The sequence below is a fragment of the Bactrocera tryoni genome, chromosome 1 (assembly GCF_016617805.1).
Source record: "Bactrocera tryoni isolate S06 chromosome 1, CSIRO_BtryS06_freeze2, whole genome shotgun sequence".
NCBI lineage: Eukaryota > Metazoa > Arthropoda > Insecta > Diptera > Tephritidae > Bactrocera > Bactrocera tryoni.
In genome coordinates, this window is record NC_052499.1 from 42,115,318 (window position 1) to 42,256,653 (window position 141,336).

General features: G+C 35.8%; 16 protein-coding genes and 1 non-coding gene across 26 annotated transcripts in view; 6 read left to right on the forward strand and 11 right to left on the reverse strand.

Annotated features, from left to right (window-relative positions):
- The first annotated feature begins 1,735 nt into the window (after positions 1-1,735).
- LOC120772549 lies at positions 1,736-4,742 on the forward strand. The gene is made up of 4 exons (XM_040101236.1): positions 1,736-1,861; positions 1,949-2,382; positions 2,446-2,647; positions 2,710-4,742. The coding sequence occupies exons 1-4, from the start codon at positions 1,736-1,738 to the stop codon at positions 3,847-3,849; spliced, it is 1,902 nt and encodes a 633-aa protein (XP_039957170.1). The 3' UTR covers positions 3,850-4,742.
- Positions 4,743-5,513: 771 nt separating this feature from the next.
- Positions 5,514-22,065, reverse strand: LOC120772558 (carboxypeptidase N subunit 2). 6 transcript variants are annotated; one of them, XM_040101272.1, is made up of 6 exons: positions 21,912-22,065; positions 14,485-15,088; positions 9,013-9,220; positions 8,528-8,931; positions 8,031-8,399; positions 5,514-6,533 (listed from the first exon to the last, which is right to left on the reverse strand). In XM_040101272.1, the coding sequence occupies exons 2-6, from the start codon at positions 14,506-14,508 to the stop codon at positions 5,973-5,975; spliced, it is 1,566 nt and encodes a 521-aa protein (XP_039957206.1). In that variant the 5' UTR covers positions 14,509-15,088; positions 21,912-22,065; the 3' UTR covers positions 5,514-5,972. The 6 variants fall into 6 exon arrangements, with proteins under 6 accessions (XP_039957206.1, XP_039957216.1, XP_039957198.1 ...); XM_040101282.1 differs by having other exon boundaries at positions 21,891-22,065; XM_040101264.1 differs by having other exon boundaries at positions 14,485-15,085; positions 21,861-22,065.
- Positions 22,066-26,277: 4,212 nt separating this feature from the next.
- Positions 26,278-27,338, reverse strand: LOC120782794 (mitochondrial import inner membrane translocase subunit Tim22). The gene is made up of 4 exons (XM_040115268.1): positions 27,134-27,338; positions 26,949-27,073; positions 26,688-26,881; positions 26,278-26,632 (listed from the first exon to the last, which is right to left on the reverse strand). Exons 1-4 carry the CDS (start codon positions 27,232-27,234, stop codon positions 26,474-26,476), a joined length of 579 nt encoding a protein of 192 aa, XP_039971202.1. The 5' UTR covers positions 27,235-27,338; the 3' UTR covers positions 26,278-26,473.
- Positions 27,339-27,522: 184 nt separating this feature from the next.
- LOC120782793 (Golgi SNAP receptor complex member 1) lies at positions 27,523-28,748 on the reverse strand. The gene is made up of 5 exons (XM_040115267.1): positions 28,647-28,748; positions 28,402-28,583; positions 28,097-28,344; positions 27,900-28,034; positions 27,523-27,833 (listed from the first exon to the last, which is right to left on the reverse strand). Exons 1-5 carry the CDS (start codon positions 28,666-28,668, stop codon positions 27,731-27,733), a joined length of 690 nt encoding a protein of 229 aa, XP_039971201.1. The 5' UTR covers positions 28,669-28,748; the 3' UTR covers positions 27,523-27,730.
- An 866-nt stretch (positions 28,749-29,614) lies between these two features.
- Positions 29,615-32,889, reverse strand: LOC120766407. 3 transcript variants are annotated; one of them, XM_040091855.1, is made up of 6 exons: positions 32,588-32,889; positions 30,944-31,037; positions 30,664-30,875; positions 30,505-30,603; positions 30,315-30,440; positions 29,615-30,239 (listed from the first exon to the last, which is right to left on the reverse strand). In XM_040091855.1, the coding sequence occupies exons 2-6, from the start codon at positions 30,947-30,949 to the stop codon at positions 29,816-29,818; spliced, it is 867 nt and encodes a 288-aa protein (XP_039947789.1). In that variant the 5' UTR covers positions 30,950-31,037; positions 32,588-32,889; the 3' UTR covers positions 29,615-29,815. The 3 variants fall into 3 exon arrangements, with proteins under 3 accessions (XP_039947789.1, XP_039947792.1, XP_039947791.1); XM_040091858.1 differs by lacking the exon at positions 32,588-32,889 and adding an exon at positions 32,472-32,554; XM_040091857.1 differs by lacking the exon at positions 32,588-32,889 and adding an exon at positions 31,470-31,826.
- Positions 32,890-38,811: 5,922 nt separating this feature from the next.
- LOC120768072 (filamin-A) lies at positions 38,812-45,655 on the reverse strand. The gene is made up of 4 exons (XM_040094602.1): positions 44,344-45,655; positions 41,473-41,633; positions 40,067-40,265; positions 38,812-39,314 (listed from the first exon to the last, which is right to left on the reverse strand). The coding sequence occupies exons 1-4, from the start codon at positions 44,474-44,476 to the stop codon at positions 39,019-39,021; spliced, it is 789 nt and encodes a 262-aa protein (XP_039950536.1). The 5' UTR covers positions 44,477-45,655; the 3' UTR covers positions 38,812-39,018.
- Positions 45,656-46,044: 389 nt separating this feature from the next.
- LOC120768050 (coatomer subunit gamma) lies at positions 46,045-49,944 on the reverse strand. 2 transcript variants are annotated; one of them, XM_040094577.1, is made up of 8 exons: positions 49,799-49,943; positions 48,810-49,465; positions 47,638-48,748; positions 47,396-47,577; positions 47,158-47,332; positions 46,911-47,096; positions 46,696-46,848; positions 46,045-46,605 (listed from the first exon to the last, which is right to left on the reverse strand). In XM_040094577.1, exons 1-8 carry the CDS (start codon positions 49,836-49,838, stop codon positions 46,475-46,477), a joined length of 2,634 nt encoding a protein of 877 aa, XP_039950511.1. In that variant the 5' UTR covers positions 49,839-49,943; the 3' UTR covers positions 46,045-46,474. The 2 variants fall into 2 exon arrangements, with proteins under 2 accessions (XP_039950511.1, XP_039950503.1); XM_040094569.1 differs by having other exon boundaries at positions 47,396-48,748; positions 49,799-49,944.
- A 367-nt stretch (positions 49,945-50,311) lies between these two features.
- On the forward strand, positions 50,312-51,872 carry LOC120768064 (NKAP family protein CG6066). The gene is made up of 2 exons (XM_040094589.1): positions 50,312-51,541; positions 51,610-51,872. Exons 1-2 carry the CDS (start codon positions 50,403-50,405, stop codon positions 51,782-51,784), a joined length of 1,314 nt encoding a protein of 437 aa, XP_039950523.1. The 5' UTR covers positions 50,312-50,402; the 3' UTR covers positions 51,785-51,872.
- Positions 51,873-52,175: 303 nt separating this feature from the next.
- Positions 52,176-61,896, forward strand: LOC120766266 (Y+L amino acid transporter 2). Its single transcript, XM_040091654.1, has 7 exons — positions 52,176-53,371; positions 58,944-59,188; positions 59,251-59,519; positions 59,581-59,781; positions 59,868-60,017; positions 60,122-60,299; positions 60,363-61,896. The coding sequence occupies exons 1-7, from the start codon at positions 52,911-52,913 to the stop codon at positions 60,422-60,424; spliced, it is 1,566 nt and encodes a 521-aa protein (XP_039947588.1). The 5' UTR covers positions 52,176-52,910; the 3' UTR covers positions 60,425-61,896.
- A 5,389-nt stretch (positions 61,897-67,285) lies between these two features.
- On the forward strand, positions 67,286-88,954 carry LOC120766678 (carbonic anhydrase 15). 2 transcript variants are annotated; one of them, XM_040092319.1, is made up of 7 exons: positions 67,286-67,594; positions 80,067-80,179; positions 82,222-82,312; positions 84,593-84,864; positions 85,004-85,154; positions 88,323-88,402; positions 88,473-88,954. In XM_040092319.1, the coding sequence occupies exons 1-7, from the start codon at positions 67,549-67,551 to the stop codon at positions 88,647-88,649; spliced, it is 930 nt and encodes a 309-aa protein (XP_039948253.1). In that variant the 5' UTR covers positions 67,286-67,548; the 3' UTR covers positions 88,650-88,954. The 2 variants fall into 2 exon arrangements, with proteins under 2 accessions (XP_039948253.1, XP_039948252.1); XM_040092318.1 differs by lacking the exon at positions 67,286-67,594 and adding an exon at positions 79,868-79,988.
- On the reverse strand, positions 74,465-74,536 carry Trnac-gca. The gene has a single exon. It is a non-coding gene; the product is annotated as a tRNA-Cys (tRNA).
- Positions 88,955-90,996: 2,042 nt separating the features above from the next.
- Positions 90,997-94,961, reverse strand: LOC120782566. Its single transcript, XM_040114903.1, has 5 exons — positions 94,759-94,961; positions 92,532-92,624; positions 92,290-92,446; positions 91,514-91,647; positions 90,997-91,445 (listed from the first exon to the last, which is right to left on the reverse strand). The coding sequence occupies exons 1-5, from the start codon at positions 94,865-94,867 to the stop codon at positions 91,099-91,101; spliced, it is 840 nt and encodes a 279-aa protein (XP_039970837.1). The 5' UTR covers positions 94,868-94,961; the 3' UTR covers positions 90,997-91,098.
- A 7,290-nt stretch (positions 94,962-102,251) lies between these two features.
- Positions 102,252-107,903, reverse strand: LOC120781443 (protein takeout-like). The gene is made up of 5 exons (XM_040113661.1): positions 107,714-107,903; positions 107,502-107,594; positions 107,286-107,442; positions 104,589-104,722; positions 102,252-102,643 (listed from the first exon to the last, which is right to left on the reverse strand). Exons 1-5 carry the CDS (start codon positions 107,826-107,828, stop codon positions 102,288-102,290), a joined length of 855 nt encoding a protein of 284 aa, XP_039969595.1. The 5' UTR covers positions 107,829-107,903; the 3' UTR covers positions 102,252-102,287.
- A 4,958-nt stretch (positions 107,904-112,861) lies between these two features.
- LOC120767020 (circadian clock-controlled protein daywake-like) lies at positions 112,862-114,022 on the reverse strand. The gene is made up of 5 exons (XM_040092852.1): positions 113,935-114,022; positions 113,722-113,814; positions 113,514-113,661; positions 113,311-113,444; positions 112,862-113,172 (listed from the first exon to the last, which is right to left on the reverse strand). The coding sequence occupies exons 1-5, from the start codon at positions 114,020-114,022 to the stop codon at positions 112,862-112,864; spliced, it is 774 nt and encodes a 257-aa protein (XP_039948786.1).
- Positions 114,023-124,981: 10,959 nt separating this feature from the next.
- On the reverse strand, positions 124,982-126,205 carry LOC120767852 (circadian clock-controlled protein daywake-like). The gene is made up of 5 exons (XM_040094197.1): positions 126,127-126,205; positions 125,918-126,010; positions 125,707-125,845; positions 125,477-125,610; positions 124,982-125,334 (listed from the first exon to the last, which is right to left on the reverse strand). The coding sequence occupies exons 1-5, from the start codon at positions 126,203-126,205 to the stop codon at positions 124,982-124,984; spliced, it is 798 nt and encodes a 265-aa protein (XP_039950131.1).
- Positions 126,206-130,990: 4,785 nt separating this feature from the next.
- On the forward strand, positions 130,991-132,386 carry LOC120782822 (protein takeout-like). Its single transcript, XM_040115336.1, has 5 exons — positions 130,991-131,322; positions 131,420-131,512; positions 131,581-131,734; positions 131,796-131,929; positions 132,008-132,386. The coding sequence occupies exons 1-5, from the start codon at positions 131,205-131,207 to the stop codon at positions 132,316-132,318; spliced, it is 810 nt and encodes a 269-aa protein (XP_039971270.1). The 5' UTR covers positions 130,991-131,204; the 3' UTR covers positions 132,319-132,386.
- Positions 132,387-137,036: 4,650 nt separating this feature from the next.
- LOC120767921 (polycystic kidney disease 2-like 2 protein) overlaps positions 137,037-141,336 on the forward strand; it is a 5,344-nt gene continuing 1,044 nt past the window's right edge. Inside the window, exons 1-8 of the mRNA XM_040094324.1 lie at positions 137,037-137,187; positions 137,246-137,705; positions 137,770-137,994; positions 138,063-138,294; positions 138,351-138,581; positions 138,642-138,884; positions 138,952-139,193; positions 139,268-139,321. Coding sequence (XP_039950258.1) covers positions 137,037-137,187; positions 137,246-137,705; positions 137,770-137,994; positions 138,063-138,294; positions 138,351-138,581; positions 138,642-138,884; positions 138,952-139,193; positions 139,268-139,321 — 1,838 coding nt within the window. The remainder of the gene's footprint in view (positions 137,188-137,245; positions 137,706-137,769; positions 137,995-138,062; positions 138,295-138,350; positions 138,582-138,641; positions 138,885-138,951; positions 139,194-139,267; positions 139,322-141,336) is intronic.

Consider the following 141,336-nt stretch of genomic DNA (forward strand, 5'->3'; position numbering starts at 1 on the left):
ACCGAAAATACATGACTCCAAGCTAATGATCAGTATTTGGTTTGATTAGAGCGTGCTGTATTATGAGCTTCTAAAATCAGGGAAACCCATTACTAAGGAACGCTACAGATAACAACTCCTCAAACAGAAGCCAGCGACTGCCGAAAAACGCCCGGAGTGTGCGACAAGACTCGAGGTAGTAATTTTTCATTAGGACAACACTGAACCGGTTAAAATCTATTTGGAATTTGGAATACAACGGCTGGGAAGTCCTGCATCACTCGTATTTCTATTGGAATGCCATCCTCTTTACAAATACTATATGTTAGGTTAGATTACGAGGTCGATCCTTACAGGGATCCCACTTGGACAGCTTAGGACCCCAGTTCGTTAAACCTTATGGTACCTAAAGAGTCCTATGCACTGGATCATAAGACCCTTACAAATGGGCAAAGCATTTAGAGCCTATAACAAATTTGTTGAGACGGCTAACGGGTTTCGAAACCTAAGAATTTCTTAAAATTACACTCGGATCAAATGATCAACTCGATGACAAGGGTGATCTCATTTCGCTTTTCAAAGTTTGCATTGTTTCCAAAATATATCAAAGTCTCTTTGTTCGTTCTTATTTATCCCGAAACACATTCATCTCACTTCTTACTATATGTAACCTAGAGAAAGTGTACAGCTTCATAAAATAAATCATTAGTCCCACCACAAAAATCAACAACAAATAACTTAGGATTTCAGTTAGAATCTCCCAAACTCATATTAGTCTTTGTACCCTGAAATGAGTATATTAAGTTAAGTGTAATACCTAGAAGGAAACGTCCAGAACTCTATAAAGTCTATATATAAATGGTCAGCGACGAGCGACAGCGACAGATCGACGACCGGAGTAGATTTTGCCATATCCGTTTGTCTGTATATACATACGTAAGCTAGTTCCACAGTTAATAAGATATAGATCTGAAATATTACACATGTTCATTTCTCCCCAAGCTGCTCATTTGTCGGAATCGCCGATATTAGACAACTATAACATACTTGTATAGTTGCAATATAACTGAATGATCAAAATCAAGTTCCTGTATGGAATTTTTTTTATTCGCAAAATATCCAAATAAAATTTTCAGACCGGATACCTATGCATATAGTAGCTACCATACAAACGGTCGAAATTCAGATATTGTGAGAAAATTTTTGAATTTGTGTAGGATATTCTGGCTTCCTTACAACCGAAGTTAACAGCAAGAAACAACTTGTTTTTGCTATGTCCTAAATGGATTTCAAGTCAAAAATGGATTTACAGTGGTTTTAAGAAATGTTCTGTTTGACTAGCCAATTTAAATATCGTTGGCAACTCGCAACTCTTACGCTACGTGTGGTTACGCATGGCAGCTATGTAAAATTGTGTGAGATGAGCGACCAAATCAATGTAAGATTTATCGATATATTTTGAATACAAATTAAAGTGGGTTAAAAAACCAATTGGAAAATATTTGCTTCGCTACTTTGAATAAAGTTTAAATATTGTTGTTTAATTGTTAAAAAAAAAGTTTATAGCTTTATACTAAAAAAAATAATGTTATCTGTAAGAAAATCGCATAATATATCGTTCATTGTTGACCACCACTAATAAATGTAAAGTGTTGAAAATTCAGAAATACCGAAGAACTAATCAGTGGTATTTTCATATAAATACAACTAATTGTTTTATTTATGCATATTTAGTAAAATATTTGTTAGTGACACAATGAGAATTTGCGGTTTACATAATAGAACAACGGCAGCTGGTGCTGGAGGCAGTACCACTGCAATAGAATCATTTTTGCAGCCACAATTAAGAAAGCAGTTCGCCGATGAGGTGAAACAGAAACAGGTAAGTGTGTATTATTTACGTTTATTTGTGAACTACTTTTTAATTTTTATATATTTACTGTACATATATTTCCACTTGTGATAATAGGCGATCTCAGATCATTTGATAAACAAAATACTCTACTCCAAACGATTGCTGGTTGACCATGTAGAAGCATTGGAACAATGTTTGCGGAATATAAATCAGCCGGTGGATGAAACAGATACAAGAAGTGCTGGTACTGCTATTTCCAGTGCGGAAATCTTTACTGCAAGAAACACTTGTATATTGTTGGGTACCACCATTTTGGAGCACTTTGTAACACCGAAATGGTTGCGATTAACATTGGTGCCGTCACTCATGTTGACAACCGGCTTCAGCGCTATTTATATGATTAAGAATATTTTTATTTTTCGTAATAAAATTGTCGAAAGTGAGTTGGACAGTTTGATAAGAACGATTGATGAATTTGGAAATTGCATTCGGCGAAATATGACATATTTCAATGAAATACTCATAATGAAGCAACAAGAGCTAATTGAGTGAGTGCAATATCTCAAGTGTTTATGAATATGATGTATTATAAAAGAATTGTATTTTTTAAGATCTCGTCAAATAGAACGTGCTTGGGACTGTATCACATCAGCGAAGGAGGTCACAGAAATATTGTATGATGCAACGCGCAAATTGGAAACGCAATATCCACTGCCTGTACGTTTTTCACAATACTACTCGCAAATGGAAGAGTTGCGCGAATGTGAATATTTCAAAAACAACGTCACCGATTACAGTCCTAAACACATTAAAGTGAGTGCTAAAGACATAATTACTTTAATTGAAAAGTTGTATTTAAAAATTATTACTTCTAGGATTTTCACAATATATTTGCGTATGTGCAGTCACAGTTCTTGCTACGGCTTGCGCTCACGATCTCGACTAAACCATCCATCAGTGAATTGAATGGTGAATTAGTTAAAATTGATTGCCTTATTCGGCAACTAGTGCAGGAGGAAGAAAATCACTTTAAAAATTTAGCTATCGAGATAAATAAAAAGAAACAGTTAGAATTAGAGGTGTTGAACGCCACAAAAGCTATGCAAACACGGAACAGTCCCGTCGCTGTACTTCAAAATTCTTCGCTCAAATTAAGTGCATGTATGGTAGCTGTTGCTGGTGAGTGCCAAGCGCTTGATATTACACTGCAACGACTTACCGAAACTGAAGCGGAACAAAAAGACAATGCCAAACAACTCATTCAAGTAGCAAACAATATGCGGGGTATTGAAAACGCTTTATCTGTGTGCTTCGATGACTTTCAACGTCTAATGTTGGTCTATAATAAATTTTTGAATAGCAAATTGGATACGCAGCACCATTCAACTGTTGCAGATAGTGAAAATAATATAACAAACAATGACGAATTTCCTGAGAGTATTTTACGTGTAGAAATTTCACAAAATCATAATGATGAAAGTAAACGTGATGATTTCTATGCTTACATGTACGATGAACAACAAGCACAGGCCGAGAAAGATCAACAAGAAGCTGAGGCAAAAGCGCAAACCAATAGAGATCATGATATGGAAATTTTAAACTTTGAAAAGCGAATAACGCAAGGGAAATTTCGTCCGGTATTGAAACAATTAAAAGATCGTATCGATCCAATTAGAAGTGAAATGCTGGAAAAAGAACGTCAGGTGTTGGCAGCTAAGGGGATTAATGTTGACGAACTTTTTGGTAAGGAAGAAAATACAAAGAATGGAAAAACCGATAAACCAGAGAACAAAAAAAGTATTAGCTGGGAGCAGAGTGCCGATGGAGATAGCGATAGCGAGGGTTCAGCAGACTTAGAATTTCAAAGGAGCAATAAAAAGTTAAAGGAACGTGACAACTTTGCGGAAATGCGAAATTTTTTGGCACAAAAGCAAGCTATCAACATCTTTAGACTGGATGATGCAGCACCAATAACAACAACGGGAAATGAAGAAATATTGGAAAGTGAATGCTAAAGTGCTTAAACACTGTGCAATTAAAAGGTGACGTTAATAGCAAGGCAAATAGATAATTAGTATTTTATTCGGCAAATCATTTTGATAAGACGAAAATACAAGTGCATTTTACTTAGCAGATATCTATTTAATTTGAAAGTTATTGTTATGTTAGCACATATTTTTCATTGTGAGTGTAAATATTAATTTATACAACTTTAGACTGTTTGAATTGTTATAATCATATGTTCACAAACGTAAAGTAATTACTGGTTGAGAAAATTTGACTGTTTAAAAAATTTCAACGGATTGCATATTGTGCTGTTTTAGGGGCCGCAGTTACACATAATTAGCACTCTAAAGACTATAAATTTTGTAAGTTTGTAAATATGATAAAGAAAATTAGATACGCAATTGGATGATAAGTGTATATACGATAATCAGCTCTTTAGCAAAATTTTACACGCGGTGTTTGGTACTTCATACTATATATAAAAAAAAAAAAACAAAAACAAATATATATATATACTATATGCATGTATTGAATGCATCATACGTAACTTATCGAATTGTATGATATAAAGCTATTGTAAACCTTTAATCTACTATTTATTCTGCCACTTAGCCATCCTTTTCTGCCCAGTGCGCTTTTATCTGTGAATTGATAAGATTAACCTTAAACCTTATACTTTTATTGCTTCTTGTTTAGTTTTATTTTTAGCTTAAGCTTTCATTTACCATTAACATTTACTGTTGCAACCATATATGTATCGATGTATTCTCGTATACTGAGTTGAAAAATTTGAAGCCAGCACTCCTTCATACTTTTCATAAAGCACAAAAGTTGCAAAGATCTTTAATTTTATTGTTCCTACTTAAATGAAATAAATAAGTTTCAATAAAAATGCCATTTATATTTGCCTTTTTAAAATTATACATAAAATAAATAAATTAGAGGTGGGTTTAAATCTTCAGTATAAATTCTCCAAATAATGTTTTTACCCGTATTTAATCCATCATTCAACATTCTCGTAGTAAACGAAGTTTTTCCACAGAATCCGGATGGTTATTAGCTTATGGGCACTTGAACTTTGGTCCAGTTGGTTGATAAATTTGAGCTAAATAATATAAACTTTTCCATCTTCATCAATTCGAAAATCTCAGAGGATTTTTTTGTGTCAAGTTCAACAAAAAAATTTATATTTGTTCTTTGGATGCTCTATGGAACAATTGCACACTTTTCCTTTTATTGAAATGGTGCAATGAATTTGTTTAAATATTCAATAGATAACGCTGCATGTTTTATCATTTATATTTCTGTTATTTTTGCGTCACACGTTGTATACAGCTTACTGTAGAGCTATGTTGTATTATATTATTGTTGAAGTAGCAGCATACAACATTCCCGAATAGTTTAAGGGAATGCTGGTGGGTGACAGTGATCGGGCAAATATAAATCTGAGTCCCTTTCGGTTTAGTAAACCTCAACCGGAAATGAAATGGCTCTAGTCACAAAAAACCATGTAATTTTTGACTTTTTTGTCTGCATTTTTAGGTTAGACTAAAAATGTTGTTCCGTTGAATAAATCACTTACTCAAAACCAAAGCTTATCTTCTTATGTGGTAAATAATTTTTTATTTTATTTATTTTTAATGATCACTGAATTATTTTAAAAATGAAGATATGTGTTTCTTAATACTTGTTTATATTTAAGTAGACAGTCAACAGAATATTTTACAAATGGCAACTTTTCTTGTGTGTGTGGGTGCGTCAGATATAATACACATAATAAATACATATTAATTTTCAAAAACGATCAAATGATAGTTTTGAATTGTTATGCTCTATGGGTTAACTGTACATACGAACTACATACAAACATCTTTGGTAAAAAATCCTACTATTTTGGTCAGCTGAAAGTAGGTAACATACAAAAGGTATCAATATGTGAATATATCACTAAATAATTAAAAAAGTGCAATAATTTACATTATTAAGCAAATCGAACTATCGTAAATGTCTATGTACATACATATATAAATATTATAATACGCCATAATAATAATAATCAGTAATAGGAAGGTAGTTGCAAAAATTATATAAATTTATGTACAAATGTATGCCATTGCAAACATAATAGTAATTAAACATTGGCATTGGGCGCACCATTTTCTTTGACAACAATGGAATTGGTATTGCCGTTGGAGAAGGCCGATAAGTTACTGCTTCTCACACTAGTATAACGTATTGGTTCAATACCGAAATCATTGCGCTTCAATCTCCGACGTATACCTGCAATTACAAAGCCGAGCATCACGCCAATCGATACCACCACAGCCGCAGTGATGAGCGTCAATATAATGTAACGTTTTCGCAGGAACTTCGGCGGCTCATCTTCTTCGATTACAATCTTTTTGGGTATTTTTAAATTACATATCTCCTTCGAGGACAAATTAGGTATTATATTGCCTGCGAGAAAGTAAGGTGTATCACAACGTGCTGGCGTGTCCGCATTGCTTTGTTGTGCGCCTATGTATTCCAATGTCTGCATGAGGCTGCAGTTGCAATACCAAGGATTGCCGGAAATTTCAAATGTATGTAAATGGGCCCAAGGTTTGGCAAGAGTGCTGATGTCTGTTTTTGACATATCTGATACATTCACGAGGAGTGAAATTGTTGTCAGGGCGCAATGAGATATGTCAAGCTGTAAATAGAAAACGGAGAAAATTAAAATTGTATACAAATCCGTTGTTGTTGTTGTTTTAACGGAAATTCAATCCTCGTTGGGATGATAAGTGCCATTTGTGTTGTCGTCGATGTTATCTAACGGGAGGCCCAGTCTATGCTCCTTCTCTCCTCATACGACCGCGATTATCGCCAAGGTACAGAGCCGCAACAAAATCCTCAAGTCGCTGGCCGGCAGCACATGGGAAAAGACAAAGAAACGTTGTTGGCAACATACAAGGCAATCGGCCGGCCGGTCCTTAACTACGCAGCTCCCATATGGTCGCCTGGATGCAGTGGCACGCAGATGAGGAAACTTCAGACCTGTCAAAATACTGCACTCCGGACCACGACGGGATGTCTTTTGATGTCTCCCATTGAACACCTCCACAGTGAGACGCTTATGCTCCCAGTTAAGGAGCATAATGAACCAGGCAGTTCCTGTTGGGATGCTTTCGCAGAAATCACCCCTGCAGCCATCTGCTTTGAGCGGAACCGCCTCCTCGGAGCAGCAAGAGGTCATTCTTCGACTACGTCGACGAAGTCGTACAGTACGCCGACCGGACTTTGGACGCAACTAACTTTCGACAGGTACTGACCGCCATTCACAGCGGGGCCATCAACACCTTCACCGACTCCCTTCCCGTGAATGGCGTTCTTGGAGTCAAACCACCACCCAAAGCAGACGAAGAGCTCCAGCTGCCGAGAGAAACGCGAGTGACCCTAGCGCAACTTCGTTCTGGATACTGTGGCAGGTTAAACTCCTACTTATCCGGAATAGACCCTGACATACCGCATGTATGTCCTGCATGCAACGAGTCTCCGCATGACACTGACCACCTTTTTGCATGCCCCACGAACCCTACTCATCTAACACCCTCCTCCCTTTGGTCCGACCCCGTCGAAACAGCATGTTTCTATACAAATCCGTTATTTCTCATGTTGATTTGTTTTTTGCAAAATGCAACATCCAAAATGAAGCCTATAAAGTATATGATCAAATCGAAAGGTGAATTTTGTCCATTTCACCTCCTTAAAAGTAATCCCCTCCCGCTGCAATACACTTATGCCAACGAATTTTCCACGATACAATATCCGAACCAATCGTTCAGATCGGGCAACTATAGCATATAGCTATCATATAAACTTGCAGATCAAACGTAAGCCTTATGGCAAAACTTTTAATTATGGAAAACTTTTGAATTGTGAAGAGTATTCTAGCTCCGCTGCAACCACCCTTAACGTTTTTTGGTTTTCAAATGGTGCCTTAATCATTTTGCTTTTCCCATATAATTTAACTTGAGATTTTTTGATCTTCTGCAATAAAATTTTATCTCCAAAGCAAATAAACCTACAACTTTGCAAAAATGGTATTCTAATACAAAGTTTTTGGAACAACTTGGGAAATAACGGATACCTTAATATACATACATATGCATACTATATGTACATAAAGTTATTTAGTGTAGGTACTCACTTCAGTTAGATTACCGCTATGCAATAAGCTTTCCATATCCAATTCTGTCAATTTTGGATTATATGCACAGTCCAAACGTCTCAAATTTTCTAAGCGTGTGAATATGCCTTTTCCGATTGTCTTCAAAACCGGCATATAACTTATATTCAGATTCTGTAAGGACGTCAAACCAGCAAAACTCTCCTCAGTAAAACGCTCAATTGGGTTTTGTGCCAAATTCAGTGAAATTAAACTTCTGCCGATCAATTGCAGCTTATCAGGCACGCTGGTCAGCTCGTTACCAGCTAAATTCAAAATACGCAAGCTCACTAACGATTTGAAAATAGACATCGACACTGACTTAATAGCAGTATGTGATAAATCAAGTTCCTGAAAAACAAAAATATTTATTTTATTTTTTATACCTTAATTTAGACAACAAACAATTTCGGTCAACAAAAGACAATTGGTTGAGTGTGTAAATTAAGAGAGCTTTAAAAACCGAATGCGATACCAACCTGCAATCCGGTCACCGATGTCAATGCCAAAACGGTTGGCTCGTTCAGCACCTTCAAATCGTTGTAACTCAAATTTAATTTGGTTAAATTTGGTGTGTGTTCGAATACTTTTTTGTCTAGCTGATGTAATTTATTATGGCTCAAATCTAGGTCCACCAATTCTATGGGTTCGTAATGCGTTACTTGAAATGGACCACGAAATACACCAGGTGTCAGCACTTCGCTGGTGATTTCATTCCAACTCAAGTCTAATCGGCGTATGTTTGGTACATCAATGAATGTGGGCTCTTGCAGGTCCTTGATTCCACAATGACGACACGAAAAGGTGAGTTGAGCATCTGTGGCTGGCAATTGCTGCAGTAGTTCGATTTCGTTGTACGAGAAAGTCGCCACAATGTCCACATCTAGAAAAATAATTAACGGAGTACTTGTCATATATGTATGTATGTATGTTTCGAAAGCAATTTACAAAACATTTCGCTTACTGTCGTGGTTCTTTCCGAACTCGGTCGGCCAACGTGCTAATATGTGCTTGAATCTATTGGAAGTACAACTTAATAAATGATGGTAGCGTTTATCACTGTCATGTGCCGTTAAGCACACACACTTTTCACAAATATCTTTCACGTCCTCGTAGGGTATGTTCTCGTGTTGTGCCGAAGAAAGCAGCACTGCAGCCCCGAAATAGAGTAACTGAAATTAAAAAAAATAACACGAGCATATGTAATAAATACAAATAGTTTATGTGTAATTATGTACGAGGGCGGTCCATTACATATTTAGCCTACGAAAGTGGAAAGCTGTTCATTGCTCAACATTGCCTGCTTTTAGCTCAATTCGTCTGTAAAATACGTTTTCTGAAGGTCCGCAAAGTAGGCGAAACCTCCTCATTTTGCTCAACTTCCTACCCGGCGAGTGACTTTTTCAAGTTTGGAAACAAAAGGGTATATAACACGAACAAGTTCGGAGAATACGGTGGATAAGACTACAGTCGTAACGTAATTCGACCAATTTGGTCATAGCTACGGTAGTAGTGTACACTGGTTATGGAAGGGCTATATTTTCTGCATAAAATGTAGTAATTACATATGCCCTGAACGGAGGATATAAAATTTGTGACGAAGTCTGTAACCCATTTCGGAGATCCTATAAAGTATGTGAATTACCAACGCTCAAATTTTGCATACGTCTTTTTCTCCCCAAAATGTTGGTAATTCGTCGGAACCGCCGATTTCTGATATACCGAGTTTTTAGCAGGGATGATATGATTTCTAGGTGTCGTTTCATTCAGTAATGTTACAATTTAATCATGGAAAGATATACGCAAGAGCAACATTTGCAAATTATTTGATTTTATTATCAAAATAATTGTTCTCCAATTGAAACTTTTCGTGCCTTTTTACCATTGTATGGTGTACCTGTGCGTGCTCGCTATTCGTCGAATTGTTGAAAATTTCGATTGCCAATAAGACAAAGAACCGCTTGAAGTAATGAAAATATTGCTGCCGTTTAGCCAAGTGTTGATAAAGGTCCTTGATTCCACAATTTGTCTATTCCGAGACGTTCTCAAGAATTGGAACTGTCTCAAACAACAACCTGGCGGATTTGGTCTTTTATCCGTATAAAATTGTTCTCACTCAAGAACTGAAGCCGTTGGTCCACCGTAGACGTCGTGAATTCTCTGATTTTGCCTTGGAACAACTTGAAAACGATAATGATTTTTTTAAGAAAATCATCTCCGATGATCTGACATTGACAATTTGGTGTGATTTTTGGTCTGGTGGAAAAAGTTGATCTTGACAACATTTGATTTCATCAACGTGCCACACAGCACGTGCAACTACGAAAACATGTTGCGAGAAATGCATGGAGATTCGTTTATTTCAAAAAATTGTGGCATTGAATGGTCTCCAAGAAGTTGTAATTTAACACCATGAGACTACTTCTTGTTGGATTATTTGAATTCATTGGTCTTTAGCAATAAACCGCATTCTCTTCAAACATTAGAAGTCTATATTGGACATGCTCTTCAGAACATACGACTTGATTTAGTAGAAAAAAGTACTGGAAAAAGGGTTCATCGAATCCGTTCCTGCTAGTCGAAAGAAATCATATCACTGTTAATGGAAAACCTACAATCTGCCAACATATCGCTAAGAAATTCTAGTGCAGCCATTGAAGTGGTCATTAGCGCTCACATTATGCAGAGAACAGCTGGTTTCAGTATGACTACCGCACTAAAAACACCGTTAAATGAAGATCATCATTCATAAAATATATATATTTTTTCTTATTAACTAACCTTAATTCGACAAGAAGGATTTTTATATCAAAGAACGTGGCATGAAAAAAATAGGAAATGTTATCCGTTGGATTTAAACTGTTTGCCGGTTTTCAGATTTAGTTGGTTCTTGGTTTTTGGCGTGTACGAGTGGATCTACATTTAGTTTATAGTCACGAAAAGTTGCAGAAACTCCTTCAAGTTGAGGTTAAGCGTCAACCAAGGTACTTTCAATTGCCCGGCTGTCAACGAACTTTTGATACATCAGCCTTTTTATTAACTGTTTTCAGGGCACCTGGGTTTGGCTTATTAAAAGCCGACATGTAACAATTTCGAAACTTGTAATATCAGGGTTTTAACGGTGTTCAACGAAAGATAAGAGTCACCGCACAGCGTTTTTTTTTTTAAAGAATCGCATCATTGATCGATATTGATATTTTTCCATTTTTCTATAATCAAACACAATTATCAGTCCATTTCGGTTGACATTTTAAACTAATCGTTTAAGAAATTAGGGGTATTCTCTTGCTCTTGCAAAACCCTAGCACGGTGCAAGAATTGCATATATTTCCTCTTGGTGCACCGGCACAACAACAAACACACGCAGAAAATTATTTACAATGGCTGTAAAATAAGTCAGACCAAAACCCATGCATATTTGCGTGCAATGTCACGCAAAAATATGATTGCAACCCTGTTTTTGCTGTCATTTTACATAAAGACATATTACGTCTTAAAATTTTTGAGGAAGGTAAGTTTTAAATAGATTTTATAATTTCTATTTAAATTATAAAGATTTGTTACAGTTTTTTTTGTTAAAAATTTATGCAGAAGCTGCGGCAATTCACAATAGCCATGCATAATAGTCATTCACAATATATTGACCGAATCAGCCGTTCATATATCACTCGATTCTGCAATGGGTGCTCTCGTGCTCTTGTATATTTCGGTATAGTATTTTTGCAATCTGCAATCTTGCAAGAGCAAGATAATACCCCTATTGTACTACGCGATAGTAAAATTCTCTTGCAATAGCAGCGCCAAATTTTAATAGGACTGCCATCACTTTTAGCCCTAAGCCATATAAATATTCATATTAGTTTAAATGTTATCCGACTTCACAGTCATTCCATTAACAATTCACTCATTTTCAACGTAAGTCAAATGACTATTTGCATTGCGACTAAAATATGTATGTATGTATTCCTTATCAATGCATAATTATCAGTTTCAAAATAGTCGTTCTTGTATCTTTGCCGGAGTGGCTCCAACAAATGCTTATTATACTACCTGCAAAAGGTGTCGAAATCAAAGTTATACATATTATATTGTTATATATAAAAATAATTAACTATAAATTATAATTAAAAAATATTTAATCGTCATAAATATTTTATAAAATCTCTTTTTTTTATTTATATTTATGACGAAAATATTTCTGTAGTCCATCAAAAAATCTGATTTTTCGTTAGACATACATATTTACCTAGACTTCATTAGATAAATAAATGAGGATTGCACGAGTACCGCGACCTAAGGTCTATTGTGCCCTCTCCTAAGTCATAAGGACTCACTTAGCCTCTGCATATTGGTAAATTCCAATATCCTGCTAGGTGCTATTTGGGCGATATGATCACTATTTGGAAACATGGATCCAAGAGCCTTTATCCTGATAGTCCCATGTTATATAAGTGCTTCCTAAGGTAACTTCATTACTTGATTACATATTTAAACCTTTTAAGGTTGTAACGACCCTTTAGCACTTGGCATGGCGCGTTCCTTTATTGTATGGGGAGCACCCAAAACTAAAGGTTCGGGTCCTACCATGTTGGTGGATGCTGCGGAGCGGGCGAGCTCAGCAGCCACTTCATTTCCGGCTATACCTTTGTGACCGGGAACAAGGTGCATTTGGTTACAATCTGATAGACTGTTTAGTAAAGATCGCTTTAAGTGCGACTCGACTGACGTCCGTTGCGATAGTTGCGTTATAAGTTTAGCTCTACGCACCGACCTATAGCAAAGCCCATAGATATGAAGAGTTTGGTGCGTGGTCCTGCACCAATTCCTTCCGACGTTTTTGTACTGTCAGTGTACCACTTGATTGTATTATCCCTAAGTAGTAGTTCGAGAGCGGAATCATTCAATTCAGCCTTACTGCTAAGTGTAAGGCCTGGACTTCTTAATAAATTTTACACTTTTGGTAATGCTGTCCCTTGGGAGAAAAGCCAGTGGTATTTCGACACTTAAGTCCTTCTGAGCTCTCTATCTTACCTCTGTCAAACCCGCCTGCTGTCATTTGAAGGAGTGTGTGTTTGGCTACCTGTCCGATTACTAGATGAAGCGGTGTGAGTTTCAGCATGACTTCAAGTGCCACCGTCGGACATGTGCGATTGGCACCCGACATGCAGATGCATATTCGTTGTGCTTTAGGTATATTATATAAGGCCCCGACTTATTGATTTTAAATGAAAGTATGCGACCAACTCTTGGTGATTCTCAAGAATCTAAATTTATAGAATTATATAGAATATTCAACATTCCCATTCATTGTAAATTTATAAATTTGTCGGTAAAACTAAAACAAAGGAAGGCGAAATTCGTCAAATAATTTATTTCTATATGTTAGATTTTCCAAGAAAAATTCGGCGTGTTTATTTCAATCTAATTGTGCATATTCTTGGTATACATTGTGATGAAAAAGCATCCGGAAAATATAATTAAATTAAATGATATTTCAAAAAGTTGTATTTTGCTAAGATGGTAGGACTGTTCTTAATTACTATGCCAAATATGAGAGCGATCTGTCAACCAGTTTATCTCCAGCAGCGGCTTAAATCGGTACAACTCAGTTGTGCGTAGCAATTTTTACAATGGATAAAAATATCGAAGACGGTCGAGAGGTCGTTGAAGACATGCCTCATTCTGGACGACCTTCGACCTCTTCAACTGATAAAAATATTAGAAAATGAAGGATATGGTACTTGAAAATTGTCAGGCAAATATTTGAGAGATGGTTAGAAAGCTGAACATCTTCGGCGAATTCAATCGAATGATTTTGGTGGATATTTTGGATATGAAACCCGTTCTTGCTCGACTCGTCCTGATAAAGCTGCATTTTTTTCAAAAAGAGTGCTGCAAACAGGACTCTTTGGACGTGCTTGATTGTGCGAATTCCCTTGAGATGAGACATGGGTTTATGAGTTTGACATGCGAACAAGTCAACAATCACCGGAGTGAAACCCGTTTTCAGTCGATCGAAGAGATAAAACAAAATTCGTTGAAGGAACTAAAGGCCATCCCAAAAAGTCCTTGTGAAATATATTATATCTGGTGGTGATCACTTTGAAGGTGACAAAATAAATATTGATGAATAATTAAATCGATAATTACCATTTTTGTCATAATTTATTTTTACAAGCTGAAGATGAGTCACGAACACATTTTCTGCATTGAAAAGCTGATCGCCAGGTATCATTAAAAAAAATATAATTTTAAATATTGTGAAAAAAGACTTTAACACTATGAGGTTCTGAAAATCTATAAATTTCTTTCGAAGAAGACTACGAGGTTTATCCATGTTCCCTTGCAAGTAGCAGTAAATAAACATACCAAGGGGTTTAGTGGGGCTTAGCAGGTATTTAACACAGATAGTGATGAGTAATGAACTCATACTTACCAGTAACACAAATTTATAATCCATTTTGAATACTTTGTGAGTTTAGTTTGTGGATTCTCAATGCAACTGAATAATTTTGTTGTTAATACAATTCATAATATCACACAATATTCTTCCGATAAATCCACTATTCGAACACTGTATTCACAAATATTATCACTTTGTTAAATATTTTCTTAGGTGTGTATTCGTTTTTGTTGTTATTTTTTGTATTTTTAAGAATTTAACTTTGTTAATTAAATTTCTATACTGTTCATCCTCGCGTTTCTTCTTCACTGGCGAGCTGGTTTCACCGACCAACGTTTAGCAATCACCGAAAGGTTTTCTCTTCTCTCAATTTAAGGAACTACCTCTTTGAGGCAACAATATTTTGTAGCGTTCGTATATGAGCAGGTAAAAGTATTTTAGAGAAAACACAGATAACAGCGTTATCGCAGCCATTTCGTGTTTGTTTTCATTTGATAAGCGCGTTATCAGCGTGTTGAGTTCCCTTTTGAATTCATATTTTCATTTCCACACACACACATATTTATTATATTATTGTAAACGTTTTGGCATAAGCAAGGTGAGAACGGCTACGGACTTTATTGTTTATTAGCAGCTTCTATGGAGAAATATGAAGAAATAAGAATATTGAATATATTTTCTGAAATGCATACATATCTCCCAATACATAACTAAATTTATTTATTATTTTGTATTTGTATTTATTTGTACATATGGTGTCAGTAGGGAAATCTTTAAAATTTTTTTTTTTGCATTTTCAGTTCCCTTATGCCCTTAAATTTAATGTAGAAACCCACTTTACCATTGGAAGGTTTCGAAAAAGGCCCAAAACTAATAATAAAGCTCGACGTTCGGAGCGCTCGGAGTGCACAACTGGCACTTTAAACGCGTTTTTCTCAAAACACACTTTTTTAAATTGGCGGACATGATTCCGGTCGAACTACTCAACCGATTTGCTTAATTTTTTTTAAATGTTCAGAAAACGCCTAGCCATCGTACCTAATAGATTCATAATTTTTTATAATTTATTGATAATGTTATGACAAAATTTATGTAAAAAAGCATGGCCAAAAAAGCCATTCACGTACTTTTTAAGAATAAATTGGGTTTCTGTGTTTCAGATGATCCAAACATGAAAAATCGTGTCCGCCAGTGAATTCACTCAGCCATTTCTCCGACAGATGTCATCAAAAAATTCCGTAAAAATTTGTTTATACAGTCCACGAATACCATGATACTATGTGAAAAAGTTCTATTGTTGAATAAAAATTTCTATAAAATAAAAAATAGCAGAAAAAACAGGCCAGATTACCCTACTGACCCCGTAATTTCTTATAAAAATTAACCAAATTAAAAAGTATTAAGTTTAAAATCAAACTCAATTAGTTAAATATGCAATAATCCACTAAGCTGGGGTGTCGTCATTCTGGGTAAGCATTTACCGTCCTCGCCGCGCAACCTGGAATCGTGAGTAACCTTTGTGTAAGATGTGGTAGTCAAACCTTATGGAGAACCCCGGCTAAAAGAGACTAAGCTTCAGCGGAGTCTCTCCGATATATTCGGTTTAAGAGTTTGCTGAGTCGGCTCGCTGTATAAATATGTATACAACTTTATACTACTCGCCTAGCGAGGTTGTGTGCCGGGTTTGGGACCCGCTACGTAAAACCCACTCCCAATGCAATGAAAAAACAACAGCCTCGAATGAAAATCCCCAATTTTGATGACAAGCCAGGCAAACGTAATAAGGACTATGATTTAAGGGCATGTACCTGTACCTGTAATGTCTTGTTCCTAAATTGGGAAGGTGCTGCAATCAAACTCGTTGATGTCCTCGCAAAAATAAAGGCTGTTATCACCGCTATCCAAGAAATGCGAAAGACCTTGTAACATTTACTACAGCGGTCTTATAAAGGAGCGCAAATTCGGTGTGGGAGAAAGGCTCATTCGTCGAGTCCTGGCTTTCACTTCGGTGGATGTGTGTTTAGTCACAATCCAAATCAGAGCAAAATTTTTCAACATAACACTGATTTGCGCCCACTCCCCGACGGAATAGAAGGACGATATGGCCAACGATGCCTTCTTTAAGCGCTTGCTGCGCACCTATGAGGGTTGCCCCCGCCACGTCACTTTAACGCCAGGCTGGGCAAAGAAGTATCTTTGGCACAATTCAGCCTCTATGACGACACCTCTCCAAATGGGTTGAGACTGATCGACTTCGCAGGCGCCCAAAATATGGTTGTCTGTAGTACTAGACTCCAGCAGAAGGAAATTCACCATGCTTCGGGATAGAAAATTCAAAATTAGATTGATTATGTTATGATAGATGGAGGTTATGTCTCCAGTACCCTTGAAGTACGTACGCTCCGAGGACCTAACGTCGGCTCGAACCACTACACACAATTCCCCAATCGATGACGACGAAACAAATGTTACATTGTCCAACTATGATGTTGTTTGAATAGCAATTACCCGCCAGAAGAACAACAAAGCGACAGGGGCTGATGGAATACCGTCCGAGATATTCAAATACGGCAGCCACAAGTTGCATGCATCAGCTTTTTTGCAAGATATGGTCGGATGAAGGCCTAAGTGTGCTCTGCTCACCTCACAAAAAGGGGAACCCCACAATCTGCGCCATTTACAGTGGGATAAACCTAGTTAATATTGCATATAAGTTATCGAGCGTAGTGTGTTAAAGACCGAAGCCCACCGTCAACAAACTGATTGGACCTTATCAGCGTGGCCTTAGACCTGGAAAATCTACCATCGACCAGATTTGTACCATGCGTCAAATCTTGGAAAAGACCCGTGACAGGAATATCGACACACACCACCTCTTCGTCGATTTTAAAGCCGCCTTCGACAGCACGAAAAGGAATTGCTTCTAAGCCGCTATGTCTGAATTTGGTATCCCTGCATGTCTAATACGGAAGCGTTGAGCAACAAGCTCTGCCAGGATCGGGAAGAACCTCTCCGAGCCTTTCGATAACAAGCGAGGTGCTACAGTGGACTGAGTAGGCAATTGAAAAGTAATGTCCTCTCTCGAGGGACAAAGGCCAAACTCATAAGTCCCTCATCATTCCCGTTCTGCTATGTACATATATGTATGGTGCGGAGGCATGGACAATGATATCATGTGATGAGTCGGCCTTAGGAGTGTTCCTTTGCACATTGGCAACGGCGACTACCGCAGTCGATGGAACGATAAGCTGTATGAGATATTGACATAGTTCAGCGAATCAAGAGGCAGCGGATGCGCTGGCTTGGCCATTTTGTCCGGATGGAAGGGGACACTCTAGCTTTGAAGGTTTTCAGTTCAGTACCCACTAGTGGAAATGGAAGAAAAAGAAGACCTCCACTCAGTTGGAGTGATCAGATGGAGAAGGACATGGCTGCACTTGTAGACGATATTTCTGGAGTATGCGGAAACATTAAAACTTATCAGAGATAGTAAAGATGTACAAAAAAGTTATATAATATATGGAGACATAATTGCTTAGTTAAATGCTTGCCGGCGAAAAGCGTGTAAAATGTGCGGAACTCCATTTATAAATTAACATCAATTATTAACTATGCCTCCCAGTCAGCTTATGGTCAGACAGCAGTCATTTTGCATAAAAACAAACAATAAAATAGACACATTATACATAACAAAACATATGTCTGTCGGTGCCGTCTTATTTTTGTTTTATTGATAAAAAAGCGAAAACATTTGAGCTCCCGAGTGATTCATGTCGGTTTGCTTGAATAGCAAATTAGCTTGTCGAATGGCAAAAGGTAAACAAAAAGTGCAAGCTGAGAAGCTCTTACTCATACACATGTACATCATTAGTGTGTCATTATGTGATGAAGATAGGTGAAATGAGAACATATGTGTGAAGGTGTGAGTCCACGGTACACTTTAGCTTAACCAAAATTCTTAGAAACGGATTGCCCTTTTGAGATTCATTACCGAGGAATGTCGAATAAGTTTATGAGACAAAAAGGATACAGAAGGTAAAAGAGATAAGCTTGAATAGATTAAGGTGGTCGTGTGAAAGATTTGTAGGTATGTACATTAATACATTAGTATATGCGAGTGTGGTTCAACAAAGATTACATTCAACTCGTAATATATTTAATAATATCACATGATGAAGCGGGAGTCTCGCAAGTTTTGGGACAATGGAAAAAAATTTAGGTCGGTGACTTTTTTGTAATGAAAATTGAGCAATGATATCAAAGAATGATTCATTGCTATATTTAGGATCTTATCCTTCGGTAGTGATCATCAAATATTTTTTTAACGATTTTCAGTGTGGTCGTCTATGACATCGTATCGCTTGAGCTGAGAGGGTAGGCATCTCCAAATACCGCGTGGGTCATGCATGAAATATTGGGTATAAGAAAGCTGTGTACATGCTGGAAGTGAATGGGGCTCTGGTCAAAAAACGTAGTCGCGAGATCATTTCACAGTAGTGTTTAACGATGTCGTCTGCCGCCTTTCATGACCATCAGTAGATTTGGCGTACTTCGATCCACGCTACCGTTTTCTGGGATTTTGTTGCGATCTACATCGACCTGAAAAACAATTACTTCCACTATGCTTAATTATTGGGTCAATGCAACAGGAAATTGCAAAAATACGGTTAGAGCCAAAATTGCTCTTCCTTCGTAACAACGCATTTGCTCGATCGAACTATGCTACGGCCTTCCGCCTCATACACAGTATAATCGAAATTCGACAGTGTTTTTGTTTTGTTTCCAAACTTAAAAATTCGTGTTTCTCGAACAAATCGAATCGACGCTAGATCAAGAATAGCATGATAAAAGAAGACTAAATTATTTATGGACCAACGAAAGTTGATGCAAGTTTAAGGCTCCAAATTTACTAGAGCTTTTTCTTGGTTGAAATAGACTAGGAGTCCTTGTAAAATCTTTTGTGCGAGTTTTCTAAGTAGATGAAACAAAAATCTCTGTATCCAGCATCTGAACTAGACTTTAAGGACTTACTATTGGCGAATTAAAATTACTACAAACAGGCATTTTCTATGAACATTAGACTGATTGATATTTTATTCTTACGTGGCGGGATATACAGAACATAAACTTGCATAACTATACCTTCAAAGCATCTATGGCCTGAGATAGACATACTAAAAACTAACTTTGTTTGGGCAGACATATCTAAATCTTTTAGATAGTACAACAAAAACCGTACTATTATGTCTTGCTCCTATACTACTGTTATTTGCTTTAATTTAATTGTTTACTATGGAGTAGCAAAGTAAACAACCCTAACTATCAATCGTAATTGTTGACATTTTAGTTGTAATAGAACAACAGTTTCATTTGAATTGAGAGCAAAAGGAATGATTTAAAAGAAGAAAGCACAAAGTCATAAATTGAGAGGGAAAACGCACAGTCAATATGACTAATGGCTCATTTATGCATCAGTGTTCATTGATGAATGATTATTCAGGGAGACATACAAGTAAATCTGAGCTCGTCACAGCATCAGCTACACAATTAACAAAGCTACGACACGGTGCCGACAAAACCGCTGTGATCCTTAGTTCCATTGAACTTTTGGACTGAACGCTTGACGAAACGGCAGTCCGATCAATTGATACATTCGCACTTTTCTGCGCGATTGAACCACTTAAGGCCGTATAAAAAAGTGATAGAAGTCAACAGACGATGAACGGTGAATATAAGTACGTATTCCAATATCATAACGGGTGTTTTTTAGTGTAGTTTTCAATGCGGGGATACCTTTTTAGGTGTTGCTCTTTTTGACAGATTTTTATAATAAATAGACTTACTCCGGAACCACGTTTGCAAATGGTGCTAATCTTTTACCAAAATAATGGTTCGGTTCGAGCGAGGGAGCGGCCGCTTTTTCCAATATTTGGTCGTCATAATCGCCCAGCAGAGTCGGTTATTCGAGTAGCCATAGATCGGTTTCACATTATCCTCAAAGACGCCGTAAAGTGTGCTCCGAAGACTCTGTTGCTGCTGTTGAGCAGAGTATCGAAGAAGTCGCCAACGCGCGAGACAATTACAGCCCACTTTATGAAAGATTTTGCGGAAGAAGATTTTGCGGTTGAATCAAAATCCAACTAATGCAGAGTTGAAGCGCGACACACGTCCAGTAAATGTCTACCGATTCCGATTTCCAAAAGGAATTATTAATAAACAAAATTGATGATAATCGTCAAATCATTGTTGAGACGCCCCTTTCATCCTGAAAATGTCACTGTTTGGTCTGAACTATGGGCAGAGGGAATCATTGGTTCATATTTTTTCAAAACTGAAACCGGCTGTCACAGTCAATGGGGACGCTCTAGAGCCATGATGAATGACTTTCTCGTATCTGAAAGAGAGGATGGTGATGTAGACGACCATTGCTTACAACAAGACGACCTTTGGTGCCATGCAGCCAACGAAATAATCAATTTATTAAAGGAACATTTTTATTAGTGCATTATCTCGTGTCATAGTCCTGCAGTGTTGCCTCCAAGGACATGCGATTTACCACCACTGGACTGTTTTTTGTGGGGTTATGTGTAATCACTTGTCTGACTTTTTGTAAGAGAATATTCGGCCTGATTTTGCTGACATACCATAACTTCCCGAATTGCTGATCGGCATAATTTTTAAGACATAACGGCAAACCTTTCTCTTTATAATAAAATTAAATGTGTTTTATTTATTAAACCAGATGTCTAAAAAAAACACCCTTTATATTTTGTAGCAGTATGGTATATTTAAAGTTGAACGATTGGGGAGCGGAAGTTGTAAATACATATGGCGGAATGGCATCTGCTAAAGTGCGAAATCCAAACTAAGTAAACGATAATTGTTTCTCCAAATAAACCTGGCACTACAATAATAACAAAGGCACCTGCAGTTCGATGGCTTAATACTTTCAGCTGTAGCGCCGCTCTTTTAACGAATAATGAAGTCGTAAACTTTACTCCACAATATAGTGTTGTTAATTATTATTTACTTTATTAATTCTTATATTTTAATATTTCACTTAAAAATTTTTAAAAGAAGTCACTGTGATAGCGCTCCTCCAACACACTCATACAATACAGTTCACCTAAGCAGATTCCACAGAGGAACGAGCCGTTACAAGAGCAAATTAATTAAAACTGTTATCGAAAAGGCGCGAATCTACTTTTCGAAAACAATAACAGCACAACTTTAACAACATTCATGGAAATTTATTTTGAGTTGCGGCTGCAGATGCGCAGTAACTCAGACCAGCAGACAAGTAGTCAAACGAGTAATTACAAGTGCCATGAACGTGGCTTGATTATTGTCACTTTTCCCGCTAGCTTTTTTATACACGTACATACATACATACTTGTATATGTATTTACATTTTAAAATAGATTTAATTGATGGATCACCACGAGTACATGTCAACACACTTTGAATGTCCAACGCGCACTCTGGCAACGGAAATGCGTTTCTTCGTTCATTTAATTGTATCGCATCTTTCATTTATGTTTTTTGCTTTGTTGTCAAATCGACGACAGCTGCAAGCGCTGTTTGAAAATCCGCCACAAATCCCGACCGTTTCCAATAAAGTCACTTAACAAACTAAAACAGCAGACTGGAATCGTACGGGACAAACAAACGATCGGCGATCAACGCTGGTTTCTCAGCAGTAACGGCGCAGCGAAACTCCAAAGCGCTCACAAAAAACTCAAAGAAATTAAGAAAAACAAGTTAAAGCGTTAAATGGAGCTGCAAAGAAGTTCTGATACCATCTGAAGCATATATGTACATATGTATGTATACAAAAGTAATTTTATAGCCTCAAATTTAGACCTAAGCTTATATGTAAGCTTAGGAAATGATAGCTCATGTGTTATACAAAAGGTTTTTAGATTAGAAAATGTTTCTTTGTCATCGCAGCTAATCTCAATCTAATTCTGTTTTGATTAAAGTAATTAGTGTTTTAATGTAATGATGAAAAGTGTTGAATAGTTTTTAAAGCCCAATCTTTTGCATACATCTATACACATAATGTGTCTTGAATATATTACGGAAATAAAAAAGACGAGTGCCAGAGTAGAAGTAATGTTTTGGATCTAACGATTCTTATGAGCTCAGCTTTCAAGTTTAAGGTATCCTCGAACTATATTACCTCCTAAATTCTTATGCTACAAATATCTCTATAAATTAACATCGATAGTTAATATCAAACGAGAGGGGTATATGATTTGATTTACTCAATCCCTCGCTCACTTGTTGGCTACAAAACTCCAGTGCCCGAAATATAAAACCAAACAAAACAAGTTCAAGTAAAACAAAACAGTACTTACCCACCGCATAAACGCAGTACACCATACGAAAGTTAGCTTTGGTGTACACACAGTCGAACAATTAACGAGCACTCTTACAAGCAATAATAATAACAAAAAGGAAAGTCCAAATTCGGGCAGAACGGAATTGTAGATGCCAGTTCCCACAACAATCGGAGCTACATAACCAGAACGGACCCGAATTTTTTTCCGATCAAGGAGAGCAAACACTCAACACCATTCCACAAAATTACAAATTGTGACAGAGACCTGGCAATTAAAAATTCTCAAAATTTTTCAGTACTTAAAATTAAGGTGACTGAGGATATAAATATAACATTTTCTTACCTTTGTACAGAAGAATGAACTAATGATGATATAATTAATAGTATCTACGGCGCTGTCGATGTATCCCTTAATTAATCAAACAGAAAAACCATAGACAGGAGGTTTCTTTAACCATCCGTAGACATAGGGTAGGTCAATCCTTCAGAACGAGACTAACAGAAGTTATCAAATGGGCTTATGGTCCAAGCAGCAAGACTTGAAACTTTATTGTTGATAGCCAAGTGGCACTAAAAGCTAATCGCGGTACCAGCACGAAATCTTCCTGCGCAACGTCAAATTCCTAGACCTCACATTAGACTCAACCTCACAGTTGAATAGGCATGTGGAATTAACACTGTACAGAGCCACCAAATATGCAGACGCCACACCATAAATGCAGACGCCGAGCCGGTAGATCCTGGGGCTGCAGCCAGGGCCGATCAGGTCGCTGTATGCCATGAACGTAAGGCCTATTGTCACTTATGGAGCGGTTGCTTGGGCATCGAAGGCAACGCTGCGCTTCAGGGGCAATGCGTCTTCGTCCAACCGCAGCACTTGAAGTCATGTTGGAGCTCACACCGCTGCATCTAGTGTTCAAATAGGCAGCGAAGCAGAGATAAATATGCTTATGGCAGAAGAGGGATATAGCAAAGGGAAGACAATTAGGGGAAGACACACTACTGGCCCTTCTTCAAGGATATGGCGTTACGAAGAAGGTAAACTTCGGAGTGGAGTTTCACACTCGGCCTACTACTGAGGGCCAGAAGACATTGGAGCAGGCAGTGAGGGACCGCATACCAAGCTATCCATAACAGTTGGATGTTGTTTCCGAGCATCTTTCAAGCAGAAATCTTTGCTATAAGCAGAAATCGATCTCCCACGCAACTATCGCAACCAGCGTATTACTATACTCAGAGATACTCATACGGCACTGAAAGCGATTTCAGTTTATGAAGTCAAATCGTTATTAGCGAGGGAGTGTATAGGAATGCTGAATCGCCTTGAGCAATGAGCTGGCGACGATTTAACCCCCGCTCTGCGGCAGCTTCCAAAATGATAGGTCCATAACTATGCATTGAGGTGGGATCCCACATCATAAAAGAGTTGCTCCGCACGGAGAAGAGAGTGCAGGCAACAGGAATGCGCCACGCCAATTTGCTATTGGGAGGGTACAACCAAGCAAGGTTTAGAGACATCATCAACTTCCACCGAGACAAATTCCGTCTCCTTGTCGCCCTATGTAATGGGCACTGCAGGCTCAAGAAACACTTGTCCAACATGGGCATAATCTCTTGTTGCCGGTTTTGCGAAATGGAACTGGAAACTCCAGAACACCTTCTTCTAGACTGCCCAGCAAGCTCATGGCCTTTGGAGTCATTCAGATGAACAGGGGTCACATAACCTCCATGACGCCCAGCAAGATCCTGGAATTGTCAGACTGCTGGAAGCAAGAACTGTGCCCTTGCGAATATCCATCCTTCAGCCGATAGAGAGGGGTTTTTCAAAAAGACTGACAATATTCCAATTTTTAATAAATTTGACTGATAGAGTGCAAAAAATTATTACAACATTTTTTCATTCCACTCAAGTACTAATGGTGCTTAATTGGGATCTTTTTGAGAGCACAATAAGCTTAAATGATTAGGAATATATAATTATCATTTTTTTTATGTTTGCTTTACAATGCTAAAATACCTAAACAAACCATATATCGGTTGGGTTTCCTTTACAATGCTAAAATACCTAAACAAACCATATATCGGTTGGGTATAATAAAAATACATAAAACAATAAAGAAAGCAGCAATAAGGCGCGCACGTCACGTTCGATCGAAACTCATGGTTCCAGCATAGCGTGGGACAGACCACAAAACTGGTGACTTCAGTTTTGCTACTTGCATTGCATGCGCTGATGCTGCTTCAGTTCGCTGTTATATTTGCCGCTACTTGCTTCCTTTGTTTTGGTTTATTTGTTGGCGTTTTGGTGCCCAAAATTATATAGAAAACAACTCGAAACCGGTCAGCCGCATCAAAGGGGACGGCTGCAAGCTTAGCAGCACCTACTCATCTCTTCACATTCGATTTGGTATTTGATGCTTAGCGCATGCGCGCCAAACGTTCGCTGCTTATAAATATACATATGCATGTGTGTATATTTGAGAATGTATGTTACATATGCTGCACTCTTAACCAAGATTCAATGTAGACTGGACGCAATGCACGTTTGGCTTTAAATTTTTTTGCTTTTCTTCGGTTTTTGCTCACATTTGCAGCGCTGAAATGTGATGTGCTTGTACTTTGGTGTTACTGTAGTTGTAGATGAGTTTATTTCCTATACCAGCGGCTATTAAATTCCTACACGTTGCGGTTAAACTGCATTTTATCAAGCTTTTCTTTTGTACAATTGCTTTACGACCAGTTTTTATTTATGAATGCACATTCGCATGCTTGTATGTATGTATGTTTGTGTATACTTTTGCGAGCAAGGTAACTGGGTTTCGTGTTGGACGTTGCTACAGAAAAATGTCAAAGTTTGTTTGCAATCAAATTAATGTTTTAAGTACCTGGGAAAATTTTTGTTGATCAATTATGCAGCGCTTCCCAAACTTGTCTTTATTGGTGTATCAATAATATATGTATTTGATAGTTCAAAGTAAAATATATGACATTTTATTTATTTATACTGATTTATGATTTAATTTAATTTCAATTGGTTTAAAAACCAAAAATATTGACTTATGGACATCAAATGTTTGTTGCATTTATGTTTTTTTACAAATATATACAATGGGACCCTCAAATAATAATTTGAATTTCTATGTTTTGACCAATAATTTTATGTAAAAGTGTATTTATGTAGGAAAATACAATTCATACTCCAATACAAGTCATTCGCTTTAAGATCTGGATTAAGAATATCCCAAAGTTCGAATAATGCTTATAAAATTCGCAAACTTTTCTTTAAATTAAAAATAAATGTACATACAAAAACTATATTATACCCTTGATAGCACACCACTGATAGCTAAACACAATCATAGTTTTTAGAAAATTTTCTTGCAGTCCAGGCCAAACATAATACATAGAGGTAAGGTAACCAATGTACACACAATGCATTCCTATATGGGATAATATTATATTTGTATATATGAAGAGTGCCGTTAGTTTGTTGAATTATTTGAAATTATAAATAATTTGATATTGTTTATTACAGCTTTTTGTTGTTTACAAATCAGTATTATTTACTGCATAATAATCGACTTTTTTATTATACACTTAGTAACAACAACTAACAGAATAACATACTTATTAATCAATAGAAAAGTCGTTCGACGTTTTTTTCTTTTCATTTTTTCTCTACAAGCGATGCCGCATATAATAGTCAATAACTGTTGAAAAGGCAGCGAATCCGGCAGCACCCACAATACCTGCCTTAACACCCGCACGCAGACCAATCAGACCCCCCGTAACAGCGCCCGCATAGGTACCGTTCCGCCAATCAGTAACACCTCGATACTATTTAGAAAAGAGTAATTTATACAATTCTTTACATATGAATTATGATACTCACACTTTCGATTGTGCACTCTACGCCTGAGAAAACCATGCCAATCATGGCAAAATTTTTGGCGTAACCATGTGTTGTCTTGCGCATATCTCGTAAAATCTCACGAGCTGTCTGTTTCTTTTCGTGCAATAACGGGTCTGTGAGGCTGGGGTTTACCGAGGCGCTAAACAAACCAATAGCGGCACCCAAACCATAACCTGTAAACCAAAATAAAAACCAGCTATTAGCTAATTATATTTGTAACGTAAATTATGCTATTTATACCCATTACGCAGGCAGTTATAGACTTGAAGGCGCAACTTTCTACTGTCTTCTCAATCATTTTCTCTTCATTCGTTTTTATTTGTATTGGACCATTACTAGAGGGTACCACTATATTTTCACGGTATCTGCGATTGGAAGTTAAGTAAGTGATAACAGAATCAGTGAAATAGATGTTTCAACTATACCTATATAGATTCCCAACAAAATGCTGTGCCATTTCATCCATTTGTGCGTTCTCAAAAAATACGCGCTTATCTTCTTTTTGTACCGCGGGTAAGTCAACCATTTTTGTATTTAAACTATTAATTAAAAACAACTATTTGTAAGAAAAATATAAATTAACGATGTGCTTTTTTGTTTTTCTAGCCATGCGCGGCTGTCAAAATGCGCTGTCAGCTGTTTCCTCACAGCTGTTCAAATGACAAACACACTACACTTGAATGAGCAGTCATTTTAGTGCATAGTTATGTATAAATACAAGTTTAAATTATTTTTAACCCTAGGAGAAATGAATGTGCAGATGACCTATTTGAATATATACTTTTTTATGTTTTATTTATACCTTGTTTTATCACAAATTACAATACAATTAAATATTATTTATTGCCCTACAAATGTAAAATAATTAAACTGAAGTCAAAAAAAATAATTATAAAAATATAGATCAACTTTTTTTCATACATATGTATATCTCAATAACGCTTACAATGTTATGAATTGGGTGATTTAAAATTTAGACTGGTTTGGATTGGTTTAAAATTTTAAAATATAAACAAAAATTGTTAATTAAACGCGTAGAGCAATAGAAGTATTACACACACAGCTATAACTGCACCTAAAATAAGTGAATCTCTCTTCTTCTTTATATTGATCCTTTGTATCAGACTGAAATGAAGGAATATAAATGGTATACTCTACTTTTTAATATTTTAAATATTTGTGAAAACCTACCTCGAAATCAGAGGAAATCTATTGGATATGTCATTAAATCGTGTCTGCAATCGTTTGAATGCCTGTCTCTGCGAAAGTAAGTGTTCCCGAGTTTCAATAGCGATGTTTATTTGGTCATTGACCATATTACTTGAACTATAGTGAAAATAAAGAGTACATTTCTTATCTTAATTTATTTTTATAAAGTAACCACTAACCTGTTCAAATGAGTACTTTCTTTCAAATACAGATCGCGTCTACTTAATCCAGAAATAGTTGGACTGTTTGTGGCCAACCCGGAACCGCGTAATAATTCTTCACGCTCTATGCGAGTTGTGTGATTTGCGCAAATTTTATTGAACTCTTGCTTATATCCATGCAGGATTTCACGATGACGTTGGAGTGTATGAATAGCAGCAGCACCTGTTGCAGGAAGCTCTGACATATTTTCATTCAACGACGAAAGCTGTAACATGGATTGCCATAATATGTTATACACAATACTTCAATTTTCACATTTTACCTTGTCTAGCATTTGTGAAATTTCTTCCGAGAGGGAATCGAAGACATGTTCGCCTAATAGTGGTGATGTGTCGGTTGATGAACTGCTATGCAGGGATGTGCTAGTGCCTGCACCAATTTTGCTAAATGCAACTAACTTTAGGTCTATTTCGTTCTCCAAATGCCTTGCTTGCTTGCGAAGCGCTGCAAAAATTGAAATGTATATATAGAGTTAGCCTTTGCTCTTTGTTAAGTGTAGTCACTAACCATCATAATTAGAAACACCCATTTTTATACAAATATTTTCCAAAAGCTGCAATTGTATGCACTATCAAACACGTAAAATTAAACGAACTAATTAACAAAGAGAATAAACATTGACATTTTCCTATTTGTTTCTTCTTCTTAAAACTGAAACGTTCACGATGAAATAAAGTTGACCGGTGAATGTTACCGAATAAATACAGAATTCTGCCGATACTACAACAACAACACCGAAATCTTTTATTAGAAAATATTGCCCCCAAGGTGTTCCTTTTACTTTTTCAAGAAACGCATATTTAGACCGGAAGACACAATGAATTTGCAATGTGGAAATAGGGAAGTATAAAAACAAATAACCAACGAGAAGGTGCAAATCCTTGTATGATGGCTAACAGAGGTGAAAACCACCGAGTAGAGAATTTACCATTTTTAACATATTCGCTACTATTAAGCAGAGATATGTAAAAATGACAGTTTACTTGCAATGCACCTGTTTTGTTGTCGTTGTCCTTATTGTATGTTTGCTGCAGAAGTTTATTATAAAAATTCAACCTTCTTTAAAGAAATAAAACACAAAGCTTAAATATTAGAGACATCAATATTAACAACTACCGCTTTCAATGCAAGCAATAGCACAAACATAGTTCTTAATATGAAACATATAAAAAGATATTTTTTTAGCATCCCCAAAAATTTTAAAATTACAAACAAGTGTTGAATCATATCAACTTTACAAATTAACTTCAAAAACATAAAAATTACAGTATTTCTGGATACAAGAAATTAAATTCTCAATGTGCATAAAATTCATTGTATGAAGTTGATTTTTATTGATATAAAATATGAAAATAAAAGTAACTACTTAGTTTAACTTAAATAAGTATAACTATAAGTAAAACTGAAGATGACTTTAAATACATATACATACATATTTGTATGTATTCACGTCATGTTTTTTAAAAAGCAAACCGTTTATTTATGTATGTATATTTTCCTATCCTTAAAAGAATACACATAACTTATGCTTAGAAATCCAAAAGAGAGAATTTTGATTTACTTTATATTAAGTAACGTTCTTCTTGTACTTAAACCCGTACTGAAGGCTACTACACACATGCAAATTTCTTGCGTACCAATATACTATGTAACCCATCCTTATTGCTACCCTTCTATTATTGTCTATTATTCACACCATCCCCATTATTCATCGAATTTTCCATATTTTTAACAATGACATAGTTTGTTATGTGATTTATGGCTTCATCCTGTAGGCGATCGGGCCAGCGTCTCATATACGACTTAATGAAATCGCCGAAAGTATCCACTTTGTCCGGAGTAGCCTTGTGATTGTCGACAATATTTTTGACAATATCTACGAATTTATCATAATCCTCGGAAGGTTTTTTCATTTTGTTATTGTAATTTGGCAGAACTCCGTTGGTGTTTGTGTTGTTATTAGGTGCTGTGTTAAGTTGCGCTGAAGCGGCGGCAACAGCTGCAGCTGCTGCGGTGGTAGCCATAAAGTTGACATCGTTGTTTTGATTGGGTGGAGGTTGAGTGTGATCCATAAAATGTCTGTGCATTCCATATTCAGATCTTTATTAAAGTAAAAAAATTTATTAAGTTAGTTGCAAATGAGCATTGGAAGCAAATATGTATGTTCAAATATACTTATAAAATCCTTCGGAATTATTACTATTGAACTCTTGTTGAGACATTTGATTCTTCCAAACGGGAGACTCTGAAGCCGAAGGTAAAGTGCTCGGGTTAGATGCCGGTGTCATAATGCGTTTGTCACTGTAAATTTAGAAATATTTTTTTAGTCAAGTTATTTTCGTTTCTTAGAATCATAAACTTATACCCTGCTTGTCCGGCCAGACTTTTGAAAACATCATCCACTTGCGAATAGAATTTCCACGTGCTTATAATACCAGTTGTTTCAAAGGTTTTCTGCTCTTGCCTGCGAATAAAAAGTAAAAGATGATGAAATCACCAAGTATTTGCTTTATTTTTCACTTACCGGTAACGTTGAGTCAAATTGTTTACTTTAAAATGTACTTCTAGTGCTGATACAGGTACACCCAAAGCGGTTAACTGTTTTGCCATAGCCACATACAAATGGCCATTGCGTTTTATCGTGCGCAACTCATAGGCGCAAACTTTCCACAATTTAATTAATTCTAAAACTCCATTATCCTCCCATTGTCGGCGCTTTTTGTTGAATTTTTCATACTAAAAAGTGAAGAATGACGTTTGAATAGATTTTCGGAATCAATTTTAAGGTATCAATTTATACTTACAGGCATTTCACATGGGTCTCGAAAAGAGCAAATGGTATTCTTAAAGAACCTCCGCTAAGCGGCTTATTTATTCAAATTTTAATATCAGAAATATCTGAAAAATAAAAATAATAAAATAATCATGTCATGTTATAATTAGTATATATCATTTCAAAAATAAAGTATAAAAAACAAAATTTTAAATTTGGTTGCAACGAAACTATAATACCCTTCACAAATGCATAATATTTCTTAAAAGAACCTGATTTTGATCGGTCAGTTTGTATAGCAGATATAGTATGCTGAAGTGGTCAACACTTGTTTTGATAACAAAGTTGCATTCCAATTGCGCGCACAAGTCAACTTTAGAGCGTGTAGCCATGCAACAAGATGTCGCTGAGCAAAACAAAACAGAAAATTGCTTAATTATGAATTTCTAAAAAGTCGATAATGACGACATTTCAAATATCAATTTGTTCACCAACAACTAATGAAGTATTAAAACTTAATAATAGGTACACATACACAGTAGCAAAAAACAACAAACCTGAAATGTGTGCATTGGAATCAAAATTTCACAACATTTTGTAAACTCAACTTTAAGTTTTTACTATTTTCCTACCGGTTTCATACACATCACAATTTTTCTAATCGCTAAATTAAGTCGCTGATAAATACACTGGCGTTATAATGGACAGAAAATACAAACATAATCTTCAATTTCTCTCGCGCTCGCTGCTTTGCAACGTAATTATCGTTTTCTCACTCTCTGCGCTAGCGCAAACTGCGAAACATTAGGAAAAAGCGAAACAACAAGACCATCATTAACATTTTTAGTTACAATACTCATCAAATAACGAAATACACAATTGGAATTTCTTTACTGATAATTGTAGATACGGAATGATCATTAAAAATAAACCAAAATAAGTCCCAGATGGCTCTCCCACTAAATACTGTGCAGAGTTGGCTTCTTAGCTTGCAGCACTTGCACTGACAATGTACTATACTCCTTTAACACCTTCATCACAGCGAAAACACTTCGCTGATTGGATTTGGTAAACAATATGCATGGAAATTGGCACCAAGTTTAGTTGCATTAGATTTTATAGAATACAAAAAATTGTGAAAACAACAAAAGACAAAAAGTTGTTGGCTGACATCATAGAGCTGTGTGTAACTCATACTAAAGCGGATATTCAAGTATACTAAAACGACATGTGAAGAAGATGCGGATGCGCTCTCTGTGTTACACAGTTTAGACGTGAGATGCCACCGACGACACTTTCGTCCGTTACTGCACTTGTCCGCCAATGCTGTTGCAGTTGCTGTTGCCGTTTAACCAGAAACAAGATGGGTGCTATTGCAATTTCTGCTTCCCTCTATGTTTTTTATTATTTTTTCTCGATTTTACTTAATCGCACAGCCACCTTTACGTACACAGATCTAACCTACACATACTTATGCACATGTGTGTTTTGTAACATTAATCTCAGTGTTACCACAAATTTTAGTTGATCAACGCAAACGAAATGCCAATTCAACGAACCTAATGACCATTTCTGTACATCGTCCATTTGACTTTGTCATTTCATATTTCGTGGAACTTAGTATCAGTTTGGCCCTTAATTTCATGTCTTTCACTACACATTTTTCTCCACTCACATTTCTTCTATCCAAATGAGCTCTTAGCTTTTATATAAATTGCCGCTGCGTGTTCACACACACGCCGCTAATGATGTTGCAGCTATTTACTTTGTTGTTTTTCGTTTTTTCTCATAAACTCTTATACTTCTTATTGGTTATTAGTTAGTGAAAAAACTTAATCAATATGTTATCGTTCGTTGGCGTTTATGGCGGAAAGCAAATGATGTAATTAATCTAATGACAATTCCCATTCGCTGCCTTTCAACACTGTACGACTTTGACTCTCCGTGCACACAAACATAACACAACCGAAGCACAGAGACGTTCAATCGGAACTAAACATCGGCCCTGTCGTCGTCGTCGCCACTGCATACGTTGCCGCAGTGATTTTCTCTGTTACGGCGACGCCAACGTTTAACCTCTCTTCTTTCACTTACATCAAGTGACATCATTATTAAGTTTATGTGGGGCCATCATTTGTGCGTTAAAGCAACAATTCCATCATTGAAATAAACTCTCATAATGTATAATGTTGTATCTCCCGGTTGCGATGATGAGAAATGTAGCACTCTCTCAGAAAGCTGATGTTCAAACACGAGTTGACTGATGATTTATAATTTGACTGAAACTACTGACTATTATTATATAATTATTATAAGTTAACTGTTACTATATATAATATTTATTTTCATTATAAATAAATATTTAATTGATAGGAATGTAATGTGTGTGAATACTTTAAGTTAAGGAAAAGTATGCAATCCTTCTTTATTTATTATTTTGTTTTGATTTCATATATGCATTCTATGACACATTTTTATTTAAACAGCATTCAATACAGCATACTAGAGGCAAAATCTAATAAATTTTTCCGTTTTGAATTGAAAAAATGCTTCAAAATGAAATCTTATTGCGCTACGCCACTGTAGAATAAAGCAATGACCGAATTCAACTGTCGACTGCGCCGTCAGCAGAGGCTCATCATCATTAATGTTGATTGTATTTTTCGAGATTAGAATAAAAGAAAATTATACTCCATTTCATTGGAGCAATTGCTGGGTTGGAAATCAATGTTTGAATCTAACCATAAAAACACGCGTACTTGTATAAGTAGATGTATGTATGTATAAGTAATTATTTTTTTTTGTTTTTACAAATGAGTGATATCGAAAGATAATCAGGCTCAACTTCTATATAAAACTGATGCTTTATACAATTGCAACATATTGTATAGGGTTTAATTGTTTTCTTCACCTAAAATAGATTATTTGCATCAAAGTGCTCATCAAATAGAGTGTATGTATTCCTGGCGGATGAGGATATTGCATTGGGTCAGACCATGCTTATAACCGAACAAACGATAAGTGCTATAACTCAGTAATGAAAATGCTAAATAAAAGTTGGGATTAGTCAATACAAGTGAGAAGTGGCATTTGGATTATGTCTGGTTCTTTAGTATGTTAATCGAATAAACTGTTAAAGTTGTGTTAAAATAAATCGGTAATAATAAACCATAATAGAGAGAGACACTTTTGCAGCCAAAACAAGAGAGAGTCCGAAATGTGTAAGTACTAAGAGCTGGACAAGCTGGCCGACAGTGGTTATGCTCGAAAATTTTACGAAAAGACGCGGTGACTAACAGAAAGTTTCAAGCCCGGGAGGAGAACATCCAACCTGCTGCATAGCACTGAAAGCGTACCACCAAGAGATATCGAACCCGATTCCCCAATCGATGACGATGAAGCACACGTTCCATAACCCGACCATGAAGAAGTTCGAAAGCAATTACCTGCTTAAAGAACAACAAAGCGGCGGGGGCTAATTGACTGCCGGCCGAGCTACTAAAATACGGCGGCGAAGAACTAATAAGGAGCATGCAGCAGCATCTTTGTAGAATATGGTCGGACGAAAGCATGCCCGATGATTACAATTTAAGTGTGCTCTGCCCAATCCACAAAAAGGGAGACCCCACAAGCTGCGCCAATTACCGTGGGATAAGCCCTTTCAACATCACATTAAAGCCCACCGTCAACAGAAAGAAAAACCCCTGAAAAAATTATCGAGACACACCACCCCTTCGTCGATTTTGAAGCTGCTTTTAACAGCATGAAAAGGAGCTGCCTTTATGCCGCTTAGTCTGAATTTGGTATCCCCAAAAAATTAATATGGCTGTGGGACTGACAAAGAAGCGAAGCAGATGGGCCCGGTATTGAAAGAGAGCAAGACGAAATATCTCTTGACATCAAACAAAAAGTCGTAACATTCGTGACTTGGCTCCCACGTCACTCTTGACAGTCATAACTATAGTAGTCGTAGACCAGCATTAGTACCAACAACAACGTCAGCCTCGAAATCCAACGCATGGACGATGACAGCATCTGTTGAGTCGGCGTTACATGTTTTCGAGAGAAAGGTTCTGCGGAAAATGTAGGGCCTTTGCGCATTGGCAACAGCGAATACCGCAGTCGTTGGAACGATGAGCTGTACGAGATATACATACGACGACAATGATATAGTTCAGCGAATTAAGAGACAGTGTCTAGTTAGGTCATCTCGTCCGAATGGATAAAAGCACTACAGCTCTGAGAGTATTCAGCACAGTACCCGCTGGGGGCATTGGATGAAGAGGAACACCTCCACTCCATTGGAAAGATCAGGCGGAGAAGGACCTGGCTACACTTGGAATCAACAATTGTCGCCAAACAGTGCAAAGCAGAGCGCTGCTATTAATCAATGACCGCCTCCTTTGAGAGCTTGTGTGAAAGCGAAAGGTGGCCATTTCGTATTACATTTTGTATATCACTCGTTTAATACACGTGTATGCATTATTAAATAAAATTAACTATATTAAAAAATCTATTATAATTTAATTTTTATAAAGCGCTGATCTTGTAACAGAACTTATGGCAGAACTTGGTAATATCAAAATCCAAAAATATATTAGCAAAACAAAGGTAAAATATATATAATGTTAAAATAACTATTTATTTGGAATTTACAATAACATAGAGTACTGTTTTCATATGTAATGCAATTTATCTTACTTCATATTATTTTGCTGCTGCTCCATGTCGTTAAGTCGCACTGCCAAGAACACAGTATTTTTACAGGAGATTTACGGGAGGATTGGGAGAACGCAGTCAATTTTACGCGCAACACCAGAAAACAAATGTATACATATGTATATGCATGTAGGTGTCCATTGCAAGGTAATGCAGTAATAACAAAAAACAACAATAATACATACACACACCTTAAAGATAAATATACATATGTAATTTGCCGGTCATCATCATTATGTTTAGCTGTGGCTCTCTGTTCTACAGTAACTAATGACGTCGACAGCGACGACGACTGTGACGACAGCAGTAACGACAACGACACGATGGAAGCTCCAAAGGGCATGTATGCCAAACTGTACGTGTGTGTGTGTGTGGAGGCGAAAAAGTTGATAGGTAAAGGCAAATGTTTAAACGAAATTGTCATAAGCGCAACGAATATGTAGCAAATAACAAAAATCAAATAATGACTCCAGCTTAATGGCGTCTAAGGTGGTAATTATCATTAAAACGAGCAACAGCACGACTGTGCTACGATAAGATATGTATGATGTACTTGTGTGAATACTTATATATGTAGTTGTTGGTGGAGTTGTTGGCACGCCGTTTGCGCGCCAATACATTCGTATACGGACAGAGGCAGGGGCTGATGAGGCTTGAACCCCAATAGCAATGAAAATTCTTAATGGGTTCGAAATATAATAAATTATTTACATATCTGTAAATAATATGTATACATATGGATATGTATGTATGTATGTGAATGTGCATGAATGTTTGCAGAAAATTTTTAAAAATAAAGTTGCCTTACAATATGGATTTAAAAGGTCGACATTTGTCATTAGTAATATAACGCGTGATTCAACTGGATGTAATTTTTTCAAAAGCCTTTTTTTGACAGATATTGGCAGATTTTATGTAGCTCTGCCTTCCCAAACGTCCTCGTTTCGCAATATGGGCGATCGTACATTATCGAACCAAATTTTGTTCATCGATGAGGCTCATTTCTGGTTTAATGGATATATAAACATGTAAAACTGCCGCATTTTCCCGCTTAGATTCAGTCCTTGGATCAAAACATCATGAGTGGCATTCGCCAGTTACCAGTCGAAATCCTAGAACGAGTCATCGAAAATTGGACTCAACGGCGCGGCCAACATTTGAAAGAGATAATCTTAAAAAAAAAAAAAAATACCAAAGAATGTTTTTTCGAATCATAATAAACATTTTCCATTAAATTTTATGTTTCTGCGTTTTTTCTTTAAAAATTACGATCTCCCTTTAATACGAAGTCGAACACAACAAATTGATAGCAACACTGCAGGCTGAAAAGCCAGTTAGGCCTGAAATATTGTGTCAAACAAAAAATTACTATCATTCCTCGGTGGAATACTGCCAAAGTTTCAATTTTCCAATCGTTCTGACCTTATATGTATGTTCGAAAGTGACTATACCTCGATCAAATCTAAAAATCTAAAAAATATAATGGGTTTATTGAATCTTTTTTATTGAAATTGAAATGAATTTTTGATGACTCATGCCCAGCTCTTGATCGATTCTAAGGCTGCTACTACATATGCCGGTCTCTTTTGACCAATTCAGCAATTGAGATGCATTTTTGCCTTAATCGTTGTAGTACTGTAAAATATGTCGTATTTTCTCTTTATTTTGCTCCATGTTTGCGACGCTATCACTCACGAATGACTTTAAAGAAACGACAATCAATCAAAAACGTGTTAGCGCGTGAAATGAGCTTTCCAAAAAGGTATAGCATGACCCGATGCGACGATAAAACTAGAACTACGCGCTTTCAGCGCCAACAAGCGAAAATACCGCAAGACTTTTTTGACAACCTAATATAACGGTCACTTGACCGGTTTGCTGGACTTCTTCGTAACCGCACCAGCACAAATAGTGGAACAAGTTAAAAAAGGCTACAAAGGTAGCAACGAGAGAAATCATCGCAAAAATTCATGAAATTTTGTTAGAGGACGTAAAATGAATTTCAAGGAGTTACTTTAAATCATTGGCATCACAAGTCATACTATTCACGATTTTTTTAAGTGAAAGCAACGTTCTGCCTTATTCAGGTGAACTGTATGAACTGTTTCCCAATATACCATAGATTTTCTCAAAAGATGATGCCAAAACGGAAAAAAATTCTGTCTGGTGCAGGGAAGTACCCAAAGATCTTTTAAAAAATTTAATTATACCCTAAACAGGGTATATTAAGTTTGCCACGAAGTTTGTAACACCCAGAAGGAAGCGTCGGAGACCCTGTAAAGTATATATTTAAATGATCAGTATGTTGAGCTGAGTCGATTTAGCCATGTCCGTCTGTCTGTCTCTCTATTTGTCTGTCCGTCTGTCTGTATATATACGAACTAGTTCTCCAGTTTTTAAGATATTATATTTTTTCAAACGTCATTTTCTCTTCAAGAAGCTGCTCATTTGTCGGAACTGCCGATATCGGACTACTATAACATATAGCTGCCATACAAACTGAACGATCGGAATCCAGTTCTTGTATGGACAACTTTCACATTTGACAATGTATCTTCACGAAAGTTGGCACAGGTTATTTTCTAAGATAATAATGTGATATACGATCGGAATCTAGTGCTGGTATGTAAAACTTTTGCGTTCGACAAGATACATATATTCACGAAATTTGGTATAGATTCTTTCTAAGGCAACAATGTAACTCCGAAGAAACTGTTCACATCGGATTACTATAGCATATAGCTTCCATACAAACTGAACGATCGGAATCAAATACTTGCATTGGAGACTTTTTCAGTTAACGAGATATATTCAAAATTTGGATGAAAACCACTGGCCGGTTATGTACATGCACCTGTGAACGGTATATTTGCTTCGGTGTAGCCGAAGTTAACGTTTTTTCTTGTTTTTGTGCTGCGATGATTGTGCTCTATCTAGGCTAAGATCCTGTCGAGTACTGTAATGTTTGATTTTATGTTTTCAGTTAAAAATTCCGGTCAGAACCTTTTCGCATTGCTTAGGGGAACCACCAAAAGTCAATTAATTATAGCAGCTTAGAAATTTTAGTAGTAAGCAGTTATTAAACAATCCCCCTCCCTCATTTGCCGAATAACTGGCTTCACCCAGTGGTGTTGGACGCCGATTAATACTTACAATACTTAGCATAACTGTCTTTATGTATTTGTTTTGTATGCTTAGATCGCTATTTATTTACTAACAAAATTCAATTACAACATAGATAGATCTTGGTGTTCTATTAAAATGTGTTAAGTTAAGGGAAAACATATGTACGTATTTGCTAATTCTTTTCGTAATGGTTTTAAATAATCTAACAATAATTATAACTAAATTAAGTACGACTGGGTATTTGGTTGAGCTCCTTCAACTTTATATGGCATTCAACTGGAATGGCGAACCTGGTATATGCTCGTCACCCCACTTGGCCACTAGCAAATAATCGCCCGGGTCACGCACTTCATATGTAATTTTGTAAACATTATTTCCGGTATGCTTAATGACGACCTCATCGCATTGTCCTTTTGGTCCGAATATGCCAACAAACAGCATGTTGTTGCCCGCGGCCGAACCATCAACGGTGAACTCGTTCTTCTCTTCAAGTGAAATGTGTGTTAAACCAAGTCCACGATATGTCACACAACTGGCGTCTGATTTGAATACGGGCACTAAGTGTGATGGAGTTTGATGTTAAAAGATAGGATTTGCAAATATACAAATACAGGCTTTGTTCGGAAGGTGATAGGACTGAGTTGATTTAAAAAAAAATTATTTGAACCAATCGTTACAACTCTTTAAAAACTTTCAAAACAGGCTCTTTCTACATCGATGCAGCGCTGCCAGCGCGATTTCCAAGCATTGAAGGCGTCACGGAGGGTATTTTCCGGAGTAGTTTTGAGAGCAGAGTTGCATGCTGCTTGGATCCCCTCTGTCGTCTCAAAATGTTTGCCTTCCTATCCACTGTGTCACTCAGAAGATTTCCTATTTGTCTCGGGATCATACTCAAAGATCCAAGACTCGTCACCTGTGTTTGTCGAAGTCGCAGGTCTCCCAGCGCGGTCTTCATCAGCGACCTCTTTCCGGCCCTCAAAAAAGGCATGGTGCGAAACACACCCTTTCTTGCTAAAGCAACATCTATGTAAGCCTGCTAGATCATATCAAACGTCTCTATCGCAGATTTACCGAGATTAACACCCAAAACCTCTGCTCTAATGAACGCTGCATTTTCGGCTTGCACCACTCACAAAAACACGTTGCGCGAAAATGTTTGTCCTGACCCTCCAGGTGATCGGAGACAACGCCCTCTACCGAAACCAGTCGGTGCGGGCACGCTCCAAAGTACAGTCGCGGCGGAAGAAAATCAGTCCTATTACTTTCCGAACAAACCCTGTAATCAAAAGAATTTTGTTTGTAAACTTACATTCCATTTTGCGCACATTGCTCTCGGGTTCACCGCAAATGGAGACTATAATGAATGGCGATTTGGGTAATGGCACGGAATTACATTTGATGTGTACTTTATAGAGCCCTGCCTCTTTCAGTTGAAAGCTCGCTCTTAAACGTTCCGGATCAATAAGTTGTAGAGGTGTGATAGCGGTTATGCCAGAGGGGCTTTCAGCCTGCAATATATTGTAAAAATATTCAGCTTGAATAACAGTAAATAAATGCTAATACAATAAGATATATTTTTGGAAGAAATATATAACCTTTGAACCAAGACATACTACATATATATGCTATAGGCTAGTATGTTTGATTGTTGTAACAGCATCAATAAATCCAAATAAATGGGGGCTTATGCGTTATAAAGGGTGATCCACTTCGAGGCTCTCTACTTTTTGAAAGAAGAAACACAGAAACTTCAAATTTAATGGGGAATATTTATTTTCATTCGAAAGAAAATTGTGGGTCCATCCGTTGAATCCAATTTTCGATAACTCGTTCGAGCATTTCGACTGGTAACTTGCGAATGATATGGGTGATATTTTGTTCTTACATATTCCCACAGGAAAAGTTTGACGATCTTAGTGACAAATCCACCGGCTCAAAACGTGAAATTATCCGTTCACCGAAGTGCTCTCTAAATAAATACACTGACTTATCACTCATAGAGTGAAGCGATGTCGCTTGGGAAGGTCGAGCGGCTTCAGTTTTTGTACAAGCCATATTTTGTACGTTTTCAATTTAAGATCTCGACGTAAAATTCGCCAAGTTGTTCCATACGTAAGTCTTTCCACAGTGAAATGCCAAACAATACTGAACAAAAATAAAATAACAGCTTGACACGAGTTACGCGTGATCTGATATAAAATGCTATTGAAAAAAGTAATTGGATCACCCATTAAATATAAATGAAAATAAAGAAATCAATATGTTAAGCCATACTCGTCTCACATTTTCTTAATATTTATATTTATTTTAATCTTTTCATACAGATCGATTTTGGAAACAGGATCATATTAATCTAGATCATCAAACTACAGATAACTGTATCCATAAAACATTGAAAGCTACTAGACCCTCAAAGTTAGGAATCAATATAGCACAGACTTAGGGATACATTCGTAAATTTATATTTTTGGCAAGAAATATGAACGAAATTAGTGGGTTGATCTCAATATTTTTCTTCTCACAGGTTTCTTAGACGTTTGTGCAAACTTAAAAGCTTAAAATCTATTATCTCAAGAAGTGTTTCAAAAAATTTCACCACTGGCAGGAAGGAAAAAAGTGTGAACTTTAGATAAAAGGGTTTCAAATTGTTAGTTATGATTGCTTAGTGGTAATTTAACGGTCATATGTGTATGTTCAAACTTAGTAATGACTTACCTTGACTTCGAAATTTCCCTTCACACCATTGCGTTTGATTATGAAATCCACTTCCGAATTTATACGCATTGCGCCATTCGGGAAGTGAAGTAGTTGAACTTTGCTGGGGTCTGTTAATTCGGGTGCAACTAACACCAGCGGATTTTCTGTGGGGTATGCATCTAAAATATAATAAAGATCCATATATGTAGATAGAATGCTTATCCAAAATATTAATAAATTTGTAAATGCCTATAAGGTAAGTTCGTAAGCAAATTATTGGCTTACTAAATATATCGCTAATTAAAAAAAAAAAACCAAAATTGATAATGTTAGTAGATACATGAGTAACGATGTCTGCAAATTTTGTTGGAATGTTGAAATAGTCCGGGAGACTACTACTGTATGAGTGTTTTGTAATTTTTGGTTCCAACAATAGCTGGAAAATCTTTTAGAAAGTTATAATTAAATTTGTATTGTCCATCATTTAAAGTATGGATTCAGGGTTAAAGAGAACTTTCAATTTTTTATTCATATGTACATATGTATATATTTTAGCTAAATTCTATATATTAAATACAATAAATCCCCACTGATAGAACAGAACTAAAATCGAATTCGACTTTTAGCATACTCTTCGAACAAGTGTTAGTTTAGTTTTAAAATCAATATTATATTTCTTATGGACACCCAACTTTGGATGCATTGCTTATCTAAGTACAATTTTGACACCCCCAACGGTTTCAGTGCCTATTTAATCGTGGCAATTATTTTACAGAGTATTATAGTTTTGTTCACCTAACGGTTGTACGTATCAGCTAATCGAGATAGGGTTATACAGGGTTTGTCCGGAGAGTAATAGGACTGATTTTATTCTGCCGCGACCGTACTTCGGAGCGTGCGCGCACCGACTAGATTCGGTAGAGGGTATTCCTAGCTAACGAGCGAGCGGCTGTTCAGTTGTCTTTGAGCACCTGGAGAGTCAGGACAAACATTTTCGCGTGACGTGTTTCTGTGAGTGGTGCAAGCCGAAAATGCAGCGTTCGTTAGAGCAGAGGTTTCGGTGTTAAACTCGGTAAATCTGCGAAAGAGACGTCTGATATTATCAAGCAGGCTTACCCAGATGTTGCTTTAGCAAGAAGTGGTGTGTGTCGGCGGCAGCAGATCTTTTTGGAGGCCGGGAATAGGTTGCTGATGAAGACCTGGGAGACCTGCGACTTCGACAAACACCAACGACTTGATGACTTGTGTGCGCAACGTTTTGAACTCAGACCGTCGACTAAGTATTCGTTTAATTGCCCAGATTTTAAATTTATCAACATTGTGACGGAGCACTTGAACACGCGCAAGATTTGCGCGAAGATGGTCCCAAAAGTGCTCACCACGACCAGAAATTGCGGCGAGTGGAGTATGCCAAGAAAATTTGAATATGGGTGAAAGTGACCTCCAAGTTTTGAATAACGTAATCACAGGTGACGAGTCATGGATCTTTGAGTACGATCTCGAGACAAAGAGGCAATCATCCAAGTGGCACACGCCGGCAGAGGGGATCCAAGCAGCACGCATCTCGGCTCTCAAGGCTATTCCAGAAAATGCCTTCCGTGACGCCTTTAATGTTTGGAAATCGCGCTGGCAGATGACGAGACGAGCTGAAATCCGGGTGTCTGTCTGTCCGTCCGTGCAAGCTGTAACTTGAGTAAAAAATTAAACTTGATGCCGCACATCCATTCCTTAGTACAGTACGGGCTCGTAGATGGGCGTAATCAGACCATGCCCACGCCCGCAAAACGTCATTAACTATAAAGTACTATAACTGAGCACTAAATTAAATAACAAAAGTGTAATTTTACACAGGGAATCTTAGTAAAAAGTGACAATTGTGGGCAAAAAAATTTGAAAAAGTGGACGTGTCCCCGCCCTCTAATAAGTGTAATGCACTCCTAAACCACTAAAGCTACAAGAACAAATTTTTCTTAGCTTAAATACTATAAAAACTCCTACCGACCGACCGCTCACTCATCATATAACAGTACGGTTAAAAACTACTAAAGGCGCGATAAAATAATAAATAAATACGCCATAGACGTTAAAATTAAACTCCAATATGGTATGAGAAGGCGTAATGGAACCGTGGTAAAAATTGTAAAATGGGCGTGGTACCGCCCTCTTTTTAGTGAAGTCACATATCTTTGGAACCGACTGACCGATTTCGACTATATTAAGTACGTGGCATTTTTTTCATATTCTTATTTCGCAGTACACAATTTTAAATTCCATTTGATTTTTTCACTATCCAGAGCACTTCCCTTAACACCCATATACCTAATATATAGATTTGCGATCTTCCGAGTAACTTTATACCGCATATATCGGCCAATATATGAGCTATCTCATTGAAAATGAGAGAGCGTGTTTTACTCATAACAGTATATCTTTTTGCCTAAAATAGATAAAATTGGGCGGAAACTTGACCTATCCACCATATAACTAATATCAAAGTATCCCTAGGTTACTTTGTCTTATATCAAATATTTCCAATTCATTCCAATTCATCTATTCCATTTATTAATGTTTTAACCATTTCCTTTATTCACGTTTGTTAGCGAGTAATTTACTATATCCATTTTGATATTTAGTTAACGAAATATACAAATACACAAATTACGTTAGTACGGATGTGAAAAATGATGTCTAAAAGGATATAGTATATACATATGTATACTTAAAAACAAAATAACATAATATATAACTAAATATGTACATTGATTTGCTTGCAGAAGCGTAATTTTTTTAACCAAACGAACGAAAACTTAGAAACTTGCCATATATACACACATTTGCTTATACGTATATATGTACATATTTATAGTATGTATATATCTATGTACTCACCCGCGTCTGGGGTTCTTTGGTATTTTCCAAAAATACAATCATTTTCACTGTCGGCATTTGTGGTGTTGCAGTAGCGTGTCACTTCAGCGCTGCTGCTTGTATTCAACCGAATCTCCTGCGAGACACGAAACATATTACTACACAAGTGAGCCGTCTCAGAAACTCGTGACTCTTGTGATGCCAATAGTTTTTCGTATTAATCTATATATTTGTATAGTGTTGTTTGCTGTTCACTACACAGTTTTAAGATATAGCACAATAATTCATCTTATTTTGGAAAAAACAAAACATATTTTTATGCCAAATTATGTTTGTATGTATGTACATATGTATATAAGTATATTATATGTTTGTTTAGTTTTACATCACTTTTACTTTTCACCAATCAAAAACGACCAATATTTACGAATAGTGTGTGGTTTCCGTCTGAGTGACCCGCTCGCACTGATTCAATATTTTGAAAATTAATTTAAAAGAACGCTGCTTATGAAAAATTTTCAAATTTAGAAAGATGCTACGGAAGACAAGAGAGAACGCGAGTTTGTATGCATAAGTTGGGCTACTGAGTGTATGCATGTTTTTGAATATCCAGATGAGCAGTTGATAGGGTGCGCCTACACAGTTAAGTAACTGAACTGAGAGTTCTTAATTTGTCTGTAATTAAAAGTCATTTAGTATCCATGATCTGAGAAATTAAAGTTTTTATAAACATCTGTATACACACATGCATACATATGAACGTAGGTATATAAATCGCAATTTGTTTTAAATAAATCTTTTGTCTTGGTTGCATGCAGTTGACGTTGTTTTGCATAAATTAACTGAATTAGTCATCATCGCATGCGAGTCGTTATGTGTTGTGTGCGAGTGCTGGCATTTCGCCAAAAAATTTCAATTAACATAAATCTTTCAATTTGACAAAGTTCTATTTGTTCGAATATGTATCAACACATGACAACAACCACAACTACAAATGTACTTAAGAATAACGCAATCTTCCTCACCTCGCCAATTTTTTGATAGGTGCACGTTTTTAAATTTCAAAATAAATATTAAGTAGGTGCATTTTCATAGACTAACAGTCGCTACCGCAGCTTTATTTGTCAAATGACGTCTAAAGGTGCAAGCGAACATAACGAGTCTATTTAAAGCAACATATTTATATCAGCTGTGCTGTCGGTATTAAAACTGTGTGCACTGTTCACGGTCAATGACGCGAAGGGTACAATGAAGAAATACGAAGATTAAAAATATGAAGAAATTTTAATTAACCCGGGTGTTTTAATTATATTTAAAGCAAAACAGGTAAACAACATACATATGTCATAAACATATTGCAATAATGTAAGTCGCTGACAGAGGGCAATTTGACAAAATACTTTCGATACTGGGTTTTGGTAATATTTTTATTGATATTAATTTTCATAATATATATTTATATAGCAATACAAGCAAAACACTAATTCCAATATGTGTTGCAATTAGTGAGATCCTTACGTATTTCTAAGAAAATGTCGAATCAGTGAAGTCATTTACATCTTAAAATGTTTACAATATATGGAATACATTTGCTTTTAGTGATTACAAATATTTGAAGTGAATTAAAAAAAACAAATTGATTTGGAAATACAATATTCATTACGTCCTTCGCAGAAATGTTGAACTCGAGTTGTCATACAAAGTTTTGCGTTAATAAACAAGTATGTACTTTAATAATTCATTTATTATTATATATTTAAAAAAAATATTAAAAATTTGCATAAATTATGCTTTTAACATGAACCGCTTTTTTTGAAGCTTTTTAGCTCATCTACCGACAGTACGAAATTAATAACTATATTTTTGTGTTCTACCATACTTTTTTCCATTTTTATTTTGGCCCACTTAGTTGCATATTATGCTTCTTTCCACTTGCAAATCAAACTGTTCACTACAATTTTTTTCAACATAGTATAGTTGTATCACATAATTTGAAGAGTTAGAAGCTGTTGGTGGCAAAATAAAATGCAACTTGGCAAATGTTTTTCCCAAATTTGTCGAATGGCATTAGCGGTATTCTCATTTTAAACTTAACCAACTTAATAACATTTCTATTCGCTTTAAGATGCACAAACAACTAATTGGCTTAATCCTATCCGATGGCAGATGTGACGAGCTCGGCAACATCTGGATCGGTGGTACGCACAGTTAGCTGCATTGTAACGCCATCCGATAGCGCAAGTTTCGATCGCACCAATATTTCTGCGCCACCTCTAAATGTGCCTATGAATGGAAACAATTTCAAACATATTAGTTATGTGCACACGTAAATATAATTAACTTAAAAATGTAACAAAAATTTGTTACGCTTACCTGAACAAATTAAGGTATGTGTATGCGTTCCCTCAGCCACTTTCTCAGATAAGTTGGCCGCGCCCAATCCGAGGAATTTCAAAATAGTATTTACAGCGTCCTGCAATGTACTCACGGCGGACAGCGAATACGTATCCTCAGCTTCAACCCACTCTGTTAAAAAAATGTAATGTAAGTACAAAATACATTTGAACTTATTAAACTTTTGAATTAACCTTCGGTATCTGCGGCATCCCAAACTGCTTGGAAATTGCTCTTTTTCGTCTTCTGAATTTGATCAGCAACTGTGATTTCTAAGTCCTCTAGCATATACTCCTCTTCGTAGCCATTGTCTGAATCTGGTTCGCCCGTATTCGGATCGCAGTCCTTCACCACAAAACGCAATGTGGCGCCAAATGTTGCTGGAAAATTGATTTTAAGTCATAATAAAAGTACGAAATTGCATTACTTGTGATTTCATACCTGCCGAGCTGGCAATGTCGGGTGGGAATTCGACAATAACAAACGTCGTTTGCAACTCATTGTAAGGCAATTTGGGACATGGAATAACGGCGCGTGTGGTAAATCCTTCTGGTATGGTTAACTCTACCCGCACATTTTCTAATATTTGATCGGGCAAAGTGTTGAGACAATCAAACTAAAATTTATTAAAACTTAATATTATATATTTTCTAAACAACAAAAATGCTAAAAAACGTACCTGAAATACGATGTGATTGGCGAATATGTGTTTAATGCATTGTACGGTGTATTCTGTTTCACTCTCAGTAAGTTGAATTGGGGTTGTTGTACGATGAATTGGTCCTAGAACTTGTATACCCGGTAATTGTGACAGACGTGCAGCACTTTCTTCCTCACGTGTGATTTTGGGAGCACGCGGTGCTAAATATGAATAACATATCCGTTGAAATAACGGGATTGGAGCAATATTGAAATACTTACTATTAGAAATGAGCATAGCCTCGTTGGCAACTTCCTCCTTGACAATAGCAGTTTTGGGTACAATTGATATATCGAAACTAGTGGACAAATCGCCATTCAAATGCTCTGTTAATGCCTTTTCCAACAACGTCAGTGAGCATGTCTCACGTTCAATAATGTAGTGCTTGTAGAGTTCCGGTTTGTTGGATTGCAAAATGTGCAAATAATAAGTAGCACGATCGCGTACTTCATCATCGGGATCCATTTGACAGCGACTTAGCAATACCAAAATATTATTTATTAGTGCCGGGCAGGAGGCACCAAATTGCGCCAGTGCTGTAACAGCCGCGGCGCGCACAATGGGACTTTCCAATATAACGCGATTGTATATGAAGCGTATGTATTTAGATGGTGTATTAGCGAAAGGCCCCTCCTTGCCTAGTAGGTGCAGAATGCGCACTGCTAGCGATACGTGTTCACAATCTTCAATAAATTCACAAAGATGAGAAAGACCGGACTCCTTTGCTTCAGCATTTTCCTCAATAATCGTTATAATGGTGTCCACAATTGAAGTTTTGTATTCTAGACCGCCTTCTTCACGCAGCATGCCACTAAGGAAATTCATCAAAACAGTATGTTTGCGTGGGTATTTGGAGCAGAGTGCGCAAATCGCTTGGACAACGACCACTTTAAATTCATCTGAAATTTCAGCCACGAAGGAGGAAATTTGTTTCATTAAACGTTCTACGGACGATTCAGCGCCGGTCTTTAACAAAGTGGTAATAGCCAGCGTGGCAACGGAACGATTTGTATCGGTTATAAGACCTTCCAAGTCCAAATTGCAAGTGGTGACTGCAGCTGGGTGTGTCATTGCAACTTTGTTGAGCGTGCGTACAGCCGCAAATCGCAAAGTGGCTTTTTGTGAGCTGCAGAATAGTTGCAAAATTGAAAATGCTGGCGAAAGTACACGTGCATTAGTGTTCTTTAAGTTTACAATGGCATGCGCAGCTTCATAGATGACCATTTCACTCTTGTGCCGTAGACATGATTCAATAAAAGTGAACATTGGCGAATTAGGCATGTCTTCCGTTGAGATATCTTCTTCCTCAATAAGCTTACAAGCGATGCGAATCTGTAAATTTTAGAAATTTAATATAAAACATAGGAAATTTACTTAATTATATCTGACTTACGAGCATGCAAACTGCATATGGGCTCTTCATTGAACTACGTGTCAATTTGTTCACCAATTTGGACACAGCCAAACGATCGGATTTACGAATGTGATAGAGTAAGCCCAATGCATGATATTGCACCATAATGTTGTCGCTATTAAGTGCTTCTTGTGCTTCATTTGCCCAGCGTTTTACTACATCGCCGGCGGTGCTTGCTAAACGCAAAGAACTTACAAGCGCGGCGCACGATACGGCAGAGTTCTTATCCACGATGCATTGTTTCATATAACGTTCAACAGCTTGCAACATTGTATTATCTGTTATGCTGCAAAGTGCACGTATAGCGGCTGGACGGTATAAGTCCTCCTTGCCAGTCATATCCTTGGTTAAGGAACTTGTTACAATTATAACATCTTCAGCAATGGAGCTAAGCTCCTTAATTCCCAAATAGACCATCCGTCGAAGGACGACATCTTTCGATTGGAATAATTTCGTCATGGCAAAGAAACAATCCGTGGCTTCACGAGCTACTAATTGTTCGCCCTGATTGATCAAGTATAGAATTTTGGTAAGAATTTGGATGCATTTTCGTGGGTTAACTGGTGTGTCATTGAAAGTGCGTGTCTCCTGCAAAACCGATGTTTTCTCCAAATTTTGGTAGATGTTGGTGATGCCTGTTTTGAAAAATTATTAAAATAAAAATTTGTATCTCTTGGTTAAGTGAAGTGGTGCAATATATATGTATATGAATATATGCAAAAAGAGGTAACAGAATGTGACATGTTTTGTAGTGGCATATTTAATAAAATTGATTCCATATTTAAACATTATTCTTCAAAGTTGGTATTGAAGTAAAATATACATAAAAATGTAAGGTAAACATTTTATTTATTAGCCACGTTTAGTTTTCTTATTGAAACCATAATTATAAAAATCTAGAAGCGGCGATAGAAAATAGGACCAAATTATGCCTTGCTATTCATAGCAAAATACGATTTTGATCTTACCTTCATCTTCATCATCTTTATCACGGCGGAAAGAACCCATTGCTGGAATTACTTTTTTTTTAAGATGTGGTTTAATTAAATGTTGCAAATGATTGAAGAACTACAGATATATTTTTGAGATATTTTGTGAAAAATTTACACGTCACATCCACTAACAACTGTCAAGAACAATGAAGTTTGGAAGGAAATGTCAAAATCAAATACAGTGTGGTATAGCGAAGTAACTTTAGCCTAATATACTACTAAAATGTAATGAAATTCAATAAACGACATTAAAAATTAGTTTGGTATATAATAATTTGTTCTTTAGAGAATAGAAGCTAAGGCAATTACAATTTTAAATGAAATATTTGTCTTACGACTTGTATTCTGCATACAAACAGAATGTGTACTTCACATATGTACTTGAAATATATATCAAAACTTTATTTTGTTACTTTATTTTCGAACTCCGAATCCATTTTATATTGTTTTGCAACACCGTCGATTTTGACATTCTTTTGTCACATAATTCGCATTTTCCACAATTAATAATTTTGTGCAGATTTCAGGTCTACTTCCAAAAATATAACATATAATTTTTAAATTGTAAAATACAATAACTATGCGTTCCCGTTCTCGAACGAGGTCTCGCAGCCGTCATCACTCACCTGCGAAACGGAGACACAATTCGCGTGAACGTGATGATAGAAGTGAAGGTGTAAGAAGCCATCGCAGACGGAGGCACACACGTTCAAGAACCAAATCACTGACACATTCACGCTCTCGGTCAAGATCACGAACACGTAGAGGATCCGTGGAAAGTCGTCGGGATAAGTATCGATCGAAAGAAGATCAGCGATCGAAATCAAGGTATAGAAGGAGTCTTAGTCGCTCTTCTCCAGCAGATGATAAACAAAAGATTGATCGTTGGCCCAATGACAAGTATCATGAAAATAATTATGGTGGGCGTCAGAATAACCCATTTCGAAGTGGAAACAGTGGAAGTATCCATCAGCAGAAAAAGTCTTCAAACTACTTGGAAGCACGACGAGAGCAACGTGAGTTGATCGGCATAGAAGGTTCTGAAGATGTATGGGGTAAAAGCCCAGCTCATCCAGAAGTATATTCAGACGACGAAGGGGATGATCCTGATGTTAAAATTTTAGATGGTACTTATAAAAAGCCAAAAAAGAAGAAAAGTAAGGCTAAAAAGAAGAAATCGAAAAAATCTAAGAAACGTAAAAGTAGTGGCAAAAAAAAATCGAAAAGCAAACGTAGTAAGAAGAAAAAAGTGTTGAGCTCAAGTGATACATCCAGCTCAAGTTCAGAATCCTCTGCAGCTGAAAGTTCTGATAGTGTTAGTTCGGAAAGTGAAAGCTCTTCAGACTCGGATTCTGAAACAGAGGACATGTGGTTGGAAAAAACTGTAGACGGTGTCAAGCCATTAAAAAAGAAAACTAAAACCAAAAAACACAAGAAAAATAAAAAACGTTCCAAAAATGAAGCCAGCAAATCTAGTTCAGACAGGTTCCGATCATCACACGAAGTAGGCGTCGGGGGTGAAGAGTTCGGACCGACGCTAAGGCAAACTAGTGGTCTAAGTCAGAAGGATTTTGGTCGTGCTCTTTTACCCGGTGAAGGTGCCGCGATGGCAGCATATATTGCAGAAGGAAAAAGAATTCCACGTCGAGGTGAAATTGGATTGACATCCGAGGAGATTGCCAACTTTGAATCTGTTGGTTATGTTATGAGCGGTAGCAGGTCAGTATAAAAAACATGATTTTTGTGCTAATTTATAAATACGTCTAACTCTTTTTGCTTTCCTTTAGACATCGTCGAATGGAAGCTGTACGTATTCGTAAAGAAAATCAAATCTATTCTGCGGATGAAAAGCGAGCTTTGGCCATGTTCAGCAAAGAGGAGCGACAGAAACGTGAAAACAAAATTTTGTCACAGTTTAAGGAAATGATTAATTCCAAGTTACATGCAAAAGAAAAGAAGTGAATTGAAGTCAATATGTGTTTATACATAACTAAGTATAAGGAAAACTTGATGTTAGTGATACCATTAAAAACTAAATTGTGAAATTTAATAGCTTGCAATTTCATTTTCATAAGTATATATACAAAGTTTCCTAAACATTTCGTGGCGTGTGATAACGTTATAAATATCCGTTACAATTGTAATAGAGAAAGTGTGGCAACAAAAGTCGGAAGTAGTTTTTAAACTTCCTAAAAGTATGCTTTACAGTAATAACTTATATATGACTGTAGTAAACCTGTCAAGAAATCAGTTAATTTTTTTGTTGTAAAAAATTGTGTTACAGTTGTTTTTAATTTTTAAATGTTTTCTGACTTTCAGTGAGTTTTCACCTATTTTCGTTTTCCAACACTGCACACTTTTCCTTTCAATTTTTGGGAAACACAACTTTTCACCCCTATCAATATTCTCCTACCTCTCGCTTTTCACTTTCCGCAATGCCATTTTCCGTTTGACAGTGAAGTTAGTTCTGCTCGTATTTATCGCGTGTAATTTGATTTTCGTGAAATTTTCCTCCGGAAATACAAAAGTGCAACAGTTCGTATAAATAAAATTACAGCTTAATGATAATAAGGAAAATTCAGAAAGTGTTTGATATTTATGTAAATGAAAAATTTGTGTCAATCTAAACAGCAGCACATCTAACCTAAAAAGTCACACAACTAGTGGTTGTTGGTGGCTGAAACTGTGTCAATGGGCGATGTTCTCAGCCCCGTACCCTTAGCATTTTAAGGAGTGAATGAAAAACGAAGGAATGCCAAAATAGGGCAGATAATAGTATAGATGTATATGTATGTATAATCATCGAACACCCGTAGCAAAACAAAAGTAAAAGTACCCGGCATTATTGTGGTACTCACTTCGGCGATCGTAATAACACAAAGTACTGTACAGAAGAAATTAGCAGATTGGTTACAAAAACAAAAATCATAAACACGAAATAAATTGAATTAGACGTTTGATATTAGTAAACCACGAGCTATCAGCGAATATTGTCGCGCGTGAAAGTTCTCAGTCTTATCGTGACACTCGAACCAAACGCAAGTGCTTAACAGGCAGAAAAGTAACTACTTTATGACAGTTTGAAACTATGCGCGCCGCAAACGACTTACAATCACCCACCAGCGAAATGGTGTTATTAACACCAGTCAGTGAAACGGCGCCCAGTGCTACAACAGAAAATGCCACCGCAGCGGGGATGAGCAATGGCGGTGTTGGTGGACAACGTGAAGGATCCGCTGAATCGAATACCAGCGCTGTGCGTATGAAGAAACAGTTGGGATTACTTGAAGGTGTCGCTATCATATTGGGTATAATCTTTGGTTCGGGCATTTTTATATCGCCCAAAGGTGTGATACGCGAAGTAGAGGCGGTGGGCACTTCGCTTATTATTTGGGTGTTATGCGGTTTGTTGTCGATGATTGGCGCGCTTTGTTATGCCGAATTGGGCACGGCGATTCCGAAATCTGGTGGTGATTATGCGTATATTCTCGAAGCGTATGGCTCGCTACCCGCTTTTCTCTATCTATGGGATGCAATGATGATCTTTGTGTAAGTTTATTAAATATAGTACATACATATACATATACTTATGTATAACGTATTGCTGCAGTAAATTTAGCGCTTTAATTTGCTGACGATGAGTTGAATAACGTTATTTAGATATTATTTATAGTTTGATTATCAAACTCAATTATCTTTTTCCATACTCATCGTGCAATTGCGTTGCATTGCTGTTAAATTAATTTCTTAGATTTTTTTCTCATATCTTAATTGTTGCATTGTAATAAATGCTATAAATCCGTTCAGCCTTAATTGATGGTCAGTTTTAAAAATAGATATGTTTTTGTATTTACATATGTATATACATGGTACATAACTATTTGTAGCTAACAATAAATCATTTGTATATTAAAAATTAGTAATTAATCGTTGTACGTAAATTTTAATGAATTTTTTTCATTAACATTAATTGGCTCTGTTAAGTGGCTCAACAAAACAAAAATTAACTAATAAAAATAGAATACCAAAGTGTACTGTTGCATTTAATTTTAAATAATAAATTAATTTGTTTGCCTTTTGCATTTGTTTGTCTGATATTTATGCTTTTGTAGTGAAAGGTTTCACTTCTTTGTTTATTTAAAGTAATCTCTAGCTCTTTGTATTGTCCATTAATATGTTTACTATGTGATAATTTATTTATCAATTTAAATTAAACAAATGTGCTTCTGTACAAAAAGATAACATTGTGGTGTTCTTGTTATCACAGCAACTGCTTTGCCTTGTATTGACGTCCATTCATATATATGTGTACATACATATATGAATGCCCAATGATATTTTGTGTAAATATGTGCAATTGAGGCTAAAGAAGTTTTGACTGAAATAATTGACACAGTAATGCACAGGGTTGGAAAAAATAATTAGAACATAACATTTATTCGAATCATTTATAACAACGCTTTGATTATATTCGTTCCAGCTTATTTCGGTTAATTGTTACCTAATGATTTTCAAAATTCAGCACCCGTTATATTGTAAACATTCTTTGCATTGAAACAAAAAATCATGAATTTGGGGTGATGTGATTGTATGGCCGGGAAAAACTAATAATTTAGTTATTTATCTGTTTCTTTCCAAAGAAAAATTGTCTAATGAGCAACTAAATTTTTTGGGAGTGAAGAGTTTATTTCCTCTTTGTTTGAAATTAACTATAATGAAAGAAGTAGAGATTTTTATTTTAAAGGGGCGCGGCAAATACTGTATGGAAAGGAAAAAGTAAACTATTATTTGAGAAAATCCGAAATTAAAACTTTTTTATGCAAAAAAATGTTAATAAAAGGATTGAGTTAGCGCAGAGGCGCATGCTTCTCGAAAATTCGAATAATTTATGAAACGAAAGTAAATTTATTTGGCTCAGATTTCAAAACGATCAACTAGAAATGGGTAATTTAACTCCCAATTACGCGAAAAACTATTTAACATGTGGGCACATCAGTCACGTTATCGGGGTGCTTTTCGGCATATAAACTTGAGTCATTTTATTAAATAAAAGACTAAATTTTTGACACATATTACTTCAACACGCTTAATACAGTAATTTTGTCCTATGTGGACGATCACATGACACTAAATTGAACGCAATAAATTTGACATTATGGCCGTTCAGACAACGGATCTCTATTCCATAAAACACAGGAACACTAAAAATGAAAAAAATAGGCACCAATTATGGAGATAACTACTCGAATATTAATTATAACATCAGTGAACGATAATATTTAAATAATTTAATTGTAAAGGGTGATCCATTTAGATATTCCCTGTTGTTTTTTAAGAAAAACACTGAAATTTATTTAACTGTACTTATTTACGTGCACGGTTTGTTTCGCACAAATTGACTGACGACCGAAAATTGCTCAGAATCCAACATTCGAAGGGCGATTATTTGACCAAAAATCACATTTTAACCATTAACCACTCCCCGTATTTACCTGATATGGTACTGTGCGACTTCCTCCTTGTCGAGAAAATGCATTTGCCTATGAAAGGAAAGCGTTATGCAGACGTAGAGGCCATTCAACGAGCTAAAACACTCGTTCGACATGCTTTTGGACTGTGCAAAATGCTGTAGTGAAGCAGAAGGAGACTATTTTGAATAAAATATATTGATTTTGCCGAAAAAAAACATTTGTTCTGTTTGTTTTTAAAGTCCTGTTTACTTTGGAACGCACCTTGTATTCTATGTTTTAAATAACGGATTGAAACGTGTAACATATGCCCTTGTCCATATTATTTTTTCCAACACTGTATGAGTTTTACCATTACAAAAAATTTCATCAGATATTGATACTTAGGTACATGTTATCTATTTATATAATTGCAATTAATGCATTTGATTGATTACTGAGCTATGGTCAAATGGCTTCTATGTGCGACATTTTATCTTTATACCCTGAAGAGGGGATATTAAGTTTGCCACGAAATTTGTAATATCCAAGAGGAAACAAGGGAAACTTGACGAGTTGAGCCAGTTTAGCAATGTACGTATGTCGGTCTGTCTATATATGCACAAACTAGTTCCTGATTTTAAGAGATATCGATCTGAAATTTTGCACACGCCCCTTTCTCTCGAAAAAAAATTTGTTGGAACAACTGATATCGGACCACTTTAGTCTGAACCGAAGCGTTTTCAATACTTCACTACTTATAATGCCAGTAAAGAGACAAAAAAGTCAGTTTGTTCAATATTTTATCGTTTGTTAAAATTTATACCAAACCATTTTATAGCAAATTTTTTATGGTTATTTGATTATTTATGAGCACGACGTCTATATATAGTCATAAATGTTACTGCTTGTTTATTTTGATATATTCTTTAATTAAAGATAACGATGGGGTCAAATAAATTATCGATAATATGAGCAATATTTTGACAAATGCATGTTAATGTGTGTTTAAATAATGAACCGCTAGCTTCTAACTTGTAAAACCCAAGGATTAATGTATTAGTGTGGACACGCTCATTAAATGTGGGAAAATATGTTCGTAAATGGCGCTATTACAGACTAGCGTTTAGTAGAAGGTGCTAATTTTTTAAAACTGATTTATACATCCACACAGACATACAACGTAAATATCGTAATTGTTTGAACGAAAAGTTACAGTTTTCTAGATCAAAGTACTAATTTGTGCTAAATTCATAAGAATGAATCATTTAAGTAGATATGTTTTTGTAATGCCATGTATAATGTAAATATTAAAGTTTATACATATGCCTTGAACTAATTATGTACATAGGCATATATTTTCTATTAATTTTAGATTATTTCTTATAATTAAATTATTAAAAAGTAAATGAATTAATATTTGAATTAAACTTTTTTATTTTGTAATCTCGAAAATCTTAAATAAAAGTAATTTTACTAAAAAATAAGGAATTATAAAATAAAAAATCATAATACCGGTTTGAAAAAGAAATAATTTTAAACCCAAAAAATAAAATAAATTTGTTTAGAATTAAAATTCTTTCGCCTTTGCTTATATGATACCACCATTTTGGTCATCATTTGAAAAGAAAAGCTTATTTTTTTATTTAATTATACTGTTTCAATTTGAAATACGTTAATCTTTCATTTAATTATTTATTTAGTTACTCAAGTCTATGCACATTAGTTCTTACAGACCATTAGAAAATTATGATTTAAATTATTAGGTCTACAACTTTGCTTCCGCCGTTTTCCAATAGATGTCTAAAATAATAAAATAATAATAAAATTTCAATTAAACAAATAGATAATTATACTAAAAAACAGAATTAAGGTGTTAATGAAGGAAGCCCTAGAGTGAGCAAAATCAAGTAGTTGTAAGCTCACTCAGAGCACGCTTAAGAGGAGCATAATCCGCACATTTAGTTTTCTTCTTTTTACAATAAAATGGGGAAATAGATCTGAGACAACGCTGAGAAATATTGAAATTAATTTTTTCTAACTAATAGGGACAGTCATTACCTCTATTAATTTCATTTAAAACAAATTAAAGGCAGAGAACTGACCGCCGATTTTCAATTGATTTATGGTGTAATAGCAATAAACGAGATGTGTACGACGGTATTTGGTGAGATGCTACCTCCTCTCACATACGAGATTTGAGAACATTTATCTAAATTTAGAAAAAACTGCGATTTCAGGCAGCAATCATATCTATCACTATGAATATCTCTTTGAAGCTTAATTACATCTTTGGAGGTTTTGATTATTGTGACGATTTTTAAGTCATCGGCATATAACAAAAATTTAGGAAAAGAGAAACAACAGGAAATGTCGTTGATAAACAGCACAAAGAGCAGCGGATCTAAAACGCTTTCTTGTGGCACTCCTGAAGACGCAATGAATGGATCGGATGACACCCCATCGACAATAACAAAATAACATCTATTATGCAAATATGACTTAATCCACTGTAAGAAGTCACAGTAAAAGCCTAAAGAGAATCATTTTTTGATTAGAATATTTTGTGAAACTTTATTAAAGGGTTTAGTGAAATCTGTGTAAACACAATCTACTCGAAATTAAGCGGAGAAGCCAAACATGTAATAATCAATAAGACAAGCAGAGACAAGCCCATGCTGATTGACGTTAATTATTGTTTTAATAACTTATTTTTAGGAGAGCATCCAAAAATTTTGGAAATAGAGAGCTTAAAAATACCAACTTTAAGGATAGGTGTAATGAATGTTAATTTCCCGCCTGAAATAAAATTACCAGAAGACAGAGACTTATTGCAGAGAAGCTTCAGAGGATATATCAATTTTTAAGAGTACAGGATAATTTGTTATAAGTATCGCTTTCGATTCCAGCTCTTATTTTAAAAATATATTTTTTTATTAATTACTTCAATTTTTAAATTAAAAAATATTTGTCTTTGGGCCTAAAAAATTAAATTTCAATTTTAGATATCAAATTATTGGATTAAAAATTGAAAATTTGATTCCCAAAAACCGATAAAAATCTGAACTTAATTTTAATCAATAATATAATTTCTAATTAATAAATTAATAAATAGTATTTAAACATTTAAAATGTAATTTACTATTCAAAAGTTGGAAATTTTAACAACAATTTCACGTCTGAATCTAATATTTAATAATAATTGAATAATTTAAGTAAGCTTTCATTTCCAAATCGCGCTATTAGAGTTTCCGTCTTTAAATTTAACATACATTCATATGATATTAATGTGTGTGTGTGCATTAGTTTGCGGTTTATTTGACAAGTGTCTGCTCAAGTGCTAATTATTCTCAATTAAATTAACTGATTTTGGCACAAGCTATATATACATATGTATGGATATAGTATTTTCTGCAACAAAAATATAATAAATATATAACTAATTTTCTCATATGAACCACTTGTATATGCATGTATGTATGTGTGTCTAATGAGTTTAATAAGTGGAATGTATTGCTAATTGAACACAGTTATCGACCACAAAACTTTGAATAATCCCAAAAGTATGCTTTATTTGTGGTCACATGAATTACACATCTGCATGCATATTTACATTCATACATGCATATTATGTTAAATTAATTACCTTTCATGTGTTCAATAAATTTGTATAGTCCTACAACGAATGCCATTATGGGCCTCACCTTCGCCTCGTATGTGCTGCAGCCCTTTTTCGACAATGAGTGCAGCATACCGGAGGGTGCACTACAACTGCTGGCCGCTGTAACCATCTGCTTCCTGACCTACCTCAATTCGTGTTATATGAAAGTAACGACGAAAATGCAAAACGTAATTATGTTCACTAAAATAGCAGCTTTGGTGCTAATTATCATTGTGGGCGTTGTTTGGATGTGCATGGGTAAGTAAATGTGATCTTAATTTTCAATCGTATTTTATATACTTATCATTTTTTGTAATTAGGTCATGTGCAGAACTTCGATAAGCCCTTTGAAAACACACAGACCGATCCTGGTAAACTGTCGGTTGCCTTCTACTCGGGCATTTTCTCCTACGCCGGCTGGAACTACTTGAATTTCATGACAGAAGAACTGCGTGATCCATATAAAAATCTGCCGCGCGCTATCTACATTTCATTGCCGCTGGTAACGGCTATTTATGTGCTCGCTAATATGGCCTACTTGGCAGTGTTGGCGCCCGCGGAAATGATCGCCTCCGATGCAATAGCAGTGGTAGGTCAACTAAAAGTCTCGATTTACAAAAATAAATATAATAATATTTGTACTTTAACAGTCCTTTGGCAACCGTGTGTTGGGTCTATGGTCCTTCATTATACCCATTATGGTGGCGATATCGGCTTTTGGCGGGCTCTCGGTGCATATAATGACTTCCTCGCGGATGTGTTTTGTGGGCGCGCGCAACGGTCACATGCCAGCTATCTTGTCCAACATAAGTGTGAAGCAATTTACGCCAGTGCCATCGCTGGTCTTTTTGGTAATTTAACTGTGCATAATTTGTACAAATTACTGGCTGTCTTGAAGTGCTGCTTAGTATAATCCAATTTAACGCGTTTATTCTAGTGTATTTTGTCCATTATAATGCTCGTCGTGAGCGATGTTTATGTGCTCATCACTTACAGCAGCATAGTGGAGTCGTTTTTCATAATGCTTTCGGTGTCGGCGGTGTTGTACTTCCGTTATACCCGCCCCGATATGGAACGTCCAATTAAGGTAATTTCAAATCTAGTCTATGCGAGTGGCAATCATTCAATTAATTGCTTTTTATGACTCTCCTCATTCATAAAATATATGTATGCACGTATGTATATTTGTAGGTTTCGCTTTGGATACCAGCTGTGTTTGTTGTGATATGTGCCTTTCTGGTGATCGTGCCCGTTTATGTAGCCCCCTATGAAGTTGGTATGGGTGTTCTGATAACGGTTGTAGGTGTGCCGTTCTACTACGTCGGTGTTGTGTGGAAGGATAAGCCAAAGATTTTACAGTCTGCAATTAGTATGTATTTTATGAGTACTTCATGTAATCTATATAATTCTTTATCTTTATTGTCATTTACAGACCAATTCACTTACGCGTGCCAAAAAATGTTTATGACAGCCAAAGAGGAGAAATATGAATGATTCCTATGTTAGATAAATACAATAATCTTCATTTCATTATCATTTGCTTATTTATTGCTATTTTCTGTTGTTGTTGTTTACTTTCCAAAGACTAATACTCACCGATCAACATTTTTGTATGTATGTAATTCTGTACATATGTATAGTTTAGGTATATAATTTACGATACATGATATAAAGTTGTAAAAGTAAACAAAGAAAAAATTAATGCTAACGATGTACCGTAAGCTTTTCGCAGTTTATATTTTATTATGACATTTTAAGCTTTTGCATTATTTGATTGTGTCACAAAAAACGTTTAACTTAAGAGGTAGAAAACCATTCTACAATACCTAACCTTAAATTTGCGCTATAAATGTGTTTCTCTTGTTCATAAAATCAGATAACATAACTGCCCTCCTATTTCTTTTCTTTTTTCAAATAAGATCTTAAGATTATATATATTCAATTCGTTTGCAATTAATTTATGCTAAATTATAAAGTTCCGTCGAAATATATTAATTTAAATTATGAATTGCTTTGTAAACATGTCTTCGGCGAAGTTCTCGCCAGCGATAAGTTAGTTGAGCATTTACTATTAAAAAATGTTTAGTAATCATTTACAAAAGATTGTATGTCTTTAGTAATGCATTTTGGTTAAAATACATTTACTTACATACAGGGTTGCAAATAATGTAGTGAAAAATAATTGAATTAACATTTCACGTCAAGCGCAGGCATTCTACTCCTTATGGACTTGGTAACGGAACTCCAGCTGGTGTCACAAAGGACTAAAACTGGTCTATGCATAAGCCTACAAAACTAACCTAACCTAACATTGAATACATTTTTTTGTATTTCTTAATCCCGAAAATCTTAATTAAATTAATTTTTGACCATTTAATCCCAAATATCGGACTGAAAAAAAATTTAATTCCAAATACAAATATGTATATATTTGCTTAATCACAAAAACTGGATAAAAAATTTATTTTTAGAAATAACAGATTAAAAAAGGGTTTATTATAATCATATAATTAAGAACTAAAATATGAAATTGCTTCAGAATTAATTTTTTTCGCGTTTCCGAACTTCTTGTTCTGCCAGTTTGACCTAGAATTCGGAAAGAGCCATCAACTCCATTACTCTATTGAATTGGTCTGCAACCTTACACATTCAAACGACTTATATTTCGGAAATGTTTATGCTGATTTTGGTATTAAAAATTAAATTTTAAATTTTCACGCTTAAATTATAAAATAAAATTTCAAATTGTTGATCACAAACATTTGGGATTGAAAATTAGATATATTTAAGTTTTAAATATTAATTTTCGAAAATTGAAAATCTAATCCACAATTTTTGAATTAAAAAATTTGCAACCCTGCTTAACTTATATATACATAAATAAGTGTACAAATAAATAGAAGTCACGCCAAAAATTCACCAAAAAGAAACCAACTTGTTGTCATTCAAACAATTACAATTATAATTGAAAATTATTTTTAAGTTATAAATTATTAAAAATAGAACATTTTCAATTAACAATTCTTGGCATTTAGTTAATTAATTAATTTTTTAAAATAAATTTTATATTTCAAAAAACAAATTTTTACGGTCTTTCATTTTAAAGTTTTAATTTTCTTTTCTTTTGCGCCACTCGTACATATGTACATATATAGTACTTCACATATGCCTTTTTAAAACACTTTATTTCGCTATAAGACCACCCTCAAATGCAATCAAAATGAGATGGTAACGGAGACTACATTGATAGATATTAGGTTTATTGAGAACTATTTATGTATGCGAACTGTGTATGTATGTACGAATCCACATCTTTTGCTTAAGAATACAGCGTAATGTGCTATACGGTCACAATATCATTCACTTTTAGCCAAAGAAAGTATAAGCTACTTCTAAGACCTGTGTTTGTATGTACATAAAAAATCACGAACACACATTTGTATATACATATGTATGTATAAGTACACACATTAGTTAAACTTAACATATACTTTTGTATCATAAACTTCCGATTATAATATTGCTGTGAAATTAATAAAGAATAACTAATAATAATAAAATAATGTTTGTTTAAATTCTGTGAATAAAGTCTATCCGCCTCATAATATGATCTCTCCAACGGAGTGGAGGTTTTCCTCTTCCTTTGCTGCCACCGGGGGGTAATAAATGAAACCTTCAATGCTGAATTGTTCGTTTCCATCGGTATATCTCGTACAGCTCATTGTTCCATCGACTGCAGTACTCGCCGTTTCTAATGCGCAATGTACCATAATAAATCTTCAGCAAAACCTTTCTCTCTAATATTCCTAAGGCCGACTCATCAGATGATGTCATTGTCCATGCCTCCGCACCATACTTGTATAGCAGGACGGTAATATTGAGGGACTTGTAGTGTTTGGTTTTTGTTTGTCGAGAGAGGACTTTTTTTCTTAATTGCCTACTTAGTCCAAAGAGTGATTTTGCGTTGGATTTCAAGGCCGAATATTATTGTTGGTGTTGATGCTGGTTCCAAGATAGACGAAATTATCTACGACATCAAAGTTATGACTGTTAACAGTGACGTGGGAGCCAATTCCCGAGTGCGACGACTGTTTGTTTAATGACAGGAGATATTTCATCTTGCCCTCGTTCATTACTTGACCTATTTGCTTCGCTTTCTTATACAGTCTGGAGACAACAGAACTAAAGGCGCCGTTGTTGAAGCCAATTATTTCAATATCATCGGCGTACGCCAGCAGTTGTACACTCTTATTCAAAGATTGTACCTTCTCTGTTTAGCTTTGCAGCTCTTATTGTTTTCTCCAGCAATAGATGAAGATCTCTTGCCTGAAATCTCATTTGGTATCGAAAAGCTCGTAGAGGTCATTCCCGATCCAGACGGAGCTTTTTGTGTTGCTCAACGTCAGTTTACACGGCCGTATTTAATTTGCGGGGATACCAAATTCACACATAGCGGCATAAGGCAGCTTTAAATTCGACGAAGAGGTGGTGTGTGTCGATCCTCTTTTCACGGGTCTTTTCCAAGAATTGGCGCATGGTGAATTCTTGGTCAGTTGTGGATTTGCCAGGCCAAAAGGCACATTGATAAGGTCCAATCTGTTTGTTGATAGAGTCAGTCTTCAGTCTTTCACACAATACGCTCGATAAGACCTTGTATGCCGTACTAAAGAGGCTTATTCCTCGGTAATTTATGCAGATTTTGAGGTCTCCCTTTTTGTGTCTTGGGCAAAACAAACTTAAATACCAATCGTCGGGAATGCTTTCGTCCGACTCCCGCCGCTTTGTTGTTCTTCAGACGGGTAATTGCTAATCGGACCTCTTCATGGTCGGGCAATGGAACGTCTGCTCCATCGTGATCGATTGGGGAATCGGGTTCGCCTTCTCCTGGCGTTGTAATTTTACTGCCACTCAGTAGGCTGGAGAAGTTTTCCCCCCATAATTTTAGTATGATTTGGGCATTGGTTACTAGTTAACCTATGGGGGTTCTACAAGAGTATGCTGCGGTCTTGAAACCTTCGGTTAGTCGTTGCATCTTTTCATAGAATTTTCGATCATCATCCCTGTCTGAAAGGTTTCTAAGCTTTTCATTCTCACGCATTTAGGCATTTCTCCCTTTTTTTGTCTGCAAATGCGTATCGCTACCCTCTTCAGCTCTCGGTATTTATCCCATCCCGCACGTGCTGTGGTCGATTGTAAGCTGCTTGAGCCATATGTAAATGAATCGTTTCTGGCCCCTCCCAAGTGAATGGCGATCACAGAACTTTCCTCAGTTGGGTGAACTTCTACACATGACTCCATCCTCCACTTTTATAAATAATATACAAATATAAATATATTATTCTTCTTTAAATAGATTTTGTAAATTAAAAGCAGGTTTTAAGCATGAATTAAATTTGTAGTGAGGAATTTCTACCGCAGTATAGACGAGACAAATTTTGCAGGTATATATTAACATATTTTAATTTTTAAGTGATAGCGAAAAAACTAGATTATTTCTTAAGGAATTTCTAGTTGAACTTAGAAACCTGATGGTGAACACTTAGTACTTATTTATTCATCCATATTCATGTGCTCTAGGAAATATTTTAAAACATATTTTTACACATATCAAGTTTGATGACCGAAAATAAGTATTATGCTTACATATGCGCATATAGCTCCGAAGTATTTAATCGACAATGACAATAAATAGATATAAATATATTTCCTTAATAAATGATGTAAATCTGATTATTACCTTCAAATTAGATATTAATGGAAAAATCTGATGGGAATTACTTTGAAGGTGACAAAATAAATATTGACGAATGATTAAAGATTTTGCGTTCTATTTAAAATTGCGGTAATTTACTTTTTTGTCATAATATATACGTATGTATATAAAGTATAGTATACGAGGTATTTTAAAAAAATAACGGAAATTTTAAAATTTGGCTGGTTTGGAGAATCTAATTGTCTATTTTTTATTACTATGTTGATATACTTCAGGAAGAATCTTATATATGTATAATCAAAAAAGTGATATATGTCAAGTAGACGTGGCTGTAGTTCAATTTAGCTTATTTTAAAACTGTGACATAAGATTTCAATAGTAAAGTACCGAATTTCGTTGAAATTCGTCAAGTAGTTCCTGAGATATAAGATTTCACGAATATTGTGTGGTGTCGAGAGAGAGATTTGTTGAAATTTGGTTGAAGGCATAATCATCACTTTTATTAAAAAGTGACCTGGGAATATTTCTACGTCATGATCCAGGTAGAGGTACTTGTTTTTTGACAGATCACGCGTGATTCGTGTGAAGCTGTAATGTTATTTTTGTTCAGTAATGTTTGGCATTTCATCACAGAAGGACTTACGCCTGAACAACGTTTACAAATCGTTTAACTTTATTACGAAAATTCACGTTAAGTAAGGAATGTGTTTCGCACGCTGCGCTCAACTTATGGTCAACATAATCGGCCTAATGATCATACTATTTGAAACACCATCGCCCATCTTGGGGCTCAGCATTCATTATTTGATAATATGTATTCGATCGAATAGACCACGTCTAGCATACAGTGAAGAAAATATAGCTGCCGTAGCTGAGAGTGTACACAAAGACCGTGGAGAGTCGATTCGGCGCCGTTCGCAGCAACTCGGACTGACGTCTGAAACGACTTGGTGCATTTTACTTCGAGATATTAAAATGAAAGCGTACAAAACAGAGCTTGTGCAATAACTGAAGTCGCTCGAACTTCCTAAGCGACATTGCTTCGCTCTATGTGCTCTTGAAAAATTCCAAGAAGATGCGAGCCAAATTTTGTTCAGCGATGAGGCCTATTTCTGGCTTAATGGGTATATAACTAAGCATAATTACTACATTTGGCGATTGGTTTCAACAGACGGCGCCACTTCCCACACATCGCATCAATCAAGGGATTAATTTATGCGTTTATTGTGATAACAGCGGATGGGGTCGGAGATAAAGCGACACCTTAATGGCATTGTCAAGTTCAAGTGCAATTCATGACAACTCTTCTAATAGGTTGGACTCGGTCAAAATCACTTCAGTGATCATTATCTAGAAGAAGGAAAATAAATAAGCCAAAATGCCCCAATCGTTTGCATTTGAGTATCACATGGATTTGATCTGAATTGAAGATTCTTTTACTTTTCATGTGAATTAGATCCGCTCCAATATCCAGTCCATTCGAATATTGCAAAATTTTCTGTCAACGAACTTCCTCAATACGTTGATCAGACAATTAGTTTTTGTTCAAAAATATTTCGATGAGAGACGTCTCAATTACGATTTTTCAGAATCACTTAGAAAAGCACTTTGAAAATTTTGTTGACGGGATAGTCATTTCGTATGCTTTGTAATGTTTGTTTAGCGGCTTCGAATTGGTTCATATGGAACTTCATACGTTCACTGCTGGGTATTTATAAATATGCAGGTAATATACATACATATATGTACTTGTATGATATATTGTTTGGCTAAATCGCACTAATTCACGTTTGAATCGAGTGCAAAATTTCGAGCTATATACCATATGAATCGTATGTACATACATATATCGAATTCTCACTCCATTAAGTATGGAGACAAACCGATTGATAAATAGGTCTCTATATAAGTATGTATGTACATAAGTATGTACAAGTAATTGAAAAAATAACAAATATAGGTTAACTTGCCGGCTCAACACTGATCGACGACAATCCAATTCTTGGCAACCATTCCGTTACACCCTCTCACCGCTCTTTTCACCAACGCGGCAATGAAATTATTGTATTATTTTGTAATAAATTTTGTTTGATCGCTTTTAGCTTGTGCAAATTAAATAAATACGAGTGTGATAAGTGGCCGAGTGAGTTTGCGTGTATGCGTGTGTATGTGTAAATATCGTATATTTGAGTTTGCAAACGTAACCGACTTAACTATTTACTTTACCACTAATTTAACTAATGACGCCGATCGTGTCGTCCTGTTATGTGTCCGAACTAAACAAATTTTACGGGGTTCCATTGGCAGTTCACCTCAGCAGCGACAACGGCTAGATAATTCGGCTGTTCGGCAGTTAAGCGATTGATTACTCGCTACATCAATCGTGTGCATGAGTTAGTATGTAGACCGGTCGGCCGGTTGTTGGCCATTCTATAGACGGCTTCGCCGCATAATTGTGCTGTCTTTGTTTCTATTGTTGCTTCCGTTTGCTGGAAGTTCCCTGCCTACATACACACACACACACACTACTTGAGTAAACACATACGACAGCAGGTGGGAGCAAGTGGGAGGTGGACGCTGTTTTACTAGAACTTTGCATTTGACAACCTGTGCGTTTTCTCGATCAGTCGGGCAGTCGAAGTGACTTCAGTTGCGAAGTTGTCACCCTCCGGTGTGGTGCTGTTACTCCGGGACTGCTGTTTCACACTTACATCCTACATAACTGTATACATATTGTCTTACCAATATTTGTAGTTATGTGCCTTGCTCTGTGCTAACCGTCGTTTGGGTTTAGATACTATTGATTACTTTCACGCGCGACGATCAGTTTGTCACAAGATTTCGCACAGTGACATTCGCAATTAGCTCAACTGCAGTGTAACGGTGTTATTTGAACGAAATAAAAATGAAAGTGCTTTTGCTCTTGGCTACATTTTGTGTGCTTTACCAAGGTAAATGTTTTATTTTTGTTGCACCGTAAATTGTAAGCGATTCGGAAATGTAAATCGACTTACATAGATAGGTGTGTAAATGTTTTTTATTTTGAGCAGAAGTGTATATTTTGTAGCAGCAAATGAAGTTAGCATTGATTGCACAAATTCGTGTATAAAAGTTGTTTGGATGCACCACGTGATTTGCTTATGTCGTAACTATGTGTGTTGTATACGTTTATAGTGTTCGTAATATTGGAAGAAATTGTAAAAAGTACCTGTATATAATTGGGCTTATTTTTTAATTTTGAAATGTAACACGAAAATTTCTATGAACATATTTTATAAGGGTATAATTTAAGGATAATGTGAAAGGATCAATTTCATAGCGAAAAATAATTAATAGTAATGATAATAATAATAATAATAACCACAATAATAATAACAGTGATTTTTAAATAAATAAAATAAAGCAAACACATATTTATTCCAATACAATATAGTGCAATACTGTGAGGATTATTGGACAGAACAAAATTTTCGATTTTGATTTATAAATAACCAATTAATTTCTTCGCTTTTCAAAGTTAGGCTTATGAAGCAATTTTCTTACTATATTTAATAGTAATACAAATTCGAAATTCTACATAAAATATTTCAACTTTGTAGGCTAATTTTGAAAAACATAGATTTTGATTGTTTTGTTAGAAACATTTGCAAAATTGGAAAGCAAAATTTTTGTGTAATATTTGTGCCTTCTGAAGAACCTATTTTTAATCAAAAGTTTTATTGGTAGACTTACCAAAATTAAATCGGGCCAATTTTCACCCGGACTGACAAAAGCACCACAAAATTTTAACGAATTTTAATAGACATTTTATTGTCGCTTTTAAAATAGGCTTCTTTACAGCAAATACAAGTATGTATGTATGTATGTCCACGATTAACCCAAACTTCCATACATTTGTTATAAGCCTCACCTGGATGGTATTTAGTGCCTTTAGTAATTTCTTTGTTAGTTTTTTTTTTTAGAGCGCGATTCGTTAGAATGTTTCACAGCTTTGACGTCATATTCATAGACTCACTTTTCGTCTAAGCATCTCTTTTGCAATCTCCGGCTCAAAATCGGCAAAATATTCCGATCTTTAGGTACGAGTCTAACATTAATGTGCGTCATATCAAAATGTGTGTCATACCAAAATGTGTTTTGTGTCAATTCATAAATCTCTTATGCGATCCTCTATTATCTCTCTGATGCCAACACCACGATTTTTAAGTGCTGTTTTAAACTTTTCCGATGCTGTCGTCATTAAGGGGCCCATGTAGATTTAACGGTGTCAAAAAATCTATTTTCTTATTGTCTTATTTAATTCTATAACATCTCTAGTATATTTTCCCAAATGCTCAAGTTGATCCGAGTGATAGTTTCGGAGGTACAGCCTTTAAAATTGCGCGCACGAGATCAGCTATATTGTCACTTAAAACGCGTTTTTCTAGAAACTGTGTGTTTCTAATTCGGTTGTCCAGATTTTACGCGAACTACTCAAAAACATCTGCCAGAAAACAATGTTCACTTTTTTATTTCTTCTTTTGTCCAATATCAAGTTTATGGTCTTAATTAAAAGAAGCATTTTTTCTTTTTACTTCATTTGATCCTGTAAGAAGTTTTACTGTCAACGCAGAGGGAGCTTATTCCGAGAGCCTGCCGAAAATGACACCGCAATGGACAAGTTTTGAATATTTTTCTTTGAAATTTTCACACAATTTTTGTAAAAGTAGGAAGTTTGAATAAAATATTTAATTTTTTATAGGAAAAAAAAATAGTGAAAAGATAGTGGAAAATAACCGTATTTTGTACGAGGGAACCCATGTAACCCCTTAGCAGAGGTGGATGGACGACTCGGATAAGGCAAGTTTTCGATGAGTTCATTGCCCAACCACTACTGTAGATGGCAGACTCGCCAAAGAACATCTGCAAATCTTCGAACGATTCCGTAGCCGTGATTCTATTTTAAACAAAAACTATTTTTTAAACAGAATGAATCAAATTTGATAGTACATATATACATAGTATGTTATTTTCTAACCTTTTATACCACACTTTTTAAATGAAAACAATACAGAAATTGCAATTGCAATTACACTTTTAATTGGCCTCACTTGGAAACAATTCAAATTCACTTAATATGCTCACGGTGTGAATTTTTGTCATACAACAAATGTCAGTCAAATGTGACATTTCTGAAACGCCGCTGTCAACATTATATAAATTGCAATGTTTACATGTTTTAGAGTAACACTAAGGAATTTTAATAAGACACACTTGAAGTAGGCATCAATGAAATTTCAAAATTGCCAATTTGTTAGATGTAATAATGATAGAAACAGTAAACACTAAGCACAATTGAGAAACAAAAGTGAAATTTAGACAGTGGATATTAATAATATGGTTAATATTATAAAATTGAGTTGAATGTAATAGGCTCAACTTATGGTCACTACACCGGCATTCATTATTGGATAATATTCGACCGAATAGACCATAGCGATGAGTCCTATAGTATTTCTGGCCAATGGGTATGTAAACAAGCAAAATTGCCGCATATGAGACGAAGAGCAACCTGAAGAGATTCAAGAGCTGTCATTTCATCTAGAAAAACAACGGTTTGGTGTGGTTTATGGGCCGTTGGAATAATCGGTTCATATTTCTTCAAAAAAAGTTAATTCCACCTTTTGGGCTAGTCGACTGGTCCAAAATCGTGCGATATCACAACGTTAGACTTTTTCCTGTGGGGATATGTAAAATTTGAAGTATATGCGGATAGTCCCTCTTCGACTCAGGCCTTGTAGCAAAACAGCATGCGTGTCATTCGCCAGTTTGGAATCGAAAAGTTCGAACAGGTTATCGAAAATTTGGCTCCACGAATGTACCAGACGTAGCCGCGGCCAACATTTGAAAGAGATAATCTTCAAAAAATAAATGCCAAAAAATGTTCTTTCGAATGATAATAAACACTCCCCATTAAATTTGATGTTTCTGTGTCATTTCTTTAAACAAGTAGGGAACCTCGTAATGGATAACATGAGAATAAATTGCACGTTCCATTATTTGTGGCATGAGGTCCTATTATATTCTAATGTTTTCTAGAGCTTTGGAAATACAATGTAGCTAAAAATTAATTAACACATACACTATGCATATTATTCGTATTGATTTGATAATTATCTAGTGAAATGAGGTACTAAATAGTCATGTTAAATATCAGTGAAATTACGTCAGAGTCAGAGTACCTACTTTTGGGAGTGTGCAATTAATTTCCTCTTTATTATGGCTCAGTTGATCTTGATATTTTAATAAGTAGCGTTCTCATTTTTCAATTTATTCATTTCTGAACAATGGATAGTTCTAGGGAAAGTACTACATATTTAAATACATTCTGAAAATAATTTTTTGATTATCTTAAAAATCCGTTTTAACGATGCGTCATAAATAAATAAGCCCGTGGCTTTTACACACATGCACAGCACAGTTATACAAAACAAAACAATTTCTTTTAAAATTTCCGCTAAACTTCATTAGAAAACGTGCTAACTGTTGAAAATCTTTGAAATATTTTATTTTTTTTGTTTTAAAATAATTGCAATCACTTCAAAAATGCCAAAAATAGTATTCATGTCATAACATTGCAAAATGTACAATTCGTGCAAAAATCTTCGCTTGTGTCGCAAATATTTATTTCTTATCAGTCAGGTGTTTTGCTGCTGCAGAGTAGTAGTACTATATGTACATATGTCAAATAATTACAGTTTATCTTTCGGTTTATATTTGAAATTGACAATAAAATATACGATATTTTTTTCAAATCAAAGCAGATTATATTACGTGCCACAATTATTATTATTATGTTTGTTCTCATGGCATTGTCATTGATGAATAATTGTTGCTTAGCTGACGTCACATTAGCGATTCTTTCAATCGATATCAGCACGACCGGCTTTAGTTTGTCAGAGACAGCAGTTCAGACAGCCCGATGTAATATTTGTGTTTTCCTCTGATTATCTAAAATATTGCACTCATTATAAATATAAAGATAGCGACTTTTATGTAATGATTTTATTAATAAGTGGAACAAAATATAATTTCATGTAATCTACAACGCTAGGCAGTGCTCAAGAGATAAGAAATACAAGTTGCACGCGCGGAACTTGACTTAGTTTATCTCATATTAGTAGATGTGTCAGTTATGTCTACATATACATATAAATTTAATATTTTACAAGCAAATTTACACTTTTAATTTTCTGTGACTGAAAAGCAAATTAAATTTTCGCATTCGATTGCTAATTGTTACGTAATTAACAAGTTGTTTGTTTCACTATATTTTATAGTTTTCGATTTGCCAAATGCTCCTTTTAATACGAGCAGTAAACATAAAATATTATATGTATAGGCTAACATCTCTTGAGCAATAAAAATAGTGGTCACGACACTTTCATTTAGTTACTTATGGATTCGTGACGTCATGGAGAAAAAGAGGGGAAATACTTTGCTAACAATTACTATCAAAGCTTGCTTATAAAACACTATGTGTATATTCATATTGTGTAATTTAAATGTAAGCTCGAATAACTTCGACAAGCCTTTGTAGTAAATATTTATTATATAAAACAAGTAAGGAAGGGCTGAGTACGGGTGCAACAGAACATTTTATACTCTTGCAACTTGCCAGGGTCAAAGCCAAGGCCAATAGCTTAAGGTGTATGAGGTTTGTAAGTTGACATATATGGAGTCTGAACATCCGATTTTATCCGTTTTAGGCACAAAATACGCTCCCTCATTTGTATTAAAATAACTAACACATTTGGCGATACATGCGGTAGAAAGTCAACTGTAAGTTCGAAAATCTTTCTTGCCGACCCAATGTCGTAATGTCTGTCGTTACATCCGTCGTACTATCCGAACCGGTGTCCCTCTGATATTTAGAGATCTTTGATTTGAGTCACACACTTTCCTAGATATTTATGACAAGATATAGTGGAATTAAGTACAGTTTTCTAATATGTAATCCAAGTTTTATTGAGATATCGCAGATATCGAGTGATTGATATAAGGAGAGTTGGTTGGACAGAAGAACAATTCCATTTCTCTTGTATTACCTTTATTGCTGTAGATATAGATATACAGATGATGTGTAGTAGGTAAAAAATTAGTTGAGGAAATTATGCTAGATCTATTAACAGATTTAAATAGTATTGATTACTGTCTCCATAACGGGACACCCACCGTGCCTATGGGTGCGATCCACCCAATGTATTCTTTGATTCAATAAAAGAAAAGAAGTTCTAATTTATTAAATGTTGTATATTTTGTATATGTACATATAATGGGCTGTCAAAAAGTCTTGCGGTATTTTCGCTAGTGGGCGCTGAAAGCGCGGAGTTCTAGTTTTATTCGTCGCATCGGGTCATGCTACCATTTTCACGCGCTAACACGTGTTTGATTGATTGTCGTTTCTTTTAAGTCGTTCGTGAGTTATAGCGTCGCAAACTTGGAGCAAAATAAAGCGAAAATACGGCATGTTTTACAGTACTACTACGATAAAGGCAAAAATGCATCTCAAGCCGCCAATAAAATTTGTGCAGTTTATGGACCCGATACAGTTTCCATTTCCACCGCACAACGATGGTTTCAACGTTTTCGTTCTGGTGTAGAGGTGGTCGAAGATGCGCCACGCTCCGGAAGGCCTGTTGTCGAAAATTGCGATAAAATCGCTGAATTGGTCGAAAGGGACCAGCATAGTAGCAGCCGTGGCATCGGTCAAGAGCTGGGCATGAGTCATCAAAAATTCATTTCAATTTCAATAAAAAAACAAAAAAAAAATTAATAAAAATACCGCAAGACTTTTTTGACAACCCATTGTATACCTAAAGTAGTGGACAAAAAAGAGAACACCTTAGATTATTTGATTTTATTTAAAAAAAAGGAATTATATAAAAAAGGACATGAAACTTGATTTATATACATAGGTATTTCTAAAAAAAAATAAATAATTTATTTCAAAATAAAAGTTTCCATTTTTGATTAGAAGCCGAAACAAAATATTTCCGATATTTCAATTTCCAATATGACTCATATAAAAAATGTTCTCAAAACTAAACGCGATACAATAAAATCTCGTATTTTTTATTAATAAGTAATAATGATAGAGACATCAAAATGTCTCCTTTGTTTTATACATATCACGGTTTTTATTCGTTCGGCCATGGAATCAACTAACGATTGTAAGATTGGTGCCGGTATACCTTTATACCAAATGTCTTTAATTATTCGGTCAAGTTCTGGCAAAGTCCTTGGCTTCTTCTTGGTTATCCGCGCTTTCATGATGTGCCAGAGGTTTTCTATGGGGTTTATATCTGGACTGTTCTCAGGTCAGTCCAGTCATTTTATAAATCTACGTTAGTTTGTTTCCGTTGAACCAACGCTCACTGTCGGATAACTCCGCAAATTAATATGTAGAGATTTTTTTTTGCACATTTTATGACCTTGTTCGTTTATAATATAATTTGAGCGAAATATTACCAATATAGTGTGTGTGTGTGTTTATTTTAACGTTTTCATGTCCGGTTATAAGAATTGGTTTCGTGAAATATTAAAGAAAATGTTGTGTTCAAGGAATTTGTGGAATAATGAGAAGTGTCCAGGATTGGGGAATTTCAAAGTACATTCATATGTACATATGTATAATATATAAAAGATTTTTTAAAAACACTTATATAAATTAAATACAAACCTTTAAAGACTGCATACTTGATATTATGCATATTTCTGAAAATTCTTAAATTTTTTCCAAAAACCTTTGTGATCGAAAAATCTTTAATCACTAAAATAGAAGGGGACACCCGGGTTTGAACCGGGGACCTCTCGATCTGCAGTCGAATGCTCTACCACTGAGCTATATCCCCATCTATTGTATCACACCGCAAACAAACACTTGTGGCGCCGACCAAGAAGTGAGGAAAAGAAAACATCAAAAAGTGAATAATCAATATTTACCAGCGAGAATGCGCGGGCGGCGTAATATGGCGGGAAGTTTGCATTCAAGAATGTAGAAACAAACAATCTGAGAAAGAAATAAAAACGAAATGTTGGCTATCCTCAAATGTGATAGAAATTAAGTGGCTGGCGTGGGATGATTTACTGCTTTTATTATATCGCTAGTGAGAGGAAGTGATTAAGTTCGTTCAAGCACTTCGTTTACTTAAGATTATTAAATTGAGATTGGTAAAAAATGTATGGGAATTTTGGTGACAGAGTTTATGCGATCGACGTTGTCAAAACTTCGAACCTTGGCGAAAAGTCCTGTCGTAAACACAAGTTGTCATCTGTCGTTTCACGAGATAAAATGATGTTTGAGTGTTCTTAATAAAGTAAGTGTTTGGATCAAAAAATATTGTCCTTGAAAATATGATACTAATATTCTGCAGAGAACCTACAACATTTCTTTCCACTTCTCTGTATTTTATTTAGTCTTCTAAAGCGACAAGCTTTTAATGCCAAAAGAGCATATGATTTCAAAGTGATTATGGGGACTATATAAGTTGCTCAAATTTATAACAGATTCGAAAAAGTTGATTCATACCAACACCACATTAAAAATGACGTTTTCATCATGTTATCATTCACACACTTTGCTGTATCAAGGTCAGTAGTAACTATTGTGTACTATAAATATGGTGTACTACTCAGAAAGTATAAAAGGCTTCTAGTTTTGAAACACTGTGTTGTATAAAGAACAAACGATATGAAAGTGTCAGCTGCTTAAATAAATAACTCTTCATATCAATTGTCGTACGTTTGGCTTTGAAAATAATGTCAACTGATAACAGTTTGCCGATATAGCTGTCAAACAATAACAACAACAACTAAAGCACATTGTTAAGAATAGAAAAGCTTTAAAGTAAACAAAAATATTGTTAGTACACGTGATTCAATTTGCACTGAAATACATAAATATATTCATACATATGTATATGTACCTAGCATGTGTACCAGACATACATACTTACACACACTTAAGTAAGCAACAGGTGATCGATGACGGTGATCAATATTTCTTTAATGCCTTGATTACTGATTTATTTATTGTTTAATTCCAAACTGTGTCTATGGACAATATTGGTGTATTAAGGAGTTATGGCAGTTTTCTCGTTGACAACGAAATTACATGTAAAGTATGTAATAGAGCGGTTTGAATTATGAATTACGACAGTTTGAGTAAATCCCTTATTTGTTTATAGATTTGCATTCACGAAATATTAAATGTTTTTTATTAAATAATTAATTTCAATATAGCTTTAAGTCGGCATGATCAAATGTAAATTTTCTTTCTTGTAACCGACTTGTATACAAAACGATTAAACATTTAAATATAAAAACTCATACTGAAAAGTGTTCAAACTATTTTTTTAGAAATATACTACTATGAGCAAAAAGTAGTAAGACTTTGTTCATAATTTTAAAATTCTTGATTTTTTTCCTTTTATGGATAGCTTTTAGAACATACACATAACCTTGATTTTTGACCTGCTTTGACGTGATGTTTTCGGCTTCCGCTCACCTTTGCCACGATATTCGACTGATTTATCGTCTGTTTCCGGGTCATAAGCATAGATCCAAGACTCATCGCCAGTAATAATACGTTTATTTACATCCTGGTAGTCGAAAAGCATTAGTATTTTGTAGTACTTCCCACAGTGTTATGTAAGTATAGGCATAACTTACAGAGAAGCAAGAGTTAGTGGCAAGAAAATAAATCAACAATTCATGATTAGAAGTTTCGCCCCATATACTATATACATATGTACATACAAATATGTACATTTGTATAAAAATGTAGCTAATTTAGTCAGTTTTTTCGATTTTCTCAAGTGTCTTAAAATGAAATATGAAATAAGAAAAATGGGTGCTCTGTATAAAAAACATTTTGAGGCAGCCTTTCTAACGAAGCAAAAGTCCCAAAATGACTACTAAAAACTGCAAAGCATTTAAATACGAGTTGTACATTTATGAAGAGGTGGTCTGACCGTTATGGAGAAAGCTAGGAAGAGGAAGAAACCACGCGACATCTAAAAATGAGGACGAAGCCATTGATCTCCTTTTTGAGAAGCACCCACTAAGAGAAGCTAAAAAAATTTGTTAAAAATTGATTAGATGTATCTCTGGGTCAGACTTCAAAGACATTATTCGTACAAAGTTTAATACCGTCATATTAATTGCTTTTTGATTTGGGTGCTGGAAAGCATCAAATGAATTTTGAAATTGTGTTATATGGGAAGTAGGCGTGGTTGCAGTCCGATTTCGACAATGCTAGCACTGTTACATTTGCCTGGTACTAAATTTAGTCGGTCTGGTCCCGAGATATAAGGTTTTAAGTAAAAGTGGGCAGTGCCTCGCCTCTCATCCAATTTTTACTACGGCTCCTATAAAGCCTTCAGGTCATAATTTAATGGCGTTTTGTGGGCGTTGCAGTGCCCCAACTACGCCCATCTACGAACTCGTACTTTTCTTACACAAAACTCGTCTCGTCATGATCATTTATATACACATACGTATATATGTATATACTACTGTGATCAAATTGAAGGGTGAATTTTGTTCATTTCATCTCCTTCAAAGTAATCCCCTCCCGATGCAATACACTTATGCCAAGAATTTTTCAGTCATCATAGCTCTTGGAAAAATCCCCCGTCTTGATGGCCATCAGAGCTTTCTTCGATTCAGCTTTTATATCCTCAATTGAGTCAAAACGGTGTCCTCATCGTGGATAATATGATACGAGACTCTTTGATTCGAGAGAGAGCTGTCAAAACTCACATGTTTTTATAACATTTGCCAATGATGCCACTGCTGAAAAATATTAGATTAGGTATTTAAGGGGCTTTACCAGTGTGACACTTTCAAAAAATTTTTTTTTTTGGATTTTTCGATAGTTTATATATTCAAAAATATCCTGTGAAATCTGCGAGGTCGTATCTTCAATAGTTTTTGAATGGCAGCGTTCTAAATAGCGACCGCTCAGAGGTGCAAACATATACATATAAGTGAAACTTTAAACGCATTTTTCTCGAAACGATATTTTTCAAAATTGCTGACATTATAACTCAACGAGAAAATGACTGATCGACTTCAAATTAAAACTGGATATAGTGGAATACATTTGCTATACAATAGACTACGACCTTTTTGATTGGTTGAAAATTGTCAATTTCGCATTAAAAAAACCACCATTTTTTCGTAAAAAAACGATTTTTTTTTTCAAAATTACGCCATTTCTTAATTTTTGATATTTTTCAAAGATCGTAGTTCATTGTATAGAAAAAATATTTAAGTTTAATAAACATTTTGAATTTTTTTGATTCAGCTACTCATTCGACCGGAATCATGCCAGCAGTTGAGGCACTTTTTTCGGCACTTCCGCAGACAGCACATAACTCCGTTATTTTCAAAAATATACTTTATTACGTCCATAAAACGTCGAGACATTCAATCTAGTACTTTCTTTTAAAAAAATTCACGAAAATCGCCTAATTTTTCATGCGTCACACTGGTATAGCCCCTTAATAAATTATACAAAACACTAAATTAAACACTTTGAAAATGCATACATATATAAATGCTAAAATGCAAAATCATTAATTAATTTACATAAACATTTATTTTATCAAAATATGTTCGCACAGTTCAATGAAATTTCATTTCACACTAATTTCGTCAAGTAATTATAGCAGTTTGCTTCTGGCATCCCGCCTTTTCTGAAATCAGCTGATCGAAATACCTTGATCTCCATCGCTGTCAAATAATCAAGGAACGCGTTTGAGAGAAAAATGAGAGCCAATGCGAGAGTCTCGTATCATATTATCCATGTCCTCATAGTATGAAATAATTATCGCAATTCTTTGTTCAATAAACTCAGACATAGTAATTAATATTTTGGCGTGAAATTTTGCATAGATGTCACTAACAGTACTACCAACTTACAGCAGAAAAAAAAATTACCAAACACGCGAAGTATAAATTAAAAATTAACATTTCAATTTTCACACAGTAATATAGAACCCTATATCTGTCTCCATTAATTTTAGATGATACATACTACCGTTAGGTGAACAAAACTATTATATTTGTTAGATAATAAATGGTAATATTACAATCAAACCTTCTAAAAATATCAATAAATAATCACGGTAATACGATTCATTTAACTTAGAAATCTGCGTGGGAGTCTAAAAAATAAATGTTGAGTCACATTTTGTATCTTCAAGCTTTAAAACCAGGGAGAAACTTTTGTATGATTTGTTACTAATTTTTGGTATTCCCGAGAAAATAATGACGTCCATTGACCAAAGCTACCCAAAATCTTTGTTTGCTTAAATTTGAAAGCTATGTATATCCATCATAAGATCTGCGGATCTACCTTAAATTCTTTCCAACAATTTTGTGTCACTCATTCAATGAAAATGTGTTTAGAAATACTGAAAGCCTGAACCTTCTTAGTCCACAGCTTTTACTAAGTTCGTCATGAGTGCCTACTTTATGTGAAGTGGTGTAAAAAAATCATGACAGTAAAGGTTTTGTAAACACATTTAATCCAAGCTTTCACTGAGATGGGTATCTATTAACATTATATAGTAAAATGGCGTTGAAGCTTATCTCCGTGACATCAAAAATAAGTCTGCCTTTACCATTTTCTGGAAAGCTCAGTTCGTGAAGAAGCCATGCTGTATCATTACGTATACCAAAATTTATTTTTGGTAAAATAACTCATGAAACCTTCTTGTCTTGTAATACGAGAATCCTGCCAAATAATTCCACGGTTTTATCTTGATCGGAGTAATGGTACCGTAATTTTGAAAGCTCCAAGTTTTTAACAATGCAACTTAAACCAAAAATTAACTAAATAAGGTCCTTCTGATGCACAAATGACAGAACAGTTTTCAACTAGCCGTTGTCAATACCGCACGTGCGTAATTACAATGCCATAAAAACACCTTCGACTCTTTCCTTTTTTCCTTTACAAATTTAAAGAAAAAATTAACTTTGAGATTAAAAATTGGCGAACAGGAACACAGTCAGAGTATCAAATTTCGTTGCAGTTAATGTATGTAATTCAAATATGATCGACAAGTACAACAATGACGGAAATATTCAATAATGACATGAAAAACAAATAAACACATAAGTTCATAAAAAAACACAAAATACACAACGTCAAAACAAATATTATTTACAAAAAATTTTCAATTTCGATATCAAAATTATTTTATTTTACTATGAATATACCCACTTGGAGGAGAATGCTGCAATATGTTTTACCAATTGGCTTTCTCGGCTCTGCTGCGTGGGAGGCAAAGCGCTGTAAAAGCTTATATTCAATGAATTATTTGTATTATTTCTATGTATTTAACCATAAATTTTATTTTTATCCATTTTCAGCAACCGCTGGTTCCCGCTTTGGCTATTCGGAACCGAATCAACGGCGTTGGGCGCGTCATCATGGCCATTGTGCGGGCAAGACACAATCACCAATTGCAGTGCACTCGGCTAAAGTAAATACCACAGACAGTCTGAATAATTTGTCAATGGAAGCTTTGCAAAATTTAGAGTTTGGTTCGAATATTGTAAATTTATTTTCGTCTTATGAGTAGTGTGTTAACTATTGGTGTAACTGTATTGCAATAAAACACATACAATGTAACTGGGAAATTCTTAGCATTCGAATCATCAGTTCACTCCTTTAATTTTTATAATCACATCATATAAGGTTGTCAAATATCTCCCTTCAGCCTTTTTGTCTTTTGAATTTCGCGGTTATGTTTAAAACGCTTCAGAGCTCGTATCTAGCAATACTACACATCTTTGAAAGATCCTGACGTAACCTACAAAATGACCCTATGCATGATTAGTTTGGATATTGCGTTCTTCAGTTATAGACGTGTAAACATGGAGTTCACTAACGCCGAAATTCACGATATTTTAAAGTTTTCCTTAGAGAAACATTCCGTGAGATTAATAGTGTTTTGGGGGATGGTACAACAGGTGAAAACGACACCATGGATGAGCCAACCGGCGAGAGATCTATGACGATGATTACCGATCAATTCATGGAAAAGTCACTAAACCATTTTAAACCATCTGTATAATATGCATGTACCGAATCAACGCCTGCGATATGCTGCTGAAACGGAACGAACTCGACCCATTTTTGAAGCGGATGGTGACTGGCGACAAAAAATGGATCACATACGACAATATCAAGTGAAAATCGTGGTCGAAAGTCGGGGAATCGTCCCAAACAGTGGCCAAGTCGGGATTGACGGCCAGGAAAGTTTTGCTTTGTGTTTGGTGGAATTGGAAGGGAATCATCCACTATGAGCTGCTCCTATATGGCCAGACGCTTAATTCTACCATCTAATGCGAACAACTGGATCGCTTGAAGCAGGCGATCGACCAGAATAGTCCAGAATTGGCTAAGAGGAAGGATGTAGTGTTCCACCAGAACAACGCCAGTCCACACACTTCGTTGATGACCCGTCAAAAGCTACGGAAGTTCGGATGGGAGGTTTTATTGCATCCACCATATAGCCCGAACATAGCGCCAAGTGATTACCACCTGTTCCTGTCCCTGGCGAGCGCACTTGTTGGGGTAAAGTTGAACTCAAAAGAGGCTTGTGAAAAGTGGCTGTCCGAGTTCTTCGCATATAAAGAGAGGGGCATCTGCGAGGGGGTTTTATGAAGTTGCCGTCTAGATGGAAACAGATTATCGACCGAAACGGCGCATATTTGAACTAAATCCGTTTACTGTAAAACTTTTTATAAAGCATTGAATAAAAAGCAAAAAAGCGGAAGGGTGATATTAATATTAGTTGAGAAACTTTTTTACATCTCGAAAATGGGTTTTATAATAAGAAGTGAGAATAGTTTTAATCTCAGCTTTTAAAATTTTTGACAGTCCTACTACAGGCAAACAACTTTCAATAATTTCTCTCAAGAGTTAATAGACATTTTTTATAGATAGACTATCTTTCCTTTCCTCTTTTTTCTGGTGCTAGATCAGCAAGGTTTAGGCATTACGTTTTTTAAACTGTAACTATCAAAGGGATATCTCTTGTTCAGCTTCAAAATATTCATAGGAGAACTTGGAATAAGAACAATACTATTCGTCCCTTACGTTTTCTATAAACAATGTTATTTTGACACAAGTCTAAAGTTTCTACAATAAATAAAAAAATCTTTGGCAATAATTTGTCAATTTAACCATTCGCAATAGTAAAATCTGTCTAAAATCTGTTAAGAAAAACTTAACATTAAAAAACTCGCTTACTTCTTTGCTTGCATGTGTAAAGTTTTGACATGAGTTCCTAAAGTTAAAGAGCGAATGGCGAATCAAAAATTGGTAAAAGATGAAAAGTAAGATCCACATTATTAAATATCCAAGATACACCCGAACCTAAAGATTCTATTAATTTATCATCAATCACCTAACTCTCATAACAATAATTTCGCATTGCATTGAAATCTTGAAACCTCAGCCAATCTTCTGAATTAAAACTTAACATTTTCTCAACAAATTTGTTGTTTTTTATTTTAGTCTATTCCATTGAATATGCCAGCTGTAGACATGATTGGTTATCACAATTTGTTACCAAACCCACTTGTGATGGTTAACAATGGTCATACTGGTAAGTAATAGAATCTTATTTTTATCTTTTTTTAATTTGAATTAGCTAAATTAGCTCATCCTTCATCTGACCATGTTAACAATATGGGCTGAAAAGCTTTGGCGTGACCGGGAGATCTTCAAGCAGAAAAATCTCCATACTTGCTTCAGAGTACTAAACTTAACTAGAACACTGTAAAACTTCTATTACATTTCGTCCAATCATTATTTAGTTATTTGTCTCACAATGAATTTTCCTCTGCTATTTTTGTTTACAAAGGAAAACTTTCGAGTTTTGTTATTGTTTCCTGATAGGGGAAAACATCGTTGACACAGAGCAAGCTTGAAAATTTCTAATTCGTTTGAGCATCCTTGTGATGTCTCGTGACCGTAGCAACGCAAATGTTAAACTTCGGAAAGGTACAAGAGGCAGTAGTGTCTTAAAATACAGGGATTGTCCGGAAAGTAATAGGACTGATTTTCTTCCGCTGCGACTGTGCTTCGGAGCTTTCGCGCACCGACTGGATTCGGTAGAGAGCATTCCTAGCTAAGCTGGAGAGTGAAGACAAACAAGTTTTTCGTGGAAGTCCTCAAGAGACTCGAACGAAGGATCAATCGGCTTCGACAAGACATCGCAGCCGATCGGAAGTTGCAGCACGACAACGCCCCGGATCACACCGCCTTTCTTGTGAACAGCTATTTAATCAAAGCCGGTATTCCAACTCTTCCGAAGTCATTCTAAAGCCCAGATGTGACCGCCCCGGACTTTCTTTTGTTTAATTGCCTGAAAAGGCCGATGAAAGGCAATCATTTTGAGACGACATGGAGGATCCAAGTATCTCGGCTCTCAGGGCTATTTCGGAGAATGCCTTTCTTGAAGTCTTCAATGCTTGGAAATTACTCTAGCCGCGCTGCAGCGACGCAGCAGTGACCTATTTTGGAAGTTTTTAAAGAATTGTAGTGATTGGTTCAATAAATTTTTTTAAATCGACTTAGTCCTATTACTTTCCGGACAAGTCCCTGCTAAAAGTCGTGAAAAATTGCTGGTTGACCGCAAAATGAAATTGAGTGATTCATTCTCAAATTGTCAATCCGTTGAGTCTAATTTCCGATGACTCGTTCGAGCATTTGGGCTGGTAACTGGCGAATGACATGCATGTTTTGCCTTGGAGTAAGGCCTGAATCGAAGCGAGATTGTCCGCATAGAGACTAGACTTTACAAGTCCCCATAAGAAAAAGTCTAACGGTATGAGATTACACGATCTTGGTGATCAATCGGCCAGCCCAATACATTGATCTGCTCACCGAAGTGATTTCTCAATAAATCAATTAATTGATGCAATCCTGTTAAAACCAAACGTTGCCGAGATCATGAGCCTCAATTTCAGGCATCAAATAGTCGGTTATCACGGCGCGATAGTAATCGCCACTGACGGTTACGCTCTCATCGACATAATTTTTGAAGAAGTCTGGACCGTTGATTCCACCGACCCACGATTCCACCACCGATTCCACCACACCAGACCGATGTATTTTCTGGATGAAATGGCAGCTCTTGCATCTTTTCAGATTGCTCTTCGTTCCTAATGTGACGCTTGTTTACATACCCATTGAGCCAGAAATAGGCCTCATCGTTGAATGAAATTTGGCTCGAAAACGTCGGATCTTCTTGGAACTTTTTAAGAGCTCATAGTGCGCAGCAATGTCGATTGGGAAGGTCGAGCGGCTTCAGTTCTTGCATAAGCTTGTTGAGGCGTAAGTCTTTCGACGATGAAATGCCAAGCAGTACAGAACAAAATTAACATGACAGCTTACCACGACTCAAGCGTGTTTTGTCAAAAAAGGCTATTGAGAAAAGCACCTTAGTTTACACACGTTAGATGATACTATTCAAAGCACAAAAAATGACAAGTTTTTGTCGGATGAAAGTCTTTCGAAACCCTCGAAAACAGATCATGGTTTAAATCAATACACAATGTTATTGGGCGTTATCGAATCGATAGGCTTTTAATTTCAAAGTTAGGCCACATATTTTCAGCCCAATTATGTTAGAACTAGAATTAGACTATTTGGTTTAAATTTAAACTAATTTATCACAAAAAAGTTTTCTTAAAGCACAGAGAGCGTTAGCTTTACCCTGCTTCAAATACATGATATGTATTCATGCATGCAAACACTGAGTTATACTTCAAAGCAAATCATTTCACATGCAAAAGAGTCTTCTTTTGATGCAATTCCATACTCTATTCAAAAATATTCTGAGAATTTCCAATAACACCATTGATTTTACTCTACTCTGCAGTCGCCATCAATATACCTAAACTGACCGAGGAGGAGAAGGCAAATGGCGACTTTATGCCATACGTACGCGGCGCTAAACTGCCAGGTGAGTTCGAAGTGGAGGGTGTGCACTTCCATTGGGGCGATAAGAACAATCGAGGCGCTGAGCATGTGATCAACGACATCCGTTACACGATGGAAATGCATATTGTGCATCGCAATAAGAAATACGCAACTCTTGCGGATGCGCTGGAGTTCGACGATGGTGCGGCTGTGTTGGGATTCTTTTTCAATGTGAGTTGATTGAATGCATAACGGTTTGAGTGGTTTGACAAAGGAAGTGCAATTCCCACTTTTTGTGACGCTGTTATGAGTTTATTGCCAAAGGGATGTGTTATTGCCTATTTTGATTATCACTTTTTGTTATTTATAGTTAGACGAAGATGATAGTCAAGGTCTGACAGCGATTTGTCGCCACTTGCATTTGATACCGGAAGCAAATGATGCTATGAATTTGACGATTACCTTCGCATTGTCATCGTTGATAGCCAATGTAGATGTGGATAAATTCTATACATACAAAGGTGAGTAAAATTTAGAATTCAATCAATTTATTATGGAATCTAGTGCGGGAGAGCGTTAATAATTGTATAATTAAAATTATCTACCCTATTTAGTACTTATTTTAAAGTGAATGTTTTTTTCCCTATCCGCTCTCGTTTTTTTACCTAAATCTCTGTTCTGATAAATCAACAGCGACCGTATTCATTCATAGAAATACAAACTAGACCTCAACATTTTTGTCGATGACGTTATAGTCTCCACGTTTTTAACGTTTTTTGGACCTATGATAGTTAAGGGTGTTACGTTTGATAATCTAAACCCCTTCACTACTTTTCGATTGCGATCATTACCAAATTACAGACTCGCGGCAAGATCCTCCAGTCGCTTGCCGGTATTACTGGAGTAATGACAAAGAAACGCCTGATTCCAATAGGATGCAGCTGAAACAGACAAGTCAGAACACCGCACTCCGAACTACCATAGGGTCTTTTAATGTACGCCTTCGAACACATCCTTAGTGCGGTTTCCGTGCTTTCGTTTGAAGAACATAATGTACTCTTCTCCAAGCAGTTTCTGCTGAGATGTGAAAACTAATAATACTTCCATCGAATCCCTTCCAGTGAATAGCTTCTTTAGAGTCGAAACACCATCCATCGCAGTTCGTGAGCTCGAGCCGCCAGAAAACAGCGTGACCCCAGCGTAACTATGATTTGGTTGCTACAGTAGGTTAAAGTCCTACTTATCCAGAAGAGATCCCTGTATCTACCTAAATATTAGTTCTCCGCGCAAAGAGTATTCGCAAGATACTAATCACGTGTTTGTGTGTCTCGCTTAACACCTCTCTCCCTTTGGTCGGAAATAGCAGACTAAATGATTTCGCTGACATTTGGTTTTGAATTTTTCCTCAAACAGGCAACGAACCATAACAACGGCCGTTATAGTTGGAAGTATTACTTTTAATTAAGATTTATTCTGCTTATAGTTCAGTTTTATTTAAAATTTTAAGTGAACATATTTGTATTTTTGTCTAGGTCTCGATTTTTTGATCGTTTTTACTTTTGGCGGGATCTTTAAGGTACCGTTATTTTAAATGCTTCTGCTGCACCCGAATTTTCTTTAACCAATTGATAACAGGTTATAAATCGTTGGATATTTCGCTCTTTTTTAAACTTTTCTTCGTAGAAGACTTGCCTTTGCGCTTTCACCTTCTTCCATCATTTAAATAACGTTGGTTGCTTTTTATATTTCGTGATTAGAGAACAAAAACAAATTTTAATCATGAAAAATCGCTTAATTGTTTTTCAAAATATCGTCAATAAAGATCTTAACACTTTCGGATGCATTTGAATCAATTGTCGAAACACTTTTGCCACTTTCATTGAAGTATAATATATCCAAAACATGTGTCTAAATGCATCAACCGCCTTTCAGGTGTCGCGGAACGTTGAACTCTTAGTTTATTTTATTTGTACGGGAATAAAAGCAACCGTCCGATGCCAAGTCAGGACTTTACGGTGCTGCACTTATCAAATTAATGTTTTGAGTACTCAAACATGCAGTTATTTCAGGTGATGTTGAGAGTGATCCGTCTTTGCCGGTTGGTTTTCTTGACTTCTTGGAAGACAACTGACATACAAATGGTTACGTACCACTCAGAATTTACTGTTTCGCGTTGTTCAGTGATATGGTTGCAACACGCCCAGTTTTTCCCAAAAAAAAAAGGCATTTTAATGGAAGTGCTTCGAGCGCGAAATTTTTTTATTGGATTCGGCTCATCTTGAAACGTCCATGCAGTCGCCAAATTCCGAAACATAAAAAACTACCTACGTTTTGCAAACCTCTTTGATCAGGCATCAAACTGCGCTTAACAATTGATCAGTTTAAGCTCTCGGAACAAAATTTTTGGATGAACAGTTTTAAGGCTTCTCGAGATCTGTTCGCGGTTGATGATCAGGAAGCAATTGTACTCTCAAATTTTCGTACAGGGAATTTTTTGTGTCTAGTTTAAGACGTATGTACGTATAATAGGTTAGCTGCAAAATACTTAAGTGCCCACAGAATCAATAAAATAAATCTCAAAAAATAAAACCCTGTTCTGTAACTATATCTCTAAGTTTTACCCTTAGAAAAGTTTTGAACATTAGGCATGCAACTTTACAAATCCCATTAACTTCACTTTGTTCGAGGGCATCGAACAATGTCAATAATATCATAAATAACGTTCACCTTAATGCTACGCCTTAATGTTTGCTTTACAATATTGGCTGTCTTTCAATACGATTTTCATATTTATCATTCTGATAAAATCAGTTGAGCATACATATTACACTCATTATCTTAATTTAATTCCAATAAAGTGGAAGATTTACTAAAAGGTATAACGAAAGTAACACTAACACTGACTGAGTGGATGTAAAGGTGGAGGAAACTACTTAATCAAACTGAAATTAAATATTTCATTAAGAAAGTTTGCTTGAAATACCTTTGAAATATTTGCAAATCAAAATGTACGTAGTTATGCATTACCCATTATGAAATAGCTTTATTCAATCAGATTTACTTAATCAGATTAATTTGACGCACATACAAAACTACACACAAATGCAAACGTATATTTAATATGTTACATAAGTCTGAATGAAATTTATTCGACACTGAACAGCGCTACAATCCAGTTGGCACGCCAAAGCACGCACAAAGCCATTTAAGTATATACATATCGAGAATTATTGCCATTATTAGCGTAGAATTAGCAAAATATAGCAAAATAGCTGGAATTGGACAGAATTCAATATGCAAACAACATCGCAGCGATATTATCGAAATCGGTAACGCAGATAATCTACAATACAAACCTGTAGAAACATATGTGAAGAGGTGTGTAAATATGCACGCGGCGACAGATGTACAAGTGCCAAACATGGCGCCAACAATGAATACAAATTGGCCGCCTAATTTGTGGCTGTTAACCCAAAAGAAGGCGGGAATGGTTGCAGAATGATGCCAAAAGATTTTATTACTTTCGGTTATGAGGATGGATGGGTGTACTTTGAATACAAAATAACATGATTTAATTTTAGCTAATGAGCTAAATTTGCTTACCAAAGCCAGAAATACAGAATATTTTATCTTTATTCGTCGATGCATGATGATATAATTTGTGTTTTTTGATTATTTATGCATTGTAGGTTCACTCACAACGCCACCCTGCTCGGAGGCCATTACATGGGTGCTCTATCCCGATCCGATACCAATCTCACCTAAGCAAGTACGTAAATGTCCGCAAGAATTATGACACCTTGTCCCTTCTTACATATAACATTTTCCTTCTTCCACAGATCGCACGCTTCCGTCAACTGCAAGATACTCAAGATGGCGCTCTGGTCGATAATTTCCGTCAATTGCAATCAATCGGTAATCGTCGCGTCTTTATGCGTAACGGTAACAATAAGCATACACTTGTGGAGGCGTTGAAGAAAGAACTAGACTACAAGAAGTGGGATTGGTACAATTGATTCGGTGGCGCAGAACAAATTGTGACACAGCTCATGTCGCTTGTAACGCTTCATTATCGTGCAGACAACTGTCTGGGAGTTTGCTTTTAAGTTAATTGAATATTCTATTTATTATAAATTATTATTATTCTTAAGCGTATTGTTTATATCGTACGCTTGAGGCGTGCATTTACTCATATTGTAAGCTGTCGCTCTTAATGTTGCTGATTTAATTTTTACTAATGAGATATGCTAATAAGCGAGTCAAATTGTATTAGCAATAAAATTAGAATTTTTAATTGTTTAATAAAATGTAAATACGACCATATCCCCCAATTTAATTATCTAATTGACGTTCATTACAAGGTAAATCAGTTTAAACTGAAGCAAAATATTTATTCCAGCTAATCCATTCGAGTTGACGCTTAATGGTGAGATATATGTACACTGTAGGTACTTGTCGCCATTTAATAACCACTTAAATTTATTTCTTCACGATTATTAATTGCTTTTACAGTTAAATTATTGTAATGCTCTCCGCTTATTTACGTTTCCGATAAATGAATTAAGTATTAATTTATAAATTTGTGAAATCTTCATATTCTTACTTGAAAACTAAAGGCTGCTGTAACTGATCTCTCATATAATAAGTTCTCAGTTTATGGTTCATAGAAATATTATAACAGGTGTTGTAAGTAGAGGTACTTTTTTCAATAGCCTTCTTTTGATAGATCACCGGTGAATCGTGTCAAGCTGTCATACTATTCTTGTTTAGTATTGTTTGGCATTTCATCATGAAAAGACTTACGTCCGAACAACGTTTAAAAGACGTTCAACTTATTACAAAAATTCACGTTCTGTAAAGTATGTGCTTCGCGCGTTTCGCTCAACTTATGGTCAACATAATCGGCTTACGAAGCGTACTATTCGCAACAATATCACCCATCTTTAGACCCAGTATTTATTATTGGATAATATTCGGCAGAATACATAGACCATGTCCATGCTGTGAAGTAAATATAGCAGTCGTAGCTGAGAGTGTACACGAAGACCATGGAGAGTCGTTCGCAGCAACTCGGAATGACGTATGGAACGACTTGGCGCATTTTACGTCGAGTTCTTAATTGAGAGCGAACAATATACAGCTTGTATAAGAAGCCGGCGGACTTCCCAAGTGACATCGCTTCGATATATGGGCTCTTGACAAGTTCCAAGAAGATCCAACGTTTTCGAGTAAAATTTTTTCAACGATAAGGCCTAATCTGGATCAATGGATATGTAAACAAGCACATTGCCGCATTTGACATCCGGAAAGAACAACGATTTGGTATGGTCTGTGGGCCGGTGAAATCATCGGTTCATATTTCTTCAAAACTAATGCCGGTGAGAACGTATCCGTCATTGACGACCTATGGTAACCGACTATTTGATGCCTGAAATTGAAGCTCGTGATCTTGACGCCACTTGGTTTCAACAAGACGGTGCCACTTCCCACACATCGCATCAATCAATGCATTTATTGAGAGAACTTTTCGGTGAGCAGATAATTTCTCGTTTTGGGCTGTCGATTGGTCACCAAGATCGTGCGATGTCACACCGTTAGACTTTTTTCTATGGGGATATGTAAAGTCTAAAATCTATGCGGACATTCCCGCTTCGATTCAAGCCTTGGAGCAAAGTATCATGCGTGTCATTCTTCAGTTACCAGTCGAAATGCTCGAATGAGTCATCGAAAATTGGACTCAACGGATGGACCGTTTGAGACACAGCTGCGGCCAATGGAAATATTATTGGTTTCCGTTTCAACATTTGAAAAATTTTTTTTTTGTAAGTTCCTTAGTTTGGCAGTACTTATGTATATATGAGTCAATGATGTCGATTATATACAGTTTCATGAATTTCCGTAATGTTTTCTGGTGCTACCGCCTCTTCCTAAAGGGAGTGTAAACATTTTCTGTATATACGGGTTTTTTCCAAACGGAAACAATGACTTGTCAAAACAAGAATTAAACTTTTTCCACTGCAAATAAAAATGGTAGAGAAAGGATTACTTCGAACCCAATAACTCTGCTTAGTGATTCCACTTTGGGATCTATAATAATTGATGAACTTTAGTCAGACGAAACTGCAGCATTTTAGAATAAATAAGTCGACAATTTATAGTATATGGAGTGAAAAATCGAAAAGTAGACTTCTACTTAAAAAGAAAGTAAATTAGCGTGGACACTTCATTGGTTTACAGCTACTAATCTATCATAAAATCTGATCCAATGGTCTGTGGCTATTAAAAAACGCACACAAAAAATTTGGTGGGTTTGAAAAAATAGAAATTTTGTTGATCTTAAAAGATGTTCGAATAAAAATCCTGTTTCGAATTAGTACCGATTTAATAGCAATTTTAGTTTCGGTTTGAAACCTCCGCTTTACTTTATTACTTCAACAATTTGTAATTGATTCCATAAAATAGTGTTTACTTTTTCTTTCCCTTTTTGTACAATTCCGTCGAAGTTGGTATATCTTCAACGAAGAAATTCGCCGGTATCAAATGGAAGACCTTTTGCAATATTTCCAACATGGTTGTTTCCACAGTTTCTGTTATGAGCGGGCGCAGCGCTTCGAAGAATTCACGCCAGTTTTCATTGAAGAAAAGATTAGTGCTACGTTCCACTTCTTTGCTATTACCATTGAATATATTTTCAAAATTCGTTTTTACACCGCCTGGGTTCAAATCCATGCGCAGCTTAGTGATATTGTAGAAGGTGAAACCGCCTTTCTCATAGAGTCGAGTTTTGGTGCGCATGAGTAAGTTCAGGTTTTCTAAGGAAGTAATAAAGTAATTATAGAAACATTTACAGACCTTAAACAAAAAAAAATATATATTTCACCAATTTCAATGAACATATGTCCGGCTCCGTTCAATGGTATCAAAAGTATTTTTCCAGACATCTTGTATTGACCCTCCAAACGTAGTTTGGGTATAAAAACTTTAGTCTCCCAGCTGTAGTCCTTCTTGCTGACCCTGAAAAAAGTTGATTAAAAATTTCAGGAAAAGTAATTAAATAGAATTCGAAATGATAATTGTAACGGTAAATTGTTACAGTATTTGAAGGCGTCGCATCCAGTATTTAGTCTAAAAAACTAAAAGTTTGCAGAAATTACGATTTATTTCTCAACAATACAAAGACAAGTTCGTAGCTCCGACCGATTTGTGCGTAGTGATTGGCGGATACGTACATACTCATAACAGTATGTATTATCATGGTAGAAAAGGCATTTTTCCCCACAAATTGTTTATTTTGTCACAAATTCGGCGTAGATCTGTTGAATAATTTGACATTTTAGAGTGACCCTGCGACGTTTTAGGCTAGAGCTCTAGGTAGCCGATGTAGATTCCACCTTGTGAATCTCAGAAGATAGTGGTATGACAGTCCACGTCCTCTTTAGAACAGGTTACACTGTTTCGTTGGCTTTCTAGACTGCGCCTCCACAGCCAGTTGAATAAAATAGGGATCCAATTCGTCTGAAGTTTTGACAGTAGCTCGTCTACGAGAATAATTGTAATTTTCTTTTGCAAATAACCGCTATAAAGCATTGATGTTGTGTTCTACGCCTTCGTAATTGTTATAATAATCAAATACCTCTTCTGAAGTTCTTAACTTACTTGCTTTCCTTAATAATCATACTCGACAGTCCAGTTGCCACCATTTCAGTGAGATTGGCATGCAGTTGCACAGCACCTTGATTATCCTGTGCGAACTGTATTTCCTTGACCTTTAACGGGTCAAATGTACCAATTACTTCCTCAACCTCCGGAATACCTTCAATATTTAAGATTTATCTTTTTATAGCATAAACTTAGATGGGATCATTAACTTAGATTTCAGTTAAATGCAAAATGAGTACCTTTGCCCAGTTGGGTCATTAGCTTTTGTATACTGGAAGTGGAACATTTCACGAATTCGGGGTCATTGATTCGACACGTTTGCATGTAAGAGGCTGTAAATGGAGACAAATGTTACTTTAACTATTGGAAGTATATATATATAGACTACATTTATTAGAGTGGGCCGATTTTTTATATATAAACGCGTATGTGCTACGGATCATTCTTACCAATGGGTCTAAGCAATATATTTCATATACTATATCTGCCATACAAACGACTAATAAAAAAAATTAAAAAGCATTGCCTTCTGATTTAATTTTCGTTGTTATTGTTAAATATGTAACAGATAACAGTTCCGCAAAATCATGTGCTCTTAGCCTTTTACGAGTAATTAAATCTGTTATATAGGAGATATGTGATATATAGTAAGTGATCTATAGAGTGCTGAAATGCATCTATTTCGTAAATTTCGTTTGGATATCTCAAAAACTGATGAAGATTTTTTTTATAATTCCAAAAACCTAAACTTGGTCTTCGCTGGCTGGAAACCGGTTTTAGACTCATAGTTTCTTGGGCGAAGTTGCTGAGAATGATCCGTAGAGCATTTCCCACATAGGCGACTTTTCCGTTTTTTTGGCTCCCTGTAAGTCGACCCACTCTAGTATCTCTATACTATGTCTATATTATTCATCTAGCAGACATCTTAATTATACTCATGCGATGTTTTTATTCATAAAACTAATGTCATAAAAATAAAATTACTAGAATAATTGAAATCTTTCTCTGTATGAGTGAGTAGTTAGCTCTGAACTAATTTAAATGGAAATATATGTAAATAATTCCCATTTCAAGTACATAACATCGGGTTAGTATTCCCAATACTAAGGTAATATTTCAAGTAATAATTTCTGACAAATACATTATTTTTATTTTAACAACAATTTTAGGAGTAAGGTACGACATCGCCTTAGTTTCTTCATTAAATAAGAAATAATGGTCATATCAATCGCGCCGTTAGTTCTGCTTTTTCCAGACTGGATAAGGAAGCGAAGCTAATGGATCTGTTAGTAAACGAGACAAGACGAAATATCTTCTAACATCAAACAACACTCTCGACTTGGCTCCCACGTCCATGTTGACAGTCATAACTTCGAAGTCGTAAATAATTTCGTCTATCTTGGAACCAGCATTAGCACCAACAACAACGTCAGCTTCGAAATCCAACGCAGCATAACTCTTGCCAACAGGTGCCACTTCGAACTTAGTAGGCAATTGAGAAGTAAAGTCCTCTCTCGACGAACAAAGACCAAATTCTACAAGTCACTCATTATTCTCGTCCTATATAGTGTAGAGGCATGGACAACATCAGGTTCGGTGGAAGATTTATGGTCGTTTGCGCATTATCAACGGTGAGCTGTACAAGCGACGATGATACTCGGCGTTTATTGCACTTATCCGCTTGAATTTCTAACTGTTGCTTCACAGTTACATTGTCAGGCAAACTTTTGTAATTTTTTTTATTATTGCATATTTTTTTCAAAACAATTTGATCCCTACTACTTTTTTGCTAAAAAATTGGATCATTTGTTTACAAGTCAAAATTGAGTTTCAGCTAAAAGCATTCGTACTTTACTACAAATCATATATATTAAGATATCGTTTTCTTTATTTTAACTCGGATAGCACGAGTTCTTAGAAGAATCGTCGCACGCAGAGGTTCTTTTGAAAAACTGAATCCGAAGTTCGGCTTAGTAGCCGCCTTTTGTAACAAAATGTGAATACAAAATTGCCTTTCTCTCAAATCCTTGCTTAATAAAGTCATAAGGAGCGAAATTCCATTTTCTTTTTTCTTTACTTCCAAAATAAATTGTCCAAGTTAGTTTTTTTTGCCGTCACTAGACTGATCCAACCTCTTAATATGTTCAACTGATATTCCAATGTAAGTAGCCATAAATACACTGTCGAGCATTTAATAAAGCATTTTATGATTCTTGAAACACACTCTTGTTTAAAAGCACTTTTGATGTAAATATAATTTTTAATAGTTTGTCCTGAATTTTTGAACTGTTTTAAGTAATCAAAGATTTGTTGAAAGCTTTTTTTCACCACTTTTCACCTAACACTTTATACTGACATTCCTCACAAATTTATTTCGATCTTTCATTGTTTAAAATCCCAAATTATTCAACATCCATTTTCCTTTCTCAACGGTGATTCTTTCCGCACTTCTACTCCTGCACTTACGTTTTTCCGTGTAAAACTCTACGCAATGTGCAACACTCACGCAGGCAAACACAATTAAAAGTCCTTTCATCGCAGCCAATGTGCGTGAGTTTGCACTATTATATTGCATTGTTGCTAACTTTGCCACTGTATTTGTTGTTGCTTTCTTTTAAATTAGAAACGTTTTTGTAACGAGAAGTTGAACACGACTGTGGCTAATCTCGAAACGCTGTAGCACTTTTATAAACTCAATAATAACAATTTATTAACTTAACTGCTTTGTTATTACTCGCACTTACGTACTTAGTCACTTGCATACTTGTCAAGCCACTTATATGCTTAGTTAGCCGGCCGGCTGTGCGGGGTTGCTGGCGTGCAAAGGTTAACAACAACTATTGTCTCGGCAACAACATATCAATATGTATGCATGTGTGTATGTATCATTTGTAGTATATTATATTACACATTCTCTGCTACTTACAAACATTTAATGAATTACACATATGATTGTAAAATAGCGACTTTATTTGCTATAAACTTACAAGTCGATTCTACAAAGATTTCATCTCATTTTCTATTCTCATTTTATAATAACTATGCATTTTAATGTGAAATCAATTGCAATTACGAGTATTGACTTGGTATTGACTTGTGGGATGGTTGTAGATATTCAATACACAAATATATACACAGATAAACATTGTGACAAAAACGTTCCCGGAAATTGTAAATGAAACGCAAAATATTTAATTATTCATCAATATTTATTTTGTCGCCTTCAAAGTAATCCCCACCAGATGTAATACATTCATGCCAACGATTTTTCCAGTTCTCGAAACACTTTTCAAATGCACTTTTTGGGATGGCCTTTAGATCCTTCAGCGAATTTTATTATTTATCTCTTCGATCGACTGAAAAGGGGTTCCAAAGAGCGGCAATTCTAGTTTTGAGAACAAGAAAACATCACACGAAGCCAAATCTGGTGGTCTACGGTGGCTGTTCGATGGTACTAATTTTTAGCTTTAAATTCGGTCACAATCGTGGCTCGATGCGATGGTGCTCCATCATCGTTTAAAATCCATGAATTGTTCTTCCACAATTCCAGCCGTTTTCGAAAAAAAATGCATGATGCACCAAACCACGCATATCGAAGAAACAATGATCAATACCTTGTTTTTTGAGCGAATTTGACGTGTTTTTATACCCTGCACAGGGTATATTAAGTTTGTCACGAAGTTTGTAACACCCAGAAGGAAGCGTCGGAGACCCTATATAGTATATATGAATATAAATATAAAGTATGTTGAGCTGAGTCGATTAAGCCATGTCCGTCCGTCTGTCTGTCCGTCCGTCCGTCTGTAATATGCGAATAAATTGTTCAGATCGGCTTACTATAGCATATGGCTGCCATACAAACTGTATTGTATGGAAAACTTTTGCATTTGGCAATGTATCTTCACAAAAGTTGGCACAGGTTATTTTCTGGGGCAACAATGTAATCTCCGAAAAAATTGTTCAGATTAGTTAACTATAGCATGTAGCTTCCATATAAACTGAGCACATAGATACTAAAAGAAATGCACCTGTGAAGGGTATATTAGCTTCGGTGCAGCCGAAGTTAACGTTTTTTCTTGTTTTTTTTTTTTGGTTTCAGCTCGTTTCTTCCCTCTATTCCGATGATTCTTGACTTGTTTGCGTCTCAAACTCATAAACCCATGTCTCCTCGGCAGTTATAATACTCTCCATGAATTTGGATCGGAATTCGCATGATCAAGCATGTTCAAAGAGACCTGTTTACGGTACCCTTTTGGAACAAAATTAAGCTTTATCGGGACGAGTCGGGCAAGACTGCGTTTCATACGCAAAATATCCACCAAAATCATTCTAACGGATTCGCGAGATGTGTCGAGCTTTAACTTTTTTAATTTTTGTTCATTAGTTGAAGAGATCGAAGGTCGTCCAGAACGAGGCATGTCTTCAACGACCTCTCGACCGTCTTTGAAGGCTTTGTACTACTCGTAGGCTCGTGTTTTTGATGAAACTGAATCACCTTAAGCCTTTTCCAACATTCGTAACGATCGCGCACACGAAATTCGGTTAGAAATACATAACTTGAAACAAATTATTTGTTTGATATTTTTGTCCATTGTAAAAATCGCGACGAACTACTGTGGTGTACCGACTTAAGTAGCTGCTGTAAACAAACCGACAGATTGCGGTCATATTTGGCATGGCAATTAAGGATAGCCCTACCAACTTAGCAAAATACATTTAATTATAATTTCCCGGTGCTTTTTATCACAATGTAAGTAGATCTATAAATTGTTGGAAATTGTTGGTATATATCCACAGATCTTTATATAATGTATTACGTACTTAATAGCGGAAACTCTGTATAAGGCTTGTTGTATAAGTAATGGATATATATACATATGTATTTATTGTCCCTCATTTTTTATTGCTTTACTTTTACTTTTTTGCGCTTTTATTATGTATTTATCTGGATAACTTGTTTCATAATATTATATTATATATGTATTACTTTTTTCAACCTAGCGGTAATTTGTATTTGTCACAAAAAATACATGCACATTTACATAAGCACATATTTATACCCTGAACAGGATATCATAGAAAATCGCTTAATAGTTTTTAAAAATGTACATCAATAAGATTTATATACTTTTGCATGCGTTTGAACCAATTTTCGAAGCACTTTTGCACTTCTGATTGAGGTATCTTCAAAACATGCATTCTGAACCCATCAACTGCCTCTTCAGGTGTTGAACAACGTTGACCTACTCGTATTAGTGGGTTTTTTACGAACGGGAATATCAAGAAGTCATTCGGTGCCAAGTCAGGACTATGCAGAGACTGACCCATCAAATTGACGTTTTCAGTGCTCAAAATTACAGTTGTTTCAGGCGATGTGTGAGAGCTAGCATTGTGAAGACTGATCTATCTTCGTCGGTTGGTTTTCCTGATTTATTGAAATACAACTGGCAAACAAATGGTTGTATACCACTCAGAATTTACTGTTCTGTGTTGTTTCAGTGGTATGGTTGCAACATGTCGAGTTTTTCAAAAAAAAAACTGGCAACCATTCGATTGGAAGTACTTGGCTCCTTTAATCTTTACTTTCTGTTGCATACGTGTAAATCCACGTTTTATCATATCTCACGATTTCCAAGATCTGTTTCGAAGCACAGCTATCGTATTTTTCGACACGATTGACAATTTTTGTGGAATCCAACGTGAACTAATTTTTTTACAGTCAAATGTCCATGCAATATTGAATGCATGATGGTCCCACTAATGCCTATATTTGCGTCTATCTCGCAATGGGTTACATGACGATCTGGCAATATTAGTTTGTGCACAGCATCAATAGTTTCCGGCACAACTACTGAATTTGGACGTATTAAGTTTTCTACGAAGTTTGTAGCACCCAGAGAGAAATCCCGGAGATCGTATACAGACAATGTTCAATCTCCAATAGCTATTTAGCTGCCAATACAAACTCACCGATCGAAATCAAGATAAATGCCGTTCTGCACTATCCTGCTGGAACTATTTAGCAGTTGTATAATTCATATTAACAAGAATAATTTGATTGTAGCGCTCACGATTGGCGGTAAAACTTTAACTTTAACTTGATTTTTTTTAAACGGTGTAGGATATTTTAGGCGTCTGAAAAAGTCTAAGTATATAAGCTCTTCACTAATAAAATCAACACTCACATGTCGAGGGTGTAAAAGTTTGCTTTAATTGCTTTTATGAAATTAATTTCATTAAATGAAATACAATTTTTTTTATAAATAATTAAATTTGATATATTTTACAGATAACAAAACACGATTTTTGTAATTTATTACAATTGCTTTATTACTTGCACTGAATTGGAATGAGTCATTAAATAAATACTTTTTAGTACTTTGTACATAGATTGAGAATATTATGATATTTCAGTTCTATATGTGTTAGAATTACAAAATATGGCAGTTAAAAGCTTTCTTAATAAAGGGAACAAATATTATGATTTTAATATCCCTACAAACTGCATTGAACTTTTTGCTCCACTTTTTTTAATAATAAACTAATGAGCAATTTGTTTTGCTTATTGTATAAAACAAAATAATTATTGGTACTCTGCGCTATATTGCAGAGAGTGTGAATACTGTATAAGATGATTTGGTTTTTAAAGCTTAAGCCTTTCTTTCCATTTACTTTCAGCGACAAGAGCTTCAGTGTTCACATGGTCAGAAACTCTTTCCATATGAGACTTTGCACACAAGTATTTGTTGATTGAGGCGGCAACTGAGTCAATTCCGAGATCGCGTTCAAGATCATGACTGCGAACATATGTACCAAGGCGCATTGACGGCGCATTTTAAAATTTTGTTTTGGGATCGTTGCATTTGTACAACAATGCTAGGGCTAGAGCAGTCTCTAAGTTATATCGCATAAGTCCAAACTGGTCTGAACACCTGCTTGTAGACAAGAATTTTGTTTTATGTGGATGGGGACAGAGTTTTTACCCAATAGCCAATACATGCTTCTGAGTTTTACTTCTAATTATTATTTTTTCTTTTTGACATGCGCACTTCATCTAAGTCTTGTGTCCAGGGTCATGCTTAGGTATGCCTTATTGTAATATAGTATTTCCATACCGTTTAAGTGCAAATGCATATATCTAGTATTGTTGTATGTGAAATCAATATGTACTGATTTAGTCTCGTTTAATTTTATTCATCATTTAGCTGTCCATTTAAATGTTTTGTTTAAATGTTCCTGCAATCTTGCAATTGATGCAGTTTATGTTTTATCGACAGACGGAACCGCAGTTTCATCTGCAAATGTTGCAGTAATAGAATTGTCATCGTGTGGTAGAACGCATGTAAAGAGTAGGTAAAAGATGGGTCCTAACACACTATCCTGAGGAACATCAGCACCACTTTTAACAGGTTTTTACATTAACTTACAATAATAGCAAGTAATGAAGAGCTAAGTTCGGATGAAACCGAACATTTCACACTCTTGCAACTTGTAAGGAGCAAGCCCGGGGTCCTTCAGGTTTAAAGGTTTATAAGTTATATGAGGTCTAGAGAAAGTTTTCACCCGATTTTTGGCAACATATGCGATAAGAAATCAACTGGAAGTTCGAACGTATTTTTTACATACAGGCATACTATAATTAGAAAAGGTTTCCCTACAAATTTCTGTAATACATTGTGCCAAAAGTGGAATTATAATTTAAGTACTCCGGGGAAATGATATTTCAAAAAAACGTATCTTGCTAAGTAGGCTGCACTGTCCTTAATTTCTGTGGCAAATATAAGGGCGATCTGTGAACTAGTTTGTTTACAGCAGCTGCTTAAGTCACAACAGTAATGGATAAAAATATCGAAAATTAAAAAAGGCTTACGATGATTCAGTTTTTATCAAAAATACAAGCCTGCGAGTGTTTCAAAGACTTCAAAAACGTTCGAGAGATCGTTGAGGACATGTCTCGTTTTGAACTACCTCCCACCTCTTCAACTGATAAAAATATTAAATAAGTGAAGAATATGATGTTTGAAAATCGTCAGGTAAGTATTAGGGAGATGCCAAGAGAGCTCTACATCTCCCGCGAGTCCGTCCGAATGATTTTAGTGGATATTTTAGGTATGAAACGCGTTCTTGCGCGCCTGATAAAGTTGAATTTTATTCAAAATGAGTGCCGTAAACAGGTCTCTTTGGGCTCTACTTATTCAGTTACAGTAAAAGATTAATTAAATGAAAATATGCTTTACTTTCTGTAACTCAACAATATATTATTCACACATAATTATAATTTGTTCGCTACTAATTTGATTCCTAATACCGTGATAATAATATTCTCATTGTTTACGTCAATAACTTGTACATAATTACACACTAACTTGGTTATGGTCATGGTTACATAGCATTTTGTATCCGTGGTCCCCCTCCTTGCAAACAACATTCGCACCGCCATTACAACAACGAGCAGATCGTGGAAACCAGAACCACATTTTTAACTACAAACAAATCAAAACGTGCGAGTAACTTCGTTTAGTATTAATGTCAATGTCGACCGACTGCTGGCTTATGCAAAAGTAAGTTTTGAATGAAGTTACGTATGTATGGAATATATTACATTACAGTGTGGAACTACATGAAAGAAAATACACGGTGCCTCCATAACAGTTTCAAGTGATTATTTAATACTTGTACGAGGGCCACCATAGATATTACAGTATATCCAAGACTATACATTCACTTAATTTTGACATGATACCCCACATCTTAACCGATATATAGGGTTTAAATGAAGCCATAAATTTCACGTTAGGTATCTGGGGCCTTAAAAGGTTATAGTATCATTATAGTTGCAAGTTTTGTCCCGAAATTTAGTAACGAAGCCCAGGCATCCATATTCACCAGGCAAGGCCCGGTCCGTTTTTTCCTATTTTCAGAAACAAAGGGCACCTTAAAGAGGCGTTAAGGACTATCCCTAAAAACGAGTTAGAGTAGTTTTTCGTCCAATGGAATATATACATATGAATAAATACAATATTTTTTTAAGAAACGAAAATTCACGTTATTTGTTGAAGACAGTTTGTATTCATTGGTGCTTGTTTTGTACCTGTATACTGTAAAGAGAAGAAATCAGATAGAATTTAAGATTGTGTTATACAAGAATTTGGCGTGGATTTGGTGCAATTTTTTCTTTTTTACACAGTAATATAGGTTAAGTACCAAATTGAAGCTGCAGGGAAATTGGCTTGAAGATTGGGAGCGTTAGATGAATTTTTCACGCTCTCGCCAGCGGAGTCCTCAACATCTACACCTTCGGGACAAAAATGGCGGATGGAGTGGGTAGAGCTACATACAATTGACCCCTCAAGCTGCCGGAATACTGTAGTATACTCTATGAAGAACTCTTTGCGGTCAGAAAAGCTGTTGAAATAACTGATATAGAGAATATCAATATACACGTCGATAACCAAGCGGCAATTAGAGTAGTGATAACACATCGCATTGCTTAACAAAATGTCTTCAGAAGAAGAGAAGCGGAAGCAGTAGATATGATGGTTCCAACAAGCGGCTGCATATATACTGGGCTCCGGGCCATAAGGGCGTTCCGGGAATCGAAATAGCTGATGGAATTACTAAAGGTGCTTGAATTCTCAACTAGTTCAGATATTAAGTAAATCATTCAAAACGAAATACAATGAAATTTCAGAAAGGGTGACAGACGGTTCAGGGTGTGATGGAATACCACAAGATTTTGCCTGGTCGCCCAGATTATGTGAAAGAGTCTGGAAGTTCGGTTTAGTTTCTTATTCTTATTACCTCTTAACAATTCTTTTCTTTTTTCATTTTCATAATAATTACAAAGACATCAAATCTCTATTCATTACTTATCCTTCGACTACTTATTGTTATATGCACTGTATATGTAATTAGTGTTACTATATAATAGACTACACTATATTAAAACAAAGTTCACATAACAAGTTTCAACATTTATTTAATTACCACAATAATTATTTATTTTTTGCGCTTTTCTTCGTTCCATACAATTGCTCAGAGGTGGGTATGTCTTCAACGAAGAAGTTTGCCGGTATTAATTCGAATACTTTATGCATTATGTCGTAGAGTATGGTCTCCACAGTTTCAATGATAATCGGTTTGAGTGCTTCGTAGAAATCGCGCCAGTTTTCATTGAAGAATTCATTTGTGCTGCGTTCCACTTCTTTGCTTTGGCCATTGAATATGTTTTCGAAATTGGTGCGCACGCGCGTCATGTTCAAGTCTACACGAACTGCAGTGACATTGTCAAAGGTGAAACCTCCCTTTTCATAAAGCCGAGTCTGCGTATAAAGTTTGATATCGAGGTTTTCTGCGGGGGTGTAAATTGAAAAAAAAAATTTATATAATTAGGAAATTAAAATAATAACGGTCTGCAAATGCAGAAAATAAGTACAAAAATACATATATTTTTCTTTAAATTGTTTGAGTGACTCAAGGATATGAAAACATAAAACAATCAACTTTCTTCAATGTGAAGAAGTCTTACCTTAATTTTTGTAGAAGGTCATTTTAGGAAGGGCTCTTTATTTCCAAATATGTTATTGGTATGTGGAGTAAAGTAACTCGGATGTTATATGTTTATTTTATGGGAACTAGTTTAGGCTTTTGCCTAATTGTAAAAATTTGGTTTAGGCTTTTGCCCATTGTATCCATTTTAAGTACAAAGATTCTACAATTCGATTCATCCCATTTTTGACACACCGACAAACAATTAAGAAGAAAGAGTTCTCTCTGCATTTCAATTATGTATCTCGCACATTGGCCGATAGGTCAAAAGTCAACTATAGATACTGGGATCCACATATTCGGTACCTAGGCGCTTGAACAGTTTCTGTTGAATTTGAACATTTTTTTGTTCTAAGGTGGCATACCCTAAAACACTGGAAAGGGGAAGAATGAGATGAAATTGTTGTGTTATATATGAACTAGTCGTGGTTGCAGACTCATTTCATCCATTTTTTCAGTTTTTACCCCGGTTCCTATTGAGCCTTCTTATACCATCTCGAGTATAAAGTTCGATGTCTCTGGCGTTAGTTATTGATTTATTGCACTTTTATTAGATTAATTAACTACTTAGTTTAGGCGATTTATAGGTTTTTCTTTAATGGCGGTTTAGGGGCGTAGCAGTGGTTCGATTATGCCTAACACGAAATCCGCCTTTTTTCTACCAAGGAGGATGTGTGTCAAGTTTTATCCAGATATCTCCATTTTTACTCAAGTTGCAGCTTACACGGACGGACTGACGGACAGACAGACAGTAATCTAGTAATCCATATCTAACTTGATTAGTTTTAGGTAATACGTTCAACCGTTAGGTGAACAAAACTATTATACTCTGTAGCAATATGTTGCAAGAGTATATAAAGAAATGTGTGTTTTCGTTTATTACTTGAGATAGATTATGAAGAATAGTAAAACTGATGTAAAATGTACGAAACTCTTAATGAGGTATCCGCATACTCTCTTGTACGAACTTTATTCGATAACTTTATTGCTGCTTTTACATGCCTTCTGTAATTGAAAGAAGAGCAGCGCGCGAAAATTGGCGAGCAATGTGATGTTAATAGATAACGTTTTAGGTGAATTTTATCCCTAGGACCTATATACCCATATATTGAGTTCCGCCTCCCCATCTGTCTTTAAACCTGATGTAGTCGGTGTATAATTGTAAATCAATATGTTTGATGTTTTACTGAAAGTAAATGGATAATTTTCCTTAAAAAATTTTGGTTTAACGCTAAATATGAATCAACGTAGACTTTGGTCTAAGCCCCATATCCTATTATAAAAAAATATTCTCATTTTTCTGGTAAACTTTTCTTATTTATTTACATCCCAGCAAAATGTTGCTACATGGTATAAATGCAATCGTGCAATCGATAACTTGAATAAAGCTTAAGATATTTCGATGAAACTTGGTACACGTGTTCCATAGTGCCATAAAGTGCTATATTTAAACTTCAAGTTAAGATACAAAATTGTATTTTGGTACAGTAAATCATAGAGCATAAATTAATTTTTTTAAAGTTGGTGGTGTACCGACCTCTAATGAGCTTAATGTACGTATCTCAGAATTTACTAAAGCTATGTCTACCAACATTCTATGTGACACAAAACGTTTTAGTTAAAATCCCATATCTCAGTAACTGCTCGACTAATTTCCACTTTCCATGGCTAATGCTTTCCTCTTATTTATATATCTTCTTATATATATTGTACGATAATAATAAAATAAATATCAAACATCCACATACCAATTTCGATGAACATTTTGCCAGAACCTCTTAGCGGTATCAACAAAATTCGTCCTTCCATTTTATAATTGGCGTCCATTCGCATTTTCGGCAGAAAAATTTTCGTAATCCAACTGTAGTCCTTCTTACTGACTCTATAAAGAGAAACATTTGATGTACAAGGCGCATTCCAAAGTAAACAGGACTTAAAAAAAAAAACAGAACAAATGGTTTTCTCGGCAAAATCAATTTATTTTATTCAAAATAGTCTCCTTCTGATTCAATAGTGTTTTAGCTCGTTGGCCGGTATGGCCACCAGTATGCCGGTGCAAGCCTTTTGAATGGCCTCTACGTCTGCATAACGCTTTCCTTTCATGGGCAAATTCATTTCTCCAATAAGGAAGAAGTCGCATGGTGTCATATCAGGTGAATACGGGGAGTGATTAATGGTTAAGATATGATTTTTGGTCAAATAATCGTCCTTCGAATGTTGGAGTTTTAGCAATTTTTGGTTGTCAGTCAATTTGTGCGGAACAAACCGTCCACACACCTTTCGTAAGCCCAAATGTTCGGCCAAAATGCGATTAATCGATGTTTTAGAGATGCTCAATTCCATTTCCATGAATGGCAATGATGATTTCAGCTGATTTTTGATGAGTTCACGCACAGTTTCGATGGAGTTTCCGGTGATCACGGATTTTGATTGGCCCACATGTTGATAGTCATTTATGCCCTCACGATCACTTTGAAAAGGTTGAAACCACTCGCGCACTTTGCTACAGGATAGGCGATCATCGCCATAAACTTGTTTCATCAATTGAAACGTTTCGGTATAAGTTTTACCAATTTAAAACAAAATTTAATGTTGGCTCTTTGTTCCAAGCTCATTTTCGCACCGATAACAGAAAATACTGACACTTAAAACGCAATAACTTCACTTCCAATCGATGAAATGTCATGATATTCTCACTGGATAATCGATAAAGATTGTTTCCTGTTTACTTTGTAACACACCTTGTACAGTTTTAGATGTAAATAATAACGGATATGAAGTTTAAAAGCTTTTTTCCGTTCATAGCAATGTTTATTAGTGATTATTCACAAAGGCTTCACAAAGGACTACATATAACAGTCCAGATGCGATCTTTGATCAGCCATCTAACCTGATCTAACCTATTAATATGGGCAATCCATAATTTTTAAGTGGCGTTTCGGCCATTTTTAATATGTAATCTGTATTTTTTTCATTGCATTCATTTTTAAAATTTCATCATGTAAAGATATACAAAGAACAACGTATACAAATTAATCAATTTTATTATCAAAATAATCGTTCTCCAATTGTAAGTTTTTTAGCGCTTTTGCTATCCTATTGGCTTAATAACCATCCACCGGTGCTTGCCATTCGTTGAATTGTTTTTCTATACATAATTTTCAAGTTCAATATAAAGAACCGTTCAATGTAATGAAAATATTTCTGCCGTTCAGGCAAGTGTTGAAGACCGCAATTTGTTGATTCCAGGATGTCCCCAGGAAAGTGAGACTGACTCAGAATACAACCTAGCAGATTTTGAGAAAGTATCTAAGCTAGCACCCGGATAAATTTGTTCGCACTCAAGAACTGAAGCCATTGAACCAATGTAAACGTCGTGAATTTGCCTTGAAACAACTTGAAAATGATAACGATTTTTTTAAGAAAATTATCTTCTCCGATGAGGCTCGCTTACTTCTGAAAGGTGTGGTAAATAAACAAAACTGTCGAGAAAATCCACAAATGATTCATGAACAACCATTACATTCACCTAAATTGACAGTTTGGTGGGGTTTTTGGTCTGGTAGAATCATCGGTTGTACTTCTTTCGAAATAAAGCTGGTGACACCGTTTCTGTCAATGTAAGGCGATATAGATAGATGAAAACCAACTTTTTATCGTCAAATTGGAAGAAGTTGATATTGAAAAAATCCGGTTTCAACAAGGCCTACATGCCACACAGCACGTGCAACCAGCGAATTATTACGAGAAAAGTTTGGAGACTGGATTATTTAAAAAAATTGTGCCATTGATTGGCCTCCCAGAAGTTGTAATTTAACATAATGAGATAACTTCTTGTGGGATTATTTGAAATCATCAATCTTTAGCAATAAACCAGACTTTCTTCAAGCTTTAGAAGTCAATATGACATACGACTTGTTTTAGTGAAAAAAGTACCCGTAAATTGGGTTTATCGAATTCGTTCCTGCAAAGAAAGTCGTGGAGGACATTTGAATGATGTTACATTCAGACTTAATTGTATCGTTGCTACTTCACATGCAATACAAAACATTTGAGTCTCTTTAACAATTAGGTTGTTTTGCTTTTTTTTTATGAAACCATGCGACAGTATTTGTTAGCACTTTCTTATGCCAATCGAAGCTTGTCGGTTGAGAACATGACAGCATTCTGAAAACTAACAAAACTTGAACGTGTGCTTGTTACTCTCAATTAGGATAAGAATTCCATGTGTAGAGCTACGATGGTTCGATTATATCAAAAAATTGTCCCCAAACACATGTTTTAAGCTTTTGATAAAGCAGCGTCAAATCTGACGTGTCTAAGATCAGCTGTATTAATATCATGACCCCTACTTCCACCATAATCCGTATTTAGTTGACTACTGTGTAGAGAATAGCAGTTCTAACTATTTTCGCCCTGTAAATATGTATAGGGTTACAACGAACCTGCTTTCCTTAATGATTGTCTTCGAGAAGCCTTTCACTATGACGTCACTTAAATTGGCGCGCACTCTGGCTACATCATTGCTGTCTTGTTTGAAATATATGTCATGCACGCGCATAGGATCGAATGGACCGAACTCCTCCACAACCTCAGGTATACCTGAGAGAGAAAAAAAACTGTGGTTCCTAAAAAATATACTATCTCTCACAAACACTCACCAATAACAAGCTGATCAATCAGTTTCTGTACTGTATTTGTAGAGCATTTTGTAAAACCAGGCTCATTTATTTTACACGATGGCAGGAAAGCCGCTTTAATCATTAAAAGAACAAAACTTATAATAAACTGAATAAATATAGACAAATAAAAAGGCATTCATATTTATGCATATATACATTTTTTTGTAGAATATTTGTTCTTTGCCACTTACGTTTTTCTGCGTAGAACTCAACACTTGTAACCTCATTCACACCGTTCACCACAATTAAGCCGCAAATTAATGCGATTTTGCACAAACTTGAAACTTGTTTGACAGTTTGCCACATTTTGTAAGACAACGTTGGAAATTTAGAAAAATTTACCGGTTAATAATCAGAGAACCAACCGCGCGTTAAGACGGCCTATAGGTAAATGAGCGCGCAGCTTTGATTGACTGCTGTTTTAAAGCGTTTTGTAAACTTGAGCTTGACGTAGAATATAAAATATATATTCTATTTATCATTTAGAAGTTGCAATCATTGACTAGAATCAAGCGTTTGCATAAATTATAAAGAATTTCTTCAATTTAAAAGTGCTCATTAAAGTTATATTTAGAGGGCGCTGGTTTGAACTGTTGCTTTCTGCGTTGAACTTTTGTTCCACATTGCTATAAATAGCCTTCATAAATACGCCCACCAGAGGGCAGCTATTTTTAATGTTATAATTGTTTAAGTAATTCTTATACTTTTGCATCTTCACCTGTAAAATTTTCGCTAAGTTACTCATACGCTACGCCGACCTGTTTAGCCGCCAACTACTAAAGGCTAAATAGCCTTAATCGTGAATTTCATTAATATAAATGGTTTAACTTAGCATAACTTTTAATTACACAATATTAAAGAGAAACTGATAACACATTGTGCAGATTTTCTATAAAAATATATTTGGATCCAAGGGCAGTATTTGTTGAAAGAATAAAGCAATATATTAAAAAAAAGTAATTAAATTGCTTATAATATAAATTTGTACGATTTGTGAATATTTCGTATTTCAAGTTTTTTAATTAATACTCATATTCACTATAAATTAAGAACAATTAGTCAAATGTATGGTAAATTTTAGCTATCTTGAAAGCTATGAGCAAGCCCATACAATGCGGGTAGTAATAAATACACATTAATTTTAATATCTACACTTTTATATACATATGTACGTATATATGTATGTGTGAACTAGTCAGTATTTGATATTTCATCTTGAGAGCTTTGCGTTTACTGAGCTTTGTTTCGACTGCAGTCTTTCAAGTGTAGCATACTTTTAGGCACAACTCCAGTAGCATTTAAGTGTCATGTGATATATTTGAGCAAATATTATATATTAACAAGTAAGGAAGCGCTAAGTTCGGATGCAATTATACAGTATCGTCAATACTACATACTATGAATATGCCATATACTAATCATTACATCGTCATTTAAGTATGTATATGTAGTAGAGGCACCTGGCTATTATTATATGGATGCAAGGTCAAGTTTATTTTCAATTTTATCAATTTTCGGGAAAAAGACACACTCTTATTAGTAAAATCAGCGTATAATCCTTGAGAGATGTATAATGAATAAAAAAACACATTCGCAAAAATATGTGTTTTAACGGATTATTCAAGTGAGGTACTCCTTTTTTAACAGATCACGCGTGAGTCATGTCAGGCTTTGTTTGGCATTTCATAATGGAAAGACTTACGCCTAAATAACGTTTAGAAATCTTTAAACTTTATTAAGAAAATTCGCGTTCTGTAAAGAATGTGCTTCGCGCGCTTCGCTTAACTTATGGTCAACACAACCGGCCTACTGAGCATGCTATTCGCAAAACCATCTTGAGAATCAGCATTCATTATTGGATATTATTCGACAAGAGTCCAGCACGCAGTGAAGAAAATTTAGCAACCTTAGCTGAGAGAGCACACAAAGACCGTGGAGAGTCCATTCGGCGCCGTTCGCAGCAACGCGGACTGACATATGAAACTGACTGACTGACATATGAAATTAAAAGCGAAAATACAACTTGGGCAAGAACTGAATCCGCCCGACCTTCCCAAGCGACATTTGTTCGCTCTATGGGCTCTTGAAAAGTTCCAAGAAGATTCGGCGTTTCCGAGCCAGATTTGGTTCACTGGTGAGGCTCATTTCTGGCTCAATGGGTATGCAAACAAACAAAGTTGCCGCATTTATGACAAAGATCAATTTGAAGAGATTCCAGAGCTGTCATTTTATTCAGAAAAATCAACGTTTTAGTGTGATTTGTGAACCAATGAAATTATCGGTCCATATTTATTCAAAAATGAAGCCGGTGAACTTCAGTGGTGACCGTTATCGCGCCATGGTAACCGACTATTTGATGCTTCAAATTGAGGCTCGTGATCTCGGCGACATTTGGTTTCAACAAGACGCCGGCACTTCCCACACATCCCATAAATCAAGAGGTCTGTTGAGAAAACTCTTCGGCGATAATTTCACGTTTTGGGCCGGTCGATTGGCTACCAAAATTGTGTGATATCCTACCGTTAGACTTTTTCCTGTGAGGATATGTAAAGTCTAAAGTGTATGCGGACAATCCCGCTCCGATTCAGGCTTTGGAGCAAAACATCATGCCAGTTACCAGTAGAAATACTCGATCGAGCCATTGGAAATTGAACTCAACGGATGGACCATTTGAGACGTAGCCGCAGCCATTTGAAAGAGACAATTTTTAGAAAAGAAGTGCCAAATAATGTTCTACCGAATGATAATAAATATTTCCCATTAAATTTGAAGTTTCTGTGCGTTTTCGTAAATCATATGGAAGCTCTAATGATCCCCTTTGTGGAACCCTGTATCTAACATACAACCGTTAGGTTTACAAAGATATAAACTACAAGAATAGGAATGGTATCGTTGGAGGGTCGCTCCAATCAGCGTACCATCTTGAGGAAACTATGTATGTTGAATAAAAAAAAAAAACAAATTTATGTTTTACTATAGTAGGTCGGGAACTTTTCAGTTAACCTATTATACTCGATAGAAACATGCTGCAAGAGTATAAATATACATATATACATATTCTGGAAAATAATCTATATGCATTTGCTTCGATACAGTGCTGAAGAGTATATGACGTCAAAGTTGAGAAGATATCGAGTGAACTAGAACTAATATAAGCAGCAATATCCTCATATAAAATGATAATTTCTTTGCTTAAGATCGGTATAAAGTATGAGTCAGATTTAAACCAAAACTATTGTATAATACATTTTACTTAAAACTGCAAAACTTGATTTTCGAGATGAGCAAGACGCGGTTTCTTATATAAATGCTCATAAGCAGCTGACTTCTATTTAGAATTGACGAGATGAATAAAGAGAGAACTATCGCAACTGTCGATTGCAATAAGAAGATATGTATGTACGTCATTTTAATTATTTTTTAAACACTTTTTTTAATGTTACGGGAAGTGTGAACGATTCAAGGTTTCTATTAGTATGCGTGTATGATGCATTCGGAAGTACGAATTATGCATTATCGTTTGTGCATGACTTGTCGTTTCATAAAAGCTGCTTCTTTTTTAGATTTTTTAATTAATTGACTGGTAAGACATATACTTGGAAGTGAAACTAAAAATAAAAACACGGTGCGGTTAGGTGAAAATGTAGAAACAAGATCTTAAAAACGAAGCAAGAAAGAATTGGCTTCTTAAAAAAACGACCTCGCTGACCGCTGAAGAATTATACACTGAAGGAAGGCGTATGGCGACCAAAGCGTGTTAGAAAAAGTAAAGAGAATCATTCAGAAAATACTAAAAAATTCTATGTGCAATCCCGCAAATTTTATAGAAAATAGCCGTTATGAATGGAAGTTATACGAAATGCGATCAAACACATGAAAAATTACAAGTCGCCTGAGGAGGATAATACGTAGGTTCCTGTTAAAATTTGATATTGGGCATCACTGAAACTGCAAACTGGAATCTCACGACTTTATAGTAAAGTTTGATATTTTTGATAGCAAGTATACTCAGAACGTTTTGACATACGAGCACAATTTGTGTTGCTTACAGTAACTTAAAATATTCTTTTCGACCAAAAATTAAATTTCGATTATTTTTACAACTTTCGACATAAATTATCTCAACAACTGTGCTGTGATGAACCTAATTAAATGCTTGGAGATGAAGCTCCATCAAAGATCAGTGATTGATGGTATGGTGAATTCAACCGAGGTCATAGATCATTCCAAGACAAGTTTCGTGAAGGTCGTGGGCAATAGTGTGACTAGCATACATTCAATATGCATTAACATTTGACTGTAAAAAAATGTGTCCACTTTGAATGCCACACAATTTGTCAATCGCTCAGGAAAATGCTCGTGTCGATTGGTCGGGAGAAATGTTAATTAAATGCAATAGCGGTGATTGGAAACACGTCTATAACATCGTGCCAGGTGATGAATCGTGCATTTCGCATATACATAGTCCAAAAGTAAATAGCAGTCGACGGTGTGGATGTGTCACGATGAGCTGAAACCAACAAAAATTGTTCCCGCACGCAGCACTTCCAAGCAAATGGTTGCCTGTTTTTTTGGAAAAACTGGACATGTCGCAACTATACTACAGAGTAGTAAGTTCTGAGTGGAATACATCTATTTGTTGCCGGTTGTCTTTCAAGAAATCAGGAAAACCGAAATCCGACGACTCTTCAGCACGACAATGCTAGCTTTCACACATCGAGTAAAACAATTGCATTTTTGAGCACTCAAAACATCAGTTTGATGAGCCATCCTTCGTATAGGCCTGACTTGGATCCATATGACTTCTTGTTGTTCCCATTCGTAAAAATAATAAACTCTGAGGTCAACGTTTTTCGACACATGAAGAGACAGTTGATGCGTTCAGAACGCATGTTTTGGAGATACCTCAATCAGAGTGGCACAAATGCTTCGAAAATGTATTCAATCGCATGTAAAATTATATACATCTTAATGGAGTATATTTTGAAAAACAATAAAGCGATTTTCGTTGAGAAAAATTTGTTTTTGTTCTTGAATATCGAAATTATAAAAGGCAACCTACGGCAAAGCTTACACCGAGCTGTAGCGCCAAAAGATGATGACAATGAATTGATTAACAGATTAAAATATATATTTTATTGAACCCCAATTATTTTCTTAAGTCTAAACCACAACATTATATTAAATTTACACCAAAAATACTTGTTGTTGTCTATATTTATTTAATTTTTAAGCACATAAATAAAAACTACTTTTACAATTAAAAAAATTATTTAATAATCACAATAATTGCTTTTCTACCAAAAACTCTCGAATACATAAACATTTTTAGTTAATATTCAAGGCAAATTGGTGATAAAGAAATTGGCGGGCACAAAGGAATAGATTTTCGTGAAGCGATCCTTCAACACCAATTCCAGCGTTTGCTCTAATGTAGGCGCTAGAGTGCCATATAATTCACGCCAGTTTTGATTGAATAGATCATTGGCGGTGTCTTCAATGTCGCGCTGGCCACCAAACAAATTCTTCACATCGATGTGGAAATCGCCGATATTACGGATTTTCGCCTTAAGGTCTAAGATTTCAGAGAAGACTAAATCACCTTCGCGGCGCACCCTGGTTTTCATGTTAAAAGCCAAGACAATGTTCTCTGAAAAATATTAGTCAACATTTTATATTATTTCTTACATATATTTTTAAATAAGGTATTGAAGCAAAATCATACACGTTGAAATGTAGAAAAGCTTAAAAAAATAAAATCGAAATTGTCACTTGGTCCCAAACTTACTTGCTACGAAGCTTGCTGTGCCCTGTCCGTTGAGGTTCAGACCCAAAACGGAGCCTTTAACCTTGTAATTGCCGGTAGCATGCAACTGGGGTATTTCAATTTTGGCAAATACATCTAAAGTACTTTTGTCGACACTATAAGTTTATGAAATTGAAAGAAAATTATCAGTTTGTAAAATAAATCCCGTTGAATGCAGTACTTACGATGCTTCCACCACTTTCGCGCCACTGGCACCGTTCACGAGCAAATTTTCTATGTCGGCATTAATTTGTAGTGCACCACTTTGATTTATCTTAAGGCGCTTAATCGATAGCGGCTCCAAAGGACCCAAAGACTTTAAGCCAGGAATGCCTTATAAGAAAAACGTATTTTAAATATATTTAGACGCGCTCTAAAAGTGAAAAATCTCACCATCCTTCCATTCGCGGAATAATACTTGGAAATTCGACGCAAAGCACGTATTTAAGTTGTTGTCATTGAAATCACAGGGATTTAGAAAAGAAGCTATAAATTGAAAAATAATAACAATGTTAATAATTTCACATAAAAAATGCTTTTTATAACCACTTTTGCATGTAATTTTAATACTTCTCAACTTCTTTTTTTTATTTAACGGAAGCTTACGTTTGTCGACCAAATGCTTGCCGAGCACAAGCGATATTTGTAGCGTTAGCGCCAACAGAAAACTTAAACTGCACAATTTCGCACTCATTTTCGCACGTAACGGTAACTTATTACACGCGTGTTTAAATAATTTTAACACTATGAAATTTCGAACGAAAATATTTAAATGCACAATTCTTCCAAGTATTGCTATTGCGCTGAGAAATATCCGTCGTGCTTGCCGTACACAGTTATTCTAAATTGAAATTAGTGTCGACCTTTAACTTTTATATTTGTTGCTAATTTATTTGAAAAAAACTCGTACTTTTGTGCTACACATAAAGATTTAGATACGCCGAACTGGTTTTTGGCAATTTTTAAATTTGCAGAAAATGTCATCTCATGATTATATATGCACATTAATATACTGGGTGACGCACCGTAGAAGTTTAATGCGTTGGTTCTTCTATTTCTTCTTTGCTACAATACAAATACATACATACTATATAATGCAAAAATCTACTTAATAACGGTGTTTTTAATTTTGTTTTTTGGAAATAAATAAAGGCATTGAAATAAACCGGTTACTTTAGGAGTCAACTAAATAAACATTGATTTCAAATATTTATCAAGTTTTATTTTACACTTATTTACGTTAAGAAGCACTTAGGTTGCACTTTATATTGCACTTAATATTATAGGATTTAGCGGGCCTAATGTTGTGTTCTGGAAACTCACTATTTTAACGTTAAGATTGACGTTTTTGATTGTATACATACATACATAGATTCTCAGAAGGTTTTGAGCACTATTTCTGTAGTTTACACTGACATTAAGGGGGGAGCCTGCTTTAGAAGCTCCAAAAAAGCGATTTTTTTTGCTTAAATCTCTTTAAAAATTATCTAAGAATTTCCAAAGTTATAGATGGGAATTCGAAATATTTTTGAAGCTAGAAGGGAAATAGTGACCAAGCGTCTAGCAGATATATGGGCGCTGGGGCAGAAAGCGAAAGCTTTGACGCGCGATTTCTCGGTTTTTACTATTCTTCTTAATTGGCGGGCAGGATAGAAAAAAACTAAACGTCGTATAGAATTGGGGCAAAGTTTAGTATCTTTTGCATTAAATTATCTTCTATTGAAACTAAAAAAAACTAAGAAAAGTCAACTTTGAGCATATTTTTAAACAACATAAAGCAACATTTTTTTGGTCAAAAACCACTTTTTTCTATTTTTAAATTTTTTTTTTTTAATTTTGCACTTTTTTGGAATTTTCTTAGTTTAACGAAAAGATAAATTATTAAAAAATAAGAATCTCTTTGAATTTGCACATGCGAGATGCATCGGGCTATTGCTTCCCATAGGCAAAATATCAAAGATTTCGTATCCAAAAAATTTTCGGATGATGTTTAAATATATAACTATAAACTCTAGAAATTTCGCTTTAATCAATTTTGTTCGTCCAAAAAAAATCTTGAAAAAAATCTATTTTTTGAAGCATCTAAAGCAGGCTTCCCCTTTAAATATTCATCCCGGCCGAAAAATGGTATTAAAGGGCGAACATTTTCGCATACATTCACATGTTCAAATTGCATGAACGTTTGATTGCAGAAAAATTTGTTTCACGTTGGATCCCACACAATTTGTCGATCGCTCAAAGGCAAGTAGTTCAGTGGATCACCTGCGTTCTACTTTCACTCAAAACGATCTCGCAGTCGTGCAGGAGCTGGTCTTTGACCAGCGCATTGCTAAGCATACGCAAGGTCCATTAGTTCAGTGCTAGAAGGCAAGGCGCTAATGTGAGCGAGACAATGGCCCCACTGTGGCAAGTTCATCGGCTTTGCAGTTGCCAGTGATTGCCAGACCAGATGATCAAACGAGTCTGATGATGAAATAGCTGAACGCAATTTCTAATGAGAGCAGACTCCTCTTGACTAGCTTTGAGCGCACAGGTAGTGAGCTTCCGATAGCAACCACTTCTGCCTGAAAAACATTATAGTGGTTCGGCAGCCTTCTTATAGATGACCCCCTTTCCAACTTTCTTTCATAGCTTCGACACATCCGTGAAAAATTTCACACCCAGACGCAGTGATCCCAGGATGCAGTTAAAGAAGGAGAAAATGTCGACGTATTCTCGTTTGGTCCCTTTCATATACTCAACTTTCCTGAGCCTTACCTATAACCATTTTCTTGCACATAAGGGCTCGCTCCAGCATTGACCGACCTGCCTTTGATGTAGGCATAATGGGCCCTTAACAATTTACCCCTCGGTACTCAGCTCGTAATGTACATATTCATAAGTGTCTCCATCGTGTTCAACAGAAACCAAGATAGGGTAATGGAGCCTAAATTCTTGTCTCCAACGTGAGAATTCTTTCCGGCCTTCGGTATAAACGCAACCTTAACAGTCTTCGCCATATGGCCTAATCTAATACTGCTGCATGACAAACCGTCTGCTGCGACTGCAGCGGTATGACCTTGAAAGCTTTGAATGAGTCTGTACATAATCTTCGAAGCTCCCCCTGTGGCACTTCTTCAACAGAATGGTTCATTGGAAAGTAAGCAACCAGGAGTAGTTTTAATGACAGCCCGCGATCCAACCACTATCCACATTTCTCCGATACCTCAGTGGATTCGGATTTTTTTTTATCTCCCATCATTATATTCTTTTATAGCAATATACTAATTAAAGAATTATCCATAATGCTATAAGTAAAGAGCAAAGTTTTAAGTTGTAAAAAGATTAAGTTCGCTTTCAATCGAAACAAAGATTCTCTTTCCAAATCATTTCACCGAATTGTCACTTCCATATTTGGCAAATAAAACTGCGGAACTAGAGTGGCTCGATTTCGATTGTAATAATTAAATTTCCAACGTTCGAGAGAGTTTAGTTTCTGCCCGACACTTGGCAATGCAAACGATGTACTAAATTAATAAAGTTAAGGAGTTGGGTCTAACCACGGTCCATGAAAATTTCGCAAAATCAGCGATTTTGAAAATTAGCAGTTCATTAAGAAGATACCACGTGATATAAATATTTCGTCAAAATTCTTTTTTTTGTTAAAGTTATTGAAGTTGAAATTTAGAGTACGATAAAATTGTAAAATTATTTGCTCATAAACTGCAGGAGATAAATAGATGAAATTTTGTGAAGTCAAAGAAAAATGTTCGTGCTACATTATATATATTTTTCATGATCCATTTGTTTAAATAATACTAATTTACACAACTTTTCATTAATCAATTTAAATTTTCATGTGTTCTTCGCGCAAAAAAAAAAACTGAAAAGTATGTGACACAACGCGAAAAGTATTCACCTTTAATAATCTGTAAAAAAAAATTTGTTCATTCATACCATTCCTAAGGTATTGAATTTTTTGTCCCCTTACCGCTCTTAAAACGTATGGCACATCCATCTTTGCGCAATGCGCTTATGCTTTTCTTGCGGCACATTTGTCGGGAGCAAACGCGGGCACCGCCAACGATGGTCCATTTTCGATGACGGGTGATATTAATTTAAACAGTAAATGGAATTTAGAATGTATATTATTGGATAATATGTTATACGTGCAATATTTCACCGTAATTTTAGAATATTAATTTCCTTTTATATTTTAAAAATATTCCACTTCCAATGGCTTCTACAGTTATTCGATAATTTACATACTTTTTGGTTGATTTTTCAATTAATAATCATGATGAAATGCAATGAATTAAATGTACATATATAATCATTAGGGTGTCTGTTGGTTCAAAGAAAATAAAGCTAAAACTTCGAAAAAATGGAAATCTAATAAAAAATATATTATAATAAGGGTATTCCATCAAACTCATAAATGCCTCATAAAATTCTTAAACTCGTAAAATTCTGTGCCTTATAAATGAGCTGTCAAAATTTGTATGAAAAAAAGTTTACGCGTTTCGTATAAAACTATGAGGCAAATTCGACGCGTATTTGCTTCATAAACTGATATTTTGTTTTAGTGTTGCCATTACACAAAAATTATTTACATTTAGTGCTTCAAAAAAGTAAAGTTTTTAGTGCAGGCAACACTACTTGCAAAGAAAAAAAGAACGGTCAAACATTTGTGCTTGTTGCAAAATTTTGTTTAATTTAAAGAAATAAAAACCATCTGAAACCTTTGTATAATGAGTGTATCAGTAAGTATTACTTAATTTTCTCGTGAAGATGAAAATTGCAGAAATACATTTTATATACAGGAATTAGAAGAAAAGGTCAAAGCTAAGCGCTTCCGGGCAGCACCAACACATCGTTGGAGCAGTGAGCAAACTAGAAGCCTTTTAGAGGAAGTGCGCGGAGAAATAAAAGACCGGCCGGAGTCATTTGAGGTTCGTATCTTTTTTTTTTTTATTGGCATCAACATATCCAATACAATGCGGCAATTCAAAAAAAGTATTTCTGACAATACTTTGCCGCTCTTTAGCATCAGGCCAATACAAAAAACTTTGCTTTATTTTTAATATTGCTTGAAAGACTCGCTCAGTAACGCTTTAAATGGTTGCTCCATCACCTATCCCATAAAAACTAGCAATTTTTGCAACTGATGCACTTTCTCCATTACAACCGAGACGATATAAAACAATGGCGAGTTGCATAGCTACGGGAAATTGTTTGCCGGAACTTGCTCCGTTAAAGAGATCATCAGCTTCTATCAGTTTTAGTACAATTTTAAAATTTTCCCGATTCATTCTAACAAATTGTCGAAACCGGTTTTCGTCTAAATTTGGCAAAATATCATAAAAGAATTTTCTGGATTTCGGCACAGAGTCTTTCAAGGATTCATCTTCCACTTCTTCTTGATTTCGTTCTGTAAATATAAACGAAATCATTTAAATGCGTGCATTCTCTCAGAAAGTAATTAAGCAAACCATCACTTGATCCAAATACTTGTAACATCGACAAAGTGTGCATTGTTATCAATATTTTCACACAATTTTCTTTTTTCACTTTTCGTGCCATTTTGTAAGATTTTAATTCTTTTTAAGTTATTTTTTAAATAAACGCACGCACTTATAAAGAAATTTCTCTTCTAAATTAACCCTGGATTTGGTTATTCAAATGCAACACTGACAGAAAAGTCAAAATACCTATTTACGCGGCTTTTATACGTATGAAAAAAAAGGAGCGTTCCAAAAAACTAAAGCGTAAATTTTTGAACTTATAAGTTTGTACATTTACGAGTTTGGTGGAATACCCTAAATATATCATTATAATTTCAAAGTAGTACTTTTATGGAAAAAAGTCATTAAAATTTTTTGTATAGCAATAAATTTTGTAGTAGAATATGATTTTTTTGAGGTTGTAGGTGTAAATGGACAAATAAATATGATTTAAAATTTAAATAAAGAGCTTGTTCACCTTGCATCTTTTACTGGGACAAAAACTGTAACTTCAGGGTCGTTTGCAAAATAAAAACAAAATAACGTACACCCTAATGTACATATGTATGTGTTTACTTGTATTAAACAAGTTAGTACTTAAAAGTTAACTGAAAAGTGTCAAAACAAAGTTGAAAGCAAAAAGCCACATAAATAATATGGGATGTAATTAAATAATATATACTGCGAACTTTCTTGGTAAAGCTACTAAGTATATTTTGCTTTCACTTGCCTTTGTATGTATTTTTTATGTATATTTGCATTATATTAAGAATGGATGTGCATTCGGCCTTGACTCTAGTCTAGTTGGCGCAACAAGCGATGAAACAGAAAGTCTACCATAAAATATGAATGATCAATGCAGTGCCGCTGAGAGTATTGATAAATACAGAAGCAAAGCAGAAACAAAAAATAATATCCGATTAAAAAACTTGATTCTACAACATTCGGACCAAATTAAAGGCGAGCAGTAATTAATATGCACATAAATATTTCCAAAGCTCCTCGGACAGAAGCAAATTGACATTAAATTTATACACACAAAAACTGGCGTCGATTTAGCAACGAATACGCTTCGAACATAAACTGAGAAGCAATGCAGAAAATGAAAAAAAGTCATGTGAAATTTATTTTTATTAAAAGCTCAATTAAATTTAAATGGGCTTTTTCTATTTAATTTTCTTAAAAAATAATCATAATAATTTTAGTTTAAATATATACACATGTATGTAACTGTGTTCGAAATAATAGCAGTGGCATAACCCGGAATTCAAATGAAGCAAAAAAATCGTGTAATTGATTTTTATTATGGGTTATTATTATTGGATTTAATTCGCTCATATTCAAGCTTAAAAGAAATATGATTTCTTTAAAGAATAAGATAAAGTTTTTCTTTAAATAAATAAAAAAGTTTGTAAATGAAAATTTCAGCTGTGATTAATAATAGCAGCATTGAGGATTTTACATCAAAAATCAATTAATTTATTATAATAATATGAAATAAAGTTTAAACAATTAGTGTTTCGTCGAATGACCGTTGTTGCATAACACAGCTGCGCATCTCCTAGACATGCAGCCCACCAAACGCTTGCATTTATCGAGAGGACTGGCCTTCCACGCCTTCTTCACAGCACTCCATAATTGCTTCGTATTTGACGGATTCTCTTTCCACACAGCTTCTTTAACCTCTGCGCAAAGATTCTCAATTGAGTTAAGGTCCGGTGACTGAACCGGACAACCCATAACCTCAGCTTCGTTTCAAACCAATTTCTTGCCAACATGCTGGTATGTTTGGGGTCATTATCTTGTTGATAGACTCATTTCAACGGCATATCCCATTCAGCATGTGTTAGCATAGCCGACTTCATTATTTTAACGTACAATTTGGCATCCACGGTTACCTTAATCCAAAATAACGGGCCTGTACCATAGTAAGAAAAGTACCCCCATACATTGATTTTGGCACCTCCATGTTTTACCGTTCGTGAAACATATTTAATGAAGCGTTCACTGTCCTTCGTACATACTGTCGGCGTCCTCGGGAACCAAATAAAACAATTTTTGTTTCATCGGACCACAATATGTTGCGCCACTTTTCGACCGGCCAATGCAGGTGCTCTTCGCAAATTAAACTCTGGTCTGCACATGTCGGGGTTTAAGTAATGGCACCTTTCTTGGACTCCTGCCATAGAGTTTAGCTGCTATCAACTTTTTTCTTATTGTTGTAGCAGTGACACTGAGGTTAACTCATCTTTAATTTTTTTTTGAGGTATAAAATGGCTTTTCTCGGGCCAAAACTACAACTTTCTCAACTGTGTCCACGAAAGAGTTTCTTTTCGTCCTCTTGTTTCGGGATTTTGTTTCCATTTGAAATCATTTTGGCAGAACATCCGAGCAAATCTTCGATAAAGTTGTAAGACTTTCCTTCCGTCAACATTTTTTAGTGAGACACCGTTCTGCTTTAGAACAATGTTTGGCTCGGCCCATTTTTACAAAAGAAATATGTTTTAAAATTCAAAGAACGATCTATTCACTAATGAACTGTTGTTTGAATCAACTTTAATTAAAATTTTCGCATTTCAATCAAGTTCTTTGAAGCACAACACTGAGAGTATTGGTTAATTTGAAAGATCGCTGGGCTTGGTGATCCACTTCATGAAGTTAACATGGCTACTTCTTCTTTACAGTGCTGGTTGTCAAGCGGCTTCAGTTTTTGCGTCAATTTGATCTTGTTAGAATGTAGTCACTGATCTTTTCGCAAAATTCGCCACAACGACGTCACAGAGATATTCCACGCTTGAGATCGACGTGTAAGAGACTGATTTGGGTCTTCCTCAATTGATGCGCTAGCGACAGGCAGAAGACATTTTGTACTGAGCCTGTGGATTCCAATTTTTATACTAGACGCTCAATTGTTAATCTGACAGGACTGTTATGATGGCCATAAATTGGACATAGCGTTCTTAAAGTTGAGGTTATTGACTCCTTTCTTAAGAAATGTGCCAAATATATATACCAACCCCTAACAAAACTATTTAACTCATCTCTTATGCAAGGCTTATTTCCATCCATAAGGAAAAAGTCATTTATAATTCCTTTGCATAAGAGTGGATTTAAGTCATCTATTGAAAACTATAGGGGAATAGCAAAGTTGTCTGCAATACCTAAACTTTTTGAAGCAATTATAACAGACGACATAACGTTCCGGATCTCTCCACTAATTTCTTGTTCTCAGCACGGTTTTCGTAAAGGGAAATCTACCACAACTAATTTGCTTGAATTTATATCACATGTATCAACGGGCTTTAGGGAGAATAAGAATACTGATTTTATATATACAGATTTTAGTAAAGCTTTTGATAAAGTAAACCATTCAATTCTTTTGAATAAACTTGATCTTCTTGGTTTTCAACCAATATTTCTAATATGGGTTGCTTCTTATCTTAGTAATAGAATTCAACAAGTCATATTTAAAGATACTTTTTCTGACATAATCAATGTTCCTTCAGGCGTTCCTCAAGGTAGCCATCTTGGTCCAATTCTGTTCTTGTTATTTATTAACGACATATCATCTGTTGTTAAGTTTTCAAAAGTTTTATTATATGCTGACGATGTAAAACTTTTTAAAACATATACTTCAAACAGCGAAAGATGTTAGTTGCAAACAGACTTAAACAACCTAGTTTCTTGGTGTGATAGAAATGATATGCCATTGAACCTTAAAAAATGTAAAACGATGTGCTTTTCACGTAGAGCTGTAGACCCTACCTCATACGCAATACAAAACTTTAGGTTGGAGCAAGTATGCAGTTTTGTTGATCTGGGAGTAACTATGGACCCCAAACTCAATTTTAATCTTCACGTATCTTCCACGGTTTTTAAAGCTAAAGGCGCTCATAGTTTTGTTAAACGTTGGTCTAAAGAATTTAGAGATCCGCTTACCACAAAAATTCTTTTTACATCTCTGGTGAGGCCTATATTGGAGTATGCTTCTGTGGTTTGGAGCCCTATTTACCAAGTCCATTCGGATAAGTTAGAGTCCGTTCAAAAACATTTTTTACTTTTTGCCTTTAATCATTTGCATTGGGATTCCAGTTTAAATCTTCCCCCTTACATTAACCGTTTAAAACTTATAAATCTCCCGACACTCGCTAGTCGTAGGGAGATGCTTGGTATAATATTTCTTGTAAAACTCATGAATGGGTCGGTCTGTAGCCCATCTCTCTTGTCTGATATTGGTTTTAACGTTCCCGCTCGCCCTACCAGGCAGTTTAGACCCTTACTTTTAAAATTTTCTAGAACAAATTTTGAGTTAAACGAACCATTCCGCCGTATATGTCATGATTTCAATTTTCATTCCAGCTCATTTGATCTAACAGACTCACTCTTTACCATTAAAAAAATTATTTTATCTACTCTTAACAAGTAACATTTAATAATTATAAACTTTAATCTAATTCTTAATTTCGGCTGTTGAAATTTTTGTTTCTGTAGCTGAGCAGCTTAAGATCGCAACGCTTAAAACTCTCTTGCCTTTTGTGACTCGGCTAATTCCGCTCGTTCGCGGATTGCGCCCCTCGCGTCAGCAGTTTGGCAGCGCAGTTTCATTTCTATGAAAATTTCGAAGTGGCAACATATTTAAGTTTGAGAAATGGATTTACGAAGTATTTTGGTCTTCTTTTTTTTGTTTCCTTATGTACTTCATAAAGCCTTTTCAAATTTCTAAGCGCTTCAATAGCTGTTACCTTCCCACTCGAAGTCATTTCCCTAATGATTCTATCATGATAGCAAACATACACATACCGATTTGGCAATGGCAATAGCAATTCGTTTGACAGCTAGTATTCTATAATTTCTATCCTGTCGAGATGTCGGATTACTGAAGAGAAATGTCAAAAGAACGTGGAAAAATATAGCGTCGTTTGCTGTCTCTAACGGTCTACCTCTGAAACGTTGCTATTCAAAAAATAATTCTGATTTGTTACCAATTAATCAATTATTATTTTTGAGTGCCATGTCTAGCTCCTTCCGTTTGTTTTTTTACATAAACTTTCCACCGTAGCTTAGAGTCAAGTCTCATTCCTACGTATTTAGTGGAGTTAAAGTACGTTATCCATGCACCGTCTATGAAAATTGGTAAGTTCTATATCTTGTAGTACGTGAAAACAATGTGTACAGACTTCATTCAGTTTTATCCGCCATTTCTATGTCCATTGTAGGACTTTATTTACACCTGTTTGGATATTAGTAGTTGACTCGTGTTCACTACTACCAACAGCACGCAACGCGGTATCAAATGTGGCTGTTGTATAAGTGCAGTCTACTGGCATGTCATGCGTGACTAGAACATAAAGAAAAGGCCCACACACTACCTTAAGGAACTCCTGCTTTTATTTTCCTAATAAGAGAATACTTTCCCTTATTTAACGCAGAATGATAAATATGATTTTATGATATCATAATGCTGTGTTGGTGAAATCAGTTACAGTTTCGAAAGCAGCCGTTTGTGACAAACTTTATCGAACGCTTTTGCAACATGCAAAAACACGGTAGAACAGAATTGTTTTCCTCAAAGGATTTTTCAATAATGTTTATAACTTTATGGATTTAATGACACGTAGAATCGTTAGCTCGAAACCCAAACTAATGCACTGAAATTATGGTTTTTCGTTCTATGATTTTATTGAGACATTTTATTAGCATTTTCTCAAAAAGCTTCGATATTACCGATAGAAGTTATATGGGCTTGTAAGAAGATACATCATATTCTGGTTTTCTGCCTTTGATTCGTTATAACTTCAGCACGTTGGCACGTATTTAAGATGAAAAGACGCGTTAATAATATTGGCAATTTTTACTATGCTTATTGGAGTGAGCTGTTTTAGAACCTGCAATCAGGTTGTAACCGGAGTTATTGTTTTTCAGATTTTTGATTTCCTTGCTTAGATCACTGCTTGTGCGAAAGTATAAATATATAGTAATAAATTATTTTAGTATTATTTTTAGAACTTATGCGTAGGCATATCTGAGTTAAATGAATAAACGCTTCATACGAAGGACAATTATGTAATACCTTTTATTCTACTTTTTGATTTCAGTGTGTGGGACACATCCTGAGAATCTCTTCTTCTACTTTACTTCTTTCTAATAATTTGTGTTTTTTCTTGGAGTTTTCAATACAAATCGGCAGCTACTTCCCCATACAACTCTGCTGCGCTCGGTACATCCGATATGAAATAGTTTGCTGGTATGAAATTCAGTACACTCTTAAATCGTGTCAATGCCACAGCGTTTATAGCATTTTCCAACGTTGGCCGCAATACCTCGATTACATCGCGCCATAGTGCATTGAGCAGTTCATTAATCGTGCCTTCCAGCTCAGTGTTGCCGTCCAAGAAATTCTCCAAGTTCAAATGGAAATCGCCAATTTCGACGATTTTACTTCGCACCGTGCGTGGGTCGGCAAAAGTTCGATTGCCATCGTCCTGCAGCTGCAGTGTAAAGAGAAACGCTAATTTCACAGCCACTATAGCGAAGATGATGGAAAGCGGAGCGCATCGGCAAAGGCACGATTCGCGGATGTGTGTAAGTAGATGTGTTTAAATTATGGAAGAAAGGAAATGGTGTTGAGTAAAACTCATTAACTGAAATGTGCCTTAAGTGCATACTTGCTTCCAGCGTTAATTTTCCACTGTTATTAATGGGCAGGAAGAGCAGACGTCCGTGAGCGCGAAAGTCCGCGCTGATCTGCAGCTCAGGCAAAAACACGCGAGCACGGAAACTGTAGTCGTTGGGGTCGTACCTATGTTTAATAGTATATAATATACAAATATGCAATGTACATGGAGTTTAAAAGGTGTTGCTTAATAAGAAAGAAATTATTTGCAGAAATACGCACCGCAGTTTCGTAATATTTGCCGTGCTGATGCCATGAACTGCAACGTTATACAGCCGTAAGCTTAGCTCGTCTTGTTCAATACGTAAGCGACGTATGCGTATCGGTTCGAAGGTATATGCCTCCGGCAGTCCGGGTATACCTGTAATGTTCGAATATACAGTTGTTACTTAAATAAGTATAAAATGCGAGTATTATTTAGTTAAGCGCATACCATCTTTGTATTCAACGAGCAACGATTGCAGATTACTCCTATAACAAGCTTCGTAGTCTGGCATATCGGAGGTACAGTGCTTGAAAAAGGGGGCTGTAAAAATCGTAAAAGGCGTTTATCGATATTGTCTTAAAATACATGTAACACATATTTATATGTACATATATAATTTTAATACAACTTTTATTTCAAATTTAATTCGTCTTTACGTTTTTCTTTCAGAAAAACTCGCTCAGCCAATATGGTTGTGAAAACACTTAGCCCGACCATAAAGAAACTCAGTAGCATCTTGTACACCTGCTCCACTTTTCACCACAAGTTTTGGTTCTATAATAAGCAAAGTGCTTCTGGATCTTACCCTTTTATAACGATTGGCTTCTTAGAAAAACTGAATTGTCTTAATTTGAATAAGCCTCAGTTGATGGCTTTTTAATCACTAGGCAATTTAAGTAATAAGTGTTTGGGCAGTTTGAGAGTCTATTCAGAAAATCATACTAATTTAGGAAAACCAGAAAAAATTTTACTATGCTGACAGTAAAGAAGGCTACAAAATTATCAATTGAAAATAAGTATCAGCAATTGGGACTGCCTTGAAAAACTTAAAGACTTGATAGTCCAATTAGACTGAAATAATCAAAGCTAACTTTTGCGTCTAAGTTCGGGCAGCATCAACAGTGCGTGATTATATTCTTTGGAATATCAATAATAAACTCACTTTCAAGCATTTGTTTCTGAGTTCCCTCACAGCATATGTGAAATGTATCTGCTCGTCTGCCGATGTAAGTGACTGGCAGATCGTTTATATTTATAGTAGTTCTAAAGGGAGATCCATTTCGAAGCTCCTTACTTTTTTAAAGAAAAGGCTATTGAAAAAAATACCGTTAGCTTCGGTGCAGTCGAAGTTAACGGTTTTTCGTGTTTTTATTATTATTTTTTAAAAAAGTAGCAACTGAGTCATGCTATTTAGTCTATCCAAATTTGTTTACATATGTACGTATGTCTACGTCACATACTCGTAGAGTTAATTTGTAGGCCAAAAACGTTACCATAACGGGTAAATTTGGCACGCCTAACACTACTTATTTACAATAATTTATTTTGCAGTTGAATAAATTAGCATAGTATTATTTGGCTAAGCAAATGTTATTAGTATGTGACGTAAGCTGGTTTAAAGAAAATGAACAAGAAAGCAGATGAAATAATAGGAAGAAGATGTAAATAGTGTATATTCGCCACTACGGAATTTTCGAATAGATTTGAAATATTAATTGAATAAGACATGTTTACGTGAAGAGCAAAGGAACACGAAAGAAGCTTCAAGTATTGGATCGCGTGCAAGAGCTACCGTCTTCGTTCATGTTATGAAGAGGCATACAGATTGTCCACACAAAAATTTTCCTTAACAGTTGGCAAAAAATTGTGAACTTTACCGCTGTTGGCATCAATTGGACAATAAATAAAATCCGCGTAGGAACAAATTTTTTTTTTGTACAGACATGATAGTAAAATTCGATAATTTTCACACGGCATATCGAAATCCAGAATTTACCTAATTTCTAACTTTTAGTGTTTAGAAACAACCCTTTTGAAAGTATTTGTGGTTGAATGAAAGCGAAGAACTCATAATGTTACAATATTGTTGCTATCTGATCTACCGCTCTTTTCAGCTTACCAAAACCAAAACCATTAAAGATGGTACTCCGCTGTCTGTCAATTTTTCGTGAGCAGTTCGGTAATACAATTGGTCATTTTGAGATAAATTGTTTTAACTCTAATGGAAAAATTCATAACGTCATGAGTATGTAGTGTCTTTGCACAAAATTCGGAAAAAACGGCAAGACACAAGCCAGTTTTCTTCGAAACATAGAAACGTATGAAAAGAACTTCAGGGACGGAAATAAGCGTGTTATTATCGAAACAGACTGGAGATCCATATTCGGAGAATCGACCCACACCCACGACTCCTCAGCCAAAATTAATTATTTTGGTTTTTAAATACATAGGGTGGTCGAAGAAGTCTTTTTTAATCAAATTTAAACTTATTTTTTTATATTTATAATGAACTTTAATAAACCAAATATGTACCATTTTGGTCGATTCCGCTAGAGACATTATTCCATCAGTGTAAAATTTGTCTGTTTTCTCAGCGAAATACTGCGACAAGTATTTTTCAGAGGCTTCTCTTAAAGCCAACTTTACTCCATTAAGGGAGGTGTGCATTGACCGAAACAAATGGTAGTCTGATGGTGCAAGTTCAGGGCTTTATGGTGGATGCATCAAAACTTTCCAGCCAAGCTCTCCCAGTTTTTGCTGAGTCATCAAAGATGTGTGTGGTCTAGTGTTGACCTGATGGAAGACGAAGCCTATTCTGAGAATCAATTCTGGCCGTTTTTTTCGATTGCTTGCTCTACTCTCATCAGTTTTTGACAGTAAAATGTAGAATCAATCGTTCGACCGGGCTGGAGATGCTCATAGTGGATAATTCCTTTCCAAACCCACCAAACACTCAGCATATCCTTTTGAGGCGTCAATTCTGGCTTTGCGACAATTTGTTGAGCTTTACCGCGCTTGGGCCATGATATTTTTCGCACATTGTTGTCGTATTTGATCAGCTTTTTGTCTCCTGTTATCATCCGCTTTCAGAAGTGGTTCATTTCTGGTTATTTCATTTCGTTTCAGCAAAGAATCGCAGATGTTAATTCGGTCCATTCAATTTTTTACACAAAATTTTTTTAAATGGTTCCAAACTGTTTGATGATGAATGTAAAGTTCCTTAGCGACACCATGGCTATGTGACGGTGAATCTTTTCCATATTTTCATCGACTTTTTCAACGATAGGTTGACCAGGGCGAGGTGCATATTTCACATCGAAATTTCCAGAACGAAAGCGAACCACTTGTGCTACCCATACTGATACATCACCGTCTCCGGAATTCTTCCCATTTTTATACAAAAATTTCAAAATATAGAAATATGGATCGGAATTTCCAGCACGACAATGAGCCAATTCACGCCATTCGGTCTGTAAAAGCTTAGGTAGAATGCCAAAATGTTGATGTTCTGGAGTGGACACCCTATCCCGGAGAACGTCAGGGGATGGTTGGTTCGGAAAGGAACTAATCGTCGGCATAAGACTTACTTGGTCAACGATTACATTTGGTTCATTAAAAAACTATACGATTTTCTTCCAAATAGATATATATATTTTTTCGCTTGGTACCATTTTTGTAGAGCAACGTTTGTACAACGTTAACAAATTGTTCAACCTTATTACGGACTTTTACGTTCTGTAAAGAATGTGTTTCCCGCGTTTCGCTCAACTTATGGCCAATATAATCATCCTATTGAGCGTACTATTCTCAACACCCTCACCGATCTTGAGACCCAGCATTCATTATTAGATAATATTCGGCCAAAAAGACCACGTCCAGCACTCAGTTAAGAAAATATAGTAGCTGTAGTTGAGAATGTACACGAAGACCATGAAGAGTCGATTCGGCGGCGTTCGCAGATACTCGGACTGACGTATCTTGACGGATCTTGTGCAAGAACTGAAACCGCTCGACCTTCCCAAGCGACATCGCTTCGATCTATAGGCTCTTGAAATGTTTCAATAAGATCCGACGTTTTCGAGCCAAATTTTGATTAGCCCATTCTGTCTCAATGGGAAGGTAAGGTTTGTTTAGATGACTGATCAAAGATCGCACCTGGACTACTATATGTAGTCATTTGTGATGCCATTGAAAAGAAGAACTCCTGTGTTCCCACTATAAATTAGTAAAACGCATAGTCGCCAATACAAATTTGCACAGGCGTTTAATTTCTACCTCGGTGGGATATCCGAAGATATGCGTACCCTAGTGTTTAAGTCTTGAACTCCCACCTCATCTTCTTCCATATAGCTTCTGCAAGTGGCGTTTGGTAGGATCCCCAGCCTTAAAGGGTGAACGTCAATAGGGCAATGGCCCGCTAAAAGCGGTACAACTAAGGAGATGCCTAATCTTACTGAGAGCAAAGATAGCACTAGATGGCTCAATGGGTATGTAAATAAGAAAAATTGCCGCATTTGGGACGAAGACCAACCTGAAAAGATTCAAGAGATGCCATTTCATCTAGAAAAAACATCGGTTGTCAGCCGATGGAATCATCGATATCATCCACATTTCTTAAATAATGATGCCGGTGAGAACGTAAGCGTCAAGGCGACTGTTATCGCGCTATAATAACCGACTATTTTATGTTTGAAATTGAAGCTCGTGATCTCGACGACATTTGGTTTAAATAAAACGGCGCCATTTCATACAAATCGCTTCATTCAATGGATTTATTGGGAGAATAATTTGGTGAGTAGATAATATCACGTTATGGGCCGGTCGATTGGCCACCAAGATCGTGTGATATCACAGACTTTTTCCTGTAAGGATATGTAAAGTATAACATTTAATATTTCGACCTAACATAGTATTTCGAGCAAAACATCACGTGTGTCATTCTCCAGTTACTAGTGAAATACTCAAACGAGTTATTGAAAATTGGATTCAACGGATTGGCCATGTGAGACGTAGCCGATTTAAAAATTTGAAAGAGATAATCTTCAAAAAATAAATGCCAAATAATGTTCTTTCGAATAATAATAAACATTCCCTTATAAATTTGAAGTTTTTGTGTCTTTTCTTTACAATGGTAAACCACGAAATGGATCACCCTTAAATTGGAGTGCATATTTTTCGGAGTACCATGTGCATAAACTTATTAGTTTTATTGATCTACCCTAATATGCATGTTTGAACATATATTCAGGTGGTTTCCTATAATAGAAATGATACCAATTTTTCAGTCTGTCTGCTAAATCAGCAGAAAACTCTAGTTTGACTCAAGTATCATAAAAAATGAAACAAGTCGTGTATAAAATGAATACGTATTGTATGAAATTAAGGTGAGTATTTAACTTTTGCGGCACTAAGCGATGCTACTGCGCTTGCGTAACAATGTTTTTCAATATGTTTCACACTTGTACCTTCACTAGTCGCAAAGAAAAGAAAACAAATTGAAATTAATTTTAGTTGGTCTGCTTGCTACTAGTTCTCTACACATATGTGTGTGCGCGTGTGTGTGCGACTCGATTTATTTATTTAGTGTGTTCGATATTTATAGTTGCTCCACAACTTCGTTAGTATTCAAAACAATAATTTTGGCATAGCAAAAGATAATACTTTTTAACTTAATGCATGAATTGTATGTTGCGATGCTCAGTTGGTGAATAAACGTTCGCCTTCGCAGTGAGTTATGCAGCGGCTAAACAGATTTACTTTAAGCGCACGCTTTGCCATCAGCATTGTAGCTGTAATCGCTTGCAGTCAACTTGCAGCACTTGGCAGTGGCCATGAATACTTGAGAGAGAAACGTAAATATTTTGTTGTGGTTGTTTAAACAAAAACTTGTGCAGAACACTTGAGAATGCTGAATTTTGCTTATCCAGAAACTTTGATTTCATTTTGCAGCGTCATTCCTGCAGCCGTGCCATCTGCACGATTCAGACAATGGCAAATGTCTGGCGAATGTTTTCGAGAACTTTTTCACCGAGTGGCGTCATGGTAAGTGGTTGGCGGATAATGGTGTTATATCAACGATTTCATATCTGCTGTTTGTAATTACGATGTAGGCGTGCCTGGCCTGAAAGGACTTAGTCCCATCGAGCCGTTTCATGTGAAGCGTGTGCGCCTATCACAGCAGACCGAAAACTTGGCCGATATAAAAGCCGAACTGACGAATGTGGTGGCGCACGGCATGAGCGGCACGCGGGTGCTGAAGACGGCGTAAGTTCCATTTTAACTTAGACTGAAAGCAATTTAATTTTATTTTACTGCTCTGCTAAAGCGTCAACGATAAAGACTACACAATTGAGTTCAAATTGAAAACGCCATCGGTGCATGTCGAAGGCGATTATCAGGTCAATGGACGCATATTGATTTTGAATTTGGATAGCGTTGGCAAGATGTCCTCCACTGTTGGTATGTAACATAGTAGCTTAATTGCAAAATGCTTTTCAAAACTTTGCTGCTCATATTCATTTTGATTTTTGGTTTTAGAAAATCTCGAATATCGCATATCTTGCAAAGCGAACCTCAAGCAGGTCGACGGTCAGTATTTCTTCGACTTAACTTCCGCTTCGTCACGTATCGATAAATTGGGTAATTTCAAAATACATTTTACGAACCTTTTCCACGGCAACAAGGATCTCGAGGAGAGCGCACACGATCTTTTCAATAATAATTGGCGTGAAATTTTTGAAATCATGCGACCCGCTTTTGCACAGACCATCAATACAATTATACTGAATCGTTACAAGAAAATTTTGAGCTTTGTGCCGGCGAACTATTTCCTGGATGATTTGCCTTAAGCATTTTAGTTTATAAGAATTTGCTTAATTTAAAAATTAGTTATGAATATTTATTTACTTTTTGGTGAAGTTTGTATATTTTTTGATGATATAAGTAAAAAATTGATATATATGTATGTAGGAAATAAATATTAAGTGGGTTGTCAATATTATGAAAGTGTGTAAGTTGTTACATTAACCCATTAACAAGGAACCTTAAACTTCAAAGTAGAGATCTGAAATTGAGAGTATAAACGGAAAGAGGAAATGTACAAACATATACCCTCCTCAGACTTATAGTTTTCGAGATATTTGTATTTAAAGTTCCAGGGAAGAATTTAGTATACCGTCCCAGGATTTCAAGGATAAAAAGGATATCGTCGGACAGAGGAGATTATCCTGATCAAGGATATATATAGTTATAGCCGCAGGAAGCTTAAAGTTTTCGAGACATTCGCGCTTAAAGTTGAAAATTTGCAATATTTTAATTACATATTTTCGATATATAAAATTAATTTTGCACTTTTATATCCACAAACACTTCACTAATTCATTTGTACACATTTATTTTATATAATATAGTGCAAAAATAGCTTTTAATATACATTTAAATTATTGTTGTATTATGATTATTTAAGAATAACAAATGAATTGCAAACTGTGAAATAATCAGTGTTAACTTATCGACATCATTTTTAAAATAACTAAATGAAATAAAGTGAACAGATTATACCCCAAATGGAGAGTCTCCTCTATCCGACCATACCCATTTTATTCCCGAAATCCTGGGACGGTATACTAAAGCCGACCCAAGTTCCACAATTTTATATGCAATTCACTCTCATTGTATGTTTATTTACATGAAATGACAAATACCAGTGGTGCCACATATTGTGTTTTGAAAAAAATTATTAAAAAATTGTCTGTTTAACATACATATATAGAGACAATGATACAAATGGTTTTTGTATCTTATGTTATTTGATAAATAAAGATAAAACAAGAAAAAACTTTAACTTCGGCTGCATCGCAGCTAATATACCCTTTTTAGTAACTATGTGTTCAGTTTGTATGGAAGCTACATACATATATGCTATAGTAATCCGATCTGAACAATTTTTTCGGAGATTACATTGTTGCTGTAGAAAATAACCTGTGCCAACTTTTGTGAAGATACATTGCTAAATGTGAAAGTTTTTCATACAAGAACTTGATTCCGATCGTTCAGTTTGTATGTCAGCTATATGAGGAGCTTATTGAAGAGAAAATGACGTTTGCAAAATTCCAAAACGATATTTTAAAAACTAAGGGACTAGTTCGTATATTTACAGACGGACAGACAGACAGACGGACATGGCTAAATCGACTCAGCTCAACATACTGATCATTTATATATTTACTCTATAGGGTCTCCGACGCTTTCTTCTGGGTATTACAAACTTCGTGACAAACTTAATATACCCCGTTCAGAGTATAAATATAATCCTGGTCGGTCCAACTTAGGGGTGTCCAAAGTTCTTTTGTGTCGAACTACTTTGTGCACTGGCGGATCTAGTAACCGATGCCTAGAGCATACTAAAATTATAGAGGGAATACTTTTCCAGCCTGTTGAATGGAAGTGAAAGCATAACGCCAGGAGATGGCGAACCCGATTCCCCAATCGATTACAAAGGAGCAGACGTTCCATTGCCCGACCATAAAGAAGTTCGAATAGCAATTACCAGTTTGAAGAACAACAAAGCCGATGGATTGCCGGCCGAGCTATTCTAACACGGCGGCGAAGAACTGATAAGGAGCATGCATCAGCTTCTTTTTAAAAAAAAACAAGCATGCCCAACGTTTGGAATTTAAGTGTGCTCTGCCCAATCCGCAAAAAGAGAGACCCCACAATCTGCGCCAGCTACCGCGGGATAAGCTTCCTCTACATCGCGTATAAGGTTCTAACGGGAGTATGTGTTAATGATTAAAGCCCGCCGTCCACAAACTGATTGGACCTTATCAGCGTGCCTTTAGACCTGGCAAATCAACAACTGGCCAGATATTCACCATGCGCCAAATCTTGGAAAAGACCCGTGAAAAGAGAATGCCGCGATGTCTGGGTTTGGTATCCCTGCAAAACTAATATGGCTGTGTAAGCTGACGTTGAGCAACACCAAAAGCTTCGTCAGGATCGGGAAGGAACTCTCCGAGCCGTTCGATACCATACGAGGTTTCGGACAAGGCGACTCTCTTTCGTGTGACTACTTCTGGAGAAAATTGTTCGAGCTGCGGAACTAAACCGAGAAGGTACAATCTTTTATAAGGATGTACAGCTTCTGGCGTATGCTGATGATATTGATATTATTGGCCTTAACAACCGCACCGTTAGTTCTGCTTTCTCCAGAATGGACTTCGAAGTTGTAGATAATTTCGTCTATTTAGCAACCAGCATTAATACCAACAACAACGTCATCATCAAAATCCAATGCAGAATAACTCTTGCCAACAGGTGCTACTTCATATTAAGTAGGCAATTGAAAAGTAAAGTCCTCAGGACGTTGCGAGTTATCGATAGAAAAGTTCTGCGAAAGATTTATGGTCCTTTACGCGTTGGCCACGGCGACGCATTGGATGGAACGATGAGCTGTATGAGATATACGACGACATTGACATAGTTTAGCGAATTAAAAGACAGCGGCTACGCTGGCTAGGTCATGTCGTCCGAAGGGACAAAAACATTCCAGCTCTGAAAGTATTCGACGCAGTACCCGTCGGGGGAAGCGGAGGAAGAGGAAGACCTCCACTCTGTTAGAAAGACCAGGTGGAGAAGAACCTAGCTTCGCTTGGAATCTCCAATTGGCGACTGGCGCGCTGTTTTTAACATGGCTATAACCGCGTAAGTGATTTTTACGCTTGAAAGTTTACAAGAACTTGTTTTTAGCATATTAGTTAGTGGTCACGATTTCCAGATTTTGTCATCAGCATAACTGACAGAATCAGCGAAATGAAGGCAACGAAATTTTAGTTGAAATCTATTACGTGCTTTCGTATCTGATACAATAACGCAGAAAAAGTATTTATCGCTTGACCAGTAATCTCTTTTAATCGACCAGGACGTATAACCGGTGACCACCTTAACTCCTATTACAACTTTCATACTAGTTACGGTTAAATTGGATTATGTGCACAATTTAATATAGCGTATTTGTTAGTTACTTTACAAAAAAGTTCTATTAGATCTTTGCTAAAAAAAATTTCTAATTGTTGATGTGGTCGTAAATTGCTGAAATTAGTATAGCCCTTTCTCATCTGGAAGTTCACAAAACAATTTCATCAACATTTGCATCATCTGAATCTACCAATTTCAAAATCTGAAACTCATTTTTTAGGGACAAATAAAAAATTTAGAATCCTTTCATCCTGCGTAGGGAATCTCTTTTAACAACTACCATCCTAATTTTATTCTCTGATGATGAGGAGGATGAATCGGCCAACTCTTTTGCAATTTCCCATAATGCTTTTAAACTCCACTCGGTTGAATTGAACTCGATGCAATTAAACTTCAAATTATCCCAAGTCTTTTTTGGTATTACGATTTTCACCTATTTTCTGTCGAAGTTTGATTGGTATTGCCAACCTAAAAAATGAAGATTTGACAGAACAAAACAGAACAACAAAAGTTTCACCATTTTTCCTAAATAAATTCATTAATGTTTAACTAAGGGGTGATCTCCTAGAGATACTTTTCAATAGCCTTTTTTCAGATTATGCGTTAGTCGTTTCAATCTGTCATTTTTGTTCAGTATTATTTAATATTTCATCGTGGAAAGACTTACGCCTGAACGACTTCGTTCCACTTTATCCAACTTTAGAATATCAACCTGAAGAGATTCAAGAGCTGCCATTTCAACAAACAACGGTTTGATGTCGTTGTGGGCCGGTGGAATCATCGGTCCACAAAATAATTGCGGATGCCCGATAAGTGAAGTTTTTCGAGATAGCAAAACAAACGACGAGTTGATGATTCGGAGCAGTGTTAAAGATGTTAAAGCCCGAGTTTTTCAGACGATATATGACAATGGATGAAATATGGCTCCATCCGAATAGACTGTCCATGATGAAACCGCCCAAAGCGTGGAAAAACAACAGCGTTTGCAACAGCCGGCTAGCAAGGTTATAGCGTCTGTATTTTGAGATGCGCAGAATTTTTAATGACTTCCTTGAAAAAGTAAGGACCATCACCAGCGACTATTACATAGTGTTATTGGGCTGTTTGAAGGACAATTAACGGCTGTTTCACTAAACCAGTACACGGTGTCACAAGCCAATGAAAACAGTGGTAAAAATCCATGAATCAGATTTCGAATTGCTTTCGCATCCATCGTATTCTCCACATCTGGCACACAATGACTATTTCCTGTTCTCAGATCTCAAAAGAATCTAATTCTTTTCCCAGATACTGTATGAGTCTTTCTCTCTTCTATACTTATAGTTATAAACTACCGATACCTACCTAATACTGCCACTTTTAGATATTACAAATATTGTTTCGAAAAATTGATTCTCAATCGAAAAAACATTGAAATACAATAAATCTTAAAGAGGCAACTCCTTTGTTGTTTCAATTCGCTTTGAGTGTAAAATTATATACACAACTTATTCTTTCTTTTCTGTCAATTGGAAAAGAAAACAGAAAATGACATATTGAATTTTTCTAAATAAAATACTTTAAGTTGATTTGAAGTTATAGTTTCATGAAAATGGAAAAGGGTGAGGCAATTTCCAGCAAAAAACGTTTTTCAAACGCCACCAAGAAGACACATCGCATTTCTTATGAAAATGAGGACGCCGCACGTTCGGCGCTGATCGAGTTCTGTATCTATGTCTGTTTTCTTGTGATGACGCTATTGGGTGAGTAGTGTTGGGTTACGTTAGGGACATGGTTGTTACTCATTATGTTCACCAACAGTGGCCTCTTCTTCACGCAACATGTCTATGTACTTCTTCAACAAAGGTATCGAAAATATATTCTTATCGCGTGAAGTCAACACATCCTCCCACGAAGCATCCGTGAGGTTCGCTGAATTAGCCACTACAGCTGACATGTGGGCATTTCTAGAAACTAAATTCATCATGGATCTCCATGGTGTAGATGATAGAGAAGGTGCAGTTGAAGATGACAACGAAGGAAGTGAAAATAGCAGCGGTGAGGGTAACACAGCTGGTAGTTCTGCGGAACGCAGACGCCGGTCCGCTGAGGACAAGCTTGTATTTCTAGAACAAAATCTAGTGTTGGGACCACCACGACTACGGCAGTTACGTGTGAAAGAGAATAGTTGTAATGTACATAATGTCTTCGGCAGGTATTTCTCCAAGTGCTACGCAGACTATTCGAGTAGTGATGAAGATACCACCGCCATATATAAGGGGTAAACGTGTGAATGCTCGAATACTATATTTCTCGCATTCTTAAACCGATAATTGATCTTACAGCACCAAATACAGTACGCTCAGCGCATTAGGCGCTGATTCGATTTGGGGTCAAATCACAACCTATCGCGGTGGGGGTTTTGTGAGAAGTTTGTCTTACGACTTTAACGAAAATAATCAAATTTTGTCTGATTTGAAGTCAAGAAAGTGGTTGGATCGTGCTTCCCGTTTAATAATGGTGGAATTTACCCTCTACAATGCCAATAAAGATTTGGTAAATAATATTAAGTGGGTTGCTATTGTAAGTTAGTTGTGTAGATTCTATAGTTGACCAACTTTTGTTGTATTTTTTATAGATTCATTGGTGAGTTGCCGTCAACCGGTGGTGTGGTCACCACTTATAGCATAGAGTCGGTGAAATTGGCGTCAGTTTTTTGGAGAGATGGCATAGCGATACTGGTGATAGGTGTTATATTTTATCTTTTCATTTTGTATTATACCATAGTTGAGATTTTGGAAGTCATACGCATCGGTTTCACCAATTATGTGCGAATACTGTGGAATTTTGTGGACTTTTTAATAATTGTTGTAAGTTGAAAATTATTTGAAAGTATTTTTTGGAAAAGGCACTAGTTTTTTTACAGTTAGCATACTACACGCTATTCTACAACATTTGGCATCCCTTTTACGTCAACGGGTTATATAAACGCTTTGAGAAGAACCCAAATGAATACCTGCAGCTTGACAAGCTGTGCTTCTGGAACTTGACATACCGCGCTGTCTTCGCCATTTGCGCGTTTCTTGTGTGTATGAAAATATTGAAATTCATTAGCTTCAATAAAACAATGCGTCAGTTCAATGCAACAGTGAGCACAGTAAGTGTCACCACTCTGGATTAGCAGAATAATACTAAACCACTTCCGCTTATTTTTCAGTGTTTTCGTGATCTTTTGGGCTTCAGCGTTATGTTCGGTATCGTATTTTTGGCTTACGCTCAGATGGGTCTATTACTGTTCGGTAATGTACACTATGATTTCCGCAACTTCAAAGAGTCCTTGTTGACTATGATACGCATGATATTGGGTGATTTCGACTACGAGGGTATCGAAGAGGCGAATCGTGTATTGGGGCCTATATACTTTCTTACATACATAATATTGGTGTTTTTCATATTACTGGTATTCATTAACAGTCCTATAAAAAAATTTACCTGCAATCTATTTTAATACTGTTACCGAATTTCAGAACATGTTCCTGGCTATTATTAATGACACATATAGTAGCGTGAAGAGTGATATTAGAGGCGGCCGCAATTATTTGTCAACTTATCTGCACAAGTTAATAAATAAATACTGTCCGAAGTGTTGCCGTTGTGGTGAGCAAAAAGATGAAGAGCTCGGTCCATCAAGGGAGGGTACTCCATCCCGCGATGCGAGTCCACAGAGCAATCAAACGAAACGTTCTGTTGGCAAGGATAATGTAGTAGAGTAAGTGTACTGTGCTATATGACTATGTGTCACTGAATAACCTCCGAATGACAATTATGTTATGTTCTGTGCAGTTATTTTGAACCCATCGGACGACAACAAACGCAAGATCCTGCGGCGATTAGTCGGTAAGCTAAACAACGAATTCAAAGATGATGTAACATTACTGAGTAGTGTGGTATTCACATGTGATCGGTAATTATTTTGAAATATGAATGTGTGTGCAGTGGGGTTAGATTGAACATCAATCCCTCGAAGACGGCCATCGTTCTGTTTTCGAGACGCCACATCCACCAACATGGTTGGTCCTCATACCATAACGGAGTTGTTCCGCAAGGATGAAGGAGTTGGTAGGGAGGGGTATTGGCCATAACTTTACGGCATGCGCTATGCCAAGTTGCTAATGGGTGGTCACAACCTTAGTCGGTTTAAATATGTAATCAACCTCACAAGGGACAAATCAGGCTACTTCTTGCTCTTTACACTGGCCATTGCATGTTCTAGAACTACTTTTATACTAGCACGGGATTAATTTCTTGTGCAAATTGCCGGTTCTGCAACATGTAGCCTGAAACTCTAGCCTAACTGCTAATTGACAGCACAGCAGCCTATAAACGCTGGATAAATGCCTTGGATCCCTGTTTCTAAATAGGGATCACTTCGCCTCAATAGCACTTAGCAGTATATTGGAATTTATCGATATGCTGGGGTTAAGTGAGGCATTGTGACTTAAGAGAGGGCGCATTAGACTTTAGGACGCGGTGCAATCCTCATGTATTTATCTATCTGTCTATCTAATATTGACCAAGATAATTAAGCGGTAATCAGAAATGACTTATATCCGGTTCGTATGACCGGGAGGGGGCGTGTTTCATTAAATTAGGTTGAATATTTATGTCTTGAACAGCGTTTATTAAGTTTAACACGACACACAGAAAGAAACGTCGGAAATCCTATATAAAGTATGTATGTATATGTTCAGCTTGACAAGCCGAGTCGATTTGACTATCTTTCCGTTTGTCAGTATATACGGCAACTAGTCCGTATTTCCTATTTCTTATGGACATCTCCGTTTGACTTAAGCTATCCATAAGAAATTTTACAATCTTCCTTTTTGCTTCCCTTTTGTTGGAACCAACGATACCGTCTCAAGTCACCGTATGAAAAACTCTTTTACACGGTATCCACGAAATTTGGCATGCATTACTTTCCTAAGCAACGATACAATATCCGAGGAAATGGTTCAGAGCAGACGACTATAGCATATAGCTGCCATACAATATAAACGAAGAAATTAAATTCGTTTGTTTAAATCGGTTCACTACTTTTTAGGACTTGACTCGCAGCTAAAGGTGCCCAAATTTTTGACTTGTTACCTAATTTTACTTTTTTGTGGGTTTATTTTGGCATTTTGGATCACGTTTCCTAGCGCATTTCCACCCTGTAGTTAGAGATGATGGGATACTCAGTTTTCACTAGGTTTGGCTGAGAATCTAATGAATTATGAGTTAAGTACATTCAACTTATTTTATAACGAAAAACTCTCTATTTTTGGAAATTTGCCTTAAATAGTAGTTATGCAGAATAATTGTTTCTTGAGCTATACCAGACACTTTTATTGTCGCCGGTTTTTTTAAATACTTATCTGCATAGTCTTTTTAGAAGTATTGCTATAATACTCAGCTTGAACTGATATCATAGGCTTTGAATGAGATTCCTTCTAATGAAAAGGCAATTGAAGTTCAAGCGACAAATTTCGCCAGTCATTGAGTTCGATGGGTGCTTAACTTGTAGTAGCAAAAGCTAAAAGGTGTAACCGCAGACTTAAATCTGGTACCACGGGGAGCAGTTAGGCCTTGGAGTTCGCTCCAATCTGCTCATTGGGTTTGGCTCAATGGTGTCCAAGGTGAAAAAAGTGTCCCTCCCGGTGACTAATTGGATTCAAATAATACTTACAAAATTCATTTATATTTTGGGGCGCTTATTAAAGCATTGTTTTGACCTATTTGCTTTTAAGCACTTTTGGGTAAGGTTGTCGTGGGCAGGTACTTACGTACGTTGCTTCCCAACCATCTTATGTCGGGCGGTATTAACTGATTTCCCTTCAGCGTACGCGCTGGCTGAATTCCAAACGGTTTGTCGC

Bases quoted from the DNA above. Each gene is read 5' to 3' on its own strand.
- LOC120768064 (XM_040094589.1), top strand. From the start codon at position 50,403: ATGCGTTCCCGTTCTCGAACGAGGTCTCGCAGCCGTCATCACTCACCT. The intron at 51,542-51,609 runs GTCAGTATAAAA...GCTTTCCTTTAG, and splicing joins TATGTTATGAGCGGTAGCAG to ACATCGTCGAATGGAAGCTG.
- LOC120768050 (XM_040094569.1), bottom strand. From the start codon at position 49,838: ATGGGTTCTTTCCGCCGTGATAAAGATGATGAAGATGAAG. The intron at 47,097-47,157 runs GTATGAAATCAC...TCAATTTTCCAG, and splicing joins CGACATTGCCAGCTCGGCAG to CAACATTTGGCGCCACATTG. The intron at 46,849-46,910 runs GTTAATTCAAAA...TTTTTTTAACAG, and splicing joins GGATGCCGCAGATACCGAAG to AGTGGGTTGAAGCTGAGGAT.
- LOC120772549 (XM_040101236.1), top strand. From the start codon at position 1,736: ATGAGAATTTGCGGTTTACATAATAGAACAACGGCAGCTGGTGCTGGA. The intron at 2,383-2,445 runs GTGAGTGCAATA...GTATTTTTTAAG, and splicing joins AAGCAACAAGAGCTAATTGA to ATCTCGTCAAATAGAACGTG. The intron at 2,648-2,709 runs GTGAGTGCTAAA...TATTACTTCTAG, and splicing joins ACAGTCCTAAACACATTAAA to GATTTTCACAATATATTTGC.
- LOC120782793 (XM_040115267.1), bottom strand. From the start codon at position 28,668: ATGGGTGTTTCTAATTATGATG. The intron at 28,584-28,646 runs GTTAGTGACTAC...CAATTTTTGCAG, and splicing joins GGGTGTTTCTAATTATGATG to CGCTTCGCAAGCAAGCAAGG. The intron at 28,035-28,096 runs GTTAGTGGTTAC...TTTTCACTATAG, and splicing joins GAAAGTACTCATTTGAACAG to TTCAAGTAATATGGTCAATG.
- LOC120782822 (XM_040115336.1), top strand. From the start codon at position 131,205: ATGCAGCGGCTAAACAGATTTACTTTAAGCGCACGCTTTGCCATCAGC. The intron at 131,323-131,419 runs GTAAATATTTTG...TTCATTTTGCAG, and splicing joins TGAATACTTGAGAGAGAAAC to CGTCATTCCTGCAGCCGTGC. The intron at 131,513-131,580 runs GTAAGTGGTTGG...ATTACGATGTAG, and splicing joins TTTCACCGAGTGGCGTCATG to GCGTGCCTGGCCTGAAAGGA.
- LOC120766678 (XM_040092318.1), top strand. From the start codon at position 79,904: ATGAATATACCCACTTGGAGGAGAATGCTGCAATATGTTTTACCAATT. The intron at 85,155-88,322 runs GTGAGTAAAATT...TATGCATTGTAG, and splicing joins TAAATTCTATACATACAAAG to GTTCACTCACAACGCCACCC. The intron at 88,403-88,472 runs GTACGTAAATGT...CTTCTTCCACAG, and splicing joins TACCAATCTCACCTAAGCAA to ATCGCACGCTTCCGTCAACT.
- LOC120767852 (XM_040094197.1), bottom strand. From the start codon at position 126,205: ATGCTACTGAGTTTCTTTATGGTCGGGCTAAGTGTTTTCACAACCATA. The intron at 126,011-126,126 runs GTAAAGACGAAT...CGATTTTTACAG, and splicing joins AGTTTTTCTGAAAGAAAAAC to CCCCCTTTTTCAAGCACTGT. The intron at 125,846-125,917 runs GTATGCGCTTAA...CGAACATTACAG, and splicing joins GCTCGTTGAATACAAAGATG to GTATACCCGGACTGCCGGAG.
- LOC120766266 (XM_040091654.1), top strand. From the start codon at position 52,911: ATGCGCGCCGCAAACGACTTACAATCACCCACCAGCGAAATGGTGTTA. The intron at 59,189-59,250 runs GTAAGTAAATGT...TTTTGTAATTAG, and splicing joins CGTTGTTTGGATGTGCATGG to GTCATGTGCAGAACTTCGAT. The intron at 60,018-60,121 runs GTAATTTCAAAT...GTATATTTGTAG, and splicing joins ATATGGAACGTCCAATTAAG to GTTTCGCTTTGGATACCAGC.
- LOC120767020 (XM_040092852.1), bottom strand. From the start codon at position 114,022: ATGAGTGCGAAATTGTGCAGTTTAAGTTTTCTGTTGGCGCTAACGCTA. The intron at 113,815-113,934 runs GTAAGCTTCCGT...TTCAATTTATAG, and splicing joins CAAGCATTTGGTCGACAAAC to CTTCTTTTCTAAATCCCTGT. The intron at 113,662-113,721 runs GTGAGATTTTTC...TTTTCTTATAAG, and splicing joins ATTCCGCGAATGGAAGGATG to GCATTCCTGGCTTAAAGTCT.
- LOC120768072 (XM_040094602.1), bottom strand. From the start codon at position 44,476: ATGTTTCGTGTCTCGCAGGAGATTCGGTTGAATACAAGCAGCAGCGCT. The intron at 40,266-41,472 runs GTAAGTCATTAC...AATATATTGCAG, and splicing joins AGGGAAATTTCGAAGTCAAG to GCTGAAAGCCCCTCTGGCAT. The intron at 39,315-40,066 runs GTAAGTTTACAA...CATCACACTTAG, and splicing joins CAATGTGCGCAAAATGGAAT to TGCCCGTATTCAAATCAGAC.
- LOC120781443 (XM_040113661.1), bottom strand. From the start codon at position 107,828: ATGTGGCAAACTGTCAAACAAGTTTCAAGTTTGTGCAAAATCGCATTA. The intron at 104,723-107,285 runs GTTCGTTGTAAC...TTCTCTTTATAG, and splicing joins ACAATCATTAAGGAAAGCAG to AGTCAGTAAGAAGGACTACA. The intron at 102,644-104,588 runs GTATGTGGATGT...ACACCCCCGCAG, and splicing joins CAAAATGTTCATCGAAATTG to AAAACCTCGATATCAAACTT.
- LOC120782794 (XM_040115268.1), bottom strand. From the start codon at position 27,234: ATGGTTGACTTACCCGCGGTACAAAAAGAAGATAAGCGCGTATTTTTT. The intron at 27,074-27,133 runs GTATAGTTGAAA...TTCCAATCGCAG, and splicing joins TTTGTTGGGAATCTATATAG to ATACCGTGAAAATATAGTGG. The intron at 26,882-26,948 runs GTATAAATAGCA...TTTGGTTTACAG, and splicing joins TATAACTGCCTGCGTAATGG to GTTATGGTTTGGGTGCCGCT.
- LOC120772558 (XM_040101272.1), bottom strand. From the start codon at position 14,508: ATGGATTATAAATTTGTGTTACTG. The intron at 9,221-14,484 runs GTAAGTATGAGT...TTTTAATTTCAG, and splicing joins ATTATAAATTTGTGTTACTG to TTACTCTATTTCGGGGCTGC. The intron at 8,932-9,012 runs GTAAGCGAAATG...TTATTTTTCTAG, and splicing joins GTTCGGAAAGAACCACGACA to ATGTGGACATTGTGGCGACT.
- LOC120782566 (XM_040114903.1), bottom strand. From the start codon at position 94,867: ATGCAATATAATAGTGCAAACTCACGCACATTGGCTGCGATGAAAGGA. The intron at 92,447-92,531 runs GTACTCATTTTG...TAAATATTGAAG, and splicing joins AATGACCCAACTGGGCAAAG to GTATTCCGGAGGTTGAGGAA. The intron at 91,648-92,289 runs GTAAGTTAAGAA...AACTTTTTTCAG, and splicing joins ATGATTATTAAGGAAAGCAA to GGTCAGCAAGAAGGACTACA.
- LOC120766407 (XM_040091855.1), bottom strand. The intron at 30,441-30,504 runs GTATAAGTTTAT...CTAAATTTACAG, and splicing joins AGTCTGGCCGGACAAGCAGG to TGACAAACGCATTATGACAC. The intron at 30,240-30,314 runs GTATATTTGAAC...ACTTTAATAAAG, and splicing joins AATTCCGAAGGATTTTATAA to ATCTGAATATGGAATGCACA.